Genomic DNA, 119,729 nt, shown 5'->3' on the forward strand with positions numbered 1-119,729 from the left:
TAGATTCACATGAAGTTATAAAAAATGATACAGAGGAATCTTGTGTACCAATTACCCAGTGTCCTCCAATGGTGACATCTTACAAAACTATAGTGTAATATCACAACAAGGGTATTGGTATTGATACAGCGAGGATACAGAACATTTCCATCATCACAAGGATCATTCATGCTATACTTTGATAGTCAAACCAACTTCCCTTTCACCCGTACGTGGTCCTTAACCCCTGGCAACAAGCAATCTGTTTTTCATTTCTTTAATTTTGTCATTTTAAGAATGCTATATAAAGAGAGCCTTATCATATGAAATCTTTGGGGATTGGCTTTTCTTTTCAGTCAGTATAATTCCCTGGAGATTTATTCAGATTATTGCATGTATCAGTAGCTCCTTCCATTGTCTTGCTGAGTAGTATGTCATTGTACAGAATGGTTTGTTTAACTATGCATCACCTGAAGGACATCTGGGTGCCTTGTAGTTTGGGGCTATTATGAATAAGTCTGCTATAAGTATTCATGTACAGGTTTTTGTGTGAACATAAATTTTTATTTATCTGAGATAAATGCTCAGGAGAGCAATTGCTAGGCCATATAGCAGGTGCATTTTTTTTTTTTTTTTTTTTTTTTTTTTTTTTTTTTGGGACCGAGTCTCACAGTGTTGCCCAGGCTGGAGTGCAGTGGCATGATCTTGGCTCACTGCAACCTCTGCCTCCCGGGTTCAAGTGATTCTCCTGCCTCAGCCTCCTGAGTAGCTGGGATTACAGGTGCCCACCTCCATGCCCTGCTAATTTACTGTATTTTCAGTAGAGATGGGGTTTCACCGTGTTGGCCAGGCTGGTCTCGAACTCCTGACCTCGTGATCTTCCTGCCTCAGCCTCCCAAAGTGCTGGGATTACAAGCATGAGCCACCACGCCTGGCCTCGCAAGTGCATGTTTATTCCTTTTTTAAGGAACTGTGGAACTCTTTCCAGAACAGCCACATCACTTTATATTCCCAGCAGCAATATATGAGTGATATGATATCTCTGCATCCTTTCCAATATTTGGTTTTGTTAATTCTTTTTTTTATTTTAGCTATTCTGATAGATGTGTAATGATATCTCAATGTGGTTTTAATTTGCTTTTTCCAAGTGGCTAATGTTGTTGAAATTCCTTTTATGTGTTTAATTTCCATCAATATAACATCTTCAGTGAAATATCTCTTTCTTTTGCCTGTTTTCTAATTGAATTGTTTGTTTACTGTTGCATTTAAGAGCTTTTTATATATCCTAGGTACTAGTCCTTTGACATGTATGTGGTTTGCAAATATTTTCTTCTAGTTTGTACCCTGTCTTTTTATCTCCTTAATAGGTTATTTCACAGAACAAAATTTTCTAACTTTGGTGAAGTTCACTTTTTCAATTTTTCTTTTTATGGATCACATTTTTGGTGTCTAAGAACTCTTTGCCTAGTCTTATATACCAAAGAGTTTTTCTTGTGTGTGTGTGTTTTTTTTTTCTAAAGGTTTTATAGGTTTACAAGTTGTAGTAGCCCATTTTCATACTGCTATGAAAAAATACCCGAGACTGGGTGATTTATAAAGAAAAAAGAGGTTTAATAGACTCAACAGTTCCACATGGCTGGGGAGGCCTCACAGTCATGGCAGAAAATGAAGGAGGAGCAAAGGCATGTCTTACATGGTGGCAGGCAAGAGACCAATTGCAGGGGACCTGCCCTTTATAAAACCATCAGATCTTGTGAGACTTATTCGCTGTCATGAGAACAGCATGGAAAAACCCACCCCTATAATTCAATTACCTCCCACTGGGTCCCTCCCACAACAACTGGGAATTATGGAAGCTACAATTCAAGATGAGATTTGGGTGGTGACACAGCCAAACCATATTGCAAGTGGATAATAAATTTTAGTTAATTTTTATATAAGATGTGAAACTTAGAGTTCATTTTATAGTTTATGGATGTTTAATTGTGCCATCACCTTTTGTTGAAAACATCTGTAGTGATATTCCCTGTTTCATTCCTGATACTGACCTTTCTTCTTTTTGTCTGCTTTGATTGAGGTTTGTAAATATCATTGATGTTTTCAAGGAACCCACTCTTTATTGATTTTAAGTTTTCAATTTCATTGATTTTTTTGCTCTTATTTTTGTTGTGCCCTCCCTTCTCTTTGAAGTGGGAGGTTAGATTTTGTATTTGAGACTTTTCTCCTTTTGCAATGTATGCACTTAGTGATATACATTTTACTCTCAGCACTATTTTAGCTGTGTCCTACGCAATTTTTAATTGACACTTAATAGTTATACATATTTATGCAGTATAGTATATTTTGACACCTATGTGTAATGATCAAATCAAAGTCATTAGCATATCCATTTTCTCAAACATTTATCATTTCTTTCTGTTAGGAATGTTTAAACTTCTTCTATTTATTTCAAAACGTAACATATTGCTAACTATAGTAACTTTAGAGTGCTGAAAAACACTATAACTTATTTACCTTACCTAGCTGTAATTTTGTATCTGTTAACCAACCTCTCCCTATTTCCTCCTTCCCCCTTCCCTGACCAGCCTCTAGGAACCATTGTTCTACTCTCTACTTCCATACCTCAATTTTTTTAGCATCCACACATAAGTGAGAACATGCAGTATTTCACTTAACATAATGTCCTCCAGTCTCATCCATGTTGCCACAAATGGCAGGATTTTATTTTTTATGTGGCCAAATAGTATCCCATTGCATATATATATGTCACATTTTCTTTATCCATTTGTCTTTTTTTTGTTACCAAACATTCATTTTCATTCATCTGTTGATGCACACTTAGGTTGATCTGTATCTTGGCCATTGTGAATAAATGAACATTGGAGTTCTTTTATAAATAAATAAATTATTTATTTATTTATAAATAATAAACATAGAAGTGCACATATCTCTTTGACATACTGATATTCTTTCCTTTAAATATATATTCAGTAGTGGCATTGCTGTATCATATGATAGTTCTATTTTTAGTTTTTTGAGAAAACTCCCTACTCTTTCTCATAAGGTCTATACTAATTTATATTTCCACTAACAGTGTACAAGAGTTCCCTTTTTCTCTACATCTTTGCCAGCATTCGCTATTTTTTATCTTTTTTTTATAATTAGCCATCTTATGGAGCAAATACTTAAATCTAAGCCTTGAAACTGTAAAAATTTTAGAGGGTAACATCCCCAAAACTCTGCTAGACATGGACTTAGGCAAAGAGTTCATGACCAAGAACCCAAAACCAAATGCAACAAAAACAAAGATAAATAGATGGGACTTAATTAAACTAAAAAGCTCTCGCACAGCAAAAGAAATAATCCACAGAGTTAACAGACAACCCACAGAGTGGGAGAAAATATTCACAAACTATGCATCCAACAAAGGACTAATATCCATAATCTACAAGGAACTCAAACAAATCAGCAAGAACAAACAAATAATCTCATCAAAAAGTGGGCTAAGGACTTGAATAAACAATTCTCAAAAGAAGATAGACAAATGGCCAACAAACATATGAGAAAATGCTCAACATGACTAATTATTAGTGAAATGAAAATTAAAATCAAAATGTGTTACCGCCTTACTCCTGCTGGTGGGAATGTAAACTAGTCCAACCTCTATGGAAAACAGTATGGAGACTCAAAGAACTAAAAGTAGAACTGCTGTTTGATCAGCAATCCTACTACTAGCTATCTACCCAGAGGAAAAGAAATCATTATATGAAAAACGTAAACGTTTTTATAGCAGCACACACGTTTATAGAAGCACAATATGCAACTGCAAAATATGTAACCAGCCTAAAGGCCCAATGACCAATGAGTGGATAAAGAAAATGTGGTATATATATACCATGGAATACTACTCAGCCATAAAAAGGAATGAAATAATGGCATTCACAGCAACCTGGATGGAATTGGAGCCCATTATTCTAAGTGAAGTAACTCAGGAATGGAAAACTAAACATTGTATGTTCTCACTTATAAATGGGAGATAAGCTATGAGGATGCAAAGGCATAAGAATGACATAATGAACTCTGGGGACTCGGGTCATACTACACACTGAGTACAGTGTACACTGCTCAGGTGATGGGTACATCAAAATCTCAGAAGTCACCACAGAAAAACTTATTCATGTAACCAAATACCACCTGTTCCCCCCACACTATTGAAATAATAAAAAAAAAAAAAGAAAAAAATTATTAGCTATCGTAACTGGGATGACATGATATCTCACTGTGGTTTTGATTTGCATTTTCCTGATAATCAGTGGTGTTGAGCATTTTTTCTTATACTTGTTGGCCATTTGTATGTCTCCTTTTGAGAAATGTCTATTCTGACCATTTGTCCATTTTAAAAACTGGATGATGATGATGATGACGACAATGATTTGCTGTTGAGTTACTAATATATTCTGGTTGTTAGTTCCTTGTTAGATGAATACTTTGCAAATATTTTCTCTCATTCTTCAGGTTGTATCTTTACTCTGTTGATTGTTTTCTTTGCTGTGCAGAAGCTTTTGAGCTTGATATAATCCTATTTGCCTATTTTTACTTTTGTGGTCTGTGCTGTTGAGGTCTTATTTATAAAATCTTTGCCCAGGCCAATGTTCTGAAGCATTTCCCTTATGATTTTTTTCTAGTAGTTTTATGATTTCAGGTCTTACATTTAGGTCTTTAATTTGTTTTGAGTTGATCTTTGTATATGGTGAGAGATAGGGGTCTAGTTTTATTATTCTGTGTGTGGATATTCAGTTTTCTCAGCACTCTTTATTGAAGAGACTGTCCTTACTCTATTACACTCCATACCAAGACACCTAAGTCTGTTCTATAAATACATTAGCTGCTCCTTCAAGGTAGATTTTAAAGCCTTGGGAAAATTTGGGAGTATTTATTGTTAAATTCTAGAATCCCTTTTTCTGTAAGAAGAGATGTCTCTTCACCTATATTTCCAAAAACTATTTTTCTTTTTTTTATTTTCATTCTTAGGTCAACTCTGTCTCTGGATTGAGAGGATTCAGGATAAGCCTTTATTTAAGATTTTTCTGTTTCTAATCACATCCAGACAACCAGCCAATCGTATGGTTTGACTCAGTGAGAAAGATGAACCTAACTAATTCTTGTACTCACATTGGCGGCGGTGGCTGGTGAAGGTCCTGGGCAAGAAAGCATTTGTTGAGGGGCCCCCTTGCTTTGGGGACTGCTCCCACCTTGCTTTAGGCACTATGAGTACATTATTTTATTTGAGGTTTATGAAAATTCCCTGACATCGGCCAGGCGCGGTGGCTCAAGCCTGTAATCCCAGTACTTTGGGAGGCCGAGAAGGGCGGATCACGAGGTCAGGAGATCGAGACCATCCTGGCTAACACGGTGAAAACCCGTCTCTACCAAAAAATACAAAAAACTAGCCGGGCGAGGTGGCGGGTGCCTGTAGTCCCAGCTACTCGGGAGGCTGAGGCAGGAGAACGGCGTGAACCCGGGAGGCAGAGCTTGCAGTGAGCTGAGATCCAGCCACTGCACTCCAGCCTGGGCGACAGAGCAAGACTCTGTCTCAAAAAAAAAAACAAAAGAAAAAAAGAAAAGAAAATTCCCTGACATCACTACTCTCATTATGCTCATTTTATAAACGAGAAAATGGAAGCTCAGTAAAGGGAAGTATTTGTCAACAGTTATTCAAGATCCATATCAATGTCACCTCTTGAACCCTGTCAGCCCTTGCTGATTACAGGAGAACATTATATTCTTTCCTCTCCTTTTTTGAAATTTAAGATAAAGATAATAAGATGACATCCACCTAATATCCGTTATGAGGAATTGATCATTGTTGATATTTTATCTCACTTGTTTAAAGTATTTTAAAGAAAATGTTAAATTCCTTTGACCCTCACTTTCAACCTCATCCTATTGCCACTCTCATTTCCATTCCTACCCCCAAGAATAAATTCCTCTTTTTTTTCTGGTTTTTGTATTTTTAGTAGAGACAGGGTTTCACCATGTTGGCCAGTCTGGTCTTGAACTCCTGATCTCCTCAGGTGATCTGCCCACTTCAGCCTCCCAAAGTGCTACAATTACAGGCGTGAGCCACCACACCTGGCCCCTCTTTTTCTCATAGCATTTTGTGAAGGCCGGGTATGGGCTTTCTCTAAGTTTGCAAAAGACATCAAGAGTTCTCTCTCATTTACATTTAAGGGAGAAGGGCAGTATCTCTTTTCAGGCCACACCAAGACACGTTTACCTAACTTATAGCAAAGAATAAATCTTTACTATTCGTATAGTAAGAATAAATCTTTACTATAAGTTTACTGTTTTTTTCTTCTTGTAGTCCATTTTTCTGTACCTCTGAAAGACTTTCTTGAGGCAGAAGGCTTCATTCTCCTTACTGCTTCTCCTCCCATGGGTTTTGCGAATCCTAGTTTTTAGAACATGCCTCCTGCCTTAGCCTGCTCCTTTGTGCTTTGGCCCCCATGGTTTGTGATGTTGCTGCCAAGGTGTGAGTTCAAGACAGAGTGGTGGCCTTGGTAGAGCTGAAGCGACCCATTGTCACTTTGGCTGGGACAGATTTTTGCTCTCAACTCATGCTGATAATTGTTAAATCCCAAAGACAACTAGGAACATCCCTTTGCATTTTTTTCCTGAGTTATAGGACAACTTAATACAATGCCATCTAGTGTTCCAACCTTTGCCAGCAAGAGAACTGAGGCATCACCCAAAATATAGTAAACAGACTTAAAAAAAAGAAAAAAGATGTTTTGACTAAAATAACATAAATCTGAAACTTGAGATTTTTGTTTTCTTTTTAACCACCATCACACTGTAGGACATGCTCTAGGTGGTGCCCTACTCATATCCTCCTTCCCTTTCATCCTCTTTGCCTAACCGCTGCAGGGCACAATGTTCCAGCTAAGCTAGCTGCACCTGCTTTTTAAAAATTTTTTAATTTTTTTGCCAAGGTCTTGTTCTGACCTCTTAAGCCACATTGTCCAGAGTGGAAGGCTGAAATTACAGGGAATTTCTGTGCTCTGAGAGCAGCCTCAGTAAATGACTGATATGGATTGTATTAGTCTGTTCGTGCATTGCGAAATACCTGAGACTGGGTAATTTGTAAAGAAAAGAGGTTTAATCGATTCACAGTTCTGCAGGCTATACAGGAAGCATAGTGACTTCTGCTTCTGGGGATGCCTCTGGAAGTTTCCAATCATGGCAGAAGAGGAAGAGAGTATAAGATGTCTCACATGGCAAGAACAGGAGCAAGAGAAAGTTGGGGTAAGGGAGGTGCTATACACTTTTAAACAACCAGATCTCACTAGAACTCACTCATTATCATGGGAGAAGTACCAAGGGGATGATGCTAAACCATTCATGAGGAATCCACCATCATGATCCACTCACAACCCACCAGGCTCCACCTCCAACCTTGGGGATTGCAATTCAATATGAGTTTTGGGCAGGGGCCCAGATCCAAACCATATAATGGATTGATGTATAAACATCCTGGCGTCCTCCTTTAGGTAGGATAATGATGAGGTCTGTGTCTTGCACCAACTTCCAGAGTTCTCCAGTGGAATTATACTCCAACTGCCCAGAATGCTAGCCGATTTGGCTTTGCACCCGTTAGTGGCTGCTGCTTCTCTGTGTTTCAATTTTTCTCTCCCCTACCAGTATTTCCTTTCCTTTCCAAGTAAACCATTTGCTTTGGAATCTTGGTCTCAGACTTTCCTAAACTAAGAAAATCTCTCTGTCGTAGATTGCAGAAATGGCCATGAACCTTCGGCCTCTCTACATCCTTATACTGTAAAGTTACAGTTCCTTTCACTAAGAAGTGGGCACACCTTGGGTCTTGCTTTGGCCAGTAGAGTATGGAGGAAGTGATGATATGCCAGATCCAAGTCTAGGCTTCAAGGGATCTTACACATTTCTCCTTTTTCTCAGAGACTTGTGAGCAAGAATACATGGTTGTCATTTAAAGCAACTAAGTTTTGGGTGATTTGTCATGCAACATGACTGATACAACTCCCACCCCAAGCATATTTTTGATACCCTCTTGTGTGTTTATTCCCTTGAATAAGAGTATTGTTTTCCCTAAAGAAAAGCATCTTTTCAGGCACAGAAAGGTTGTAGGACCTTCTCAGATTTGCTCAGGAGAATCTGGGTGCCAGTTTTTGGCAGTATCCTGGCGTATTCCTTAGCCCCAGGGCCTCTATGCTGACTCACCTTGTCTGGGTTTGCTTGCTAGCTGCTGCATTTTCTCTCTGCTACAGTGGCCAGCACAGCTGCTGTTTTTTTCCAAAGCCCTCTTTCACAGAGCTGTTAGGTAGGAGGCCACTGCGTCTCCACGATTGTGCGGATGACATATGTGTCTGACAGGGATTCTAGCACCTCGAAGCTGGCCTGGGATGGAGAGCTCACCAAAAATACTGCAGTTGCTGAATGCCAGGGAATTTATTGAGCTTTGGAGCCAGCAGGATGCAGAGTAAACAGCATAGAAATGGAGTGAGTCAGGATGCTTAATCCTGACTTTACCTCTTGGCTAATTGTATGGCCTTGAGTAGGACCCCGATCCGCATTTCTTTCATTGGAGACAAGATAGCCTCTGAAGTCCCTTTCAGCTCTAAAATGCTGGAATTCAAGGACTGAATCGGGCTTTATAAAAATGAAACACCAGAAAGCATGGAGTTAGTTGTCTATTTAGAGGAAGTTCTGATCGGCTAGAACACTGATTCTCAAAGAGAGGTCCCTAAACCTTCAGCATCACATCATCACCTAAGATATTGTTAGATCATAGCTCACTGCAGCCTCGATCTTCTCAGCTGAAGGGATCTTCCTCCCATGTAGATGGCACAACAGGCTCACACCACAATGCCTGGTTAACTTTTAAAAAGTTTTTGTAGAGATGGGGATCTCACTATATTGCCCAGGCTGGTCTCAAACTCCTGGCCTCAGGTGATATTCTTGCCTTGGCTTCCCAAAGCACTGGGATTATAGGCATGAGCCACCATGCTGGGCCCAGAACTTGTTAGAAATGCAAATTTTCAGGCTCCACTACAGACCCTCTGAAACGCTTTCTCAGCAGGTACTCATGTTCACATGAGAAAGAGGTAACCAGCTCTGTTAGCAAAGGTAGATAATTAATTAACCAATTTATTCATGGATAACCTATTTCTGTGTGCAAGAAACTGTTCTATACTTGGGGTGAAAGCAAAGGTGAAGGTGCAGGGCTATTATGAGAGAGTCTTAGAGTAGGGCCCAACAATTTGTGTATTAACAAGCTCTCCAGGTGATTTGAATACAGGTTCGAGTTTGAGACTTACTGATCTAAAGCTGTGTTATTCCAAGTGTGGCTCATAGCATCAGCATCATCTGGGAGCTACTTGAAGAAGTAAAAGCTTAGCACTACCTCTTTAGAACCCCTGTGCCAGAATCTCCATTTAATAAGATTCCCAGGTGATTTGAGTGCACATAACAGCTGAGAAATCCTGGGTATAACCTCCATTCTTGGAGACTGTAATCCAATAGAAAGGGATTGGGGGGGAGTGGCAGCAGGAGAGCAGCAATTTACATTTCTAAAAAGCTCCCAAATATGGCTGATGTTGCAGGTTCAGGGACCACCTTGAGTAACAAGGCTCTAGATTTCAGCCCAGGCTTAGAACCTTGAATATGGAAGGGTTTCGACCCAGAAGTTGGTTTCAGCTACACTGTACAGATGTGCAGGGTTGTCCACTGCCAAATTCCAGAAGGCACCATTTGCATAGACTGAGTCAAGAACCTGAACCCCACGGCTAAGAAACAGGGGCTAGCTAAAGAGCAGGTTTTAGAGAGTGTCAGAATTGGGTTTGGATCCTAATCCTGCCACTTACTTAGTTGACCTTGGGAAATATATTTAACTCTGAGCCTCAGTTTTCTCATCTGTAAAATGGAGATGAACATACCTGTGTCCCAATATAAGATACTCAACAGTAAGCACCCAGTAGAAACCCAGTTATTTTGCAAATAGCTATTCTCTCTGGTCCTTCCTTTCAGCCAAGGGAACAGCAGTTGTTATCAGACGGTATAGGTTCCTTTCCTCCTTCAGTCTCATCCTGGCCAGTGGCCTAATCGCCTGGTCAGACTGAAGGCCAGGTGAGTATGATGGGCTTTTCTTCAGAGCTCCCAGGGGTCAGATGAAGGTGATACCACCATAATGCAGACTGTTTATATTAGGAAAGCTTCCCATGGGTTTGTACAAATCAATTCATAAAAACGAACAACACAGCCAGTTTCAAACCATGCCCTAAGTTCACCTGCTTACCAAAGTCATTAAAAACAGTAATAGTTCCCGGTCCCAACAAGGCTTTGATGCCCCTGGTGCCTGGAATCACTCAAAGGCTTTGCAGGGAAGGCACTTTGTCCCATTGGGGCTGGAAATCTTCGCTCTTCTGCATAAAGAACCCACTTAGACCCCTTGTGTATTTCTGTGCGAAAAAGACCATTAAGAATTCTCTGAAACGAAACTAAAGATGCATTTGGGGTGACTGAGAGCCATTTGGGGGTACAAGCAGGCAAGCAGGATACTTTTGAAAATCAGTTGCTTATCTATGTCTAGGTCTGTGGCTGGAGTCTGTACTCTGTCCATTGATAATTATGTCTACCCTTATATCAATCCATGCTGTCTTGATTACTGTTGAGTCTTGAAATCTGGTATAATCTTTCAACTGGAAAATAAAAAGCTCATTAAAAACAAACCAGGGGAAGGCTATGAGACCAGATAAACCTTGATCAGAAACTAGACATAATTAAATTTGGTTTTTTGGTAGTGTATGAGAAGCTATATATATATATATACACACACACACACATATATATACATTTAAATTCAGGGGCTGGTTGAAATTTTAGCAGGAACTGAGAGGCTGAGTTCTGAGTGATTTCAGCCTAACAATAGCCACTAGAGGGCCTAGGAGATACAGAAACACTGCATGGTGTTGTAGGAGCCAGGCCCAGAGAGCCGCCAAGGCCTGAGTATCAAGGTGAACCTGATTCCTGAGAACCTTCTCTCACCAGGTGCTCACCTTCACATGAGAAAGAAGTAACCAGTTCTGTTATGGAAGCTAGATAATTCATTAAGCAATTTACTCACCAATAACCTATTTCTGCATGCAAGACACCGTTCTATTCTTGGGGTTAAGGGTAGCTGAGGATACAGGACTATTATAAGCAAGCCTCTCTCTTAGGGCTCAGTGGTGGCATCAAGGACCAGCTTGGGAGGTGTGGGCTTTGGTGCCCGTTATTTCCATGTGCTGCACCAATACACTTAAAATCAAGATAAAAACAGCATGTGTGCTAAGCAAAGACAGCTTCAAGCCAAATTCCATTAGGTCACTAGACTGCCATACTTTAATCCCGCTATAGAAATTCTAGAGCTTTTGTGATTGGAGCTCTGTGATGTGTGTTGAAGCATGGATGAGGCTGATTTCTCTATTATTGTTTAAAAAGTCCTTGAAGTGTACAGTAAGACAGAATACAAAAAAAGTTTAGAAACTCACCTTTCCTAGAGAGACCTGTAAAACAGGAGGGGCTATCTAGTTATGGCATGTGCTAGAAAATGACCTACAAGGTATGTTCTAGCCTGAGGAATTGCTGGCATGTGAATCATGAGGACAGATGCATGGGCAAAATGTGCCGTTTCCTCTATCAGCATCTGCTAGGCAAGAGATGACTTCCCCTCGGCCCCCTGGCCCTGCAGTTTTCCCGCCTATGGGAGGCCTTTTACCAACATGATCTATGCCACCCACCCTCACTCCCACACCACCACACCTGGCAGCAAATTTTGTGAGCCAGGAAGGTTGGGGGGTAGAAAAGAGGGTCTCCTTAAAGTGGGAGAAGGGTCTGCCAGTCCATGGATAGCTCTAAAAGAGCTGAGTCCTAGATGACTTGCAGACATGGTCTCCTCCATGGCCAGAGCTTCTAAAAGAGGAAAGAAACTGGTTGTTTCAGCATGTTTCCTTGGCCATAGGAGAGAGACAGATAAAACAAGCGAGATAAAACAGATGATATCAAGCAATGCAATGATGCTTCCCTTTATAGAAATTTCCTTTTCAGAGGCTAAAAACCCATATACCAATTTCCCCAGGATATAAGGAGGGCCTTCTCTGTAAGATTTGCTGTCTGGATTACTGAGTCCAGCCCCTCTGACTTCTCTCTTTCCACCTGTTTATATTGGGAAAGCTTCCCATGGGTTTAGACAAATCAGTTCATAAAAATGACTAACATAGCCAGTTGCAAACCATGCCCTGGGTTCACCTACTTACCAAAGTCACAAAAAAACTATAGTAGTTCCTGGTCCTGGAAAGAGAGGGGTCAGAGGAACTGGCCTCAGTAATCCACATCCATCCTCCTATAGATACAACTTTTGTCTGGTCACCCTTTACTCCATAGCTTCTACCGTGAGTTTAAACGTCCTTACTCGACTCCCAAGGACAGGCCATCCTTTCCACCCAGTACTCATCCTTTACTCTTGTAACTGCTCAACAGGTTCATTTTGCCAGCTGTCCAGACAGAACTGATTTATCAAGACAGATAAATTGCCATAAAGAGTTTAATTCTCACAGAGCCGGCAGAATGCGAGACCAGAGTTTTATTATTACTCAAGTCAATCTAACCAAAAATTTGGAGACTGGGGATTTTAAGGATAAATTGATGGGTAAGGGGGCAGGAAGTGGGGAGTGCTGATTGGTTGGGTCAGAGATGGAATCATGAAAAGTCAAAGCTGTCCTCTTGTCCTCATTTCCAGATGGTTAGGTATTCTAAGTCACAGGATGACACAGGAGGTCAGCACAAGATATAGGCCATAAATACTTTGCTGATAAAACAGTTTGCAGCAAAGAAGCCAGCCCAAACCCACCAAAACCAAGACAGCAATGAGAGTGACCTCTGGTCATCCTCACTGCTCATTATAGGTGATTTATAATGCATTAGTATGCTAAGAGACACTCCCACCAGCACCATGAGAATTTACAGGTGCCATGGCAACGTCAGGAATTTACCCAATATGGTCTAAAAGGCTGAGGAACCCTTTGTTCCAGGAATTGCCCAGCCCTTTCCTGGAAAACTCATTATTAATCCAGCCTTTGTTTAGCATATAATCAAGAAATAACCATAAAAATGGGCAACCAGCAGCCCTCCAGGCTGCTCTGCCTATTGAGTAGCCATTTTTTATTCCTTTACTTTCTAAATAAACTTGCTTTCACTTTACCCTATGGATTGACCTTGACATTTTTCTTGTGTGAGATGCAAGAACACTTTCTTGGGGTCTGGATCAGGACGCTTTTCCAGTAACAGTTTCAACCTCTCATCTCACTCTCTCTTATATGAAGATTATTGACATTGACCCTTCTGGACTTTCGCTCATCCCTTTCCCCTTGCTAGGCAAGCCTTTCCTTCTGGCTGGCACAAAAGTGCACCTAAGTTACTTTTCCTCCGGAGTCTTTCTTGACTACTTTAGCCTTTATTGATTGCTCCTCCTTTGAACTCCATCTTCTTATAGACATCGGGGGCCTTAATCTAATACCGGTGGGGATTTTTCTTTTATTTTGGGAAACCTGACTGTGGTTTGACAATCAGATGGCTAGATTCTTGAGGACAAAAGTTTGTGTCCCAAGACTCCAGCATGGTGACCCCTTGCACACATTAGAAGCCCAATTAACATTTGCCTGGTTAACTCCCATGCATCCTTGGGACCTTAGGTTGACCCTCACTTCCTGAGGGCAGCCCACCCCATTAGATCCCAAATCTCCTCCTACAGATTCTAACACAGGCATCTCTCCTGCATAGCACTACTCAAAGATGGACAGTTTTATTCATTTGCTTTTATTATTCAGTTCCCTCCATGAGGGCTGGAAACTATATTTGGTTTTATTTAGTGCCTGGCATACACTGGGTAATCTATCAATATTTATTAAATTAGTGAATACATGTTGGTTGGCTGAACTGAAATGTGACACAGACTTCTTGGGAAATGAGAGCAAAGTTGAAGATGTTAATCTCCTGGGAGCCAGTGCCCTTGAGCACAGTCCTAGACAGAATCTAACAACAAAGGCTCAGATGAGCCAAGTTAGCAAAATTATTGCAGGACCATTACTGGCAATGAGTGGCATTATATATATATAATATATATAATGTATATAATATATATAATATATATATATATATTTAGAGATTTTATAAAAATCTTCATAGTTATAAGTAATACATGTCCATGTGGTAAACATGTAAACTTTCAAAAACTATAAGGAAGCAGAGGAAAGTAACTACAATCCCACCACTCAAAAGCTTTAAAAAAGTTAGTATTTTCTTCCACTATTGGTTCAGTACATGTTTTTTACAGTGTGGAAATCTTACCAGATACAAAATTTTAGATCTTGCCTTTTAGAAAAAAAACACTTAACGTTAAATGGTTAATGCCTTTTCTTTTTATTGAAACTATGAATCATAATTTTAAACAGATTCAGAATATTCTGCTATATGGATGTACTCTATTGTTCTCTCAATACAGGACAGAAAGGTTGATAAATACAAGTTTTGGCCCTTATGATTTTGAAGGCATTCTAAATCTAAAGACAATTAAGATAAATGGGAGACATATTATATTATAGGCTTCCCCAGCAGTTTCAACAGAATGCCTACTTTTGTTAATTGAGACCTGGCTATACAGTTGTCAATCCTCCCCAAGTAAGTACTCCTCATTCCTTGCTCTCTCATCCCCCAACCCCTACTCTGCTACCCTCTACTTTTCCCCACATAGCAGACACGATTGATGCCCTATTTACATATCATCAATACTCAGTATTCCTGCACATGCCAATGGTTTCTTACTGCAAACACCTTGGATTCTCTGCTTAAGGACTTTCTTTGACTGCAGAAGCATGATCAGTTATGAGTGGGGCAGGCTAGGAGTGCCCAAGTGCAGATGGGAGTTAGTAAATAAATATCCCAGCTCCTCATCACACAAGGGGAACAATTTGGAGCTGTGTTCTACATAGAGCTTTCCATGGGGACTGATTTCCAGTTACCCACTCATTAATGCACCTGTGTTAGCTTCCTTTCCTTCACTGCCTCATTTCTATTTTCCTACAGTGGTTCCCAGGGTCACCTCACAAATAAACCATTTGCACACAAACCCTTGTTTCAGTGTCTGCTTCTGGGGGACCACTGTAAGACACCCCTCCTTCTTAATTATGAGTTCTAGCACTCTCCAGCTTAGACTTTCCCTCTTTTTTTTTTTTTTTTTTTTTTTGACTAAAGTGGAAGCTAAAAAGTCTAAATGATTCAACGTATATTTTAAGGAACAGTGTAAATATGCAAAACGGTGCCAGATTGCTAACTCTCTTTTCATCAGAACTACTGATAGGAAATGCTCCCAAGAGGGAATAAATTATACAGAGGCTCTGGTCTCTTTGGAGGTGACTTTGAACTGTTCTTTGTTTCTCCTCTCTGTTGTCCTCTCTCATTTCTCTCCTAATCTATTTCCTCTACAGTGGAAGAGAAATAGCTGACTGTTTTTGCTACCAGCTCCTAATTAAGTTTCCAGATACACACATAAGCAGGGGTGTGATGACAGGCATGTTATAAAGCAAGTTTATATTCATTTTTTATAATTAATTGTTACTACTGGTTACCAAAGACCTGATATATGCTGAGTATTTACTAGGTTCTGTAAGAGATTCTGCAGACATTAAGATGTCTTTGTAGGGAAGATAAGATGCATTATACAGCTGGACTCATGCAGGGACAAGTGTGATGTATCAATTGAGGGGCACACATAGATCAAAACCAATAAACAACCCTAGATATTCAGAGAAAGCTGTGGTTCATTCTGGCTGGATTTTGAGAAAGCTTCATGGAAGAGGCTAGGAATGGATGGGTTGGATTTTAATAGGTAAACAGGTTAAGACACAGACAAGAGAGTTGTTCCAAGCCTTCTCCATCTCAATTCCTAGGGGACTTCTATTTGATGTTAAAGGATGAGACTGCTGCTTCCCTGCTCTCCCCTCCTTCTGCCCTCAGTAGGCCATAAAACCTTCAGTTTCTTTCTATTTTAGTTTCTCCAATACCCAATGAGGGAAACTACACCATCTTTCTGATGCAAACAGACTAAGCCAGTTCCAAGCCAAACTGTAAATTAGGCATATCAGCTAGAAATTTATTTAATTTTAGATATCGCATTATATATCACCCATCTAATAGGGGCTTAAACAAAATGGACACTAATTTTAGCTCCAAGAGAAAGAAGACTGAGGCATTTGTTATTGGTGGTTTAGCTAACTCAGCAACGTCATCAAAGATCCATGCATTTTCCATTTTCCTACTCTGCCCGCCTTAAGCTGTTGATTTTTCAACATCATGCTGCTCCCCTCCTGGCCGCACCTTGACTGCATTAGGTTCAGGCATCATGACTGCCTTCAAGGCAGGAAGAAGGGAGAAGAGCAGTAACAAAAGTCTGCTGTTTTCATGATGGCAAAAGTTTTCCCAGGAGTCCCCTAAAAAAAAAAAAAAAAGAAAAAAGAAAAGAAAAAGAAAAAGCATGTATCACTGGCTAGAAATGCATCATATGGCCACCCTAGCTGTAAAAAATTCTAGGAACTTGAGTATTTCACTCCTTCGATTCTATAATTATACAAAACAAGGAAAAATGGCCAGGGAATGGCTGCAATGAAGGCTACAAATTCTGCCTTGTTTTACAGGAAACTTTAATTGCTATGGTTAAGACACTCAGAGCATCTCTCTATCTTAGCTGAATAACTAGTGTATTAGTCAACTGTTACCTCGACCATACTGCACAACAAACCACCCCAAATCTCAGTGGCGTTTAAAGGTAAGCATTGATGATTACACTCATAGACTTGCTGATTGGCCAGGATGCCTCTGTTCCATATGTCTCACATTCTTCTTGAATAGAAGAATGGGGTGGCAGAAACACAAGAGGAGTGAGCAGAAAGGGATAGCACTTCTTTGGGTGTAGGCTCAGAACAGTACATCCTCACTCTTTCCCATATGTCACTGGCCAATCAAGCCACATGGGGCAAAGCACACTTTCTAGTGGAAGGAACTGGAGAGTTCTTGGGCAAGGACATGGGTATGGGGAAGAGTGAGGAATGGGGAACATTCCCACATCCAGCTGAGTAATCTAGTACATTACCTACAGGACAGTGCTAGAATGTTAATGCATTTCCCTCCAGGTAGCAAATGTCCCTGTACCAGGTAAGGGCCTACTTGAGGCAATGCCAGATCAGAGATCTGACCCTAGGGCTGTAAGTTTAGACTGATCTTTTTGGAAAGGCAGAGCATGTGGTCCCTTGAATTACCTTTTATAGGTGGCTCTTTCCTTTTATTTATTGAATGTATCCAACAATAAAGGGACTTTAAGACTCGGCTTCTCACTATATATCAATTTGGCATTTTCAGGAGCAGGCAATTCCTATTCTCAGTCTTCTTATGTGTCTGGGAGTTTTTATGTCCTAAGTAGGGACAGAATTCTGCCTTCCCCAGCAATGGGGTCCAGAGATGTGACCTTCATATCACAAGGAGTATTTTTCCAGCCAAACTTTATTTGCTATAATTACTATCCTATATAACTTAATTAAACCAAATTGTGACAATAAGAATAGAATAGGGATGGAAACAATTCCTCATGATACTTGTAATGCCCAGATTGTTCCTTGATGCCATTACATTAGGCAGAGCTTCCTTGACAGGAGGCCTGCATTGGTGTTAATTTAATTACATTCGAATGCATGCTCACAGAAATTACAATACAGATGAGCCGCATTAAAGGACATCCGTATGTCTTAAAAAGTGTCTATGTCCTTTCCTTTGAAAGTGAGTCTCATTCGTTTAGTAAACATTTACAGTAGCTTCTCATCTCTCTGGAGGCCACCTTGATGGGAAGAAGCCTAGATGAATTCATTTGAGAAGTCAGTGAATCTTCTTTTCTGAGAAAAATGTGTAATACCACACTTTTGCATATTTATTTAGTATTTTTTTTTAGCCCTTGTCATCTACCAGACTTTATTGCAAGCACTTCACAAATAAGAACAAATAAAATAGGAATGACAATAGGACCTACCTCATACATTTATAAAAGATTAAATATAATCATCATTATCTTAATATATAAGATTAAATGTAATCTTTATTATAAATGTATGAGGTAGGTCTTATTATCATTTCCATTTTATAGATGGAAAATCTGAATCATGGTGAGATTAAACAACTTTTTCAAGGTTAGGTAGCTTTAAAAAGGTATGAATTCCCACGTGACTGACTAATGGGGAAAGAAGATTAGGTGCTTGGCAGATAATATAATTTTCTTCATGAGACATCTAAAGTCTGAATAAATTGGTTTGGGGGAACTGACTAGCCTCCTCATTGTCAAAAGTCTTGATTTGACACACAGGAAATTTTTCCTGCCCAGCATCCATTCCCTCTTCTCCTAACTATGGCAACCTGATTTTCCCTTGGAAAAACAAGCCACTCTCCCTTTTCTAATTCATGGGGCTGAGTGGTCAGATCCAACCCTCCATCTCCAAGGCTGGGAAATTCACCAGACCTGGGAATTGCTTGAGGAATGAGCATGAGATCTATGCCCAGAACAGGGAGCATCAGCCCAGGACATTGGCTGGGGCTTTTCAGAAAGAAGTACTCTCTTTTTGGTAGAGGTGTTAAGAATAGGACATAGGCTGGGGTAGCTGGTGGCCATCTTTTTACTATGGTGAAACTCTGATTGGATTTAAAGCAACACAGAGACATTGAAGCTGAGAGATTAAGAAAATAAATTTGTGATGACATTATTTGATCCTCTGGATTTAGCCATGCCTGAGCTTCTCACTACAGAGCATGTGGATGTTTTATTTACTTGAATTGATAGAGTACTTCCATTGTCAAAGCCAGTTTGAATTAAGTTTCTGTCATTTGTAAACAAGAGCCCAGTCTGAAAGTGTGCTAGAACAATTTCCAGGACCATCCTACTGCCCTGGGAACCTCTATTCTTTCTGCCCAACAGATCTTGGAGAGTTAGGCTGATTTCCTTTCTCTGAAACTTCTGCCAATATCCTCCCATTCTCTCATAGGACTCCCCTTTTCTAACCTTCACTTCCTTATTGACACCACTGACAAGAACACAGGAGCTTCTCATTTAAAGGCTTCAGACTAAACATTATGAAGAAAAAAATTGGTCATATAGAAAATTAACACAACAAATTTCTGAAAGTGAAACAAATCTCACACATTCTTACAGTCATTGTCTATGATCTAGTGTTGTGATGTTCAGTGTGATAGCCATAAACTATAGGTGTCAACTAAGCATATAAAATGTGGCTACTGCAATTTTTTTTTTTTTTTTTTGAGACAGAGTCTTGTTCTGTCATCACCAGGCTGGAGTGCATTGGTATGATCTCGGCTCACTGCAACCTCCGCCTCCTGGGTTCAAGCGATTCCACTGCCTCAGTCTCCTGAGTAGATGGGACTACAGGTGCGTTCCACCATGCCAGACTAATTTTTTTTTTTTTGTATTTTATTAGAGACGGGGTTTCACCATGTTGGCTAGGATGGTCTCAATCTCCTGACCTCTTGATCCGCCCACCTCAGCCTCCCGAAGTGCTGGGATCACAGGGGTGAGCCACCATGCCCGGCCGGCTGCTGTGATTAAAGAACTGAATTTCTAATTTTATTTCATTATAATTAAAAATTAAAATGAAAAAAACTGCGATTCAGTTATTGGAAACTTTTTAATGTATGCTTAGAACCACTTGAGTATGTGACTCTTACTTGTCAATTATAAATTTCATGACATGTAAATGCAGATTAATTATTTCTGATAAATTTTACTATCTAAATTAAGATATGGTATAAGTATAAATCACACATCGGATTTCAAGAATAGATTTGAAAAAGCAAAATATTTTGTTAATTTTTATATTGGTTACATGTTGAAATAATATTTTTTCTATATCAAGTTAAATAAGATAGATTCTTACCAATAATTTCATGTTTCCTTTAACTTCTTTGAACATGGTTCGTGCTATATTTCCATTGGATATTGTTGGTCTATAGTTTCTGTCTAACCCATGATTTGAAGTACTCTGGAGGGTGTTTATCACACCTAAGATCATGTGTGGTCTTTTATTCTGAAAGCATTGAGGGTTTGAGCTTTTATTCTGGAAACACATTGAAGAAATGTGTCAGTAAATTTATATTAGTCTTCCTTATAAAAGTCTAAACAATCTAACCAAACAGTTTTTATTATTTTTCGTGTCATTAATTGATGTTTGAACAATCTTTTTGCTTGTTGTCTTGACCTATGTGATGCTTTTCTAGTTCAAGTATACAAAACCTGAGTTTCTGAAAAATAAAGAAAAGTCATTGTATTTAGTGCAAAATATAAGATGTTATGGATTGTTTCCAGAAATCTTTCCATATTGCATTTTTGTTGCTATTTTGTCCATTTTTTTTCTCACACATGTCTGATATTTTTGTTGAAATAATCTGGCAACTCTAGAAAGAACTCCATTTTGCTTCATTCCCTGCCCCCCTTTCCAGGAGCCAAGACTCTTCCTTCCAGCATCCCTTCTTCCCATTCAGAAACCTAGAGATACAGTTTCAGCAGAATGGTAAATGAGGGTGAGTGTCTACACATGTACCCAAGACTCAATGGACCTGCCAACTGGAGGGGTCCAGTCCCAGTGGGCCCCATGCTGTGTGAGGTAACATATTCAGTTTCCAAGGATTAGAATGTGGATGTCTTTGGGGAGAAGGCCATTATGCTGCCTACCACAATAATTAACAGCAGGAAGACATCCTATATCTGTAAACTGAAGGCTCTTGTTAACCTCTCCTCCATCCAGCATGCTTTTTTGCTGGGAAGACAATTTTTATTCAAGTTCAGATTCACAGCAGTGAGGCTTTATCTTCTGATTATGCATAACCAAGCAGAAAATTTGCTGTACATTTTTACAATAGAAGACAATGATAAATTTACATATTCATTAGATGGTTTTCATCAGGATAGCCAGGCAAATCTCAGATTAAAGTCATGAGAGAGCATTCTTCTAGATTTTCCTTAATGAAGGGACAGGCATCATTTACTCTGATTGTTGCTTTGCTATAACAAATCATTTCGGCTGTAATGACAGATTAACACTGTTTTATGAGATAGTGTTTCTTGCACTGGTTACAGTGCTTCCACTGAAAATAGGTCAATTTCTTCTGAACCAGGGCTGAACTTGGTAGGCATCTAGAAACTGGATCTTGGAACTAATTATTAGAAAGTGCTAATGTTTGCTGACCTATGATGAATAAATCTTCCTTGCCAAGTAGATTAATTTCTCTTTAAGGAAAGAGCTAATGAAGTTTAGAAACTCACAAAGACATCACAAGTAGACATTTGATTAAGCAAGCAAGTTAAAGCAAGAACTTGGCACATAACCATGAAAACAGTTCTTGTCAAGTCTCTTCATATTTCATTGAGCAATTGCATTCCTCCAGCAAACATGGGGATGGCACATTAGATGTTCAAGCACTGAAATTGTGCAATCAACCATCAGAAATGATCAAGCTGCCCTTCCAGGTGGTCAGAAGTAACTGGTTTTTCCAATCATCCTCCAAACATTTGTATGGTTTTGTCTGTTTCATTCCTGAAGGAGTATGTTAACAGGTTGAATTTGTTCGAAAATTAAGATGCAAGAAAGAAACATTTCTCTGATATCATAGCTCAAGTTAAATGCTGCTCACCAAAGTTAGCGGAAAGTCTAATAGTTGTTGTTATTGTCATTACTATTATCATTATTGGTTTCTTCCTCTTTTTTGGATTAATGAAAACTAGGACAAATGGGGATGTGCCTTCTGGGCTGCCAAGATATATATTGCCTATCCCAAATTGGACCAGTAAATTGTTGGCAGTTATGTTGTCAGCACCTGCCCTTTCTAGGAGGCGTGGTTGGGTGCAATGAACTTTGCAGATGCCCCCAAGGATCAAGTGCTTTGTGTTTTAAACTGATTCCCATACAGTCTCTTCTTGAAAGGTGCTTCCATGGGAGTGGAGTCCTCTATCCTGCTAGTCTTGAGAAATCCAACCCTGTTAGTGGCCTAGCTTCTCTACCTGTGAGGAGGAAGGTGAAAATTACCTTTTCAACCTTTCCATTGGCAACGCTATCTTAGCTTAGGTTTCCTTAAAAGCAGACTTGGAGACGAGAATCTAAGTGTAAGTGGTTTATTTGGGACGTGATCCTAGGAAACACTAACAGGGAACTATAGAAGTGAGACAGGAAGGAAAGGCAGACACAAGGAGGCCATTATCAAGTAAGTCACCACTGTGGGCAGCTGGAGCTCAACCCCACTGGGGAACTCTGGGAAACAGTGTAGAACACCCAGACTCGACCTACTGAGAGGTGAAGCCAACTTGACTTCCTGGGTCAAGTGGGGACTTGGAGAACTTTTCTATCTTACCAGAGGATTGTAAAATGCACCAATTGGCACTCTGTAGCTAGGATTGTAAAATGCACCAATCAGTGCTCTGTAGCTAGCAAAGGGATTATAAAATGCACAAATCTGCACTCTGTAAAAATGCACTAATCAGCAGGATTCTAAAAGTAACCAATCACAGGGAGGATTGAATAAAGGGCACTCTGATAGGACAGAAATGGAACATGGGAGGGGCAAATAAGGGAATAAAAGCTGGCCACCCCCAGCCAGCAGTGGCAACCCGCTAGAGTCCCCTTCTGTGCTGTGGAAGCTTTGTCCTTTTGGTCTTCACAATAAACCTTGCTACCTCTCACTATTTGGGTCCATGTCATCTTTAAGAGCTGTAACACTCACTGCGAAGGTCCGCAGTTTCATTCTTGAAGTCAGCAAGACCATGAACCCACCAGAAGGACCCAACTCCGGACACACCATAGAGGGTTGAGAGGGCTGGGTTACATCCACCAGCTCCTGAAATGAGTGCTGCCAGCAGTTAATTTTCCCGACTATCCAGTCTACTATGCCCCGAGGCCAGACAGGCTTCCTGCTGCTTGGGAAAAAGCCCTCTGACAAAGAGATACAGATCCTGGCAGTTGGAAGTGAATAAGCTCATGCTGGAGTGGTGAGGCCCAAGGGGCAGTAGTACAAAAAGTTTCTTATCCAGCCTATGATTAAGGCACTGACATAGGTGTTGTAGAAAAGTATTATCTACTTCATTCAGTACATTAGGGAGAAGTAGCTATGTTTTGCTGACTAGGTGCTCAGAATTGTGCCAAATGATGTAGGTGAAACAGAAGAAATAGGAGGCATGGTTTCTCCCTGATTTGGAGGAACTTATTCTCTGAGTAAGGAAGACAACCCTGGGGCTACCATGTACCAATGGGTAAATGGACAAAATAAAATGGTGATTTAGGCATTAGGAGACAACTGGAATTCTGGGAAAGGCTTCATGGGGAAAGTACGAAATGAAGGATAGTGTGTTCAGAAAAGAGCCAAAGCCTATATAATTTGAGGGACAATGAGAGAGGAGGCCTGGAGACAAATTTAGTCCAGTACGTTGGTAGGCAGTGAGCAAGCCCATGAGAATGGAGTTGATGGGACATGTTCAAGAGGACTGGGAATCGTCACCCTTGGCTGGATAGGGCAGGGCCAACATTGAGAGGCTTGAAGGCCAAAGTCTTGGCTTGACATCCTACAGATGTCAATCATTGCCCGGAGTGCACATTTCCTCCTGAAAAAGTCCACTCATGCCCACAGTACTGTCAAAGAAGTGGTTGTGTCATGGCAGATGGCCCTGTTTCCACTGTTGAATCTGATTGGGATGGGGTAGGGACTTGACCTTGGATGGGTTCATCAGAGTCTGTTTTTTTATTTTATTTTATTTTTGTCTGGCATTTGGACCTACAGAATTAAGGGACTGGATAAGTTGGTTCTCTGTAGAGCCAGGGCAAGAGTTTCTTTTCCTTAGGAAGCCACAGTCATGTGCAAACACATTACATTAAAGTAAAACATCATAGGCAATATGGGACTATAGCAAAAAAAAAAAAAAAAAAAAAAAAAAAAAAGGCGAGTACATGTACTAAGAGAAACAGAAGAGAGACCATGTGGCCCTAGCAAGTAAAGGTGATTTGCAAATTCCCCCAAGCCCATCAAGTACTTCTAGCAATGTAGAGTCTTCTGTAAACTTTCCACTCAAGCTAATTTGAGTGGAAATAGAGGATCTTTCTCTCAGACGACATGGCAGTCATTAATTTGCCTATTGTCTGCTTTGCTTCCAGTGCTCTGTTTTTTTTGTCCTATTGGTTGATGTCATAGCTGTTGATCTTCATAAGAAACCTTGAGAATTGTGTGCAAGTGGTTTACTAAGGAAGGTTTCACAGAGACAGTAAAGGAATGGGGGAAGTAGGACAGGGATTGGAATGAAGTGAAGCTGGTGGTGAATTCAGACCACCTCTGTGGAGCCTGCAGGGGGCGCTGCAGTGGAATCTTGCCTCAGGTGTGGGTGCTTTTCTCTTTACCTGGGCAAGGGAACTGGGCGTTTACACCCTTGTTTATTGTCCTGGGGATGTAGAGGTAAATTAGACAAGATCCTTGCCCTCAATTCATTTATAGCCTAGTTGGGGGAGACAAGCTTGCAAGCACAGGAAACTAGAAACAAGGCTTCTGGGTGGAGGAGGATAAGAAACACTCTACCCAAAGGAGGCTCTCTGCCAAGGGTGAATGATTTAACATCTATATGCCTCTCCCCCACCAGACGTGTTAGAATCTCTCAGCAACACAAGCACGGCTCATTTCCTCCCAGGTGCTATTTTCTTATCTCTTCCAGAAAACAGAACTTCCTGAAAAACAACTATTGAAGGAATATGGTAAGAACCTGGCAGGACCCCAGTTTATACTCAGTAGCTTTGACCTAAGAAAGAGAAGAGTAAATATCAAACCCAAGGTCGGTAAGACTTTTGTGTATTTTTTCTTTTGCCTTTAAAGGTATGTTTGCTCTTTTAAGACCTGGGAACTTATTGTTTAAAGTATTTTTGGTGCAAGGGTCAGGCTGCCAGGAAAGCAGTGGGCATCTGCTTGTGGTTCTTGGGGTTTTACCCAATGTCTGCAACCTCTATTTAGTGCAGGAAGAGAGTGCGGTCCAGCATCTACCTGCCAATCGGGAGTCTTAAGGGCCCAAACTGAAAGAGCACTGAGAGCTTTATTTTTTATTATAGGAAATGATATGCCATATGGTATCATTTCACTTTTAAATATATAACCAAGTGCTACCTGCTAGTAAGTTACTATATTAGGAGCTCACAATTAGTAAAATTTGGTATTTCTACATCTGAAATAGCACATTACTGGAGCTTATTGAGAACAGTAATTCAGGATTCTGTGAAAGTCAGTGTCCACTAAATATTTCACAGCACTGCAAAACTTGCATGGCTGCTTCACACAGGCAAACAGTTTGAATTCCCACAGGGCTTGGCCAAGACAGTATGCCAGTGCATCCATAGTGTGATCTCCAGTTTTTAATTGCCACTATTCTTGTTGCTTAATCATCAGTCATTGTTGTCCCAACTCATCTTACTTTACTTTCTCTTATATTTGATTTTCCTTTGTGGAAAAATGCCTTTTGAGTTTGGAACTCCCCAGAAGTAGAGAGATGTGGATGAGAGTGCAAGCGATTTGTTTCGGGAGTGATCCCAGGAAACACTGGACAGGAGTAGGGAAATAAGACAGGAAAGGAGGAAAATTACTAAAGGAGTGTGCTAATGTGCAGAATTACTGCTGTGGGTAACTGGGGCTCAGACCCTTCGGGACTTTAGGGAGACTTTGCAGGACATTCCTCAGTATTGTCCTACCTAAGAGGTGAGGAGTTGGGATATTTATCCAACATTTCCTGTCTGATGTCTGTTAAGGGTATCAACTCACAGATTCTTCCAGTCTGCCCTGCATGATGAAATATGCTCTTGCAGCCAGAGAAAACCTTCAGGAAGAGCACCAGTACTTGGTGAGAGACTGTCAGTGAGAAGAAGAATCAGAGGAGACTGTAAACGGAATTGGGTGTGCATGGGAGCTCTGACAGCATCTGCTATGGATGCATACTTCCGTAAACAGCAGTTAGGGTCCATAGTCTTCTAATCACTTGACTTTGAAACACACGTGTTGCATTTCAATGTGTTATATAAGATCAAATTGCTAATCAAATTGCCAAGTATTCAGAGAAAACTATATGTAAGGATGTGATCTTAGAATTGAAACCTGGATAATGGGAAGAACCCAGTCATATGAACAGTGAGGGGAGAGTGGTCTTAAAGTCTTTCCTGTTGCCCATTTATTTTTTATTTTATTTATTTTTATTCTTTTTGATACAGTCTCGCTCTGTTGTACCCACGCTGGAGTGCAGAGGCATGATCATAGCTCATACGCCTCGAACTCCTGCATTTTGCCTATTTAAATTCTGAGCCTAGAACAAGGAAATTTAAATCCTGGATTGCTTGATTCTTGGCAATCACATTCTCATTCAGAATAAAATTGTTTTTAGCCATCTCCTTCAAAATAAACTTTCAAATTTTCCATTTGATATCATTATAGTGTTCACGTTCTCTTGCCTAGTCAGTTTCTCTATGCCCATCATTCGTGAAATTTCCCCATCTCATTTTCCCAAATACTGCTCTGACAGTTTCCTTTTTCCATGCTAGGTTTCTCTAAGCCCCTTCAGAGCTGCATAGAAACTATAGTTCCTTAGATAGAAAGAAAACCTTATTTAAGACCCAGAAAATCTCAATCGCCTATGCCAACAGCAGAGAGGACAGTTTGGATACCTGAGCCTTGACTTGCTCAAAACTTTCTAGTTACAAACTTGCCCCCACTGTGTCCAGTATCTCAGGCAAAAGGTAATTCCATATCTCTTAGACACCAGTGTTGAAAGTTTTTAGACTCTTAATGTTCTCTGAGTAATTACATGGCATGAAAAAAATCAGATGAATTTTTGAAGAGATGTCTTCTCCCCAAGACCCTGAGTCACAGATTTTTTTTCTCGCTATAGAGTCACTGTTAAAATTGTGAGTCATCCATTTCTTCTTGCAGTGCAGCACACTCCCAGAGGACACGTAGCTTCACTCCTGAACAAGTTCAGTAAGCAGTGCTGGAAAGAATACTGAAAACGTTAAAGAATTATGAATACAGCTCAGATCTCACTTTTCTGTTTTTTAGATTTTGGGAATTCATTCAGGTGGAAACAGCGTTTCTTGCCATCACATGATGGGGGTGTCCCCCTCTGCCATGTTCCCCGTCAATTCTATCTTCCTCCTTTCCAGTTTCTCTGGACATGTCTGACTTTTGAAAGAGTAATTTTCTCCAACATGTATTTTGAATTATCTTCTCTGTACATAATTATTTTCTATCTCCTAGAAATTCTTCACAATTTTTGTTCCTCTAATGAAAGATTTTAATTTTTTATGTACTATTATGGATTATTTTTAATCAATCCTTTTTTTTGTTTTGCTAAGGCTTTACAGTGAGTGTAGATACCTGAACTCAGTTTGTAAGTTGATACAAATTTTTAATAGCCCACTATACATGATTTATTTTTGCATATCCAGCAACACAATGTTGGCTTTCAATAAAGGTCAAATGAATAAAATGTTTAAATCATTGCTTTTTAAGAAGTTCTAACCTAGTGAAGTCATAAGCAAACTTGAAAAACGTGTGTTAAAATAATTCTAGGTATCAGGTTTTCTAACCTCGTATCCGAAATCTTGTATCATTTTAGGTGAATTTGTTTACACACTGTTAGGTAGCAAGAAAAACAATGAATACATAAGCATATCTTCACATAGCTGCAACAGAAAAAAAAGAAAACACCCTCAAAACTATAAACCAGTATTTCAATGTATGTACAATTCCTGCTTCATGCATTTCATTACTGATATTCCAGCCTTTTTTATTTTTTTCTTAATACTTCCAATGACCACAAACTCATGATACCCTCATAAGGCGATTTAAAGCAGTTTCGGAAAGTTCTAATTTATTTAGGAGAGAATTTATTTAGGAGTCAAATTATGTATTATGGACTTTTTTAAGTGCTATGCTAAAAAATTTAGATAGGTTTCTGTGTCAGGCACCTTGATTAGGAAAACTGCAAATAAATCACGTTAGCAACCAAAATGGAAAAAGAAAATCATTAATATTGAGCCTCAATGTCCCCTGCTTGCTCTAAATCCCTAATTCCCCATGCAATACATTTGTTTACCTAGCAAATGTGTACCCATTTGAGTACCTGTCTCATTAGAGGACTATAAGTGACTGTGATTTAGTAAGTATATTGTTCAGAATAGATTTATTATCTCTTCAACTTCTAGCCTTGATAAAATCAACATGGCCCAAAGGAACACTTTCCTAGTTCTTTTGCAAAAGTCACGTTGCCCAAGGAGAAGTTCTTGAGATGATCACTCTGAGCCATCTGCTCTCCGTATGTGACGTAACATAGGCCCCTGTTCCTGGATTTCAATTATAGTGTCAGAATCTTACCCAGGTTTCTTAAATTGATCCCTTTAGAATAGAATCCAAGATATATTATTTGCTTTGTTTTTAACCTCTTAAGACTGATGAGATTATCAAGGCAGGTCTTGAGATATTGTCTTATCAATAATTTGGCAATTATGATCAACATCTGAGGTTAATCCCCAAACTGCATATAGATAGGAATAGTCTAAACCTCCTTGACTGCTGCCTTCATTTAGGCTCTCTCCATTTCTAATCTGTATGATGACCATTGTTTACTGTTCTCTTTAGCTTCAGCCTTGCCACATGTCTTATGCAACCCCTCCTGCAGCCAGAGTGCTCTTTCTTAAATGCATACATGAATATGTCACTCTGCTGCTTAACTGCTTTGTTGTATTTTGCATACAATTCAGGCTCCTTATTATGGAATACAAATCCTGCAGGCCAACTTCTCCCACCTCATCTCCTGTCACTATCTTTCTATCCTCCAACCTTATGGAATTACCTTTGATCCTGGACTGCATATGCTCACTGGTGGCTCTCTTTCTCTGTCTTTGGCTGCATCCATTGAGAACTAGCCTTACTGCATAACTCCCAGATCACTTTTGATTTCCCTGAAACCTTCTCCCCCACCAGACTAGGTTTGTTTTCCAACGCAGTGCCATTGCCTCCTGAGCTTATCTCAAATCCTAGCATTAATCACTCTGTATTATAAGTGTTTCCTAGTCTACATCCTCCTCAGACCTGGAGCTCTTGGAGAGGACAGGCTAGGTTTTATTTACATTGATAACACCAGGGCGTAACACGCTATTGTTGCTTCATATTGCAAATTCATGATGTGTGTGGGTGCTCGAACTCAAAAGTGAATAAATATTTGGCACTCTGGAAAATGCAATTGCACTGCTAAGGACCATTCTGCAGAATACACCTTTTGAGTGAACGCTAAAGTAGCTAAGTAATGGCTGCTTTTAGGGGAAGCACTAAAATATGAATAATGACTATCTCTGATGGTTTTTTCCCTGGGTTATGTTTTTGTTTTAATAATTTTTCATATTTCCTTATAAGGAACTACATAGATTACATTTATAATTATACACAAAGATTTAAAAACAGCATACATTATTTTGTATTCTATTGCACCTTTATGGCAAATGTTTGCAGAATAAAAGGACTAGGGTAAACTCAAGTGGTCAACAGTAATATTTTTCTAGGGTTGGAATTATGAGTGATTATTTTCTTCCTTGTAATTTGCAGGGTTTCCTCTGATATGATTTTGTATTCCTTTTACAAGAAAAAATTCATTTACATATTAAAAAATTAAATAGATGGCATCATGATTAATAATTTGAATAATCAAATAATCAAACCACCCCTGCCAAGGGATTACTGAATTTAATCAAATCTTACTTATTGTTAAGTCATTTAAGCTGTCATTTTGAGAACACATGGGAAACAATATAAATATTGATGTGCTTTTTTAATGGAGAAAAGTATGACTCTGGCAATTATAAAACTGGAAAATTTGTTTTAGAGCTTTGGGAGTTAAGTGTGACATTGGGCTGGAAGCAGAACCCAAGTCCAGTTATGAATTATGGAGTTGGTTTTTAATGGAATATAACTGTCTATTTTTGCTGCCAAATCTATTAGCCTTTAGTACATAATACACCGGAGATTAAGACCCCATGTATTCAGCAGAAGACTTACTGTGAAGCAGTAAAAATAGATTTAGTTGTAATTTATACAGGTGCATATTTATAGGTGGAGCATGTTTGTAAAAATGGCAGGGAGAGAAAGAAATCGATATTATTTTAGAATGTTTTCTTTTGATTTTCTCCTTTAAACCCAAACATTTTGCATCTGTAATGAATTAAAACTAAACACTTCTTTAATATTTTCAAACAGTTAAGATTTATCTCAATCACATTTGGCAAGAGCTGAGTTAATCCACTGCATATCATTATTTATTGCAAAGGAGATTAGATATGTTTTCAGCCATTATAAGTTAGTTTTGTGAGCAAAGTAATGTTCAGTTCTTGGAGGTTCTTGCTATCATATATTATTGTAAACCAAAAATAAGATTTACACACTTGATGACCAATAATTTGCATGTATAATTAAATGTCAGAGTAAATATTTCTAATGGTAACTTGAATCATTCAATTCTAGGCTTGAAAATTAAATACTGAAAACTCTGCAAATGTTAATACTTGGGCAGAGAAATCCAGTAATGTTTACCTGAAACATAGAAATATGTATTTAGCACTTCATAGTGTGCCAGATAGTATAGCAATTGCCTAGTGTCTATTATCCCACTGAGTTCTGATATGGTTTGGATCTGTGTCCCCACCCAAATCTCATGTCAAATTATAATCCCCAATGTTGGAGAAGGGGCCTGGTGGAAGGTGAGAGGATCATGGGGACAGAGTTCTCATGAATGGTTTAGCATCGTCCCCTGCTTGGTACTGTATAGTGAGTGAATTCTCACGAGAGCGGGTTGTTTAAAAGTGTGTGGCACCTCCCCACCCTCTCTCTTCCTCCCACTCTGGCCATGAAGTGCCTCACTGCCCTTTTGCCTTCCCCCATAATTGGAAGCTTTCTGAAGTCTCCCCTGAGCCAGAAGATGCTATGCTTCCTGTATAGCCTGTAGAACTGTGAGCCAGTTAAACCTCTTTTCTGTATGAATTACCCAGTCTCAAGTATTTCTTATAGCAGGGCAAGAATGGATGAATACAAGTTCTTATCACAAACCTATGAAGTAAGTCTGTTAGTGAGGCTGGTCAGCAACCTAAAGTCCCAGCTACTTATAACCCATGATGTCTATTGAGGGGCAACTCTGCATCCTACTCCATATCTCCTAGACTGACAGAGCAGCCAGCAGCAGAGGGGAGGATAGCTCAGAGAGTCTCACACCTGCAATCAAAAGCTCCAACCTGGAAACGGCAAACATCACTTCCATGCATAGCTCATTCGTCAGATCTAGTCACCTGACACCACCTAACTACAAGGGAATGGAGCAGAGAGTATAATCCTACCATGTGCCCAGAGTGGAGAAAACAGGAAATATTTGGTGAATAGTACTAATCACTACTGTAGTGTGTTCCTATTTTATACATGAGAAAACAGAATCTGAGAGGTCAAACAGCTTGCCAAGTCACGTAGCTAGTAAGCAGAAGAGCTAAGATGCTGTTAAAGAACAAAGCATGAATTTAACAAGTTTTTATAGCAAATTCTAAACCTACTAATTCTGTGTCACTTAGACACAGGAAAATTAGAGACTGAACAGAGACTAGCAGATGTCTCTTGCTCTCACATTTGTGAAATCTGAAATCCTTTGGCTATACTTCCAGCTGCCTACTTGAAAAGCTAGAGACTAAAAATATTGACTTTCTATTATCAGAGCTGAGTCCTTTATAAAATTCTTATGGCCCTAGGAGTTCTTGAGGATAATTTATGGATGATACGGAGCAATGTGACTTGTAATCACTTGGGAGATGCTATCAGCAACGTGAAGACCAGTTGAACTTAGAAAGAAATCCACACTCCTTACTCTTCCCTGCGAGTTCCTTGATATCTGGCCCAGTCGTCCTCTTCAACCTTGTCCTAAGCTGGCTTCCCCTTGCTACCACCATCTTTGTGCAAGCTTTTCTGGTTTTCTTCCTGCTCTTCACAAAGCCAGGCTCTTTCTGGCTTCAGAGTTGTGGCAGGTACTGCCCCCTCATGTGTAGATTGCCTCCCCACACCACTATAGTTTGAGTATTATGTTGAAATTTTTATATAATGTTTTATTTTTAATTTTTGTGGGTACATGGTAGTTGAATTATGGGGTACATGAGATGTTTAGATACAGGTATGCAATGTGTAATTGCATCATGAAAAATGGGGTATCCATCACCTAAATCATCTGTCTTTTCTGGTATAAACAATTCAATTATAGCTATTTTAAAATGTATAATTAAATTACTATTGTCTACAGTCACCCTATTGTGCTATCAAATACCAGGCCTTATTCATTCATTCTAAGTATTGTTGGTACTCACTAACCATTTCTACCCTTTCTCCCATTTCCCCACTACCCTTCCCAGCCTCCGGTAACCATCCTTCTGCTCTCTATCTCCTTGGGTTCCATTGTTTTGATTTTTAGATCCCACAAATAGATGACAGCATGCAATGTTTGTCTTTTTATGCCTGGCTTATTTCACTTAGCATAATGACCTCCAGTTCCATCCATGTTGCTGCAAATGACAGGGTCTCATTCTTTTTTATGGCTGAATAGTACTCTGTTGTGTATAAGTACCACATTTTCTTTATCCATTCATCTCTTGATGGACTCTTAGGTTGCTTCTGAATCTTGGCTATTGTGAACAGAGGTGCAACAAACATGGAAGTGCAGATATCCCTTCAATATACTGATTTTCTTTACTTTGGGTATATACCCAGCAGTGGGATTCCTGGATGATATGGTAGCTATTTTTTAGTTTCTTGAGGAATCTCCAAACTGTTCTCCATAGTTCATATTGAAATGTAACTGTCAATGTAATTCTATCAGGCAGTGGGACTTTTAAGAGGTTAGTCATGAGGGCTCTGTCCTTATGAATGGGTTAATGCTGTTATCTTGGCAGTGGGTTACTTATCCTGAGAGTTTGGCCTACTTTTTCTCTCTGTCTCACTTGCTTGTTTGTCCTTCCATCATGTTATGGTGCAACAAGAAGGCCCTTACCAGATGCAGCCCCTTTGACCTTGGACTTCCCAGCCTCCAGAACTATGAACCAAATAAACATCAATTGTTTATAAGTTACACAGTTTGTGGTATTCTGTTATATAGCAGAAAATAGGCTAAAACACTTTTCCTCCCCCTAATCTGACAGCTTTTACTCATTCTTTAGGTCTCATAGTAGACATTTCTTCAGAGGCACTCCCTGACTCTCAAACTAGAACTCCACCCAGTACTTTTCCATGGTAACATGCATCGCAATTTATAATAATATAGCTGTATTTATTTAATTACTATCTCCCTATTATGGTGGCAGGAACCAAGGGAGCAGTGAGTGCTGTGTGTAGTATTATAAACCAGTGCCAAAGAGGCCAACTGGAAAATAATAGATCCTTAGTATTTACTGAATGAAATAAATAAATGAATGACTTTTAGTCTTTAAGTGAGGATTTCAAGTGAGTTGCTAAAATCTGAATTTGTGTTTCTTTTCTTTTAAGCTTTATCAACAATTCCAATGTTAGCAATAATGAGGTGGAGATGGAAAAACCAGAAACAACTGGAAAAGCTTAGATAAAAATGAAAACATTTATCCTCTCTATTCTGGTTTTTGTTTTGTTTTCCAAAAGCCCAGAAAGAGTTAACCACTTTGGACTATTGATTTTTAGAATGAAATATAAGGGATTTAAGAACATTTTGCTGCATTCGAGATGATTTTTACAAGTAGAAAGGATAATATAGAAAATCACCAAGCCAATTACTGCACTTGAATCAATACATATGTTTTCTTTTTTCTTGTCAGACATTTCTTACCAAATGGTTTAAATAATATCATTTGCTCTTGTTTTTTGTGCATTCCTACTCACACGTATCAAATGAAGAAAAGCCAAAGGCTTTATGAAGCACTGGAAAGAATTTTGTTGTCAACCAGTTCATGCTACTGCAATTCTGTGGGTCCATGACACAGAGGAAAATATAAGGCTATATACTGATTTACATCACAGAACACATGGTACATCCAGGAATGAGCACCACAAGGGTAATTTTAATGCTGCAGAACACATTTATCTGCTGATATATGGTCTAGGAATACACTGTTTTTATTCTGCCAATTCTGACTCCCACTATTCCCTCTAAAAATGGAAAAAACTTTTGCAAGGTCATTTGGAGAGAATGTTTAAGACTACTTTCTCTTTGCTTATTTGCAATCCCTTCACTTTTTAAGAATGATTAGCAATGTTTATGTATCCTGAAGCCTGGGGTGGAGTTAAGATTCAAACAGGAGACTAATGGAGTAAAGGAGCCCCTCTCCTGGTGGGCAGAAATTAAAAGCAGCCATTTAGGTTACTTGTAGACCTGGGATGGCTACAAACAGCCGTGTTCCCAGTGGCAAAAGGGAAATCTAATAAAGTCAGGCAGAAAAAAAATAGAAACCATTCTAAAGAACAGAGGCAGGAATTCAGAAGTACAATAGCCAGGGATGAATTAGTACAAGAGAAACTCTCCACATAAAGAGGCACTAAGAAAGTACATATATGATTTTCAGTTGTGCACAAGTTTTAAAATAATTCAAGTTTGTATTATATTATAATCCCATCGATGTGGCCAGAAAATATGTGGTATATTTTGGAATGTTCAGTCATGACAGTTATGGTGTCAAATAATTAAATATTATTCAAATAATTGCACAGGTGAAGATATAGTTGCAACAGTGGTAAGTGCTGTGAAGGAAGGTGCATTGTGATCTATGAATGTATATAGAAAGAGAATTTAACTTGGTGAGGAAGGTGAGGAAGGCTGCCCTAACAAAGAGAAGATTTCTCTGAGATGAAAAAGGAATGGAAAATTAAGTAGATGAGGGGTTGGAAAAGAGGAGGGAGAATTAATTCCTGGACAAGGAGGATACGGTTTATGCAAAAACTTAATGGAAGGCGGGAGCGTGTACATAAAATAAAATAACAGACTGTCTACAGCAGAGTGTTTAAAGGCCTGATCTGGGGGAGGAGTAAGTGTACTCAGACTACTCAGGGGATCACAGGCCACGTTCACATACATCATCTTATATTATTAAGAAAAACAATAATTTTGAAAGTATTTTAATTAGGTGGTAGGTAGAGTACTGAAATAATCACTTTTCATCCTTGAAAAGATTTCTCTGGCATCAATGTATAGAGAGACTGCAGGAGAGAAGGAGATAAAAAGAAAAGATCAGACTATTTCTTACTAGTTTTCTGGGTAAGATGATAAGGTAGACTACAGTGGTATGGGTGGAGATAGTAGGAGGAAGAGTCACAAGAATTTATGGGATTAAACAGAGTTGAATTGGGGTGGATGGGTGCGTGGCGAAGCAAGTCATGGTGATAAATGGGAGTTTGGATTTCATAGCAGAATGGTTGGTGGTTCTTTTACTGAACTAGAAAACACTCGAAGTATACTAGACTTAAGGATGGGCAGTGGAGGTCTAAAGTTTGATTCGGGAATTGTTGAGTTTCAGGAGCGTTTGTAAATTCAAGAACCGATGTCAAGTATAATTAGATATGCTTCTGTGGGCTTAGATGAAATAACTGAACTTAAGACACAAATGTGGGAGTCATTCCAAGGAGAGAGTGTAAATGAGCTTGCCTAGGGAGAGCTCATAGTGTGAGATGAAGGCTTGGAACTGAGTCTTGAGAAATTCCGACATTTAATGGTCAGGAAGAGGTTGTAGTAGCTATTGTTTTGTTTTCTTCTCTTTCTTTCTCTTCTTTCTTTTCTTCCTCTCTCTTTTTTCTTCTTTTTCTTCCTTCCTTCCTTCCTGTCTCCTTTTTCCTTCCTTCCTGTCTCCTTTTTCCTTCCTTCCTGTCTCCTTTTTCCTTCCTTCCATCCTTTCCTTCCTTCCTTCCTCCCTCCCTCTTTTCTTTTCTTTCTTTTCCTTTCTCTCTCTTTCTCTTTCCTTCTCTTTCTTTCTCTCTCTTTCTTTCTCTTTCCTTCTCTTTCTTTCTCTCTCTTTCCTTTTCTTTCTTTCTTTTCTCTTCTCTTTCTCTTTCTCTTTCCTTCTCTTTCTCTCTCTCTCTTTCTCTCCCCTTTCTTTCTCTCCCTTCCTTCCTTCCTTGCTTCCCTCCTTCCTTCCTTCCTTCCTTCCTCTTTCCCTTTCTTTCTTTCTTTCTTTCTTTCTTTCTTTCTTTCTTTCTTTCTTTCTTTCTTTCTTTCTTTCTTTCTCTCTCTCTCTCTCTCTCTCTCTCTTTCTTTCTTTCTTTCTTTCTTTCTTTCTTTCTTTCTTTCTTTCTTTCTTTCTTTCTTTCTTTCTTTTCTTCTTTACTTTCCCCCTTCCCCTTCCCTTCCCTTTTCTTTCTGCCTTTCCAGCATCCCTAACTCTTTTTTGCAGAATAATAATCCTTACTTTTTCTTGGGAGCCTATACCTATACAAGTAGCAATCTGTGTGTTTTGGGTAGAGTGACTCATTCCCTGAGTCATGGGCTGACAAATGATCTGGCCAATCAGAATCTTGTATACTGTGGTATAATGACTGGTGTGAAGAAAGACCCTTGACTCAAGCTTGACCATTGAGAGTGCAATCAGGGTTTTCACAGGACCAGTTGGGAAAGAGTACCTCTTTTCACTTGGAGTTCTAGGATGTAGCCCTGGGGCTTCTGGTGGACATCTTTGCTACATTCTGGCTAAGGTCGGAGCTCACACAGACTAAAGCCAAGTAGAGAGAGCAAGGGAGCCAGACAGTGATACTGTCAGCAAGCACGGGAGAGAGAAACGGTTTTCAGGGAAGACATTTTGCCTCCGGTCTTGCTCAATCCACCCCTTGAAATTCTGTATTAAGAATTCTCTTTTTCTAAGTCTTAAAAATTATCTTGTTATTATCCACTGGTATTGAGAGTCCTGATGCAAAAAGGATGGCTACAAAGGATGTTGAGAAGCACCAGGAAACCGTGGTGTTGCTAAAGTCAAGAAAATTTCTAGGATGAGGGAGGAATCAGCAGAATCAAATGGTAATCAATCATTTTCCAAATCCATATGGTTGTTTTACAAATCTCTCCAGGATCTGGCTTTGGCCTCTTTTCCCTGACCATTTTTTATTTATTACTTGTCATGTTGCTTTTATTGGACTTGCTAGAATGGGTCTGCACTGCAAAATGCTGCTACTTCTACTCGATTCCTCTCTTCCCTCAGGGTCAACTTAATTCCTCACTCATTCTTTAGAGTTCAGCTAAAATACCATTTCATTAGCGAAAATTTCCCCGATTCTGTAGCACCACTATAAGTTCATATGTTGTATAAGGTAGGGTTACCTCGCAACTATCTTGGGGTAGCCCTGTGTTTGTCTCCTGGGATGCCTGAAGTCTGGTCAAAGTAAGAATGATATGTGCTGGTGAGGACTTAAAAATGTGCAATGTGCTATTTAAAGCTCATAATTCCCTTGGAGGCAGCCTGTATTAGTTTGTCTGCATTGTTTAGGAATGTATAAACTGATAGTTTGCACCTGGTCTAATAGGGTGTACAGCCTCAGTTTAGCTACATGGCTGGTGGGTATGAAAGACCCCTCAATAAATATATACCTGCACTCACACTTACGTTGATAGTATGTAATCTGAAGATAAAATGTGTCCTGTCCTGAATGACTACAATGGACCCTGGGGGGCTGTGACTGGAAGCCCTAGACCCCTCTGTGATCGTCTGTGCTCTGTGTCCTGACGTATCCTTCACCTGCCTGTATTAAAACCTTACTCAAGTACACACTGTGAAATCTTGTGAGTCTTTTGATAATCTTCAATTATTAATCCTGTGTAATCATCTCATACGTATTTTAGGATTATTCTATTAAAATATGCTTTTCCTACCAAACCATAAGCTCCATGAGGGCAGGGGCTACTCCTGGTTTTGCATTGCATCTTCTCCAGACATGCCATTGTGCTTGATACATTATTAATCAGGATCCAAGTGGGGAAGTAGAAACCACTCTGAGTTCCTACAGAAGGGAAGTTAATGGGAGGATTTGGTTGCACAAGCGATAGAAGAGGCTGAGGAGACAACCAGAGCACAGTGAGGCAGCCCTGAGACTAACAACAAAATAAGCTGGTACGACCCTTAGAGGTTGAAGGGACAGAGGGAGTGGATAGTACTACCAGAGCCTAGGGGCCAGGGTCACCTGAGGGAGGCTAGGGCCATAGCAGGATATTCAGTGGGGAGCTGGGGCCATGGGGGAGACAGACACAGCTGTTGCCGGGGATGCTGACGAAGGCAAAGATGGAAAGGGGGGACTACCTGGCCTTTCCTCTCCTCCCTCTCTCATCTTTTGTGATCTCCTGTTGTCTGGATCCAATTGGAAGCCAAAAATTGCAGAAACCTGGGACATACAAACTGGTTGAATTGCTCTCCTGTCATGCACCATGAAGAGAGCAAGGAACAGACCTAAGATTTTCATTATCAGTGCTCAATAAATATATGCTGAATGAATAAAACCAAATTGTATGTAGAACAAGGGATGCTGATAGGTTCAGCATTCTAGTGGTAGCAGCCTTGGACAGCATGAAAAGTCTCGATCTCTAACTGAGATGCATGTGTTATATGGACCAGAGGTCTACAGAGTCTGAATACACAAAGTCTGCCTAGGTACTCTCATTCCATGATCTTTTGTTGCTGATCAGTCCTCCTTCTGACTGACTTGTTAGCTTTAGGAAGTGTTGGGAAGTGTTGCCTTAGCTTGAGATTTATTCAGACATCAATAACACTCATTGCTCATTTAATTCTTTATGTGTTTATTTCATTATTTAATTTTTATAAGGGAATACCTATTTCTCTCACTTCTAATGCTTTTCAGAAGAAAGCATCAAACTGCAGCCTGCGGGTCTCAATAATAAAGAACATAACAATCTCCCATATTTAGAAAAATATATGGCTATTTCAAATCATCTTATAAAAAGTCACTAAGCCTATGAAAAATAAATCCCTTTTTGCATATTAGTTCCTCTTCAAAGTCTTATTTACTGAAGATAAAAGGAAAATAGGCCATCATTATTAATCCTGAATAAACACATACCTACACACACATATCACATCATACACCACACAACACTCAATTATTTACCTAGGATAAAAGAAATCTCCAGTAAGTTCCAGAATCTCAACAGAATATTCAGTTCTTCCTTATTACTCAGAAAAAATTCATGATGTAGTAATAACTACCTAAGGATCTAAGAATATTAGTATGTGGTTATTTGATATGCACAAACACCCCATCTACCTTCATTTGTAAACTTCCCCTAGGATGCATTGTTACAGAAATACAAATCCATATAATGAAATATACATACTGTGTAAATAGTTAATAATACCATAGTTCAGATGACTATTTACTTCAAATTTATGTGTGTGTGGAGAAGGCATTTGAATTTTCCCATTTCTCTTTTTACACCACCCTTTTTGAAGAAAAAGTACAGGCTCAGTAGTTCTCTTGGGCACTTTTCATGGCTACATTGTGAATTTAATAAAAGTTGCTAAACTAACTTCACTGGGGATGATTGATTTGAACCAATTAGATAGACATGACCTTATCCTGAGCATAAGGCTGAGTACATCTTTCTGTTTCTCATGTTTGTAATTTTTAACCATTGATAACACTGAAATTTGAAGAAGCAGAAACCACCAGTGGGATTTGTGATTCCCCTTTCAAGTAGCTGCCAAATCAATTCTCAGTGCTATTCTTGCTCATTCATCTTTATTCTTAATGATGAGGTAAGTTCGGAAGTTTGTTGAAGTTATATTCTTTTTAAAAACAAAGTGTGTCATGCAAAGTGATCTCAAGGAGTCACCTTCCAAAACTTTGCACCTGAATTTTGCACACGAGGGCATGCCATTTGTAGCAGATGCTGTTGGTGCGCTGCCCAGATCCCCTTAACCAGCTGGCCCACCCAGTGCTCAGCTGCTGTGGTTGGAGGCTAAGTGTTACCCATTACTCTGGGGATTGCCTTTGGCTGATCAGAGCCACCTTGCAAATCAGCCAGGTGACACTTGTAAGGTTTCTCTCCCACAAGGGTCTGGCTAATGACTGATTGATGCAGGATATAACAGCCCAGCCTTCTTCCCTCTGGGCAGGACAACCTCTATGGTTCCATTCATCCTCCACAGCTCCCCAGGAAATTAGGCTGGTGCTAACTCCCTCCTGAGATCATATCCTTCCCTCAGGTCTTTCCCTGCTTTATTCTGCTTCTCTCATTCTCTGACACGTTCCTCCACAATAAGTCACTTGCCGTAGAGTCCCCATCCCAGCTTCTATTTCTGAGAAGCTTGATCTAACACATTATTTTAATTACCTAACTAGTAATTACCTAGATAACCTTTGGGCCACTATCCACCGGAACTACTACTGAAATTAGTAACTATATCTCATGGCAAACAGGGAGTTTTCATTTTTCTCTGATTATCAGAAACTAGACAAATATTTAGGGCCGGGTGCAGTGGCTCATATCTGTAATCTCAGTATTTTGGGAGGCAGAAGTGGGGAGATCACTTTAGGTCAGGAGTTCGAGACCAGCCTGGCCAACATTGTGAGATCCCATCTCTACTAAAAATACAAAAAAATTGGTAGGCTGAAGCACGAGAATTGCTTGAACCCAGGAGGTGGAGGTGCAGTGAGCTGAGATCATGCCACTGTGCTCCAGCGAGACTCTGTCTCCAAAAAAAAAAAAAAAAGAAAAAAAAGAGAAAAGAAAAAAAGAAAGAAAAAAAAAAAATATATATATATATGTTTAAATCATTTTGACGTTGGTTGAGATTCACTGAAAGTGAATCTGCTCCAGGAAGCCCTTTCTGTTCTGACTGTCCAGGTCTGGGTCCTTATTCCTTCCTGTGCCTTCTTTTGGTTCACTTTTCCTCTTGAGACTGAAAGATGGTTAAAAACAAACCATATATTGATCACCAACTAGGCATAGTCACAGACTGAGCACCCTTAAAGACATTATTCCACTAGAGTCTCATAAGAGTTCATTGAGGGATATATTATTGTTATCCCTACTTTATAAATGATGAAATTGGGAGTCACGACCTTTTGTAACTTGATCCATAGGGAAGCAGGCAGTAAATGCAGATTACTGACAATATGCAGATTCAAATCCAGGTCTGCTAATATAAAAGCCACAGTCTCACCCAGTTCACTGAAGTGTAAGTTTAAAGATAAGTGCGTGTGTCCCCTTTCCTGTGCTATGCACACAGTTACAGCTTCTGCATGCTTTCTAGCCAATAGTTCCACCATGACCTTTGCAGACTTGCCCTCGAGCACTGGAACAGCCTCGCCCATACACCCTCAAGCCTGCAGCTACTGGCTGATACTGGAACCCAGAAGCCCAGCTCCTTGCCTGTGTGCTACAGCTCCCCACAGGCTACTCAGAAGCTGTGGCTTCATCTGAAAGCGCACCGTTGTTTGTCTCCTTTCATTTCCCTGTCCTGTTTCATACCCCTCACACCACACTGCTCTCCCCTGGGAGCCCTTCCTTCACACATTATTTGCTCCTGAATTCTTGGCTCCGTGTCTTCTGAGAGAATCTTAATGCAATGCACAAAAAGGCATAAAAGAGGCAAATACTAAGAAACTCACTTTGGTATTATGGACTTTGGTGTTAACTTGTGTTCTTTCATTTTTTTAAAAAAGTTGTTAATTCCAAAGTAATACGTGTACATTGAAAAAAAAAAAAGAACAGAAAATACAGGTAAGTCAAAATAAAACAATAAAGGTCAGATAACTCATAAAGACCCAGCAAAATTACTATTTATGTACATGTTGCACATTTGCAAGTCTGATATTATACTACTTATAATGTAGGTACTTTTCATGCAACATTTACAGTCTTTTTATGACAGTAAGTTTTACTCTACAAAATTTTCGTTACGCTCATATGGACTTCAGTACTATAATTTTGGGCAGCAGGTAGCGGGAGCAAGCTCCCTGTGATGCCGATGCTGCTGGCCCATGGACCACTCTTTGAATAGCACTGATGTTCTTATGGGCCATTGTTAGAACTGTGACTCTGCTATGTTTGGGTTTAGCATTAAACTCCAAATAAACTCAGTTAATTGTGTGACTGTTCCCCTCACACAATTCCCCTTTAAACATGTTGAGCCATTAAAATGAATACAAACACTCCGTATGTGGGGAAAGAGAGTTAATAGGACCTAACATTAATGCTTACTCTCAGTTTATATTTGCAAGTGGCTGAAGGTGATCCCAGGACACCACTACATATCAAACTGATATTTTAAAAATGTTGTACTCACTAGAGTGAAAACAGAAAGTTATCGCCTCTGAAAATCTGCTGTTGCAAATTCGTTTTCCCTGTTCCTGAACAAAGCTAAAAGGCGGGCATTTTCCCTCACATTCAAGAAATAAAGAGTCCTCTGATTGTTTTAGAAAACAAAATGTATTTTTATCAGGAGCCAACTTGAAAGGTTTTCCACTAGTTAAATCAGGGACAATTTGAGCATGAAAATTAATAATAAGAGTAAAGGATCACATAGGGGAGGATTAAATTTTCCTCTACCTTCTTAGGTTCAATGCCTGGAGCCTGTGAATTAAACTGACAAAAGGCATTTTAACAGGAGAAAAAAAGTTTATGCATGCAAGGCATATACACTTGGGAGAACTCAGTGATGAGTAACTCAAAGGGATAGTTAAAATTGGTGGCTTATAATCATCTTGATATGCAAAGGGGAGGGGGAGAAGACATTTATGTAAGAACAATGACTTTTTAAAAAGATACATGAGTTTTCAGGTGAACAGAACACAAAAAATTATGTGATAATGTTTATCTATGCAGGTATAAATGGTCCTTAAATTTCTTTCGGGGCCATAAAACACTTCTGGAGAAGGGATTTGGGGTAGGATTACTTGTGTTCTAGAAGTAGATCAAACCTGAAGAGGAATTTATGGCAGCCTTATTTCCCAGAAGTTACTGCTTGTAGTCAGATAAGCAAAGGTCTGAGAAGGCTTTTTTTTTTTTTTCCCCCCCCTGCATATGGTATGTTAAATCTCAAAGGTCTTTGGCTTGAAATAATCTTTATACTAACTCTGGAGTTCTGAGTTGGTCCTCACACATATATAATTCCCATTAAATAAAAAAGGAATGCATGAGTCTATACCGATTTGAGTACATAAATTAATAAGGAAGAAAAGAAAGCTCTGCCCAACAGCAAAAGGCCAAGTAAGAAGTGGAAAGAATGATAAAATGTAGCCATTATTTTATGGGAACTGTCACTGTGATAATTATTTCAGGCAAGAATCATCCATGGACGCTAAAATTAGTAGGTGAAAGTGTGAAAGTAGAAGGAAATTTCCATAGTTTCAAAGTATCTATCCAACAGATATTCATTAAGTACAAGGAAAACTACTAGAGAGTTACTGGCACCAACTCTCCTTGAAGTCAAAAATCCATGTATAAGTTTTGCCTCCTCAAAAACCTAGATACTAATAGCTTACTACTGACCAAAAGCCTTACCCATAGCATAATCAGTCAACTAACATGTATTTTATATGTTATAAAATACTGTATTCTTACAATAAAGTAAGCGTGAGAAAAGGCAACAATTGAACTCAACACAATAGCAACAGGAGGTGGCTATGAAATTATTACAGTTGTACAGTATGTACTACAGTTAATTTTATGCAGTTATGATTTATTACTGCAGCTTTACTTTTATTGACATTTCTCTCAACTGCAAATGCAGTTAAAGTTTACGTCGTGTATCAACATCACGTGCCTCCTGATATGATGTACTGAGAAGGGTGCAATGACATCTGCAGCATTGCTGCCCCAAAAGCATCACCTGAATCTATTCTTGAAGACATATAAGACAAACCAAAGTTGAGAGACATTTTACAAGATAACGGCCTTGTGTTCTTCTTATATACTGTCATAAACAAGCAAGCAAGCAAACAAACAAAAACAGGCTGTTCTAAACTAAAAGAGACCAAAGAGATGGGACAAGCGAACGTATTTCATTACCTGGGAGTGCAAAGGAAAGTACTGAGATAAATAGCAAAATCTGAATGAGGTCTATAGATGAAATAGTTCATTTAAGTGTTAATTTCCTTATTTTGCCAATGATAATATTGTTATGCAAAAGAACATCATGATTTCAGGAAATACACAATGAAATATTTAAAACATCATGTCTTCAACTGACACACAAATACAAATACATCATGTAAAGAACGTCACGTCTATCATGTCTTCAACTGACACATAAATATTTCAGGAAAAAAATGAAACGTACACATACATGTATGTAGAGGGAGAAAGAGATAAAGCAAATGTGGTAAGTGGTTAAAGTTTAGGTAATCTGGGTAAAGGGCATATAAGAATTCTTTGTCAATTATTGCAACTTTTCCATAAATATGAAATTATGTCAAAACAAAAAGAAAAGAGAGAACAAAAAACCAAACCAAAACCTTACAAAACAGACAAAATTTAGTTGTAATAGCAAATCTCTGGGCTCCAAATGACAACGCTTGTAAGTAATTCCTGTTCAGGTCTGTCTCCTTCAGAGGGGTGGGCCTGGTTACACGCTTCACTCTCTCTCTTCCCTTCTCCTCCCCGACTGGCTCCTGTGAAAGATCCCTCTCCAAGATTGGAAAGAGAGGGAGGAGGTTAGAGGAAAGGGGTTTAATCCATATGTGACTGACAGAGCTGTAATCTGGAGTTGGTGCCTTCTGGTAAGGCAGATTCTAAAGTGGTTTCTTTCTGTCAATGAGACATTGGATATTTTTGGAGCTCCTGTTCAGTACCCACTGCATTTCCTGGTGTGAGTAACGCCTCAGCTAGCTTTTTACTCCAGAGTACACCTCCAGACATGGTCAGTTTTATGTCTCAACTTGGCTAGGTTATAGCACCCAGTAATTCAATCAAATACTAATCTTAGGTGTTGTGGTGAAGGAATTGTGTACATGCAAGCAACTTTTACAATTCGTTGACTTCATGTAAAGGAGATTGTCTTAGATAATCTAGGTGAACCTGATCCCATCAGTCACTTTAACAACAGTTGAAATTTTGACAGTTGTAATCTGGTTAGGTAAATGGATGCCTTTCCTTTTAGGAAAGACATACTGAAGTATTTAGGTGTATGAACAAAACTGAGGTTTCCATGATGAAGAAGAAATTCCACTTGTGGACTTCAGGGACAGCTCCTGCATGTTTCAAGCCTGCACTTCCTGATGGCCTACCCTATAAATTTAGCACTTGACCATCTGGTACCCAAAATTATGTAAACCAATTATTTGCAATAAATCTTATCTATCTATCTATCTATCTATCTATCTATCTATCTATCTATCATCTATATATCTGTCTATCTGTCTTTCTAGCTAGCTAGCTACCTAGTTATCAGATTGGAGCAAAAGTAACTGCAGTTTTTGCCGCAATTAAAGGTCATGGCAAAAACCTCAATTACTTTTGCACCAACCGAATATCTATCTATTTAGGGCTAGGGCTATCTATCTAGGGCTAGGGCTTTTAACAGCTAGGGCTGTTAAAAGTGTATTCAACTCAAGGTATCTAATACACACAGTTTATAATGGCATGTGAGAAATAAGCTCCTTCCTTAAAATATTAAATATTACTTCTTTTTCCAAAACCTAAATTGTTTTCATCAATTTCCACTAGAAAAGTATCTTCAATAAGCAGGCTGAGTACAGTAGCTCATGCCTATAATCCCAGCACTTTGGACAGCCAAGTTGGGAGGATTGTTTGAACTCAAGAGTTCGAGACCAGCTGGGGCAATATAGTGAGACTCTGTCCTATTTAATTAAAAAAAGAGACAATTAAAAAAATAATAAGCATGATGATGTAGACCTGGTAAATCTCTTGACAGCAATGTTTATAACCCACATGCCATGTACTTCACTACATTCATAAAGGGGCTGTGGGATTTATCCAGAATGACATACCATTCATTTCAAAATCACATACATCTTTTCTCTAGACAGCTCAGAATATTTATAGTTGTTAAAGCAAAACGAAACATTTGGTAAGAAGTTCTTGGTGTATGGATTGCTTTGGCTTTGATGGAAATATCTACTTTCTCCAAAGATTGGTCCCTGGGTCTCAAAGCATTTACCCCAAGAAGTAACTGCTATAACTTATGTCTTCAAGGCAGCTTCCAGTGCTCGAGCTTTCTCTGTGATGTTCTTCTGAAAAGGCATCATAAAATCTTCGAAGTCCACCTCATGCATAAACCTCTCTCGCCATAGTTCCCTCTTCCTGATCAGCTCTGCTGTTGTGGCTTCAGGACTCCAAATCTTAAAAAGAAAAATAGCCATGCCCAAGCAGGTATGAGTATGACAGCCAATAAATATGCTAATATCCAGACAATTTTCAATACACAGTTTTAACTTAAAAACTTGTTTATAGTTTTAACTTAAAACTATTAACTTTACTTTTAGATGTGTTTTAACTTCTTCCCCCCCTCATATGACAGTAGTGGTTACACGAGCATCACTGTTTTTGATGATGACTGTCTAGACAACTAATGTCGGAAATGTTCTTCAGTTACTTCTCTGGCCAGTTATTCTCAGACCAGCTGCTGTTCGTTTTTCAGGATGCCAAAATAGGAAAGCAAAGAAATTAGAAGATCATTGAGGTTTACTACCTATATGTCTTATGTAGAAGTCAAAATTATTTTTATAATAGAAGGCGAGGGGAGCTGCTCGTTCAGCCTGGTTGGATGGCCAATGGAAAGACAACTCTTTTCTCCAAAACATGTCTCCACCTATTTAGTTGTGGACATTTTCGTAGGTTACTGAATAAATCCAGTCTTGATTTATATGAAACTCCTGCATGAGCTGGTAGTAGTAAGTACAAAGAAGGGTTGGGTCTGAGAAGTACCAAAAAAAAAAAAAGTATCCTTAGGAGTTAGAGATTAAACAGCTGCAGAACATGCCATTGATTCAGAAAGACTTCAACCTTTCAAGAAAAACGTAAATCTCAATACAGAAATAGTAATAGCAAGAGAACCAGATGCCGGGAGCTATTAATTGGGCATACTGAGTTGAAAGTAGCAGAACCTGGCAAAAGAACATTCACAAATAGTAACTATGAAAGATAAACTGTGCAGATTTGTTTGAATATTCTACATAAAAAGCTTTTGAAAAAATGACATTATGAGCTTCTACCACGCTATGAAGATCTTTTCAAAGCACTTACCCTCCGTGGAACAAATGTGATATCCACTTTCTTAGTATAACCACTGGTAATCAATGAATTGAGATAAACCACATCATCCTTCCGTACTTTCTTTCCCTCTGATGTGGTTGGTACACCATAAATTGATGACAGTGGTTCCTGGAAACAAGGCCAAAAAAATTATAAATTGTAAAAATCTATATTGACTTTCTAACATTATTTGCTGTTTCATATCTTACTCTGAAGCCAGAAAAAAACCTAAAAATGCTACTGTGCAATTATAACTTGAGATAAAATAGTATATTATTATAACTTTGGGGATGGGGAGAGATAGTTTGCCTTGTTTAACTTTAATTAGAAGTATTGGTAGACGATCACATAAGCCTTCGAGATACCCATCCTTGATCTGTGGCCTACTAAAATGATAATGGAAGAATTTTAGTTGACTGATCCTCCTTCACCTTTTGCCATCCTAACATCCTCCATGTTTATAACTCTGCTGTCTGTCTATAATCCCTTCATCCTATCTACTCCCTACCGCCTACATTTCCCCAACCCTTTCCAATTTGATGACACTTAAAACTTTTCCTTCTTGACTTTCATCTCTTGTCCTGTGTCTCCAGTAAATCTGCTTCCTTAAAAAAAGCTTCCAACCTAGAGACACACTTAGGGGTTTCCTGCTAATGGTAAAGTCTTGATGTCTCAGTAACTCATATGGGCAATAACTTCAACTTTCTGCTGCACTTTAGACGTTCCATATCACTCCCAATTACCAGAAATGCTGAAAACCTTCTACAATCATTTTGCGGGATATTCTAGTGGCAATGACTCCACATCCCAGAATTCAGTGGTATTCATTAAAATTCCTTGGTGGAGGTGGCAGGTGGGAAGAAGGGGATATGGTGGGCAGTGAAAGGGGATATGGTGGCAATGAGACCAAAATGAAGAAAAATCATGCTTTACTTCATTCCTCATAACAGTTAGCCTCCTTCCCTATTTGGACCATCTCATCAAATCTGTATAATTCAGGACCAAATATATACAAATCCAATACCAGTTTTGCTTTTCTTTTTCAACATTCCAATTGTATTTGGCTGAACCCATTTGGTTTTTGTATGGATTTTCTTTGCAGTGAGTACTTTTTAGGCTCTTCAGTGATAATAATTTTATTATATATTTCTTTAAAAGTACTATATAATAATGGTATTGAAAGTATGCACTGCATATTATCTTGCCCATGTTGTATAACAGTATGTATATAGTGCTTCTGCCTTCCCCAAAACAGATTTTTAAAGAGTTCCAGTTACTAATGGGTAGTCAACCTTTTTTCTTACCTCTTCTTTCTTAATTTCAGGGCCTTCAGTCTTCAGTATAGGAGGTGTCTTGCCTTTTAGTTTTTGATTTGCTGCTGGTTTTGGCAAGTTATCTAGCTTTTCTTTAATCATACCAATTATTCTATAATCAGCATATGCCTTTGCAACGTCCATGGCAGTATGCCCTATTGAAACATAAACATAAATTCAGAGTGACTATAAACATATTAATGATTAACCATGTAGAAAAATATCTCAGCACATCAGCTCTAAGCCTGCCCTAATAAGGGTGATTCCTAAAGCAAGTTGTATATATACAAGGGAAGTTCACAGAGCTAGATCAGATATTCTCTATGGTGGTCCCAGCTTTTAAAATCCCATGATTTATAGTGCCATCTAAATACATAAAATTATTTTTTCCTTAGTTTTTTTTTTACTGTTTCTTAAAGAGTGATAGGAAATATTATATTACATTTTAAATATCAAATTGATTGTTTTCTCCCCACATTGTGCAAATTTCCTTCTATGTGATAGATAATTTTACATTATCTTCCCCTTTCCTTGATGTAAGGAGGGAAATTCCAAAAGGTCTGGGGGCCACAGGTGCTCCAGGCAGATGGCTGGGCAATATGTTACCTATAATATCATCAGGCAGGACAGGTGCAGTAGTACTTGTGACTCAGAGGCAGCCTGAACCAACCAGAGGTACGATGCTCACTCAGTCAAAGGAAGTAGTGGCTTCCAATGTAGGAAAATGATACTTCCAAACAAGGAGCTCAAATATATTCAAATGATTTTTTAATTTTTCCTGTATGGTATTTACGATACAAGGTAGGTTGTGTGTTTACTTCCTAGAGTCAGGGAAGCCTCAATTCAGGAATTACTTTGCCCAGTTTTAAGAGAAATCCAAAGTCTATAGAGTATGCAATTGTTAGTAATTAACAGCCATAACAGTGTAATAACTCAGTGTGTCATCTGCAAACTGGTGCAAGTCCACAAACTAATAGTTACTGATCCATAATGAAGTAACTACAGAAACTAAGTGTTTACAAATGTTTATAGCAACTTAATATAATTTTCTGTCATTAAAATTTAAATATTAAAAACAAAGGTTTGGCCTTCCATTTTTTTTATTTTATTTTTCTAATAAATCATTTTTATTATGTTTTACAAAAGTATTTCAGTCCATGAAAGATTGCAAACATAAAGAATTGGCCCTCCAACACCAATGAGTGGAGAAGCACTTGGTAGAAGACAAACTTCCATAACATTTAACTCAGGCTTGTGTTTGCACCAGGAACACAGTGGACAATGCAAGCCTACGAGAATAGACTCAGAAGGGGCTTAGGATCTAACATAAATTCTCCTTTTCTAACCCTAATCATCAATAAAATGAACATATACCTTTTCTATTTTCCAGCTGGAATTTAGCACCAATATCAAGTAGGTATTTTACAGTATCCAGTCTGCAGCTTTCAATGGCTCTATTTAAAGGAGTTGAGTTGTTGATTGAAACTGCGTCTATGAAAGCTCCAGATTCAACAAGAAGCTCAACAATGTCTTGTTGGCCTGCATGGCATGCAAAATGAAGTGGAGTCCACAGAAAATTATCTGTTGCATTAACGTTAGCTCTGTAAAATAAGACAGATGAACAAGCTAAAAATACTGGTTTTCCAATGACTGGACACTAAAAATGCAAAGTAAAATTTCATAGAGTTCTATCAAGTTGATAAATTGTAAACTCTGTGCCATAATTTTTCTTCAAACCTCTTTGTTCTGCATTATTTGACAGTCTTAACTTTCTTTGTGTATATCTACATTAAAAAGCACTTTTGATTCTAGGGATTACGATTTTGCAAAGGTTAAAATCAAGGAAAATTATAAAACTAGATCCAATGAAGATAAAAGCTGACAGGACATATAAAAGTTACATTATTTCATTTTGTGATTACTTTCTCTGCATGTAATACATTTTTAAATGAAACTTCATTATTAAAATTCTAAATATTACCATGTATTATTTAAAATTTTAGTCCTTTTTAGAAATTCACTGTCCAGAAGTTCATATTCTCATTAGTTGCTCTCTTGGTAGTATACAAATTTGAATCTTTCTTTAACATTAAAGTACTAATAAGATTAGTACTTTATTTCTCAAGTATGAAATTACTGTGTTAACAAGAGCTTTACATATTTTAACTCATTTAATCTTCAACTAATCTTGTGGCATGAGTTCCACTACAGTCTCATTACGTACATGATAGAACTGAGACACAAAAATATTAAGAAACTCACCCAGGTTACACAACTATGGTAGAAGAAGGAATTAAACCTAAGTGATTGTTGTAGTCTAAAAAGTTAAGTATTATAAAAATGTCATGATTTGATATTTTAAAGATATTTACATGACCAAGGAAAAGGCTGCCCCACACTGGAGGAGGGCAGCAGGTTTGGGGACCAAAACATGTTGTTATAGCCACCATTCCACTTGTTTTGAAGTTGTTGAGATCCTCAAATAGAGGCAGATTAAAAAGTGACTCTACACCATCTAGGTGAGACTACGAGACAGGACTGAGCTGTGCTGCCACTGACAGAAGGCCAGTAACAATCAGAAGACTCTGTTTACCCCGAGTAAACACTTACTGGCCTTCACTTCGTGCATAATTGCTATTGGCAAAATATCTTTGTGCACACACAATCCTATGCTCCCATTATCCTGGCTTCCCATATAAAATCTATAGGCTTAATTAATCTATTACAGGCTTTAATAAAGGGGCTAGGAATCTAACATAACATAAATCTAACATAAATTCTCCTTGTCTAACCCTAGCCGTCAATAATATGAACACATACCTTTTATAGGGCATTTTATAGACTTTAATAAAGCATATAATAAATCAGCATTTTTAATAATGTATTCCTTAATAACATTCTTTAATGAAGCCTATAATAATTTATTAAGTGTTAATAAAAGGTTTTTATACATTAAAGCCTTAACTTATTATAGACTTTAATAAAGTAGCACTTTTCTATATTACAAAATTCTGTCGTCCCTTCACTTCCTTGAAATGTGAAGACTCATGAAAATTTAAGCCACACGCGACTGAGACACATACCCTTTTTCAAGAAGAAACTTGACCACATCTATGTTTCCACTTGCACAAGCCGTCATTAGCGGAGTTCTGTAATAATTATCCTTCATATCCACAGGTATTCCTGATTCAAAGGCCTTTTTCAGAGAAGCCAGATCCCCTGCTTTGGTGATAATATTAATGTTTGAAAATGCCTTCTCTGAATCATCAATGTACCAAGCAGAGTCATCCTGAATGGGATGTTCTGGGGGATGATCTCTGTTAAACCGGCTGCTATCAGTGACATTCCTGTAGGTCTCAATCATGTAATACGGTGGCCCACCATCCTGCCGGCGTGGAAACGCGTACTCAGGAATGACGCAAATTGGAAGGGGTAAGACAAATTCCCCTCTCTTTCCTTTTTTGCCCATCCCTTTTTTCTTTTTCTTAGGTCCATAAGATCCTAATACAAAAGACTTGCTTAAATATCTGGTTCCTTTAAAGAATTCATTAATATTGACCCCTCCTCCCCCAGTTTTCTCATGAAGTTGAGCGATGGCAGTCAGCTGTTCTGAGCTCGCATACTCTTGCCTTTCCTCCAACACCATCACGAAATCATTCTTGCTGATGGTCCCATCACCCCTGTCTAAAACCGAAAAGGCTTCCCGGAGGAAAGCCTCACGTTCTACGGACCAATCGTGCAGTCTAAGGGCCCACAGTGGATTTGGATTTTTGGCTCCCAGCCTGGCTAGTCTATTAGCGATTCTCTCTGCTCGGCGTATTTCTTTGCTTGCTGCTTTGAAGCCGCCTTCCCTAGCCACAGCCCCGGCCGTTTTATGATCTAAATTCTTCCATTTCAGGTCACATCCTAAAACATAAAGCATCATAATCACGAATGGTGCCAAGGCATTTGCATGGCTAATAAGTGACATTCATCCAACGGTTTTCTTAATTTCTCATGATTAAAAAAAAAAAAAATGTGTCCCCAAATTATATGTATATAGAGATGTGCACATTTTGCTGTTATAATTACAAAATTGAGCTGTGATTTTGTTTTTTCTGTGAGCATCACTTTGGTGAATTCTAAAGAAGATAAGTTTACAATTTACAATAGGATTAGAACATTGATCCCTAGAAATATTTGAAACACATACCATATTGGTACACTTGCTCAGGGGACTTCAGGCCAACAGGAAAAGAGCAAGGACACGTTTGAATTTGGAAAGAAGCTGGATTCAAACAGCTTACCTAGGACCTTATGAACTCAGATCTGAACCTGAAAAGAAGCAGAATACCTGCTTCCTTTTGAATGATTTAAACTGTAAATCTGTGTATAATCTTAAAGTATATTTTTTTCCGTATTCTTCATTAAATAATGTCATTTATAGTAATCTGCTGTTTTGTGGTATGGCCATGTGAACAACCTTCACAGAGGAAAAAGTAATTTGTAATTAAATCTGAGGAGTTCAGCATTATATTTATGTGCAAGTTAGATATTAAAATTCATCTTCCTTTTTGGTCCTTATTTAACAAAATGATGAGACCAACATTAATTGTAAATATTCACCAAAGAAAGAAACTTTTTTGAACATGTTAGGGAATCCATTTAGTGCTACCAAAAAGGCTGTGTTGTCTATAATAAGTGTATGTATAAGTAAGACTTTGAAGAAGCAGTCAGACAAAGCTTTTCAAGATTAATACTTTCCTTAGTATTGTCAAAAATTAAAATTTTATACGATGAGTAAAATAGAAAGAATGAATAAGACCTACTATTTGATAGCACGACAGGGTGACTATAATCCATAATAATTGTACATTTTTAAATAGCTAAAAGAGTGTATTGGATTATTTGTAACACAAAGAATAAATGCTTGAGGGGATGGTTACCCCATTCTAGAGGATGTGATTAAGTATTATTGTATGCCTATATCAAAACATTTAACATACTCCACAAATATATACACTTCTATCAACAAAATACAAATTAAAAAAAGAAAAATAAATCTATTTTACTATACACATAAATAAATCTATTTTAATACACACACACACACTTTTTATACTAACACTGATAATTTTACCAGTAGTAGAAAAACTAAAAAGGCTATTGGGATAATAAAGGTTCCACAATTTCTATATTGGATAGTTATAAGAACAGTGACTCTATAGTGTAATTCCATAGCATAGTAATTCCATAGTGCAATTCCATACTAATTCTGATATGCTGTTTTTATTTAGCTATTTATTTTGCTTACTCAGGGTGTCAGGGGGTTTTTGATCCCACCTCTCAAGCCACTTCTTCTGTGTTCACCCAGCACTAAGGACCAAAGGATTTTCATCCTGCTTTAACTTACCCTCTGCAGCTTCCAGCTTAATCCTAGTTAGAAACTTCCACGTGTATAAAAGACTCCAACATCCCACGTAAAAGAGCTAAAGGCAGTTTTCCTGTCCTTTTGACTTGGAGCTTTCTGTCTCCTCCTTTATGATTAGTAAATAAAGATCTGTTCATTCCCTGTGAGATTTATGCTCCTCTGTGGTAAAGATGTTCAACTTCCAGCTGGCTGCTGCTGCAGAATCAGGGAGTTGAGGGCCCAGGAAGAGGAGGAGGAGGACTCCCTGAGCTCCCTTCCTCTGCCCTTGGATGTGGCTCTCACATGCTTACAGGGAGTTGTCAATTGCCCCAGCAGGGGGAGGAGGGGGCGAAAGAGGACCATCATGAGGAAATGTGAGAAATGTATCCAGCCAGCACAAATGTTTTACAATTAAGTACAGAAGACACTAAACCCAGGGAGCTTATTCAGAAACAAGCATTTGATCGCTAAGGCTTTCTTGCTTCTCTGATTGCCTGAATTCTAAAGGTGGAAATGTAACTGACAACACTTCTGCTGCGAAACTGGGTCACCCACACAGGATCTGGTGACGTGTTTATATTTCCCAACATGCACAGAACTCAGAACATTTTCAAATATTTGCTTTAAAATAGCCTTATGATTGATTCTTCTAGGAAAATAGATCTTTTCTGCATCACTGAATTAGGCCTTTTTGCATGACCCAGGCTCTGGTCCTTGGTTTCTCAACGTGCTTTCTGTGACTTTATTCCAGGAATACATAAATGATAGTATGTGTGATATTTGTCCCAATAAGAAACAAGTCAACATATTAAAGTTAAAGAAATTTGTCTCAACCTGAGTGGATCTTTAGTTTTTAGAAATACATAATGTTGGCCAGGCGCGGTGGCTCAAACCTGTAATCCTAGCACTTTGGGAGGCCGAGACGGGCGGATCACGAGGTCAGGAGATCGAGACTATCCTGGCTAACATGGTGAAACCCCGTCTCTACTAAAAAATACAAAAAAACTAGCCGGGCGAGGTGGTGGGCGCCTGTAGTCCCAGCTACTCAGGAGGCTGAGGCAGGAGAATGGTGTGAACCCAGAAGGTGGAGCTTGCAGTGAGCCGACATCCGGCCACTGCACTCCAGCCTGGGCAACACGGCGAGACTCTGTCTTGAAAAAAAAAAAAAAATACATAATGTTAAATCTGAAATGTCAGAATAAACTGCTAATAGAGACAGATCTCTCAAACAATTAAGACAGTTTGAGAGAACCAAAATTGCATTTGATATATTTTTTCCTCATTTGCTAAAAGAGTTTATCACACTGGGGACATAGGGAAAGTATACATTTATACAAGTAGAAATGGATAGTTATTATGCTATTATAGTTATGTGGGCATGTTAGTTTTATCTATAATTTTGGTGACTTCTAAAATTTTGTGTCTGTGTGGAAGACAGAAAAATAAAACACTTTCTTTGCTCTATTATAGAGTTGCTGGACTTTCAGTTTTTGCCTATATCTCATAAACTAGAAAAAATACATACAGTTCTGCAAAATGCAGTTCTCTCTAACAGAGTTAAAAAGCTTTTAATGTGCATTTAATTAGTAAGTAATTAACAAAAATTCATATCCTTAAATATAATTAACTAATATTTTCATTTTAAGAAACTCATTAAGCTATGTATGATATAGTTCATATTTCTAAATTAGTATTTAAAAGCTACAGGAAAATCTAAAATTAAAAATTCTGCTTACATTTCAAATTTTCCACGAAAATTTTTATTTCATATTTTTCCCCAAATTATTTTCCCCATAACTGCAAATTATCCAGAAAAATTATCTTTGCATTTGACACATGGAATATTTTTTAAAATAAACTAATTAAAAATTCAAATGAAAGCAAATGGTTTTCAGTGTGTGTCCTTTTTTAGACTGATGTTGGCATTTTTAAAATAAGGAACTTAATCAACTGTACGTTTTTTGTTGTTTGTTTTTTGAGATACAGGCTGGAGTGCAGTGGCACGATCTTGGTTCACTACAATCTTTGTCTCCCAGGTTCAAGTGATTCTTGTGCCTCAGTCTCCCAAGTAACTGGGATTACAGGCGCCGTCACCACGCCTGGCTAATTTTCTTTTCCCATTGTTAGTAGAGGCGGGGTTTTGCCTTGTTGACCAGGCTGGTCTTGAACTCCTGACCTCAAGTGATCCACCTGCCTCAGCCTCCCAAAGTGCTGGGACTACAGGCATGAGCCACTATATCCTGCCCTCAACTGTAAGTATTTTAATAATTAGCTGGTTCAGGAACAATCCCCTTTAGGTTTTTAACAATAACTTAAAATTTTTGGAGAAACGGATTTTCATCATTAATACCAGATTCATGATTTAACAGAGAAATAATTTTCAATTTTCTTTCTACATATGAGTGAGGTTTTGCTATAGAAAAAAATAAGCCACTGACAAGTGATAAGCCCAAATTCTCTGCTTATCTATGACATGGGTAAATCAAAGATACTTTAAGCACAAAATTGCTAGACAATTTTACCTCGTTGAGCTATATATTTACAGCAATCTGCAAAACCACCCATGGCAGCGTAATGAAGTGGTGTGTTCCCACTTAAAGAAATCAGCCCCACGTCTCCATTGTAGGCAAAAAGAAGCTTCAATATCTGTAAAATAAATAGTGGATATTGTGGAGGAATAGGAATGTACATCTACTAACTAAAGACTGACAGCTAGACCAGCGCTATCCAGTACATTATCAATTAGCCACATATGATTTTGAAAATCCAAATTGAAATGAACTAAACTGAATATATCTAAGTTTCATTTATTTGTTTCACTAGCCACACTTAGAGTACTCAAAAGCCACGTGGCCACTGTGTTGTACTGTGTTGTATAGCACAAAAATAGAATATGTCCATCAGCACCAAAAGTTCTATTAAATGGCATTGATCTAGAGCATAGAAAACTCTATACTTAGAGGGGGCACTACCATTTTTGTTAGTGTAGGTAATTTAAGAAAGTATCAGAGTATGGAAAACAGCATCCAGGAGGAAAATTCTTTACCAAATATGGTTTCTATCTTTGTGTATACTTTTATTGCAGGGAAAATAGTGATATAAATGAAGATAACTGTGTTAAAATTCAAAGAAAATTGAGTAAAGAAATTTCAGATGGAATTCAGAATTTTAAAAAATAGTGTTAATTTTTATTTTGTTTCTGCAATGTTACTGTATCAGTGAGATATTCTTTGCTGTATGTTTAGGTAATCAGAATACTTGAGTTTAAAATTCAGGTATATCATTATCTAATACACACAAACACCACGGAGATAAGAATATGAGGGCATTGTTCTCCCATAATCAGATCATCATAGTTTGAAGATTCTAGTATGTAATGAAGGCATAAAATACAGCAGACCCAGCTGGCAGAAGTTTTAAATTGTTATCACCGAGTGTACAGAAAAATATTATTAATAATATTAAATAAGTAAATTAGCAAACACATAAAACTAAATAAAGAGATAAAGGCCTTTAAAATATAATTTTAGAATTATTTGGGGAAATCAAGATGAAAACAACATAGGTAACTCAGAAAAATATCTGCCTTACTGTAACCTATATGACATATAAAAAATTTGAGAAAAGGACAGAAAAGTTTTAGCAACAAATTTTAAAGCAAAGAATGGATTATTACATCGAAAAAGCCTCCTTTAGCAGCAAAATGAGCAGCATGATGCCTGTCGTTGTCAAATGTATTCACTTCACCTCCTCTTTCCAGTATGCCTCGAACTAATTCCACTACCCCTTCTCTTGACGCTTCCATTAAAGCTGTGCGGCCTGTGGACTGGATAGGAAATGGATGAGATGCGGTTTATGTCCATCATATTAAATAGCAGAATCAGTACAAATACAGCCTGAATCCATTTGACCTTAGCCTTACACTTATAAGTTTAGTTCTCTACATTTTTCTTAGTTTCATATAACAAAGAGGAAAAATTAAGCAAGTACAATGGGTCAGTACCCAAAACGTAGAAATCTAAAATCAAAGTCAAGATCACACTGCATGCCCCTGTGAGAATATCATGCTAAAAATGTATTTCTTGCAAATAAAGCAGAATAAAAAGGGAGAAAAACAGATAAAATATCAATACCTAATATAAAATTAGGTCATAGGTGTTTTCTAATGAGAAGAAAATCAATGTTTAGTGTCAAGAAAGGGCAATTACAAGAAAACTCGAAATTAGCCAAATAAGGAGAGTGAACAAAATTGATATAAGAAACAACAGAACTAGGCTGGGCGTGCCTGTAATCCAGGTGCTTCGGAATGCAGAGGCAGGCAGATCACTTCAGGCCAAGAATTGGAAATCAGCCTGGCCAACATGGTGAAACCCTGTTCTCTACTAAAAATACAAAAAATAATTAGCGGGGCGTGTGGTCGTGCGTACCTGTAATCCCAGCTACTCGGGAGGCTGAGGCAGGAGAATTGCTTGAACCTGGGAAGCAGACGTTGCAGTGAGCCAAATTGGACCACTGCACTCCAACCTGGGCAACAGAGTAAGACCCTGTCTCCAAAAAAAAAAAAAAAAAAAAAAAAAAGGAAAAGAAACGAAACGGCAGAACTATATATGTTTTTTTCTAAGAAGATAAATCCTACTCGGCATCAGCAATGCATTTTTTACTATTTCCTATAATGGTACCTTAACATTATGCATAATAAATACCAAGTTTCCAAACATAATTAGGAAACAGACTGCAGAATCACAGCAATATGAAGATAATAAAAGTATGCCATCTTCAAGTATTTTAAATCAAAATGAACAGTCTATCAGCTGACAGGATAATGTCATCATATTTAAATGCAAAGATTATACTATGCTGTAATTGAAACAAGAAATATTTGTAATCACAAGAATAGCCATACTGAGTTGATTGCATTGGGATTGGCTCCTTTTTCCAAAAATACCAGGCACACATCTTTAACATCATGTGCATCTTCACAAGCTCTAAGGAATATTGGCTTTCCTTCATAGGTAGAATTGTTGACATCTGCACCATGTTCAAGGGCGATCAGAGCACAGCGATAATGCCGCTTAGTTGGTAAAATGCAGTAAAACAAAACACCTGCAGAGAAATAAAATCCCCAGAGAGTATTTAATTAACATCTATACATATTTGACAGGAAGGAAAGTAAAATTATTAAAAATCATATTTAGCTAGTTAAAGGCATATCTGTCTTGGTTTCCTCTCTGAAACCAACTAAAACACCAAGACAGAAAACAAAAAACAAAAAATCTTAATTCCTGACATAGTTAGAAAACTGTCACAACCACATGTGATAGGACCTGGCTTATGGAAGAACTGGAGTGCTGACAGGTGAACCCTGTTGACCCTGAGTATTTGGCATCTTGCAGTACGTACCCTGAGTGTCCCTTCTTGGAATGAGCAGGGCTATAGCTATGTGTGCCAAAGGGCTACTGGTAAGCCCCCAGGTCCCCTCTAAAACTGCAGAATGGCAAAAGAGATGGCACTGGGTGATGAAATGTGTAGACTGGCCATGTTTGTAAGAAGCAGGCTGTCGGTATAGCAGTAAAGAGATGAAAAATTAGATGGCAAGTGGCTCTGCCATTTTAGCAAATCATTTTGTTCTATTGGAGAAAGGAAAATGCTAAATCCCTACACCCAAGACCTGTAACATACAGGCTCTCAATATAATCCATGTCAAAAGCATACTGCACATCAGGGATACTGTTATACACCCAGGACAGAGTGTTGCTAAGAAAGTCCTAGGTAAATAACAATCAAACTCCAAACTGACTTTGTAATGGGTTCATTCCAAAAAGGGATTTCATTCAAAGAATATTCAAAAAAGAAACCACTATGCAACCTATTAAAAAAAAAATACTGCAAGGAAAAAAGAACCTGATAACGAAAGCCAAGCAAAAAGGGTATATACTAGAAAAGATACATCAGGAAAAATTACTAATTCATTTCCATGATAGCAAAGAAACTAAATATAACTTGTTCTAAAATAAAAGTGCAAAGAGAGACCTGAATCGTAAGATTAAAAGGGTACGTTGGGTCTCAGGAAAAGTTGATTAACAACAGTCAACAAGGTATGCCTAGGTAAAGCTAGGCAAAGAAAGTGTCTCGTGAGAATCCAGGCAAAAATTCAACTAATCTATAAAGGGGAAAAGTCCAGCTGCCCTCAAAAACTTATCACAACAACATTCAATGCTACAGTATAATTAAAGGATCTCTACACTATAACTTGGGATAAAAACCAGAGAACTTTTATGCCCAATCAAGACTTTGTTCATATAAAAGCGACAGACATGTATAGTCTTAAGGATATAAGTAGTCAGGGACATAAGCCCAAAGAAGTGACTTAAACTACTTGATGGCAAAAGTGAGTTTTCCAACAGATCAATAGAGAATATGTGACTAAAAGAACAGTTATAAATACTGGATCTCTTTAGCTGCAGAACCAAAGCTAAGTCACCTTAGGAATTTTAGATAGAGAAAAATATACTGCAATTCATAATATTGTAAAAATAATATAATTTATCAAAAATTTGGAGGGAAGGGAAGGAAGGAGAAATAGTATAAGTATCTGATCTTCTCATCGTTTAGGGCTAAGACTGAGATATTATTTAAAGCAGGTAAGGAGATAAAGTAAAAGGTACTTATTATTTAAAAGGGAATCATTGAAAGAACTAAGTAATTATAATTGACTATAAAATTGAGTGGTAGAAGGGAAGTAGCAGAAGTAAGAGGAAGGGTTATTGTACTAATCTTATCTAATTTGTACTATTGTACTAATCTTACTAATCAGAGTAAAGAATCAATGAATACTGTTTAAGATGCTAACTCAATAAACAGGTTTAAGGATATATGAAGTATCAAGTTAACCGTTAAAATAACTAAAAACAGCCCATCAATTTTAGAAAATATACTTATGAGCATATAAAGAAAAACACGCATATACAGCAAAGTAAAACAAATATATGGACCATATGTGACAATACTTTCACATATTTTTATATATTAGATATATTTTGCCTTCACAATATAAAATAAATGATGTTTCTGAAGCCAAACCTATGGTAAATCTAGATGACTATAAATTGGATAAATTCCACCATTAAAATAAAAAATAAAATGTATATGAAAATCAAAACCTAAATATATTTTATATAAACTGATGTACCTAAAATAAACTGATGTACCTAAAACAGAACAGTTTAAAAAAAAAAAAAAGAAAAGATGGTCAAGGATATTATTGAAAAGAGAAAGTCAAAGACAGAGCAAGACATAGAAGGTAAGAGCAGACCAAAACAACAACAGCAACAACAAAACAACCTAAGCATAATACCCGAGGCGGCTGAATTCGTTACAAAAGGCCCAGAGCCACTTATGAAATGAACATTTCATAATAATGGCATGTACAACACACAGTTAAACTGTATCTGGGCTGACTCTTTAAGCCACAAAGAACATGAATCAGCATTCCTAAACTGAAGGGAAAACAAGTTTGAAAAATATTGTACCTTATCATAGAACTGGCAGGCTGCATTGAGGACTGAGTACACATTCCTATAAATGAGAACACCAATGGAATGGGAATGGGTGCTATAAGGAACTGTTATAGCTTAACTTTTAAGGAGAATAATTCCACGCTGTAATTAATTCCCTAAGACAACATACAAGAAAGAATGTGTTGGCGTAGAGCTTTACCTTCTCCATATTCTGTAAAATTGTTCAAAGAGAAAGTGCAGCTTAGGCCTAGGGCATGTCTCACATCCTAAAGACCCGCTTAGCCATTGAAATGTTTAGTTATCCTTTAGAAATGATGTACAGTGAGTCAAACATGAGTCACCGGAAAATAGGACATCAATGACAGAGAGGGTACTGTAGAATAAGCAAAGCAGTTTGGCCACTGGCAGCCAAACTGAGGGATGTGCAAGGTGAGTGAGGCTTGTTGATGTGGGGAAGAGACAATATACTCTGTACAATGGGCAGTACCTTGGGTCACGCAGAGTGAGGGCTGCAGGCATCCTAACAAGCTTATGTGTGAAACAAGATTTTACATGTTTCCTTTCATAGTTTCAGTTCTGCTCATGAGATTTGTTTCCCTTAGCCATATGCCTGTTGCATTTGCTGCAAATATTTACTTGACCTGGTTTCCAATTTTACCTTTATTTTTTTTAAAAAAATTTACACTTGGCTGGGTGTGGTGGCTCACGCCTGTAATCCCAGCACTTTGGGAGGCTGAGGCAGGCAGATCACGAGGTCAGGAGATGGAGACCATCCTGGCTAACACAGTGAAACCCTGTCTCTACCAAAAATACAAAAAAATTAGCTGGGGGTGGTGACAGACATCTGTAGTCCCAGCTACTCAGGAGGCTGAGGCAGGAGAATGGTGGGAACCTGGGAGGCGGAGCTTGCAGTAAGCCAAGATCGTGCCACTGTGCTCCAGCCTGGGCGACAGAGCAAGACTCCATCTCTAAATAAATAAATAAATAAATTACACTTTTACATTGTTATGCTATGGAATTTCTTTTTTCTTTGTGATTTATATCTCTGTTTCAAACTCAGTAAGTTAAACTTTTCACCGTTATAGTGTTTCCCAAAGGTTAGTCCACAAACATCCAGGCATATAAGATGCCATTAAAAATATATATATATTTTGTGGTCAAATAAATATGGAAAATGTCACCATTTTTCAGCCAACAATGCGAAAGATACATGTCTAAAATGTGTCTCTAATGAATGTGACCGTGAAACCAATTTTGCCTGTAGTACTTCTCAATATCCTGGCAATTCAGTGGTCCACGGAACACCCTCTGTAGAATGGCATTCTATAGAGCTTTGAGAGGATACTGTTTTTTCAGAATTTACCATTTCAAAACACATTTGGCCCCTGAATGCATCTGAAGTTTATTTTGTTACATGGTACAATTAAATATGTAATTATCCCTTTTCTTTGTCCTCTTTTCTTCTAAGCAAGTAATCATTATCAAACACCAAGTCTGGAGAGAGCTAGAAAAGTAGATTTTGCTCTTGTCAGTAAATATTCACATTATAAAATGAGATTCATTTCTGCACTGCAGGACTGATGTTAATGACTTTGTATTTGTAGCGACTCAGGACAACTGCTTAAACCTACCAGTTTACATTGAGCTTATCGGTAATTATCTCAGTTATTTTTATGAGGCTGTGTCAATTCTTGCCTGAACCTTAAGTTATTTGGGCAACAAGTTCTCAGACCATTGTGTTGAGATGATGGGATTAAAGGTGTGGAAGTGCAGCTCTTTCACCTGAATAATTGTCTAAAGTTTGAAGTTTTATTTCCAAATAAATTTTTAAACGATCCTAGAAAGTTGGAGTTTATGCCAGAATTGATTTTAGTCCTTTCAAGTTTCCAAGTGCAAGTCCTTCCTACATCAGACTTGCTATGGAGGGGGTCAAAATCCTTTTGGAGTCCTAGGTGTAGTACTGCCCGAAATTCTAAAATGTAAAAAAAGAATAAGAAATGCTCTATGAGGAGACAGTAGGTTTAGGTATAGGGGTGAGAATTTAGCCTTTCCCTTAAAACCATAAGGAATTCACTTCTAAAGTTGGAAAACAAAAAGAGTCCATGTTATTGCTTGCTGGCTACAAAGTGAGTTGCAATCTGCCGGGGAGGATGTTGGGATTTTTACCTTTTCCTTCATTATCAACTATAGTCATATCAGCCTTTGCCTTTGCTAATATTTCCATTGACAATTCATGGCCCAGTTCTGCAGCCCTCATTGTAGGAGTACAGCCCATTCGGTCTTGCACATCAGGGTGAGCACCAAGGTCAAGGAGAAAGCTGACCATATCAATATCATTGGAAACTGAGGCTAAGTGCAAAGCACTAAGTCCATTAATGGGGTCTGTATAATTGATTAGTTCAGGGTATCCAAGCTTGGTCAGCTTCTCTATCTGCTTCTTGTCTTTGTTCCGCACACATTGAAGGACTTTGTAGATCTGTAAGTTCTCAAGTCTCTTATCTACTAACGCCATGCTTGACCAGCTCCTTGAAAATGCTTTCTGGACCAAGAGTAAAACTGAAGCAACAAAAAAGAAAAATAACCCAAAGTTAATTTTATCATCTTCATTTTGATTAAATAACAATATTTCGGACCTTCCTTAAGAACAGAGATTGTTTTTTATGAAATGTTCAGAAAATAGGATTTACACATAAATACCAAAAATATTCAGTGGGCATAAGGTTAAAACAGTTCAAAACAAATCTTCCATCATAATTAAAAATAGTTTGCCAGGTGGTTTTCTTATTATCCATTTAACCTTCCCTCCTCACCACACTTTCCCATTTTACCATGAAGAAGCTGAGGTTAACTAAATTGCCATGGTAAGGGTTCGAGTTCCCACCATCCAGCTACATGGTTTCATACCAGCACAATATAGAGATCATACAGGTTTTAATAGTTTTCAGGTGTTATAAAAACATACTTTTGAGGTGTTCATTATACACAGAAAATCTACTGGGCTCTGCAACATATCAAAGATGTGATGAGTGATTCCTATGTCATCTTAAGTGGAAAAGATGTAGTTAAATGGCCGCAAGGCAACTGCAAATCTTCATAAACAATCCCCCTGTTAAATTGTGATGGGCATTCTAGTATGTAATTTTACCTCCCTGCATGGAGGTAAAATAATCTTTTGGATTGAGTAGCAGGCCATGCTAGGTATGCCCAGTTGGTTTTCTTTCTTCATTTCTTATGAAAAAAGAATCCGATTATCACATAGGGAATCCTATCTGGGTTGTTTGGATGGGGCTGTCCCTACTGTCCCCTGCCAGAGGAAAGGGTCTGTGGCCTAGGCTTGGCCCATTTGAGGGAACCGTCCCTTTCTGGGTACACTGAAGCTCAAACATACGTGCATAAAAGACATCAACCAATCAGCAGCCCATCATGCAGAACTATGAGGGAAGACTACTCTGCTGAAGTTGTTAAGCAGTATGGTGTGGGGCTGGGGTTGCAGGTAGCTCTCTTAGGTGCCACAGAGAGAGTCCATGCTTGGAAGATGGAAAGAGACTGAGACTGATGGCATGAGTTGCAACATGGATTCTACGGTGCCAGAAGCCATCTACCACTTTATGTGTAAATATATCGTCTACCCCCACCACCTTATTTTGGTATAAGCTAGTTATCTGGGTTTCCAAAATTTGCAATGAAAAGATTCCAGCTTACTACAAAAGCTGAAACTATGCACCATTTTTCTCCATCACAAGCCTGCTCCCTCACCTACATTCTCTGTGGCAGTCAGCTCTCTCTCCTTTAAGTGTCTCTCTCTAGGCACCACAACATCCCCATTGCCTGCTTCCATCCAACACCACTGCCCACTCCTTCTGTCTCCTTTGCTGACTCCTGTTTCAAGAAGGCTATGTTGGGTGCCCAGGGCTAGGTCCTCAAGACTCTTTTCTGACCTCACACACTTCCCTGGTGTCTCGCCCTATCCCATGACCCTCAACCCTCAGCCCAACTCTCGCACTGTCACCCAGGCTGTAGTGTAGTGGCATGATCTCAGCTCACTGCAACCTTGCCTCCAAGGTTCAAGCGATTCTCTTGCCTCAGCCTCCCAAGTAGCTGCAATTACAGGTGCCCACCACCACACCTGGCTAATTTTTGTATTTTTAGTAGGGACACGGTTTCACCATGTTGGCCAGGCTGGTCTCGAACTCCTGACCTCAGGCAATCCACCTGCCTCTGCCTCCCAAAGTGTTGGGACTACAGGTGTGAGCCACCGGGCCAGGCCTCCTTTGCCTTTTAATCTGTTTATAACATGTGGTGGACTAGGGAACCAACTGAGGCTGCCTCAGAGTCATCCACTTGGACTTTGCTGCACAGCTTGGTGACATTCACCTTAGCTGCTATTTATGGCTTGTTTTATTATTATCAGTCATATTCCGATTAGGTGCAGTGTCATCATACAGCATACGTATATGTGTCATCTACAGAATAGGGTGAGATGCTCCTACACAGGTAATGATTGGACTGAATCAATGCCACTTGATTTGTGAAAATAGGGACTTCCAATCAGGGACTTCAATGTTGCCGCTGTTAGCATTCATCCCTAATGGATAATTAATTAGCAGCTACAATGATGAATTCAGTAGGTTCCATGGGTCAGTTTCCTATGGACTGCCTCCCTCCCACCTAAAGCCCCTAAGTGCTAGGGGAGAGGGCAGCACCCTGTGTAATGTACTTTACAATCAACTGCTGAAACTGAACAAGAGCTCACCCCACTGGAGGAAATCACACAAGTGTAGCTCTTCGGTCCTACGTTATAAATTGAGCAGCATATAGGATCCTCCACATATAAGCACACCTGCACTTTTCCCCAGCACGACCCTGGGCCACCTTAGACACATCTAAGCATCTACCAAGGTAGTGGAATAGAGCAGAATGTCTTGACTTGAGGTCCATGTTCGGGGTCTGAATACTCGGAAATTACCCGAAAATCTGTGGGAATGTGCGTGTGTCCAGGTCATCTAACTCTCAAAGGGGGCTATGCGACAAGGGAGGATCATTAGAAAGAGGAATGGATGAAGACAAGCTTGGTACCGTGGAGAGAGTGCAGGGTTTGAGGTGGGGAAATCTGTTGTGATCCTCCTTTCCCTGTATCATTATTCACACAAACTAGTCGGATAAATATGGACAGGCTACCTACCTAGCTTGTACCTGAGTTTCTGAATCTGTGAACTGGGAATAGCAATGGTGCCCACTTTATGGGGTTGTGTGAAAAGGAAATGATATATAAGCTTTGTAAAATATTTAGCAAAGTCCTTCAATGTAGGCTCCTTATGAATACACCAAACTTTTGTGGGTTTCAGCTCACCCACAGTGTAAGCGATAGTTTACATGTTGGGGGTTCTCTACTGTGCTTTCCACTTTTTAGTTTCCAGAAAAATCTGGAGAAGAGAGGAGTGGAGCGGGTAGAGATGTAATGTCAAAGCAAAGGCCAGGTGTCACGCTCACCTCTTAGTCGTCCGGGCGATCAGAAGCCAGGGATCTCTGGGCACCTATGCGCCTGGGCCTGCTGGGGCGACTGGGGAGCCTTCTGCTCTCTTCCTCTGATGATCAGTGCTGGCCCAGCCGCGACCTTGGGCTCCCGGAGCCGGCGGAGACGCCCAGGCGTGAATTGTGTCCCTTTGGTTAAGGCTGGAGAGCAGGCGCGCGGGACAGCAGGACTGGGTGTGTGTGTCCGTCGGCCCCGGGTCCCCAGAGGGCGAGCGCGCGAGCAGGTGAGCGCAGGGGACGGGGTGGGAGCCGCAGGGACAGGGCTGATTGTGAGCTTCGGCCACGCACGGCGCGGCTGCCAGGGCAACCACAGCGTGCGCAGTGGGGCGGGGCTCGCGTTCGCCTCCGCCTCCGCCTCCGCCCCCGCGTCCGCCCCCGCCCCGCGCGCCTCATTTCGCCGCCAGGTGGCCGGCCTAGGCTGGATGGCTGAGCTGCGCTGGGCGTTCCAGGAACCCTCTATCCCAGGGGCGGAGCGCAGAATGCTGCGGTCTTCAGGATTCCGTCCTTCTCTCATCCTCTTCTCCCACCTCCTGCCCTAGGTCAGAACGTAATTTAGTTATAAAATTAAAGCTACATATGATAATTAAAAAACGAAATCAAATATACAATAAAATAGTTTACAAAGTACAAATAAATGAAAAATACAATAAATTACACAATAAAGCTAAAAGTGAACCTTCAACTGCCACAGATTCTTGTAAATCTTCCCAGAAATTTTCTTTCCACACTCTAGGATGCATATATGCTTAAAAAATATTTATACACAAATGGAAGCAAATATGGAGATCATTTTATTTCAGGGCCTACAAATGCGCCGTAACACTCCTCTCTTTCCCTCCACACATACTTTTTGGCGGAAAATTCTGAAAGCTTTGGTTTCATTATGTGAATGTAAAACATATATATGTGTGTCTATATATATATGCTTTTTAATGCAGTATGTAATTGCTTCCAATTAAAAACAGTAATTCCTTACACCAACCTACCCTATTCTACTCAGAGACCGTTTAAAAATGTTAAGAGTAAAGACATGGAATCAACCTAAATGCCCGTCAGTGATAGACTGGCTGAAGAAAATGTGATACATATACACCATGGAATACTATGCAGCCATAAATAAAGAACAAAATTATGTCTTTTGCAGGAATATGGAGCTGGAGGCAATTATCCTTGGCAAGCTAACACAGAAACAGAAAACCCAATACTGCATATTCTCACTTATGAGTGAGAGCTAAGTGATGAGAACACATGGACACATAGAGAGGAACAGCACACACTGGGGCCTATTGGAGGGTAGAGGGTGGAAAGTGGGAGGAGGGAGAGGATCAAGAAAAATAACTAACAGGTCCTAATCTTAATACCTGGGTGAGAAAATAATCTGTGCAACAAAACCCCATGACAGAAGTTTACCTATATAACAAACCTGCACATGTACCCCTGAACTTAAAAGTCAAATAAAAAATAACAAAAATGTTATTAAGGACTATGTCATGCACACCAAAATATACTATATGATATATGGAAAGTACAAAAAATACAAAGTATACAATAGCTAAAGAAAAAGAAAGCTAGAAAAAAATAAAGGAAAAAGAAAAAGAAAAAAAAAGTCTGCCTCTACTGCTGTACTTACGTGTATTTCTTCCCAACACTGCATCTTCCTCTTCCTGTTCCCAGAGGTAATACCTGTTCTGAATTTTACATTTATCATCCCAGCCTCTTAAAAATGCATTGCTTTTTATGAATGCCTCTCTAAATAATGTATGTTTAATATTGCATATTTTAAGAATTTATAAAAATGAGGTAGAATGTTGTGTATTGTTTTGATTACCTTTTTCCTTTCAACATCTTGTTTTTGAAATGTATCTTTGTTGATATGTTTAATTGGAGTTCCTTTATCTAAACAACTGTATGCTATTCCATTGTATTGCCATTCCACATCCCTTTCAAATCAATTCTACTATTGATAGACATTTGGGATGTTTCCAGAATTTGCTACTAAAAGCAATACTACTGTGATCACGTTTACACATGTCTTTGGATGCACATGTTCAAGGGTTTCGCTAGGTTATATGTCTAGGAGTTAAATTTCTGGGTCATAGGTTATTTATAACATCAAGATAAAGACAACTTGTTTTCCAGGTATACATAGCAATTTAGACTCCCATCAGCAGTGTGTATCTTAGCCAAAACTTGGTTTTGTCACACAAAAACCTTTCTGCCAATCTTGGTATCAATGCTCTTTCCTAATTTACTTTACATGACCTGATTACTAATTATTAATCTGTAAGTTTGATTCCTTGGAGATATTTGAGTGTAAATTTATTGTCAAGCTACCCTATTCACCCTCAAGTACTTACCACATAACTCTCAGATTATTTTAACAGAACCAGGGCACCATTTCTTGAACTACTGTTTCTCAGTGTAGGCAAAGTCTCACATTTGAGTTTTCTTTTCTTTTTTTTTTTTTTTTTTGGACATAATGGAGCCTAGTGATAATGAACAAGTCACTCAGGTTCATTAGGTCTCAGTTGTAAAATCAAAATAATATGAACTGCCTTCACAAGCCATAAAAGAAGTATGCATAACAATTAGATAAGCTCCATCCCATTGACTCTGTGGTTGATTCTTGGGGAATACTTCTGTGGATAAACAGTTCCAACTATGTTATTATAGGTTGTCAGTAGGTCTTTGCAGTGATGATCTTCCCCATGTTTGGAGACAAAATTGATGTCAGCGACAACCTTGTTTCTGTTCTGGAGAAAGTTTCTAAAATTATTTGAGAATCCGGTAGATTTTGGAAGAAACACATCTAGAAGACTGAAAGGAGTACATTAATAATGTGTAAATCCTGCTTGGATCATATCAGAACTACTGGCGCAAATATTTTGAATAGAAGTTGGGTAAGCATTTGTTGGTTGATTGAGACCTTGGAGATAAGCATGTGGTCTGATTCACTCTCTTAACTTTGTTTTAGGGTATTTTCTTTTTTTCCCTGAAGGAGTACTGTCTGAGTTTCATGAAAAAAATCTTTGTTTTTATAATCAGGTAGTTGAATAGTAAAACAATAAACACATTTAATTTCAATCTTTTTAACCTAGGGAGGCTACTAAAGTCCTTATTGCTGAACTATTTAAATAACAGCTTCATGCTAATGAGGGGGCAGGCATGGCATGTGTAAAATTTTGGAAATCTCAAATTAGTAATTAGACACAACCTTTCTCCTCTTTCACCAGAGGAGAACTGAGAACACTGCAGAGCCTTCTGAACTTGAACTTTACCATTTTTGCCCTGAGCTATCTGGCAATAGAGTTGTCAGAATCTGAACAACACAAAGGAAAAATGGGAGGAAAGGGTATTAAATATTCCTGCTGCTCAAAACATAGCTACTTGGAAGGTGACAGAAAACTACACGTTGTTCTTGCCAACAAGTTACGATATAAACTGATGCATTGTCTAAATTCCCTAATAACCTAACTTGTGCTTCTATCTTTGTCTGGTATCAAACCAATTTTTATCTTTAAATTACAACTATTCAAAGGGCTTGCAAATTTAATACTTCTTACATAGTCCTAGGCATTCTGCAAAATGCTTGGCAAATTAAATGTGATTCTTTTGAATAACCTCACATATTTTTATAAAAATTCTTAAAATCCGATAAGAAACTGCATTTGCTATCACAGGCCCTTAAACTCTTATTTACTGGTCTGAAAGGCAAGCTATAGAGCTGTTGTTCTATAACAGCTACTATAGTCATTAATTTAAATTAGAAGATAATTGAAGCATGAATTAGAAACTGGTATGGCATACTACTGGGTGATAACATATTTAATTGGAAATAAAATTTGATGAATCATTATGGAACTTTTTATAAGACTGAGCTAAGGTTAGTAGAGTTTTGTTATTGTTGCTTTCTTTTCATAATTATTTACAAAATTCATATCTTATAGTGCTCAGGTTTTAAAATTTTTTTCTTCTGAAACGAGCAAAACTTTTCAGGACTGCTTTGTGTTATGGGGAAGTCTCTTTACTGTTTTACACTGTGCAGTGATTTAGAACTTTATTTATTGTACAAGTAAATGATGGATTGATAACATATTTAGTTGTTTCCTTCCAAAACAGAAATGAAAACACGTCAAATAACGTCTGAAATAGGAAATAAATTAGTTGACTACATAGAACACTACTTAATACTTCCATTAAGAAATTGTTTTCACTCCTTTATATTGGAACAATTACAGAACAGCTCTTGAATGAATGAGGGTTGAATAGCATTACTTTAGAATATGAGCCGTTTGTAGATAAATATATTCAGGATCTGCACTTTTCTTTGGCTTAAATAAAGTAAAGCCTCTTTTCAGATTGCACGGGGGAGTTTTTGTGAATTTGAAATGACTATCTCAAAAGCTGTCTTGTTATAAGTGTATTTTCGTTCTTTGTAGGCTACTGAATCTTGGTTCTTCTGAATTTTCTTATCTGTTCCTAAGAACTTTCCTCCTTCTTCTGTCGTCTAGAATATGTAAAATGTAAGTGGAATTGTGTATTCTTTGATGATAGAATACAGCTATGAAATCTGGTCTGGTCTGCTTTCGTTTTGTGTTCTCTCTCCTTCCTTCCTTCCTTTCTTTCTTTCTTTCTCTCTCTCTCTCTCTCTCTCTCTCTCTTTCTCTTTCTTTCTTTCTTTCTTTCTTTCTTTCTTTCTTTCTTTCTTTCTTTCTTTTCTGGAAGGCAGTGGCACAATCACAGCTCACTGCAGCCTCGAACTTCTGGACTTCTGGGCTCAAGTGATCTTTCTGCCTCAGCCACCCAAGTAGCTAGGGCTACAGGCATGAGCCATGACGCCCAGCTTGCTTTTCAGAGGGTACATTTTTAATCATCTTTCCAAACTCTTGCATGAAACTTGATCTATACCTGCTTTCTACTTCAGAATAAGGTCAATTTTCATAATTTCTAATTTGTCACACAATCTTCTGTGTCCTCTCTCTCAGTTTTCAAATTTATTGCCATATAACTGTAGTTCTTTGAAACTTCTCTGATTGTGAAGTTATATCTCCTTTCTTAATAATACACACACACATATACACAAACACAAACACACACTTTTTTCTTTAATCTGAATCATAAGGCTTTCTGTTTTGCAGATTCTTTAAAAGAGCAGATTTTTAAAATTATTTTTATCCTTTCTAATATATTTTATTGTTTTCTATTTCATTAAATTCAGTAAGTTTCCCTTTATTTCTTAGTAGTATATTTCACTTTATTTGCTTTTTTCCTAATTTCTTAGGATAAAAATTATTTTTTTCTTTCATTTACTTTATCAGTGTAAGCATTTAAGGCTATGCATTCTTTCCTGAACACAGTTTCATCTGCATCTCATGGGCTTTGGATTAAGTGTTCTTTGAATTGCTTCCTAGAAAATTAGTAACATTAGTTGTGATTTTCTCTTTGATGGGGAGAGGATGTTTCTTAATTTGCAGGTACTTAAACTGTAGGCAACCTTTAAATCATTTATTTTCAACAGCCTGTGATCAGATAATATGGCTATTGAATCCCGATTTTTTAGAAAAGAGGTGTGTGTGTATGTGCACGTGCGCGCGCGCGCACACACTTAAATGTATAATTGATTTTAAGAACAATTTCATAGGCATAAAGTGTATTATCTGCAAAATGAATATATGTAATCAACTTTGTTGTATCATTGTATTTTCCTAATGTTTGATTATATTTAAATTTACCGCATCAGCCTAATTTTTATATGTTAAATCCCTTGTAATAAGTATTTTAATCAAACTCTTCTTATATTTCTAGTTATTTTTAATTAATGTATTTTGTGGCCATGCTGTTTGTGCATATAGATTTATGTCATCTGCTTCCTAATTTTTGCCACTGTAACACTATGTCATCCTTTTCCTTAGGGAATGTCCATAACCTTGAATTTCTCCTTGTTTAATATTTATTTCTTTTTGCTTACGTTGCCTCAAATCTCTTATTTTTAATCTTTCATTGTCAATTGGTTTATAAGAATATTTCTTATAAATAGTATATAGCTAGCTTTTTGTTCTTATTTAATCTAATTTGACTTTCTCTGTTTTTTAATGAGAGAATCTGGTATATTAATATTTAGTGTTGCAAGTGATATACTTGATTTTATTTTTTTGAGTCTCATTTATTGCTTATTATCTAGATTATTCTACTATGACATCTTTTTTTTTTTTTTTAATTTGTATCAGTTTGGTCTTCGAGTCCCTCCTTACTAATTTGAAGAATCTAATGAACTTTTTCATCCCATTAATAATCACCTGCTGTTTTCAGACATTAACAGTCAAACATCTATCTTTTTAATAAAATAAAGTAACTCTTTGTGCCCATTTTAGATGCTTGATTCTCCCAGTCCTTTCCCAACCTAAAAAGATTTTGTCTTCTACTTCTCCATTTTGTTTTCTTCTCCAAGATGAGATCCTGAGAATGACCTTACATCCCTCCAAACTTCTACCCAGCCCTAAGTCTGCAGTTTTGCTAAGGTAAGTTAGAACTTCTAATTCCAAATAACTATGGTACTATCACTGGCAGTATGAAAGCTCCATGTCAATGCATATGCCACATTTGAAGGGACTCTTTCTTTTTTCATTGAAAAGCAGTTAGATTCACATTGTGGTTATGAGTTTGGGTGCTTGTATCAGACTATATGGATTTTTTTCTCAAAGGTGTTGCCTGCTAACCGTGTACACTTGGACAAATTAAATTCTTTGTGCTTCAGTGAAAAGAAGAATTATATTGTGGTTGTTCAAAATATCCAAATGTTCTTCAACTCCCCCCCAAAAAAACTGAAGTCATTCTCCTTCACTTTTTTGTTTGGTAAATTTAGTCTCTCACTTCTGGTGAATAGGATACAGTGGAAGTGACAGCGTGTGACATATGAGATGAAGTCATAAAAGACATTGTGCCTTCTAACGCTCTCTCTCTCTCAGAATGTTCACTCTGGGGGAAGCCAGCTGCCATGCCTTAAGGACACTCAGGCAGTCCTATGAAGAGGCCCATGAGGTGAGAAAGTGAGGCCTCCAGCCAACAGCCATGTGAGTGGGCCATTGAAGAGGCAGACCCTTCTAATGCCTGCAGCCCTGGCTGGCATCCTGACTACCACCTTAAATGAGACCCTGAGCCAGAGCCACTACTTCCAAATTCTTGACCCACAGAAATTGTGAAATCATATTTGTTGTTTGAAGCTGCTAAGTTTTGGGAGTAATTTGTTATATAGCAAAAGATAATTAACTAATACATTCACTTCCTAAGATTATGGTGAGGAATTAAGGATATAGCATGAAAAGAACTCTCTGTATCTTGACATTTGTCCGAATCATGTTTGTTTGTTTGTTTGTTTGTTTGTTTTTTAGAAATGAGGTCTTGCTATGTTGCCCAGGTTGGAGTGCAGCAGTTACAGGCACGATCCCACTACTGATCAGCACGGGAGTTTTCACCTGCTCCATTTTCCACCTGGGAGATCATCATATTGATGGCGAACTTAGTGCGGACACCTGACCAGCACAGCGCGGTACAGCCCAGAACCCCTGGGCTCCAGCGATCCTCTTACTTCAGCCTCTTGAGTAGCTGGAACTACAGGCCTGCACCACTGCACCTGGTTAGTTTGTTTTTGTTAGAGTTTTGTCTCTAGGATTTTCCTCAGCTAAGTACCTGAAGGCTAATTTCTCCTTGTGAATCTGCAAATATACTTATTTTACCCATTATTTTACCATGTATCATTTATAGGTAAATGATATCTTAGCTGTGTATTGAATTTCTGTTTTTTTTTTTTTCTCTTCAGTACTCTATAAGTGTTACTCCAGTATCTTCTAGCTTCTCCTATTTTCTCCTAGTGAATGGTTATTCTGCTCTTATCTAGCAGGTGATAAATCTGTCAACAGATAGTTTTTCCTTTTTATGTGTAAGTTGTTATTTCTTCCTTAAAGTTCGTAATCTTTTCCCATTTATTCTTTAAATTTTAGACTATAACCAGGATGTGTTTAGGTTGATATCTTTGCTTATCAATTCTGCCTGGAAATCAGGAACCTCTTCCAATATTCAGACTTGTGTTTTCAGCTCAGAATAATTATTTTATCATTTGTTTGATTATTGCCTTTAGTTGTACTGGATCTTACTTAAAATGCCCATTCTGATTCAAAGTATCTGGAAGACAAATATTTGTCAACTAAGGGAAAGGTGACCACGCATCAGTGGTTTTACTGAGACTACCTGGTTTACACCTTCAGGCTTTATACTTAGAAAATACTTCATCGTCTTCTGGTCATGAAGTTATAAACTTCAGGACAAAAGCTAACCAGCTAAGACCAGCAGAGCAAATTCCAAGAACTTGGGGGCTTTAATTAACTTGAATTAATTTGGACTTACCCTACCTTTAACTTCATACTAAGTGAGATAATAATTTCACATATTTTCAAGCCATTTTTGAGATGAGTCTCTTATGGCCAAAAGCATCTTAATTTATACAACATCTTTGGCACATTTGTTAAATCTTTTGGTCTCTACCTCCTCTATGTAATGTAAATATGGTCTGAATATCCATTCAGAAATTATAGTTGATTTGTAAAAATAACTACTATATAGCCTATATTAACTGATAGTTATTCTTTCCCATCCTTCTTTCACTCTTCCATATGTATGCAGAGTAAATCTACATCATTATGTTGATTAAACAAAATAGCAGTGAAATCAGGAAGTTACTGCTCATTGTGCACTTATTTCAATTATGGAAAAAGCCAAAACTACTCCCTTATTTAACACTTCTCTAGAAAAGCAGTTGAAATAACCTAGTGTCATTCTAAAATGATTTGTATACCATGTAGACCGGAATCTAGGGTTATAAGTAAATGAAGTTATTTTAGAAGTTAAATCTTCATGAAAAAACAAATTAAATGGTTTACTAACCTCAAGCTGATTAAATGTTTTTATTAAATGCAGCCTCAGCCAGCACCTCTTTTCATGGCTGCAATAATTAAGTATAATAAATATTCAAATCAGTAATTGAATTTGTTAAAAAAAATGCTCAGCTCACTGAAGACTTTCTAATAAATAGAATTCAAGTACCATATTTTCATACTTCATGACACTTGCCTCATCTTAGTTTAATGACTGCCATTTCTTGCACTATAACAAGATTTTATTTTTATTTTGCTTTATGCTATTCAAACAAATACATTCAAAGTCATGGCTACACCTATGTATAACCATATTCTGGGAGTTGGTTTATGTGTTTCTTTATTTTCTCACAAGTAAAGATAGGTCAGATGTTGCCAAATTAGTAAATAACTAAACTTGAGGTAGGAAATACTCTAGAGACACAATCTGCTAAGTTTTGCATACTTTTAGTCACTTTTCCCATTACTCTGTCTAGCTTTCCAGTAATACCCATAACATCGCCTTGATTTCATATGACCATACAGTAAAGTGATTACTGCACTTAGAATTTGGTTGCTTTTCCTATGCCAACAGCTTAAAAGTTTAAAATAACTGATGTTCAAAACAGTGAAGATTTCCTTTTATAAACAAGTTGGAAAGGAAACTGTTTTTATGTTATTATCCTCAAGTATTTTAACTAATATAAAACGTCTTTCAGTCTTTTAGGCAAACCATTTAGACAAAAAGTACAAATAATAAATTTACATTGTGTTAAGCTGCGATATTTCTTTCTCTTGAATTACTTTTGACATTATCCTTATGCACCTGGTGATACTGAAAGATGAGTCCAATAGTGTAATACAATAGTTCAATATGAACTTCTGTTCTAGTTTCCATTAGTTGCATCAATTCAAATTGCACCTGGAAAAGATCTAAGCATGACCTAAAGCCAAGACAGCAGATGAGGGCAGACAATAATAATATTTAGAACTTTTTTTTTTTTTCTTTTTTGGAGATGGAGCCTCACTCTGTCGCCGAGGCTGGAGTGCAGTGGTGTGATCTCGGCTCACTGCAACCTCCGCCTCCCGGGTTCAAGCAATTCTCCTGCCTCAGTCTCCTGAGTACCTGGGACTACAGGCACCCGCCACCATACCCACCTAATTTTGACATTTTTAGTAGAGACAGGGTTTCACCATATTGGCCAGGATGGTCTCAAACTCCTGACCTTGTGATCCACCCAATCTTCATTGCATCATGTAACTTTCATTGGTATCACAGTAATTCACTAACATTCATTCCTTACAGGCAGTTATGAATAATTGAACAATTTTAAACATCATCTCATAGGCAAAAGAATATTCATTGGCTTAGCTTAACAAATCAATATTAAACACCTACGGTGTGCCAGGCACTGTTCTAGACACTGGGATTACAGCAGTGAACAAAATAAATACGCTCTCCAGTCTCGTGGAGTTCACATACTGGTGCAGGGAGAGAGATGCATACAAACAAAAATGCATATATAGTAATTCACAAATTGGTAGGTGCTGTGAAGAAAAATAAACCATGGTAAGGATGACATAGAGTGCTGGATGGACGTTTTAGTACATATAGGTTGGCCAGAGAAGTTGCCGTTTGAGAAGAAGAGGGAGTAGGCTCAGTGGATTTGAAGGGAAGTATAAGTTTGAGATTCTGAGTCATTCATGTCCTTGGCAGATCAATGAAGAAGCAGATGCTATGGCTGGAACTCAGTGTGCATGTTGGGGCAGTGGTAGGAGGCTATGGTGTAAGACAGGGCTACCTCCCATAGGGTCTTGAAGATCATGGTAAAGACTGTGGCATCTCCTCTCTAGTATTTTGAGCAGAGGAATGCTTTAAATCCTAAGCATTCTACTTAGGATTTGAAAGGGTTGCTCTAGCTGATCTGTGGAGAATATGTTTGTAAGGCAGCATAGTGAGTGAAAGGAGAAAAGTTAGGCGATTGCAAACATCTGGGTGAGAGGTGATATCAAACTGTATTGGTGTGGCAGATGCATTTCATGTGATGGGCTCAATTAATGGCCTCCCTATTTCAGCCGTCTCTTTCTTGGGACTGGCTCACCTACTGGAAGGTGAGGAAACAGCCTGCCATCCCAGGTGAGGCCGTCCTAGATCAGCCAACGTCAGCTGCTTGTGTGTGAGTGAACCCCAGCCAAGACCAGAAGACCTGCACAACTGAGCTCAGCCAAGATCAGTAAAACCTCTCAGCTTATAATCATATAAACTTAACAGTTTAGGTGTGATTGTGACACAGAATTATTGTATTATTGTATGCATGTATGCATTGTAAGCATTGTATATTACACATGGGAATCATAGAAACAGTGAAAAGCCAGTAATTCTGGAGTATATATTGAAGTTAGAGCAAATTGTGTGAGGTAGAGAAGCGACATACTCCAAATTTCTGGTCTGAGAGATTGGAAGAATGAATATGGATGATGGAGGTAGACATTGAATCTGAAACAAATTTTTCATTTTGTGAAATTTTGTGAAATTTCATTTTGTGTTGAATATCTTGTGACTCAGTGAAATGAAAATCATAAAATAAAATTTATCCCTAATGCATAAAATTTTATAATGTTGTTCTATTCTTTATGAAAAAATATTCTGACTGGGTGCGATGGATTACGCCTGTAATCCCAACACTTTGGGAGGCCAAGGCGGGTGGATCACTTGAGGTCAGGAGTTCAAGACCAGCACGGCCAACATGGTGAAACCCTGTCTCTTAAAAAAAAAAAAAAAAAAAAAAAAACTATCAAACATCAGCATGGCTTTGGCTAGAGACACAACAGAAATAAAATTCCAGTTAAAAATATGCTTCTCTTTAGTCACTCTGCTAGAGAAAAAGTATCAACGTGATATAGCCTAATTATTTTTTTAAATAATGTTATTAAATATTTCTCCACTAACTGTGGAACTGGACCTTGGTACATGCTGGCCCTTTACCTGACCAGTGCAGTGCATTTTCCCCCAGCTGATGTGAGTGCTACTGCTAGCAGCTCACAGCCGTTCACTCTGCTGGGAAATGTCCTTGGCCAGTGGGGCCCGCCTACCAGGAGATGCCTGGGAAGTTACAATCCACTCACCCATCAACTGAATAGTGTAGGGGTACAAAAGTCCAGCACCTTGCCTCATGGTTGGAGAACTCAATTTTGTCTATCATGCAGACAGAAGTCAGCCTTGTCATTTCCTCCTAATTAATAAATATTTCACACTAGTTTTCCATTGCCCAGAAATTAAAACCCTATAGTATCTCACGGCTTCCTCTTGTCTAAAAACATTTAAGTCACTGCGTTTAGTATCCTTGGTTCTTGTGCTGTTTTCTGTGACTATGCTGCCTCAAGTCACTTCTTGTTGAAGAGCTAGCAGTTATGGGACAGAATTTGCTGCGTGGAATGTCACTTGAGTTCAGTTTGTCAATAGAAAAGCACTTCGCCATTCGCACCCAGAGCTGCTCTGGTAATCAGCAAAGGCCAGATTCCAGTTGGATCCCCATCTCTGCTCAGCCCCCTTCTCCTGTCTTCTTCTGTTATCCTCAGCCTCTTACCGGTTTCCTCTGAGAGCACTTCCTCAATAAATCACGGAGCAAGAAAGAATCCCTGCCTTGTGCTCTATTTCTAGGAAGCCTGAAGTAAGACAAGGCTTTATTAAAATTGCAAAGTATATCTAGGGTAGGGATGCCATAGGAAGATGAATATTGTTAAATGCTTCCAGTTTGGTGGCTTTTTACAAAAACGTTCACTTATACCTTTGAAAGGTATCACATTAGTAGCCTTTCATGACAATGCAGCAGTTTACACACTGATTTTTATAAAATTATTATTGTGAAATTTAGGGGGAAGATGAGTATTAAATATACAGAACAGGGTTAATCTGGCTGGGGGAGGAGAGTCTTACATGTAACTAAATCCCATGTCAACTAAATTTAAGGAATCATGCATTTGTTTAATTTGTTTCATTGTTTCCTAAAACCACATTGCAAGTTAAGAGAATATATTGTCATGACTATAAATGCTTTATTGAATTTGATCTGTTTTTGTAACTGTGTATGAAAAATGAGACCTCACAGCCTTTATTCAGAATCATACTTTATATCGCTTATGACTGACTCTGTAACAGTTCATAAAATTATATAGCATGTTTGGATATGATCAAAATTTAGCATTATCTAATGCAAAGCCAAAAGAGAGAGATGTTGGAGAAATCTAGTCCAATTCTTTTATTATTCAGTTGAAAAAATTGTAAGTTACAAATATTAAGTGGTTTGTCCAAAATCAGAGTGGTAATTGGTGTCAGATCTGGAACCAGAAAGTAGAACAGGGTTTAGGAAACATATTCATTATGAAGTTTAACTGTTGTAATTGTGGCTATTATTGAAAAAAGAATAAAAATGCATTGAAAATGAAATGGATAATTGACAATTATCAACATAATTGTTTTAAATGACTCACTTATCTACATAATTCAGACAAAAGTCAGCATTGTAGTTTCTTCCTAATTAGATATTTAATACTAGTTTTCCATTGCATGCAAATTAAAACAGAAGACCCTTTAGAATCTTATTGCTTACTCTTATTTAAAAACATTTAATTCAGTATTTTAAGTAGTATCCTTGGGCTACCTCAAGTCACTTTTGTTGCAGAGCTAGTGGAGTTACGGGACAGAATTTGCCAGTGCTGTATGGAATGTCACGTGAGTTCAGTTTGTCAATAGAGCAGCACTTCGCAAACTTAATGTTCATAAGAATCATCTGGAAGTCTTGTTAAAAGGCAAGTTTTAAAGCACATGACCACAAAAATGAAATTAATAAAATTTCAGAATTTTATTATGAGAATTACATAATTAAGAATAAATATTTGGAAACAGTTTAACAAAAGAAGTGCAAGACTTGTAACTGAAAACAAAATAATTGAAAGTGAAAACAAATCATTATTGACAGAAATTGAAGAAGATCAAATAAATGGTAAGCTAGTCCACGTGCATGAATGGGAAGATGATGTTAACATGGTAGTACTCCCAAAATTGGACTACAGATTCAACACAATCCTTATCAAAATCCTAGCTGTCTTTCTTGCAGAAGTTGACATAGCTGATTATAAAATCCATATGGAAATGCAAGGGATGCAGTAAGAAGAGCCAAAACACTCTTGAAAAAGAACAAAGTTAGAGAGCTAACACTTTAGAGTTCAAAATTTACTACAAAGCTACAGTAAACAAAACAGTGCGGTACTGGCATAAGGATAGAGATACAGGTCAATGGAATCTAATGAGAGTACAGAAATAAACCAATACACTTATAGTCAATTGAATTTTAACAAGGTTGCAAGACGATTTAGTGGTAAAAAGAATAGTCTTTTCAGTCAATGATATGGGGACAACTGGATATCTACATGCAAAATAATAAAGTGGGACCTCTACCTCACATCTTATACCAAAAAAAAAAAAAAAAAAAATTAACTCAAAATGGACCAAAGACCTAAATATAAAAGGCAAAATTACAAAACTCTTAGCCAAAAACATAGCAGTAAGTCTTTATGACCTTGGATTAGGTATAATATCTCTTAAATATAATACCTAAATACAAGTAACAAAAGAGAAAATAGATGAACAGGACATCATTAAAAAAAACTTTTGTGTTATGAAGAATACTATCAAGAAGTAAAAACCCACAGATTGGGAGAAAATATTCGCAAATCATATATCTGATAAAGTTATAGTATCCAGGATATATAAAGGACTCTTACAACTCGTCAATAAAAGACAAGTGACTCAATTAAAAAATAAAAGATTTGAATAGACACTTAGCCAAAGAAATAAATAAATGACCAATAACACAAGAAAAAAATCTCAACATTATTAGTCATGAGGGAAATGCAAGTCAGAATTACATTGAAATACTACTTCACACTCATGAGGATGGCTCTAATCAAAAACATGGACAATACCAAGTGTTGGTGAGGATGTGGAAAAGTTGGAACCCTTAGACATCGCTGATGGGAATGTGTAATAGTGCAGCCATTTTGGAAAACAGTCTAGCAGTTTCATTTTGGAAAACAGTCTTGCAGTTTCTCAAACATTTAAACAGAGCTATCATATTATCTAGCAATTCCCACTCCCAGGTGTACATATACCTAAGAAAATTGAAAACATATATTCACGCAAAAACTTCTATATGAGTGTTCATAGCAGCATTATTCGTAATAGTCAAAAAAGGGAAACAAGCCAAATGCCCATCAATTAATGAATGAACAAACAAAATGTGGTATATCCATAAAACAGAATATTAGCTATAAAAAGGATTAAAGTAGTGATACATGCCACAGCATGAATAAATGACAGAAAACTAAACACAATGAATTAAATGTTTTTAAATAAGAGGAAGCAATAAGATTCTAAAGAGTTTTCTGTTTTAATTTTCATGCATAGAAAACTAGTATTAAATATCTAATTAGGAGGAAACTACAATGCTGACTTTTGTCTGAATTATGTAGATGAGTCATTTAAAACAATTATTTTGATAATTGTCAATTATCCATTTCATTTTCAATGCATTTTTTTTTTCAATAATAGCCACAATTACAACAGTTAAACCTTATAATGAATATGTTTCCTAAACCCTGTTCTACTTTCTGGTTCCAGATCTGACACCAATTACCACTCTGATTTTGGACAAACCACTTAATATTTGTAACTTACAATTTTTTCAACTGAATAATAAAAGAATTGGACTAGATTTCTCCAACACCTCTCTCTTTTAGCTTTGCATTAGATAATGCTAAATTTTGATCATATCCAAACATGCTATATAATTTTATGAACTGTTACAGAGTCAGTCATAAGCGATATAAAGTATGATTCTGAATAAAGGCTGTGAGGTCTCATTTTTCATACACAGTTACAAAAACAGATCAAATTCAATAAAGCATTTATAGTCATGACAATATATTCTCTTAACTTGCAATGTGGTTTTAGGAAACAATGAAACAAATTAAACAAATGCATTGTATATACAGTCTGTCATTGAACAAAACTTTGTTATGCAATGCATGACCGTATTTAAAGTGTACAGTGCAGTGGAGTTTCTTGTATATTCACCATATTGTATGATCATCATACTACCTAATTCCAGAATATTTTCATCACTCCAAAAAAGAAATCCTAGATCCATTAGCAGTCACTCCTCATTTGCTCCTTCCCTAATCCCTAGGCAACCACCAATCTCCTGTCTCTATGAATTTGTGGATTTGCCTATTCTGAACATTTTATATACATTCATGTAAATTTCATATAGGTGAACTAATACTTGGCTTTTATCACTTTAAATAATATTTCTATAAAACTTACATGAATTTTAAAAATAGAAGAAAGCTTATAGAATAAGGGTATAAAGAAAATATTTTTTGTATGATGTGTTTGTGTTTTAAGCTGTTATTGTGACAGAGTCAAAAAGTTTTAAAAAATTAAAATATATAAAGTTTACACTGTTAAAGTTAATTTACTATTAAAGAAACAAAAACATGTTTCATAAGTTTAGTGCAGGCTTAGTGTACAGTGTTTATAAAGTCTACAGCAGAATATATACACAGGAATGTCATAGGTCTTCACATTCACTCACCACTCTCTTGTTGACTCACTCAGACAAACTTCCAGTCCTGCAAGCTTCATTCATAGTAAGTGCCCTTTAAATGTGTACCATGTTTTGTTTATTGTACCATCCTTACTGTACGTTTTCTATATTTAGATATTTAGACACCATTGTGTTATAATTGCCTACAGTATACAGTAAAGAGTATAGTAACATGTTGTACAGGTTTGTAGCTTAAGGGCAATAAGCTTATAGCCTAGGTATATAGGCTATGCCATCCAGGTTTGTGTGAGTATGTATTCAATATGGTTTTGCTGTGTCCCCACCCAGAATCTCATGTTGAATTGTAGTAATCCCCATGTGTTAAGGGCAGGACCAGATGAAGATAATTGAATCATGGGGGTGGTTTCCCCTATTCTGTTCTTGTAATAGGGAGTGAATTCTCATGAGATCTGGGGATTTTACAAGTGGCTTCCCCCTTTTCTCAGTTCTCATTCTTGCTCCTGCCACCATGTGAAGAAGGGCCTGTTTGCCTCCCCTTCCACCAGGATTGTAAGTTTCCTGAGGCCTCCCCAGCCATGCGAAACTGTGAGTCAATTAAACCTCTTTCCTTTATAAATTACTCAGTCTCAGATATGTCTTTATTAGTAGTGTGACAATGAACTAATATAGTATCCCTGTTGTTAAACAATTCATGACTGTAGATAAACCTTACAGAATATGAAATAGCTTATATGTCAATTTTTAAAAACTCATGTCTAGAGTGGGGCTCAGGATTCTGGTTTTCTGAAAGCTCTGGGGTGATATTGATGCTTCTTGGGATTAAAAAGGGCTTAAAGAACTCATTCCAGGGTCTGGTGAGGGATATATCGCTGTACTTCTGAACATAACACTAGTGATATGTAATTTTTCTGGAAAGGGAAGTTTCTCTTATATCTACACTGTTAAGGTGGTAACTCTGAACAACAGCTCTTGGGTCAATGTGTGATGTATGTATCTTGCAATGTGACATAGACCTGACATCATTAAGATGGTATCTGTTTCATGAGGATCACAATGGGCTCTAGTGGAGGGAACATCAGAGATATAGAACATCTGGGAAACTAGACAGTAGGCTGAAAACTGTGTCAAGCAGGGCCCTACCGTGAAAACAGAAACAATTCTAAGGTATTTAACACAGAGGAAAATTTACTGGGAATTGGTCATACAGGTGATAGAGGAACTGAGTTGCCAAATGGAGTGGTGAGATACCCTAGATTTTACATACAGTAGGAAACTACTAATAGCCCTTCACTGGAAATCAAAGGAAAGTGCTGTGTTAAGGAAGTCTGTGGGCCAGGTTATGCCTAAGAAATTGAAGCCACAGTGAGTCTGTCTGGCAGGAGCTGGAGACACAGGAGGACACAGCTAGAGGCACCACACAGAGAAGGGAAGAGACACCCTGTCTCCCACCCTCCAGGTTCCTGGAAGAGCCTCCCACTGGATATTGGGTGAAGCTCTTTGGGAACCAGCTATCTCGTGAGCCTAGGAAAGAGCCTATGGGTATCTATCCCCCAAAATGCACTACCCACAGCAAAGAAAGAATAATGGTTTGGAGGGCAAATAGGCCAACACTGGCATAAGACCCTTAAGGATAAGGTGCATTTGTAATTTACCATCGTAAATGCCAAAGAATAACAAAATGGAAAGGGCTAGCTTGACAAGCTATCAGCCTTCATGCTTCCCAACTTTGGTTGCACGTTAGAATCATCCAGGGAGGTTTTGAAAATTCCCTGCCCAGGCAGCACCGCGGACCAATTACATCAGAATCTCTGGGGATGGAACCCAAGCATTAGTATTTATTAGAGCTACCCATAATATTCCAACATCCAGCCTAGGTTAAGAACCACCACTTTAAAAAAAAAAGAGATTGTGCATATAATATTTTTATGTGACATACTACCAGGAATTATAATAATAGAGGTCATCATTTTTCTATTAGCCTTGTATTTCAGTAGCAAAATAACTACAGCAACAGGTAAAAGGAAGGAAATAAGGATAGACAAGGAATCTTTGCAAATTGAATCATTTTTATGGTGAATATAATATTGTAGAGAGACACATGTAAAAGGTAAGCAAAATGTTGGGGCAGCAGTCTATAGCAGAGGAGCAATTCAAAGGGAGAGTCTGATTAGGAGGATGGAAAACATCAGTCTAAGCTCATGGAAACAAGAGAAATTGAGGTAATACATTCAAGATAAATTGGACAAATCAGCCAGACACTGTAGAGAGAGCCACAAAGAAGAGAAAGGGCAGAACTGGGGAAAGAATGGCATTCTTTTGACCATAAAAGTGAGAGGACCCAAGCGCATCATAGAAAAACTACAAGTAGGGTTGCAGTCAGTAGGCATGTGCACGTGCTAGTTCTGGTTACTCAGGCAACAGAGGCCCTTTCCTCATGTTAATGGCAGTATAATGAGGAAAGCCACATGCAGATGTAGTAAAGATAATTAGAGGTGAAGTCACACCTGGTCCAGGGAGCGTCTTCCTTTGGGGAATGTTAAGTAGGAATTTGGGTGAGATTTACGTGAGAGGTTGTGAAGGTGTAAAGGGGATAAATTTGATTTTTGTGTGAAAGCAGGAATCTGAACCTTCTGTAGAGTGTCTGGTAATGGGGTATGAACCATGTGTCTACTTCTCCATGTTGTTTCGTGATGCACTGTGTAAGTTCACCTGGGGATGGGGAAATCCAGACATCCAGGGCTTGGTTGGCTTTTCATTCAGGAAGCAGAAATACGTTGATTTTAGATGCAAGAGGGAAAATTACAATCTACAAAGATCACCCTGGCCTTCTTAAGATACATTTTTTTTTTTTTTTAACTCAATTGTCCTGCTTCCCAAGTTATGGAAAAAATTCTAATTTTGTGTTTAACATTTGAACATTTAAAAATATTGTTTAATATTGTGAAACGACTATCTCCACAAATTGTCTTTGGTATTTGAAGACATTTTTCAGTATTTTTTAATGTATTATACAATAAATTTATGAGATATTTTACTTTTTAAGCAGTTTCTTTGTCAGTCATTGAAGCAGAAGACAAAATGTTTAAAATCTTAGAGGAATGTTTCAGAAACTTGAATGTGCATAAGAATCACCTGGAGATCTTATTAAATTTCAAATTCCGCTGGTCTGAGGTGCAACCTGCCATTCTACATTTCTAAGTAGCCCCCAGGTAATGCTGTTGCTGTTGGTCCAAGGACCTCACTTTGAGTTGCAAGATTTTAATTGATTATGGTAGTTACTAGAATCTATAAATGGTAATTTGATAGTTAAATATTAATCAAACATAATATTTTTGTTTTATGAACTTTTTTCATTTGTGGAAACAATTTTTGTCTGATTTATTTTCCTTTTATAAATTATACAAGTAACATTTTTAAAAAATTCAAAAATTATAGAAATATATAGAGTAAAAGTCCATCTTTATTCTTCATTGAAACCTTTTCTCTTTTCTAAGTTCTCTTCTCTGTGGATAATATTTTGGTATAATAAGCATACATATAAATATGCACAAACACACACATATGAAAATAACTGAGAGTAGTATAATGAATACTTTGGCATTTATAGAGAACTTTTACAATGCATTTAGAAGTGGATACACACATGTGCACACATCCATGCATATGAAATAGAAAAGAGGATCACATTATGTGCAATTTTTTTCCATGTGCTTTTAAACAACTTCAAATTGACATTTTTTCATGTCCATATTTATTTAATTTTGTGACTGCATACTATTCCATTCTATTGATTAAGGTTATTTCCATTGGTCACTTTTAAAAATAACAATCATTTTTACAGGTATTTTTGCACATATGTGAGTATTTTAGTAGGCTAATGGCTAAGTTAAAGTTAATTTTTAATTTGACTAGCAATGCCAAATTGATTTCCAACATTGTGGAGTAGGAAGCTATTTTCCTACTTCCTCATGGAACATTGAATATCAGAACTCTTTTATAATTTTTGTAAACTTTATAAATGTTTGTTGTTATTTTTAAATTGCATTTCCCCAATGTGAGTTTGAACATTTTTTCATACATTTACTCACCATTCATTTTTTCTTTTGAAAATTGCTTATAGACCCTATTCCCATTTTTATTTTTATTGAGTTGTTTGTTTTTAATATTGATTGATGGGAACTTTGTATGTGATGGATGTCAATCTTTTGTCCAATATTTGTATACACACATGTATATTTTTGCCAGAGGCAGCATAGCATGCTGGTAAGCAAGTGAGGAGCATTGGCTCTGAGTTTGCATCTTGGTTTCACCACTTGGCAGTTATGCGATCTTTGACAGGCTATTTAACTTCCCTGTATTTCAGTTTCCTCAACTGTGTAAAGTGTAAATGGAATAATAATGGTATGTACCACATATTTAAATATCATTTATTTATTCCTTTTCTACTCATATGAATGCTATCTTTATTATAATATTTCTGGCTGTTCTTATGCATTTACTCTTAAAGATAGCATTTGAAACTGGAATAGCTTCATTTAAAATTACCCTTAGAGTTTTAATAGGGATAATGCTGAATAGGTAGATTAAGAAAAAATTTAAAACTTATAAATGTGAGACTTCCCATTTCAAGCCATGTTACTCACTTTTTTATGTTTAGGTTTATTTTTCTGACCTTAAATATGACTTTTTAGTAACTTTAAGGTTTTGTGGGGAAACAGATATTATGCTTTTGTTGTATTTTGAATGGTATCTTTTTGTTGATGTCTCATTGTTGCTATATTGAAATGATGGTTTTTGTATGTTTTGTTATTCCTAGACATCTTGCAAAACTATTTCTTTAATGTGTTTTTATTTCATTATTTTAAATTTTAATGTGAAAGGATTTATTTTTTTCTAGTATTTATCAATGTTTTGGTCTCTTTTTATAGGACCCTCAGGAGTATTTCGAATAATGGGGATTTGTGGAATTATTGCCTTGCCTGTGATTTTAATGAGAATAAGTAACATTTTTTTTTTTTTTTTTTTGCTGTTGCAAATGGAAGGATTTTATTTCTTTTTTAAGACTGAATAATATTTCTTTTATTATTATTATTATTATTATTATACTTTGAGTTCTAGGGTACATGTGCATAACGTGCAGGTTTGTTACATATGTATACTTGTGCCATGTTGGTGTGCTGCACCCATCAACTCGTCAGCACCCATCAACTCGTCATTTACATCAGGTATATCTCCCAATGCAATCCCTCCCCCCTCCCCCCTCCCCACGATAGGCCCCGGTGTGTGATGTTCCCCTTCCCGAGTCCAAGTGATCTCATTGTTCAGTTCCCACCTATGAGTGAGAACATGCGGTGTTTGGTTTTCTGTTCTTGCGATAGTTTGCTAAGAATGATGGTTTCCAGCTGCATCCATGTCCCTACAAAGGACACAACTCATCCTTTTTTATGGCTGCATAGTATTCCATGGTGTATATGTGCCACATTTTCTTAATCCAGTCTGTCACTGATGGACATTTGGGTTGATTCCAAGTCTTTGCTATTGTGAATAGTGCCGCAATAAACATACGTGTGCATGTGTCTTACAGTCGTTGGAAAAGTATTTGACAGACTATATTAGCCACCGCTGTCTAAAAAATTAAAAACTCTCAGGGAGTTGGGAATAAGTAACATTTTATCACTGGGTTTGACAGTTTTCTTGAAGGCAATCTGTCAAACTTAGGAAATGTCCTCTTTTTCCCAGCTCCCTGAGAGTTTTTAATTTTTTAGACAGCGGTGGCTAATATAGTCTGTCAAATACTTTTCCAACGACTGTTGAGATAGTGTATGTTCTGCTCATTTATTCTGTTAATCCAGTGCTTTAAGCATGCATGCATTTCCTATTACTACAACATTCTTGCATTCCTACAGTAAACCTTCCTTGATCGTCATGCATTGTTAATACTTTAAGATGTTGTTACAGTAAATTTGAAAATATTTTATTCATTATTTTTATTTGCATTGAGCTTAATGTCTATTCTCTTTACTGGTGCTCTCTTTATTGGGCATAATATTAGCATTTGTCAAGCCACATGTAATGATTTAGGAAGGTTTTCATCTTTTTAGTGTTCTGGAATAGATTATAAATGTCAAAGGGATTATTTATTCATTAAAATTTTTATAGAAATCCCTACCCATAAACCAGTAAGGCTTGCTGTCAAATTAGGGAATATAGGGATGCAAAGACTAGATCTTTGATTTTCATCTCAAGTTCTTCAATAATGTTGATTTTCTAAGCTGGGCATGGTGGCTCATGCCTGTAATCCCAGCACTTTGAGGGGTCAAGGCCGGCGGATCACCTGAGGTCAGGAGTTTGAGACCAGCCTGGCTAACATGGCAAAACCCCATCTCTACTAAAAATACAAAAAAGTTAGCCAGTCATGGTGGCAGGCACCTGTAGTTCCAGCTCCTTGGGAGGCTGAAGCACAAAAATTGCTTGAACCCGGGTGGCAGAGGTTACAGTGAGCCAAGATCATGCCACTGCACTCCAGCCTGGGAGACAGAGTGAGACTCTGTCTCAAAATAATAATAATACTGATGAACATTATTTTGGAGAGCCCCATTGTCTTCATCTACTCAGATCATACACAATCACTGGTGAGGAGGCAGAATTTTGTCACTAGGACAGCAGTCACTTGACCCAGAATCCTCTACAGATTCCCTCCAGGGAGCCCTTCCCATTGGCTCTTTGCTAATCATTTCATGTTTTTTAGTTTCCTCAGCAAACCCTTGGTCTTAGCAAGAGTCTTTATTCCCCTATTATAATTATCACCCTAACTACAGGCAAGAAAAGAAAAATAATCTACCACTTATATCAGTCAACTATTGCTGCTATAATGCTACGTTATAGATTCACCCACACATTTAGTGGTTACAATAGTAAGCATCTGCTCTCATGCTTGGGTTCTCGAGTTGACTGCTATTGACTCATTTAGAATATGCTTGATTGGGCAGCTCTATTTCCATATTTATGTTCCAAGACTGAAGCTCTTGGCTATGATGGGTTCAAGTTCACTCCACGTTTCTTTCCAGGGCCTAGGCTAAAGGAGAAGACATAGCAGCCCATGGGACATGTTTGTTTCATGGATGATCACGATTGCCAAGAAGATAAGCCAACATACAGGTTATGCTATGGCTGCTAACAACTTCTTTTCCAAAGTAAGTTAGATGGCCAAATCTAGAATCAACGGGTGGGGCAGTTCACTCAGTACACTAGACAGAGGTATGCATTTATAACTTAATTGAGAGGAAATGAAGAATTGGGGTGAATTTTTAAAAATCTATGATACCACTGAGAGTATTTCCTTTCTAGTTTCTCTCTGCTTTGCCCATGCTTCCAACCCTGGTGAAATCCACTGCGTTTAAGACCCATTTTCATATTTTGTCATCCAGCTTTTCTATCAGAAAACACTCATCTTTGAGTGGCTCTGTCTTAGTAATGAATCAGAACAATGACTAGTAAGTGAAAATTTAAAAATAACCATCAGTCCCCATGTGGTCTTCACAGAAACAGAGCCAAACTGTTGTTATTTAACATAGTTCAGTGAGGTTCTTGGTTTATAGGTGAAAGCAATAAACATGTTGGTTTCTTTTCGTTCCTCATTTGTTCTTCAGCAACAGCAAAGGGGATTTTCATTAAAGGGATCCAATTCCAGTTTAAAGATTCAGTCTGCAAAGTTTAACAAATAGTCTCAGTTTCAGAGTTCATTTTAACTGCCTCTAACCTTTTACTAATTAACTTATCTTCTTTCCTTCTAGATGCCAGAAGAAGGCTGTTGCTATTGTTTTTCTCCGTGCTTGAGGATTTTTGTCCTTTGCAAAATAATCTCAGAGTGTATCATAGAAGCAACTGATGCCCCAATCTATACCCCTCAGCCAAATGTGTGGATTCATTGCAGTTGCGCGACACATCCGTGTCTTTCTACCTCAACCATCTATGCCTCTCTGCCTGTGGGGCTTTCCTGACAGTAGAGGAGTTTGCTCTGCCTGTATGCAGGGCAGCCTAGAAGTGTAATGGGTTTAATTTCCCCAGCAGCAATTTTCAACCAGTGAGAAACTGGAACTGGTGCAAAAACAGTCCAGCTTCCCTATCCCTCTTTGGGCCACACTCCCAGAAAGCTTGAGATAGCAGTAACCTGCTCCCTTGTGCACACCTTTCATTGGCTGTCTTCCCTTTTCTACTTCACTCCTCACTCCCTTGTTGCACTTCCTGGGATCACCTCTCAAACTATCTGGGGCATTGTGACAAGCATCTGTAGTCCCAGCTACACAGGAGGTTGAGGTGAGAGGATCACTTGAACCCAGGAGTTCTAGTCCAGCCTGGGCAACATAGCAAGACTCCTATCTCTTAAAAAATAAAATAAAATACATGTATCTACATCCTTTTCTCAGGATTGGCTTTTGAAGGAGCCTAAAGTAAGACTGTAAGCAGGAAACGCTGAGAGCTCTCCCTAAAATGCACAAAACTCAGAGAAGCTAAAGCAATAAAGCAACTTAATTTATGTGTAGATAAAAAGTGTCTCGGAGATGGCATTGTTCTGTCAGAGCTGGCAAGTTAAAAAGCAGCCAAATACAAAAAATGTGCACAGAAGAAAAAGAAAAACACTCATCCAGGTGTTGGTCTGTGTTTAAAGCACAGAGAGGTGCAGTTTAGTCTTAGGCTTCTTCTGTACCCTGGTACATTAGTCTGTTCTCACTCTGCTATGAGGACATACCCGAGACTGAGTAATTTATAAAGTAAAGAGGTTTAGTTGTCTCACAGTTCAGCATGGCTGGGTAGGCCTCAGGAAACTTACGATCATGACAGAAGGGGAAGCAAACATATCCTTCTTCACATGCCAGCATCAAGGAGAAGTGCCACGCAAAATGGGGAAAAGTCTGTTATAAAACCATCAGATCTCGTGAGAACTCACTATCATAAGAACAGCATGAGGGTAACCACCCCCATGAATAAGTTACCTCCCACCAGTTTCCAGTTCTAACACATGGGAATTACAATTCAGATTACAATTCAAAATGAGAATCTGCGTGGGAACACAGCCAAACTATATCAACTGGCTTCTTCCACTCCCTAACTAGTATTACCAGATCTTTTCTCTCTATGGGTGCCCCTTTCTCTGACTATTGCCCAAAAGGGATGAATATGGTCCTTTGCTCATTATTTCAAGAACAACAGATTTGCATGAGACTCATGTGCTTCTGAGAGTTGATGTTGAACCACTCTTGTGTTGTAGCTCACATCCTCTTGGCCACATTTTTACAGCAACCAGCTTTGTGATAGTGTCACCGCCAGCACCTTGCATCAGTTGCAGCACTTATCTCTTGCTTCTCTGTTACCATCTGTTAAGATGCCTTCTGCAAACTACTCAGCCATTCTGAAGCAGGTGCAATCTTTGAAGTCCAAGATTGTGAACACCTTCTGGGCCAACATGACCAATGGTAGAAGAGAGCCAATGGATCATCCTTCCTCTCATTTGTCCTTCTGGTGGACAATTCTGAAGTGTATTCTGTGTAGTTTCTCAGAGTGTCCCCTGGAGAACTGTGTCTCATTTGCTCACAGCATTGTTCAGATTAACACACCTTTGTGGTTTTACTTTTTCCTGCATGTACACACTTGTGTCCAACCCAACTTTCTGGGGAACACTATGCTGCTTGGGTCCACATTTCCCTGTTTCTCCCTTTCTAGTGGCTCCTCACACACCCCTGGACCAATTGTTCTGACATCAACATGGTCTCCATCCATAATGGTCTCCACCCTTAAAATGAACAAAGGGGTAAGGTTTAAAAATGAGAGTCTTGCTGCTGACTCACTGCTCTGAAGGTATTAACCATGTGTAAAGTTTTGAACAAATGTTTATAACTCTAACTTGTTGAATACTTGTTGACATACTTGTTGAATTTGTTAAATTTTAAAAAACTTCCTGATTATACTTGTTAAATTTTTGAGAACTCTAATTCTTCCTCAAAATTGGTCCTTCATTCATTTCCACTTCTCTTTGGAATGTACAGTATTTACAACTATGGCTGCAGATTTTTGGGGGGGGTGGTTATTGATTCAGAAAAAAATGCTTATTAATATGTCACTTGGGCAGGCACTATTTAGAATACAGAGTGACTAAAATGCAGTTGCTACAATTTAAGGATAATCTAATGATGAAATAGGAAAAGCTTTACAAATAACCAGAGCAAGTGAAATACAGAGTATGATCAGCATAATGAATAAAGTGTTGACATAATACATAATACATGAAGTCCTAATACATAATGTTATGGTGACAAGAGAAGCCCATCTGGTCAGAAGCATAGACTGTTTTTCGGTTGGCTCATGAAGGATGCTCCTCTTGGGCTGTGCTGAGACTAGCAAAGGCAATTGGCGAGTTTTTGGGTTTTTTTTCCACAATGACAAAAATGTTTGTATTTGGTTGGTTAAGACATTTTGAAGAAACATTTTTCAATGTAATTGTTAAGAACATTTTGATGGCTCTCAACATCTCAAGCGCCAAGGATATTTCAACAAGTTTCAGTGCTGTCATCAAACAGCATATTTCTCCTTTCCAAGGTTGAGCTTTTAAGAGTTATGAGGTCTACTTTTCCTGAGGTCATGAAGTCCTAATACATGCACTTTTGAAGCATGATGACTCTTCATGCCTCCTGGGTATTTCTGCTTCTTTATGAGAATTTCATTGTTATTCATGTGTGGATGACAGTTTGAATGACCTAGAAAGAACAAAACATAAAAGTAATGATTACATAATTCATGCCTTCTCTAATTAACTTATGTTTTATTTTCTAAGAGCTGCAGATGTTATATTACTCATAAAAGTCTGTTCGTATATTATTTATGCCACACGAATAAAATGTTTGTTAGCTTGAAACACTTAAGCAAATTCTCCAGGTTTCTTTAAATTAAAAAAGCAGGTATGAGGGTATACTAACCTTGTGTCTTTTGATTTTCTGTATTCTGAAGGCTTGACATCCAGGGCCTTGCTCCTGCCTCACAGGGTTCACTAATTTCTAGAGATAGTAAGTCAACAACTCTCCTGCTAGCAAACCTTTCAAATGCAAACCAACCAATTCAGAGCCCAACACTTCCTTATCAGGTCCTTCTCATGCACCAGTCTCTCCACCTGCCCAAATCTCCCCAGGTACCAGACAAGGAAGGATGAGCCCTGTGCTCAATATTATTTTTATAAGATAAGCACATACACATTTCACAATAAGTCTAAGAAAAACATGGGAAGAACAAATATCAAGCTCTGAACAGTGGTGACCTCAAGGGCAGAGTATTAGAGAACAGATTTTTGAGTTCTCCCTTTCATAGGATTTTTTTTTTTAATGTGAGAATATAGCACATTTTTATTTTTATATTTTTTTCACTATTTTCAAATTTTAAAAAATATAAAGAGAACTGGTGAAATTAGTTTACTTAAGCACATACTTCATAGCTTTGTAAATATTTTTATATCCTCCAAAGTTTCAGTCTCCTTTCTAAAATAAAATGAATACAATTAAATGAAATTTTCTCCTTGTAATTACGCCTGTAAGACTGACAAAAGGTATGAATTTGGTGGGCAGGAGGAGCATGCGAATTATGGTACCAAGTTGGGAAGAAGGAAGAACACAGAATTCTATCCTATTTTTTCATTTTAAATTAATGCCATTTGGAAGGAGAGGGGGACAATCACATTGAGGGAAGAGACACCCTACTGTGTTTTCTTTGATTTGAGGTGCATAAATTGGAAGTAAATAAATACTGTCTTAAAAGTTTTTTATGACACTCTTTTGAAAGACATATTTGAGAGTTCTATATATTGTCTTTCTCCCCTCAGCCCCACCTGTCCCTCCAGGGATCTTTGACATTTAAGGTTTTAGGAAACAAGGCACTTGAATCAGGAACTGAGAAAAATGAGAAAATAAGAACACTGAGCCAGGATCATGATGCAAATAATTTAGTGAGAGCCTTAAACAAAATTAAGAAGAGACCAAAATGAAGAAAATAGAATGAAAAAATGACCAAACTGGGTCAAACATTTGGATATATTTTTAGTGTTTATTTTCAAGGATTCAAGTGGTATTATCTTTCAACCCTGCAACTTCTCGCTGTGGCTGCATGTGGCATGTGGAGATTACATCTGGAACAGGATGAGGCCTGCTATAAATGTGAGGCCTGAACCCTGCCCCTCACCCTCCCCATGGCAGGCACTGATGGACGGACCTCATTAACTCCTCCATCACTGAGAAACACAGAGTGGAAGCTGTGAGTCCACTGCACTATGCATGTGCTTAGAAAATGTCCAGTATTCATTTCCATATTTCTTACGATAATGAGGCAAATTTTATCTCACTTTCATGAAGTAATAAATTTAAAATGAAATTAAATGAAATAAAACATTCTTATCTGTTGGGGAAGCTATGAGCAAAACCCAAGAGAAACTGTTACACCTTTCTTGTGTGGGGTCAAAGCAGTGCAGTGAGGAAGTGATGAATGTATAAAGTATTTTCACTTTTTAAAACACTCGTCTATGCTGTGTAAGTGTCTCTAGCTTAGTGTCTCCTAAATTGACATGCACCTGATAAATGACTATTGATTGAAAAGATAAATGAACAAATATATGATGCAATTTTGGGGAGGAGGGGATCATCTTGTTAGCCATCCAAGAGGACTGAAAATTCATGTTGAAGTAGGTTATTCAAATATTAGTTTAAGTACTATGTACTTGTAGGGAATTCCTTATTCCTACTGGTTATCAAAGAAAGCCGCACTAGTTATCATGACAGACAAACAGATCAGCACAGCCATGGTACGATTCTTTTTTTTGGCAACATTAAATGCTTCTGTGTCTCTCATTACTTATTGGAAACCCAAATGTGGTTATATATATCCATGTTGTAGATAAAATGAGGGATGACTGTGGTATTTGAAACTGGCTTCCTTCAGCTGTGATCGTATAGTGGTTAGTAGTCTCCATTGTGAAACTGGCGTTCTTCAAACTTAATGGGAAAATCTAATTACCACTCATAATAGAACCCTTACAAAGATATTAACCTTGATGCTTTGATCTAAAAATATTTAAATATTTAATTTTTAATGCAATTCTCTTAACATTTAAAACTAATCTAGAACATGCTAGGTGTTACAGATTCCCAAAACAATGAAACATGGCCCTGACCTTGTGAAGCTTGGGGTTTAGTAGAGGAGTCAGGGCTATATATACTATCACAATACAAAATAGTGCTATACTTAGAGGTATGAACAAAACAATATTAACTCACACAGGTGGTGATGATATAGGAGTTAAGAAAAAATTATTTAGGCACATAGTGAGGGTATGGAAATCCTTGGTAAAGTTTTCCTTTTAATGAAAACCAGCCCCCAAATCATTTTCTTTTCTAACAAAGAGCAGCCTGTAAAATCGAGCTGCAGACATAGACAAGCAAGCTGGAAACTTGCACAAGTGAATGCTAGTAGTTGTGCCAAGAGGAAAAGTCTACCTGGGACTAGGCATGTTCAAAATGGTGACTCCATGTTCCCTTCTTTTGCCAGCTATGCGTATAGCAAGGAGCAGACAAGATGGCCCCAGCCAAATGAAAAGCTGATTTGCATAATAAGATTAGGGTGGGCTGGCCAGCCTTCCCTGTGCGCTATGTAAACATCACACCTGGTCCAACCAATCTGTGGGCCCTAGTAAATCAGACACTGCCTCCTCAAGCCTGCCTATAAAATCTAGTGCAGTATGCCACAGGCTGGCTTTTCCCTTTCAGGAGCCCCTCTGTCTCACAAGAGAGAGAGCTATTCTCCTTTCTCTTCCTTTTAGCTAGTAAACCTCCACTCCTAAACTCCCTCTCCCTGTGTGTCCCCTTAATCTTCTTGGGGGAGAGGCAAACCTTGGGCATTTACCCCAGATAATGACACAGATTCAGTGAGGTCACTAAAAAGGAGAAATTTTAGTTTGAACTTATTTATTTATTTATTTTTAGTTTCAGTCTGTTTTGGAGTTCACTGGTTAAAAAAAGAGAAGAAATGAATAAGTGAATAAATAAATGTAATTCCTCTAAGAGACAACAAGGGCAAAGGCAGAGAGGAATTTAAAAACATGGTGTCATAGCGCACTCACTGTGCAGTAGCTGGAAATAGAATACAAATCATGCATTGTTCTTCAATGTCAAATTACTGAAGGCCGTATGGTATCTATTTGGCTTGTTTAAACTGCGTTTTCAAATACAAGAAACAAAACAAATTGTATTTCAACTTACTTGCTTCTTTCTTAAGGAGGAACCTACCTACCCTTTCTAATCTCCTTGTCTAGAGGGAACAAACAGGTTTGCATCAGCAGCTATTCTGTTGGTGTAATATGCATGTCCAAAAATAGCACCAAATCAAATAGTTTTAATCCTCAATTTTCTTAAATAGCTGGATATACTGGATATTTTTCCAAAGTAAATCTAAGTAAATATTGGAAAACAAATACATATACCAACATGGTATACTTTGGAACTCTGAGTGATAGTCCATGGGGTAGCCAGGCAGGTGTAGAAACAGATGTTGCCCAGCACAAGGTCTCTGGGTGTGTTTCTTCCAGCCTCCACCCATCATCACTCTGGCTGGACTGCTTGATCATCAGCCTTTGTGTTCTACTCATGATTGTGCCTTTTATTCTTTATTTATTTTTTATTTATTTCTTATTTTTTTGAGACAGAGTCTCACTCTGTTGCCCAGGCTGGAGTGCAGTGGCGCGATCTCAGCTCATGGCAACCTCCGCGTCCTCAATTCAAGTGATTCTCCTGCCTCAGCCTCCCGAGTAGCTGGGACTACAGGCACCCGCCACCACACTGGGCTAAGTTGTTTTTTGTATTTTTCGTAGAGACGGAGTTTCACTGTGTTAGCCAGGATGGTCTCGATCTCCTGACCTTGTGATCCGCCCGCGTTGACCTCTCAAAGTGCTGGAATTACCGGCGTGAGCCACTATTCTTTGTTTTTCTCCATTTGTCTTACTACAAATAAATGTATAATCTAATTTCCCAATAAGCCCATATTTTTTAAAAAATCAAATATGGACATACAGACAGTTCAGAAAGGAATGAAACGAAAAAGGAACTTCTCTCCTTCCTCTGCAAGTTTCTTTCCCAAAGAAGTAATTGGTATCAATTTCTTGTGAATGCTTCTAGGAAGCGAATGTGTAAATATGTGCTACATTCTGTGACTGGAGTCAATCCTGGGAATTCTGTTTTTCTATACAATCCTCAATATCAGGAAAAATTTCCAATTTATTTGTAGTGTGCAACATACTTTCTTTGGGTAGTTTTAGGTTCCTCTCTGTTTTTGGTTATTTTTCATTTTCAAATTTTAATATTGTGTTTTTTCCTTTTGGTGACTAGGTTCATTAGCAAGTTACTTATAGTTACTACTTCACTCTTAGTTACTTATTTTCAATCTATTTACCCACTTTGTTTCCTAATTAATTAATTTTGCTTTTATCTTTATTATTTTCTTCCTTTTCTTAGGTTTATTTTGTTATTATTTTCTAACTTTTGGTCTTGAGTACATAAATTCTTTTGTTTTTATTCTTTCCTGCTAGTTATATAGATATGCAAGGCTAGATATTTTTCTCTGCTTTTAATTTCTAATATTTATTGTTTATAATAATTTCTAAATACTTTGCAATTATAATTTTGATTACTTCTTTGATCTTAGACATTTATGGGAAGAAAATTACAAATTTCAGGGTGGTTGTAGTTTTCTCCCTGATTTTCATTATTATTTTTTATGTTTTGTGTGTGGTTGTGTATGTGCATCAAGAATGTAGTCTGTACTATTTCTGCTTTTCCCCTAATATACAGCCAATTGCTTTATAAATATAAGTGATTAAAGTGAAGTATATTCTATAAGACTATAAAATGTAATATATTTTCATTATTTTAGCTTCAATTATTTTGTGCAGAATTTCAAATTTTTTCTTATGTATATTTTTTTTTCTAGCATTTCTTGAAATTTATGGTTTTGTCATTGTTTTTGCTACGTTATTTATTGTTATCTTATTATTTAGGTAAATGCGTGTTCTAAATGTTTCATCTTTATGTGTTTAAACTCTTTTAGACTCTTCCTTGAATTCAAACTTCTCTGACATTAGTATCATACTTTCAAATTTGTATTAATATTTTCCTGGTCTGGATTTGTTTAAGCTTTGAAAGTTTTTACCCTTTCAGAATTTCTCTATATTATCCGTGTTTTATAGGATATGTGTTTGCTACTTTTTTTTTTTTTTTTTGAGATGGAGTCTCGTTCTGTCGCCCAGACTAGAGTGCAGTGGCGCGATCTTGGCTCACTGCAAGCTCCACCTCCTAGGTTCACGCCATTCTCCTGCCTCAGCCTCCCGAGCTACTTTTTAATTTAATTTGTGAAAATTTTTTATTCATTTTAATGTATATCTTGACATGTTTGAGAGCAAAGTTATATTTAGACTTAGTTCTGTCATCCTGACATCTTTTCTGCTTTCGATACTATATATTCAATTGAACTAGCTTTTGAATCTGCAAACTAATATTCATTTTAGTTTTTTGTTTTTTTTTTTTTTTCTCATTTGGATTCCAGCTTTTGGTACTGGCAGTGCTATTTGAACAAAGCATTTTGCTACTTTGTTTTTGCTGCTTCTTACGTATACCTTCTTTCACTATTTAATTTTTACTATGTACAAATTTACTAGTTAGCTAGTCTAAGCTATAGGACAACGAGACAAGAAATTCATTTGCTAACTTAATTCAAACACATTTTGGAGTTTCTATAAATGTGCTTAAGTCAATGAATTATCTCACAACTACAAAACCACTGTAAGTTTGATTAAATCTAGCATGAAAACAGCAGTTTCTGTGGGGGGAAAAATTAAAAGTTTCTTAGAAAGCACTGAGATATTCTAAAAAACACTGCACCCCCAGCATTAGTTGGCACAACTCAAAAGCAGTAGCTAAGAATGATAAGTAGATATTACTGCTTATAAGCTTATGGGTCAGCTGGATGTTCTTGTGATCTCACCTGGACTCCCTCACGCATCTGTGGTTCACTGTGGGTCAGGTATGCAGCTCTGCTAAACTCGGGGGCCTCTCTCTATGTTTGGGAGACAGGTGGCTATAGCTGGTCCAGGCTGGCCTCCCCTGGGATGGTTGTGATCTGCTCTTCATGTGCTCCCATCCTCTAGCAATCTTCTGAAACTTGTTCCCAAGATGCTGGCAGGACTCCAACAGAAAGGGAGCAGAAGTGCCAGGTCCCTTGAGACCCAGGCCAATCTCAAGCTGGGTCTCTCGAGACCCAGGTTTAAAACTCTATTGGCCTTGCCAAGTCCAGAGGCCAGCCCAGATTCAAAAATGGAGAAACATAGGCCACCACCCTCTGCAGGGAGGAGTTTGTTGTAGTGTCACATTGTCAAGACCACAGGTACTTGAGGAATTGAAATGCTTTGGCAATGGGCGCTCTATACACTGCTACTTGGAATTAGAATCCTTTTGTCTTCATGCTACCCTCACCCTGACTCATGCAGCCCAGGCCTTGTCAGGGCCTGGAGCATTTTTCATTAAAATGAAGACTGTTTCATCACTTTAAAAAGATAGAATGAAGTCTGCTGTGTGGCAATTCATCTGGGGGCTCTTATTAATGTGTTGTTCTGTGACCTATGTCAGTATGTTCACTTTGAAGTTTCAAGATGATCTCCACCCTAGGATAACTGAAAATGTGTACATACTAATTTATGAACTTTGCAAAAGACTATGGTTTTCAAACTAAAGACAAAATTGTTGGAGAAAATTTATATTTATTCACATTTGTATTTTATATTCGTGTTTATAAAACATATATTTAAGAAAGTTGAATTTTATACATAACTGCTCATTGATTTTATTATAGTCATGTCTATTTTCAGGGATTGTATTTTTCACTGAATGATTAATTTATATCTCTGAGATCTGTGATATATAAACACAGTTCCATGATTCCACAGCAGTTTTGTTTATATTATTTTTCTCAAGCATACTGTAAGTAATCTCCAGTTAAATGAATCTAGGTGTAAGGAACATAACACCTAGGAATAAAAAGTCTTTCCAAATACATTGCTTAAATTTGGCAGGCTTACTTCAGAAACATAGTCTTGTGTGTGTGTGTGTGTGTGTGTGTGTGTGTGTGTTTTAAGACAGAATTTTGCTCTGTCATCCAGGCTGGAGCGTAATGGTGTGATCTCAGCTCACTGCAACCACCACCTCCTGGGTTCAAGTGATTCTCCTGCCTCAGTTTCCCAAGTAGCTGGGACTACAGGCGTGGTGCCACCACACCCAACTAATGTTTGTATTTTTAGTGGAGATGGGATTTCACCATGTTGGCCAGGCTAGTCTTGAACTCCTGACCTCAAATGATCTGCCTGCCTTGGCCTCCCAAAGTGCTGGGATTACAGGCATGAGCCATTGCTCCCGGCCTAAGTCTTGTTTTAAAATAAATCTGCGCTTGGCTCTTTTGAACTTGTCAAAACTACCAATGACATGAAATCACTTATTATTATTTGTTATTATTATTAATTTGTTATTAAATAAAATTCCTAAAGATCAAAATTCAAAATGAAAAATAAATACAGGATATATGTCTCAATCATTTATTTCTTTTCTTTTCAGCAAACCATTCACACAAAAAGTGAAATGGAGAATTTTAGCAATCCTTAAGTATTTTAACAGGGCTACTTCACTGAATTTTAGTAAGTCTCAAGATATTTATTGAGATAATTATCACATATATTAAAAATGAGGAAAAAATTACTTGATTCAATGGGATATTTCCTTTGTGGTCAATATCTATTAGGTGGTATTATGCAATGGAAAATTTGAAACAATTATTGTGTACCAAATGATTCATTAAATGATTAGCTAATTGATCATATTTATTATAATCTATTTCAGTCAATGGTCTCTAAGGATGAGAATTAATATAGGAATGCCATTAGCCATTTATAAATGAAAATTTTTGCTTTATTCTTAATGACAACTGACTACTAGCTAAAGGCAAAGTACATTAAGTAAGTAAACCCAGGAGAAAAAAACTAGAATCTATAGAGACTGTAGTCTAGACAAATTGCAGTTATGTAATTTCAAAACTACCTAACAATGTTTTAGTCAACAACCACATATATGACAGTGGTCCCATAAGATCAAAATGAAGCTTAAAAATTCCTGTTGTCTAGTGAAATCATAACCAACACAACATCACAGCACAATGCATTACTTAACGTTGTTTGTGGTGATGCTGGTGTAAACAAAGCTACTGTGCTGTCGGTTACATGAAAGCATAGCACATACAATTGTGTGCAGTACATAATAATGTATAATAATAATAAATATGTCACTGATTTATGTATTTACTATACTACAGTTTTTATTGTTGCCTTAAGGCATGCTCCTTCTACTTATTAAACAAAAAGTTAATTGTAAAACACCTTCAGGCAAGTCCTTCAGGAAGTATCCAGAGGTAGGCATAGTTACCATAGAAAATGACAGCTCCATACGTGTTATTGTTCCTGAATATCTTCCAGTGTGCAGGCAGAAAACAGTGATCTTGATGATCCTGACCCTGTGTAGGCCTAGGTAAATGTATTGTTTATGTCTTAGTTTTCAACAACATAAAAATGAAAATAGATTTTTTTCCAAAAATATGGATATAAAGAAAATATTTTTGTACGGTTGTATGCTGTGTTTGTATTTTGAGCAAAGTATTATTTTTAAAGAGTTGAAAAGTTTTAAAAATTAAAAATGTTTAAGTTATAACAAGCTAAGGCTATTATGGAAGAAAGAAAAATATTTTAAATGAATTTAGTGTAGCCTAAGTGTACAGTGTATATGAAGCCTACCGTGTACAGTAAGGTTCCAGGCCTTCACATTCACTCACCACTCCCTCACTGAGTCAGCCACAGCAACTTCCAGTCCTGCAAGCAGCATTCATGGTAAGTGCTCTTTACTGGCATATACCATTTCTTATCTTGTATACCATATTTTTACTGTACCTTTTCTAGGTGTATTTATGTTTGATACCTCTGTGTTACAATTGCCTGTAGTGTTGAGTGTAGTAACTTGCTGTACCGGTTTACAGCCCAAGAGCAATAGACCATACCATATAGCCTAGGCATGCAGTAGGCTACACCATCTAGGTTTGTGTAGTACACTCTATGATGTTTTCACACAATGATAAAATCACTGAACAATACATTTCTCAGAAATGTATCCCCCTCTTTAAGTGACATGTGACTTTGGTTGTATACATAAGGATATCTATTTTATAATTAATATTTCCAATTGTGTTTTCTGATAGTATCTCACGTGATGAAGACAGCAACCCATTAGTCAGTTCAGGCAAGTTTTACTAAATAACTATATAGACTTGTGAGTTTACATGACTTGGCCTGAGTTCAGAGCCAGTCTGTGGTTGACTCATTTTCCTTGCAACAAAGCCCCTGTTCTCTCTACCAAGACAATACTACATTTGGCCTCATCTGTGTGCACTTCTGGGAGAGCTTAGCCATTATCAGGGATGATGGAGGAAGAGAAAGAAACTCAAAGAACATATCGTGGAACAATTTCCAGCCTTGAAAAATGGCCATAAAAAGAACTCAGTTTCCAAACACTTCTTTCCAGTAAGTGGACCTGATCTCTGTTCAATGGAAGTCATTAAAAAAACTCAAACATTTAAGAATATGGACTTCAAATCCTATATCAAACTTCACTCAGGCAATGTTAAGCCTGCATTTTATTTTACATAAAATAAGAACTATTTAATAATATTAATAGTGTTATTGATTATGAAAAATTTTATTCTGTTACATTTTATGGGTATATTATATTATTGTTCAGCAGATATATATTCACCACCTCCCTCCATGACTTCTGTAGACAGCATGCACTTCTTTGCCCCACTGATGTTGAGCCCAGTCATGTGACTTTCTTCGACCCATGGAACATAACCCAAAGTGACATTGTGCCAACTCCAAGCCTACACTGTAAAAGTCAATATGTGTCCCTATGTCCTTCTTGTGCTCCAGCCATCCATCACAAAGAGAAGATCATGCCTCACATAGCTGCCAGTTCAAGAAGGAAGAGGGACCTGTGGACCAGGCATTGGGCCCAACCTGCAGCTTGGAGCCCAGACCAGCCACATTTAGTTTAGGTCAGCTGAATCTCAGCAATGCATGGTGAAATCATTGCTAATAAGGCTGGAAAGATAGTGTCTAGAAAATTAAGAATACCAGATTAAGTTATTCACAATTACTCTATTTTGGGTGAGTGAGAATTATTACAAGTCTTTGAGCTAAATTTTGCCAAGATTATTCTGGCAACAATGTGTAGGGCACAGGGCCAAGACTTCAAATGGAGTCTACGTCTGTAGCTCCCAGAGAAGAAATAAACCATGCCGTTAGTTTGATGCTAGGACTTTTAGCATGCATGAGGCAATGTGAAGAATAAATGGGCTTTGGGAAGAACTCATGCTTGGAAATTTACAGCATGATGGCTTAATACCCAACAGAAATAATGAACCTGAATCTCTGAGAATATGGTTGTCACCTCGTTCAGGAGTCTCCCATAAGAACAGTCACATAGTAAATATTCTGCAATTGTTTTATTTTGTCTTTACTTTGGTATCTCTTGATAAGAACCTTCAGGTTAGGCTTTCAGTTCATTGTTGTGTTTTTATATTTGAACAATCTTCTTAATAAAATAAAATAAAATAAAAGTTAGCTGGGTGTGTTGGTGCGTACCTGTAGTTCCAGCTACTTAGGAGGCTAAGGCAGGAGAATCTCTTGAAACCGGGAGGCCGAGGGTCGCAATGAGCCAACATCGCACCACTGCACTCCAGCCTGGGTGACATAGCAAGACTCCATCTCAAAAAAAAAAAAACAGTTTTCAAGATTTATCCATGTTGTGGCATGTGTAAGAATTTCCTTCTTTAATGCTGAATAATATTTCACTGACTGAATACACTACATTTTGTTCACACATTCATTCATCAATGGACACTTTAATTTCTTCTGCCTTTGGTGTTGTGAGTAATGTTGCTATCAACTTTGGTGTACAATATGTACACCAATATGCTTTCAATTCTTTTTGGTATATGCCCAGAAGTGGAACTGCTGAATCACATACACTACTTTTTAAATTTTGTGGAACTGGCATGCTCTTTTCCACAGTGGCTGTACATAAAGTGGCTGCACCATTTTATGTACACAAGAGTTCCAATTTCTCCCATTCTCAACAAAACTTATTTTCTGCTGCTCTTTAAAAATAGTAATCACTCTAATGGGTATAAGGTAATATCTCACTGTGGTTTTTATTGCGCATCTTTTCACGTCATATTGGCCATTTGTATATCTTCTTTGAAGACATATCTATTGAAATCCTTTGCCCGTTTTTTAATCAAGTTTTTATTTTTGTTGTTGTTGAGTTGTAGGAGTTCTTTATATATTTTGGATATTAATCCCTTGTTAGACACATGATTTGCAAATCTTTTCTCCTATAATGTGGGTTGCCTTTTTACTCTGTTACTTGTGTCCTTTGATAAAAAGTTTTGAATTTTGAAAAAAAATTCACTTTTTCCCTGTGTTTTTGGTGTCATACCCAAGAAACGAGTGACAAATAGTTCATTTACTTTTAGCAAATTCTGTCTGATAAGTCAAAAAAGATTATTTACAATGCAAAACAATTAGATTGGTTTTTCACATTCAAAACACAGGATATTAAAAATAAACAAAATCGAAGTTGGCAAACTCTGGGACTTTATTGAAACTTTAACTTTTGAAAAAACATTACTTTTTTTTTTGTTTAGTTAATTACTTTACCTGAGGTTTCTAGTTCATGTTTAGTTCATGGATGCTTTCAAATGGAAATAAAATGAGAACTCTTTTGAAGTCTACATCTATGTGTTATGTGTCTTTGTTTTGTCAAACCTCCTAGTAGAGTTAATAGCAAAGAATAGCTACTCAATATACCCTTAAAATAATATTAACCCAGGTGGTACTCTTTGATAGTATTTACACCATATATTCATTTTATAGTTGAACAAATTGATATCTTGGGAGGCAAAATAATCCAAGTGATTAATACTGAATATAAAACAGATACCTTGCTTGTACATAGAACAAAAATACTTGGGTTTAGATGTTTAGATAGCCTGTCTGAACACACAGGACAATGGATACCTGTGGGATGTAGGTGTGCATATCATGTTGCACTTTAATTGTGAGCAGGTGGTGCAAGGGGGACATGAAGATAAATGTCGGGCCCCCAAGAAAATTTATTCTAAGAGTTTACCCTTAGTCCTATAAGTGCTCCTGAAAACTCTCACCCTGCCCCTTGAGGCTTCCCACAACTCATGCATTTCCCAGGTATTAGCAAAGTATAGTGACAGATGCTGAGAAACCATCTGTGTAAATTGCCATCTTGGCCGACCAGGTGTCTTTTCTTCCCCCCTCCCCCCGCCCCAAGATGAAGTCTTGCTCTGTTGCCCAGGCTGGAGTGCAGTGGTGCAATCTCGGCTTACCGCAACCTCCCCCTCCCAGGCAATTCTCCTGCCTCAGCCTCCTGAGTAGCTGGGATTACAGGTGCACACCACCATGGCCAGCTAATTTTTGTATTTTCAGTAGAGACAGGGTTTCACCATGTTGACCAGGATGGTCCTGCATTCCTAACCTTGTGATCTGCCCACCTCAGCCTCCCAAAGTGCTGGGATTATAGGTGTGAGCCACCGCGCCCGGCTGGCATCTGACTTTTAAACTCATTTTGTTTGACAACATTTATAGTAGTTTAGGCCTTAAGGGGACTTCCAAGGCATTAGTTTCATATGCCCTTCTTTTCAGATGGAGAAAAAGAGGCCAAAGGAGGCAGTCACTTGATACAAATAAATGGCCAGTAAGTGGTGTGATCCAGATCTTAAAGGGACTCCCAGATCCAATGCTTTTACTGTTATCCCTCTGTATTCATGGGGGATTGGCACCAGGATCCCCAGTGTTGCCAAAATCTAAGGATACTTTAGTTCTTTATATAAAATGGCATAGTATTTGCATTTAATCTATGCACATCCTCCTGTATACTTTAAGTACTCTCTAGATTACTTATAATAGCTAATACAGTGTAAATGCTATGTAAGTAGTTGTTATACTATATTTTTAAAATTTATGTTATTTTTGTATTGTTTTAAAATTTTTTTGAATATTTTTTCATACATGGTTGGTTGAATTAACAAATGTGGAATCCATACATAGAGAGAGCCAACTGTATATTGTTAGAAATGTCACCAGAGGCAGAAACAAAAAAGGGACTATAGATATGCATTCCAGGAACTGACTTTCTCCTTGTCTTCTAGAAGCTTGTTCACCCTCAGCCTTCCACAAAGCCAGAAAATCTTTGGCTTCTAGCACTCTGACTCTCCCAAACCTACTAATAAAGCCATGAGGATCCTGAACATGGGGACTTCCTTACTCCAGCCCCAGGGCCTCTTTAGCTGAATCCACTGCCACCAGAAATGTGATGACTGGACTCTTTCCCAATTTTCTCCACTCTCAGCTACCTTTGATGAAGGGGGCTTCATTCTGTAAAGATTAGCATAGCTTGCTACTGGAGGTATTCCTGTTGCTGTATTCACAAAAAATTGTATTGGCAAGATTGACAATTTTCTAAAATGCTCAAATTTATCTGACCTTACAAATAACATCCACTGGAAAATTATCAGACATCTGTGAGAGTCATTTTGGGTTGAATTAAATTTTTGATGTGCTGTGAAATTGGGTCAGTGCATTAGAATTACATTTTAATAGTTATGAATGCACTCATAAAATGTTCTTCCATGCAAATTGGCAACACTCCCAGACTTGAGGAAGCTTTGAAGAGATGAATTTCAAAATTCCTGATTAGCAAATATGTGCAAGAAGTCAGAAAAGACACATCAAGAATTTTCTAATAATGTACACAATAAATTCTAGATTTATCTTACTATTATGATCTTAAATGGGGTATTTGCACTGAAAAGGCAACATTATTCAACGCTTTGTGTAGAAAGCAGGAAATTTATAAAAGGAGAAGCTGATCTTTCTTCTTAGAGTTTGTGGTTCCTGTGAAGTCATTATACTTAGTCAACTGTTTTCTGGATTGCTTAACAGAGTAAAAATAGGACAAAGCAATGAAAGTTGTGGAGACTCAGATTTCTACTGTATGTTATAAAGAACTTCTTAACAACGCACTGCCTTGTGAGGGAAAAAATTGCAGCTCATGCAGAATGGCTAAGCAGAAGGTGGACAACTATCTTTCAGGGATATTATAGAGGAGGAGTTTCCAATCTTTTGGCTTCCCTGGGCCACATTGGAAAAATAAGAATTGTCTTGGGCCACACATAAAATACATTAACACTAATGCTAGCACATAAAATACACTAACATTAGCATATAAAATGCACTAACACTAATTCTAGCTGATGAGCAAAAGTTGCAAAAAAAATTTCATAATGTTTTAAGAAAGTTTATGAATTTATGTTGGCCCACATTCAAAGTCGTCCTGGGTTGCAGGCAGCCCACAGACTGTGGGTTGGACAAGTGTCTCATAGAAGATACCACATAATATTGGATGAGAAGTGGACTCAATGACTCTCAAGAACCTTTTGATTTTAAGAGTGGGCTGGCGTAGTCTAAAAAATAGAGCCAAAAGATTCCTGGGTTGCCTGGTGGAATCACTGATAAGTAATAAGTCTCAGAAATGAATTTTCACCTAACCGAATTTATAAGTTAGTAGTACTAAACTTACCTTTCTGGAACCCACATAGAAACTAAGGGACAGACAGCTTTGGATGCAAAACTAACTCAAGTGGAGCTGGAGGAACCTGGCAGGTTACACAAACTTAAACACCTTGCAGGGCCAGCAGGTCCTCTGAAGCCAGGTATAAGACAGGAGTGTAGTGGATGTTGAGGACCAGCTTCAGAACACGTTCAAAACGTAAAGCATTTTTGATTTCCTTTCTTATCAAATCATTGCCATCAACCCTAATCCTTTACATTAGGAACACATAGGAGATAAACAAGAGAACTCTGGAGCAAATGGCCAAGACTACACAAGAAATCTTTGTTGGGGTCCAACCATGGCCCATCCCCAGTGAATGTTAGCACAGTAGAGTGTAGAGTTTTCTTCAGTTTCTAAAAGCTTACACAAGGCAAAGGTGAATGTTCACCTCGGTGCCCTTCAATTTCATCACATCCTGCATTCACATCATGTCTCTTTTCCACACTCCTCTTCCTTACCCCTTCCCCTGAGTTCTTCCCTGTGATACCTGACTTCACCAGTGCCTCATATGCGGGACCTATTCTTCTGCCTCCTCTGAATCAACATTTTACCTAAGTTACTACTTCATCCCTCTAGACCCTCTACATATGTTATGGAGTAAAATAATGGCAAGATTTAAAGACAAATAGAAACATACTCTGGGTGCCTCTTCCAAGATATTTGCATAGTAGTCAAGTTTTCTTATAACTGAAAAACCATTTCATTAAATACTGCTTCCGTAATTGTAAATTCCATGCAGGTAATCAGCAGTTAAGGGCAATTTTTTTTTTTTTTTTTTTTGAGACGGAGTCTTGCTCTGTCGCCCAGGCTAGAGTGCAGTGGCGCGATCTCCCGGGTTCATGCCATTCTCCTGCCTCAGCCTCCTGAGTAGCTGGGACTACAGGCGCTCTCCACCACACTCGGCTAATTTTTTTGTATATTTAGTAGAGATGGGGTTTCACCGTGTTAGCTAGGATGGTCTTGATCTCCTGACTTCGTGATCTGCCCGCCTTGGCCTCCCAAAGTGCTGGGATTACAGGTGTGAGCCACTGTGCCCGGCCAGGGCAATTGTTTAAGGTATTCTTCGGTTGTGCATCCCCCGTCCCACCAGGTAGGTCAGCCCCTCTACTTCTGTGCATAAACCTGGAAATGATGCAATGGAGATGATTTTAAAATCCCTTACTACAATCTGTACTCATTCGACAAAATTTAACCAGTTTCTTCTGTGGAGGAGTTATTGTACTCTTCAACAAGCAGCATTACTGATCTATGGATAACATTATTATACTAAAGCACTTTATTTTTTTTTCTAAAAGTTTATGCATTTATGGCCTCTGAGGTTAAGCCTATTATTTTTACTTCATTGAGTATGATTTTGCTACATTTTTAAAGGAATTCATTTAAGTGTTATTTGACATTTAGACTGAAATGATTTTTCAGTTTGTTTGGAAGAAACACTTTTAAAAAGTTAAGAAGTCAGAAGTCTACAAGTCAATGGAGATAAAATATGAAAACAAGGACTTGGTTTTAAAAAGTTGTAATCACAACTGCTAAAATTAAGTCAACTTACTAGAACCTTCTGAAAACAAACATATATGCAAATACCGTAAAATATATGGATTATACCACAAAAACCCAAACACAGGGAACCTATGATAGTCATTTTTTCTGTCAAAAACCAAGGCAAAACTGGTTCTAATTTGCTTCCATTGAACCAAAGTTGTGAAATAGAATAGGGATGATCAAAGCAACCATTTTCTCAAACTTTCTCTTATGCCAAACCTTTTAGCCAAACTGCTAGAGAAAATTAAAACCGAAGTTTCATCCTCTTTTTTCCTTTGTCTAATCAGTGCTTGGGAGAGAAAATAACATAGGTAGGATTCCTTGGTTTACTGGATAATCGAGACTCTCAGCTAAAAACAAAAACTTTTGTAGTATTTATAGAGGATGACAACTCCAGTTTTGAAATCTAGAAGGCAGTGATTAAAAGAATTTGTTTTTCTCCTCTCCTCTCAAGAATGTATCGTACTTGCATTAAGAAGGAAAATGAAGCTCGGCGTCTAACATGCTCACCTTAAAAAGTACCTCTCAGCCAGGTGGGTGCAGTGTTCTGGGAAGTCTTCGCATGCCTCCACCGCAGAGAGCTCCGCGCTCTTCAGAAGACGGGACCACTCTCCTTGGGCAGGGAAGACCCTGCTCCTACAGCTGGAAAATGGACCGGAGGCAGCTTGGAGCTGACTTTCTTTGCGCCGCCTGCCAAAGGCTCCTCAGTAGCATTGCGAGAATCCAGGGCCCAGATTCAGGGCTGGTTGAAGTTACAGTTTTTTTCCATCTCCGCTTTGAAAATACAGAAAATGACCGAGATGAAAATACCAGTGACAGCCATTAAATAAAAGATAATAAAAATGGCCAAAGCAAGCATGAGATCCACAACGAAAATAATCAGTTTTGCCAACATGTTGGCATTTCTTCTCGTTCACAGAATGTATTTCAAAAGTCCCAAAGGCACCTACCATGTGATTATGTCTTTGTAAAATGTGGGCAGGAATAAGGACATTTCTAAACATGCTGAAGAGTGTTGTAATTCTTCTAAGTATCTACCAGGAAGGCTGGTTTAATGAAAGTTTTGATTTCCCAACTGGTACAAAACAGTGGCTAAAGGTAAAGTGTGGAATATTGCTTCACTGTGGGGACTCTAATGGGGAGAAGTCCAAGAATTTATTTCATCTTATAACTGTGTAATTACTGATTTTAATTTCCACGGGGTATAGACACCCTAATGTGCATTTATAGCATAAAAGGCTATTATAGATATCTGATGTTTCTTAGAAAATTAAAATGTGCCAGTCCAGTGTAAAGGGAAAATAAAGCCATTTTCAAACATGCAAAGCTTCAGAAAGTTTATTTCTTTTGTGTAGTTTTTTTAAAGTTACTAGAGAATATAATTCAATAAATTATTTTGCTTGCTGAAAGAGAAATACTTGGCATGTAAGAAACTGCAAATTTAGCCAATAGAGCAATGAAATTAAATCCCAGAATCATAGCTCAGCAGCAGACATACAAGGCAATAAATTCAAATTAGGAAAGGAACTTAGTGAGCTACCAGAGATAGGCTTTAAGAAGACAGTCACTTTTCTATGTTAAGTGGTACGATGAAAAAGCATGATGATCTAAAAATAAAATGACCAGTATATATCTTAGTTAACAAGGTATATGAAAGGTAAGAAGAGAATTCAAGAAAAACCACAACGTTGAATAATGAGCCATGATCCTCATATGAAACAAACTAAACTGAAGGACAATTCTGAGAAATTGATAAAATACAGGAAATGAGACTTTATTTGTCCTTAATATTCAGAACGTTTCTTCTTTAAGTAGCACAGATTGAGAGTGGGAGATTGTACTTCCAAAGGGTTCAATCACACTGCTTGATTGTACAATGAAATTGCCAAACTCACAATATTTCAAATACTGTCACATGTTTTACATTTCTAGAGACCTAAAACAAGACAAGAAAATTAAACTTATTAAAGTGATAGAACAAAATAAAAAGGTTATGAACTTTAACAATTTAAAAGTAATGATACAGCTTGACAAAAGTTGGGAGGCATAGTGGGAGAGGTGGAGAGAAGTGAGGGAATATTAGTTTCCACACTTTGCATAGCTGGAATTCAAAGGATATTGTCTAATACTAGCATAAGAAAAGAAGAGTAGGTATAGTTTTCAAAATAATAAAGAAGACTGATGGGAGATCTAAAAATACATATTTAATGAGATTTGTAAGATAGAATGCGTAGCACAGGATGTTGAATTCTTCATTTTTTGGCAGGAAATTAGCAAATACTGTTTAAAACTGCTAAACAAAAAATTTGATTTATTTAGCATATTATCTAGATCTTTACTGTCCAGTATGATAGCCACTAGCTACATGTGGCCATTGAACACTTGAAATGTAACTAATCTGAATTAATATGTGCTATAAGTATAAATACAGTTAAGATAAAACATAAAATTTAAAATATTCATTTTTAAATGTTGACTATGTTGACTATAAGTGAAATAATAACATTGTGGATAAATGAGATTACATAAAATGTATCATTAACATTATTTTCACCTGTTTCTTTTTACTTTTTAAAATGTGACTACTAGACAGATTAAACGTGGTTCACACTATGCTTCTATTGAACAGCAGTGATTTAGAATTTCCAAGCTAATCATCACAAGAACCAAAACCAAAAAATGTTAAACATAGTCCTCTTTGGAAAGTAGGACAGTTGTAGGGATAGAGGAAGACTTTATATTTTTATTTTGTGCTCTTTTGCGTAGCCTGAATTTTTATTATCAAGTCCATGCATTTATTGACTGAAATACACATAAAATATAATGTATAATGAATAAAAATTATAGTCCATTTTTAAAGAGTGTATTAGCGGGGTGAACTGAAAGCAAAAATCAAACAAATGAAATAAGAAGAGTAATTTAGATAAAATGTAAAAACAACACACCTATAGGAAAAGAATGAAAGGGAAGTGTAGATAATTATAATTATATTTTAGATAAGAAACGTATTATAATCTATGTTTTAGATATTAAATTTAGATTTTAAAATGTATTATAGTAATCAATAGTGCATTTTTTAAACTTACGATCCAGTTTTAGAAATCATTGGGTAGTTTTCTACATATTGGATTAAATAATAATTTTTAATAGCCAGTAGAAGATGGCAATGTAATGATTAATACAGTGTACTTAGCTTTATGCTTAAGTAATATACACATGCTCCAATTTAACAAAGAGATAAATTTGGCAGTAATCGTTCCCACTAAGGAAGCTTGTCCCCAACTACAAGAACTAATGAAGATTTTCAGAATTGAACACCCTCAAGTATTATCTCAGCTTCAACTCCCTAATTTTGCAGAACTGCTAGAGAAGTAACAAAGGCAGGGAAAGAATCTAGATTTTTCTAATTGCAATGTTTAAAGACAGAATGAAAGTAAATTCACATGCAACATTTACTAAAATCAAATGTAGAGTCAACATTTCTCAGGAACATCAAGTAAAACTAAATAAATATTAGTATTAATTGGAAAAAATACTGAGTTCAGTCTTTCATAATGAAGAGCAAATTTTTAGAGGTCACTGGGGAGAAAACTCTGTTCCTTTAAGAATTTGTTCCATCAAAAATGCCAGTAAAGTTGTCAGAGGAGCAGACAGAAATGTAACATCCATATGAATCAACTGTCCTTTTGAATATTTGTTTTTAAATTTGCTCCACTGTGTGATTTTAAAAAGAGAGGAATATATCCTGCTTTCACGTTCAGTTGTCTTAATTTCCCTTTAGATCATCCTTCCTTTGGCCAAAACTTTGTTTTCTACTGATACTTGCATACGATGGCCTATGCTAGTAGGTTAAATATCCTCAGCCTTTAAGGTATCTGACGGTGAATTTTAATTAAAAATAACTTCTTTTAAAGAATAGATTTTGAAAGAAAAGATGGAAAAAGATGAAAAGATAGGAAAAGAGAAAAGGGGAATTGAGGCACTAAGAAACATCATGGAATTCAAGGCCGGGCCCAGTGTCGGAAGCCTGTAATCCCAGCACTTTGGGATGCCAAAGCTGGAGAACTGCTTGAGTCCAGTTTGAGACCAGCCTGGGAAACATAGTGAGATCCTGGTCTTTATAAAAAATAAAAAAATAAGCCAGGCATGGTGGCTTATGCTTGTAGTCCTAGCTACTTGGGAGACTGAGGTGGGAAGATCACTGGAGTCCCCACTGCACTCCATCCTGGGAGACAGAGGGAGGCTCTGACTGACAAAAAAAAAAGAAAAGAAAAGAAAAGAAAAGAAAGAAAAAAAAGAAAAGAAAATGATACAGGAAGAGTTGGGCTCAGAGAAGATTATAGCAAACTTCACCTACTGTACAGATTTGGAACTCCAGGTGCCTGGCTAGTGTGAGACCATGAGGGCATGAATTGGAATTGTGGCTTTTAATGTCCTTCCACATAAAAACTGGTGTGATTTCAATTGTAGATTGATTTGTGGCTCAAGACTAAAAGGATCACAGAAATTCTTTTCATCAAGTTCAAGAACTTTGGGTTTTTATCATAGAACAGATTTAAGAAAAAGTTTTTAGATCTAGGACTAAGTATGGTAGAGAACAGTGCTTTAAGATATAAAGAGGTTTGCTGACATGTATTTTATTGATGGATGAGTTTTTTCTGAATATAAATCAGATCTTATTTTTAACTGCCAAAAATCACGTTTAACTTGTCACCCTAAAGAGCTCCCAAAATATACTTCCAATTATTTAAAATGCATTTTAACCAGTAGCAATGAAGGCTGCAGTCCATTTAAAACTACTGCAGTTGACTATTGCAGCTAAATCACCCATTTAATATCTCTTACTTTTCAGATCATCAAATCCCATAAGACTTACTATAAATCTTTTCACTTCCACCCCAAAATGATTTCGGCAGATACATTGTGAATTAAATGATGCTGTAACTTGATTTATGTACATCTGGACTTTCAACCCAATGGCTTCCCAGAACTCAATCAATCTTTATGAAGTCCTGGTAACGTACTCGAAAAGGACTGCAATGCAGTGAGTTATAAATGAAGCCTGGATTTTTGCCAATGTTACTAAATAAGGAGCTGTGCGACCTGGCCCGTGCTTTATAGCTGCTGATGGAGGAGCACTTCCACTTTGGGCTCAGCAGCTCCCTGGGCTATGTTTCCTGCCCTCTCAAGTCAGCTACCATGCCCTGAAATGACTTTTTATTTTTTTCACTGTGCCACTGCTGAGAAAGGTTGAGAAGAGTTTCAATGCTTAGACTCCTTGAATTTTTATTTTATAGAGTTAGTTGAAGTTTCTACAGCTTGCTTGTATTTTCACCCTATTAATTTATTCAGATAGGAGCCTCCTTATGCCTAATCTAATGTAATTCAGTAAGTCTGATCACTGTATTTTCATTCCCAATATTAAGGGACTCTCCATTCTTATAAAGGATTAAACTTCCCTTCCCCGTTGACATCAGGCTTGGCCACATGACTTGCTTTGGCCAATAAAATGTGGTCAGAAATGTCAGAAGCCAGTTCTGAGCCAAAGCTCTAAGAACCACTCTGTGGTTTCACATTATTTTCTTCTCACAGCCAGTGGCCTGGTAGGTCCCAGGTAGGGGCTGCTCATTCAGCCTGCGTGGGTTCCAGATACAAGAGCCTAAGTCAATCTATGATTAACATGTAAAATGAGAAAGAAAGAAAACTGTTTGTTGTAAGCTACCAAAATTTGGAGATGGGGGTGTCTTTGGTTACTGTAGCATAACACAGCACAAGCTGACTGATACAATAAGCATCCGACATAGAAACTGTAAGAAACACTTGAACAGGAATAAACCAAGAAAGCTCAGCAAAGCTTTAGCCAATGAGAGTGGTATCTTATTTTCTTAAGATTTGGGACTTCTATACTTCTGTCCTATCATCCTTACGTATCCTTGGGAAAATATTGGAGACTGTGCAAGTTGCTTTCAGGAATGCTATATTGCCTATACTTGAAGGCATCTAGTAATCTCTTTTTTCTTGCCAAAGTGAAGACAGGTCTGGAATCTTAAAGTCTGAAGACCACTCTCTTTCCCCTTCTTCCTTGAGGTCAGCATTAAACTGGCCACTATAGACTTCTCAGACAAGAACTTGTAACTGGGAAGAGTCGTGGAAGAGCAGGCTGACTCTATTTATTCTGATACCTACAGAGATGGGTGGGCATGAAATTCCAGGTAGCACAGTGGTCAAGTGCAGAGAAATATCTGTGGTAGACCAACCTACCACAGTCTGTGTGTAGACCAGTCTAGATGGCACTTATATTCAAGGGAGATGTAATTTTTGGCAAGTCAGGAATTATCCAAAGAAAAATGAAATGTGATTCAAGGAAGATCATCAGGCCACAAATCATTAGTGCCTTGGTTCTAAATTCAGTTGCACCTTTAATAGCTTGTTATATAAACTTTAATGTCCATTTTTGCCTCTAAAAATGATACGCAAAGATTGTGTGAGTTTTTCAGACTATCTGAGCTTTAATTCCAGCTAGCTTAGTTGTTGTATATCCTTGGGAAGCAACTTAACTTTTCTCTATTTTAGTCTCTTTTGTTGGAAAAGGGGAAAAATAATAGTACCTACCTCATACAGCCATTCCAAGATTAAATAATTTAATAGGTATAAAGTGCTGGAAAAGTGCCTTAAGTATTCAAACTTAAGCTGGCGTTATTAGCGATCTTTCCTATCTTAAAAAGTTGCTTAGATTATCAGGTGCATAGAAAGAACTTTATAAACTTTATGAAGCATTATTTTCATTTTTTGCATATATTTTTTAGAGAGAGAGTCTCACTGTGTCACCCAGTCTAGAGTACAGTGGTGCAGTCATAGCTTACTGCAACCTCGAACTCCTGGGCTCAAGCAATCCTCTTGCCTTAGCCTCCCCAGTAGCTGGGACTACAGTTGCACACTACCACACCCAGGTGTTTATTTATTTAAAAAAAAAATTTTTAGAGATGGAGTCTTGCCATGTTACCCAGACTTGTCTCAGATTCTGACCTCAAGCAATCCTTCTGCCTCAGCCTCCAGAGCTGTTGGGATTAGAGGTGTGAGTACCATGCCCAGCTGAGGCATCATTTTTGTTGCTCCTTATTTCTCACTTTACTGTACAATGCAACTTATTTTTCTTTGTTTGCAAATCTTCGAGGGGTAGCAATAATTGAAGATACTTAATGAATTAGTTTGAAGAGGCCAGTATCTTCTTGTATGACCACTGGAATCAGAAACAATTTATCTTCACAAATCAGTCTGAAAATTCATGTCCAATATGGTAAAATATTCTTAATTTGGTTGATAATTTGTGTCAAATTTTAATCCCAAGGTGACTTCCTCTTCACAGCTGGACATCTTTCCAAACCATGAAGACTGATTTGACTAACACTAGGATGATAAATACCATCACAGATAAAAAAAGAAAAAATTCCATTCTCCATGCCTAAAGCAGTACTTTAAAGAGACTTTGCTATTTATTAACTATTCATATTGCTGCTTTTTCCTGTACCATAGCTAATGCTTCTTTTGAAAACTATTTTTAATTTTATGGAAGTTTATTACAAATTATCTTTTTATTTTATAAACTGTATTAGTCCATTTTCATGCTGCTATGAAGAAATACCTGAGACTGGGTAATTATATAAAGAAAAGAGGTTTAATTGATTCACACTTCCACATGGATGGGGAGGCCTCGGAAAACTTACAATCATGGCAGAAGGGGAAGCAAACATGTTCTTCCTCACATGGTGGCAGGAGAGAGAAGTGCAGAGTGACAGGGGGGAAAGCCCCTTATAAAACCATCAGATCTTGTGAGAACTTGCTCATTATCACCAGAACAGCATGAGGGGACTGCCTTCATAATCTCCCTCCCACGAGGTCCCTCCCTCAACATGTGGGGATTACAATTAGGATTACAGTTCAAGATGAGATTTGAGTGGGGACACAGAGCCAGATCATGTAACAAACTTCAAGAACTATTCCCAAATAGTTCCCTTCCCCCCACCAAAAGATAACTGTGGAATAATTCTACCAAATGTTATGGAAATCAAATGTATTCTGAGGAGCTTCTGAATATCCTCTATTTGCAAAGACTCCTATTCCAGTGGGTGTATTTATCTCCTCTGCATGTGGATGTCTTTTAGGATCAGCTGAGCAATATGAGAGATCTATTGAATCCTTGCAACCTTCATATAAAAACTACACGTTGGCCATAGCTTTGGCCTAGAACACAAAAATTGAGCACTTCAGTTCAACAAGACAGTGATAAGTGGTGGAGCTCAGACAAGAGAGACAAAGAAATGACACTGCCACCTTTTGGAGGATTCAGAAGTTAGGGATATGTGTTTGTCTTGTGCTCTTTCTGGCAAATATTTTCCCCCTATGCGGCATCGTGTCTTTTGCTGGGCATTACAGATAGCAATAGCACCACCTATTGCCTATTCTGTTGATTTGCTGTCAGGAGGATTTTCCTAACGACTCATATACAGATACAGAGGATGCAGCTTACAGTTTGACATTTATCACCCTACCCTTGTTATCTTAATGAGCATCTTTGTTGTATAGCAGTTTTATGGTTAGCTCAAAAGCTCACCACTCTTAAAAAGACATTTTAAAATAAACCA

General features: G+C 37.8%; 1 protein-coding gene and 2 long non-coding RNA genes across 5 annotated transcripts; 1 reads left to right on the forward strand and 2 right to left on the reverse strand.

Annotated features, from left to right (window-relative positions):
* Positions 1-39,629: 39,629 nt before the first annotated feature.
* Positions 39,630-68,809, reverse strand: ANKEF1 (ankyrin repeat and EF-hand domain containing 1). Of its 3 annotated transcripts, none has more exons than XM_073006834.1 (11): positions 68,774-68,809; positions 67,102-67,678; positions 63,778-64,167; positions 58,998-59,197; positions 57,771-57,920; positions 56,617-56,740; positions 51,789-52,611; positions 50,080-50,306; positions 48,697-48,860; positions 47,384-47,521; positions 39,630-46,479 (listed from the first exon to the last, which is right to left on the reverse strand). In XM_073006834.1, the coding sequence occupies exons 3-11, from the start codon at positions 64,121-64,123 to the stop codon at positions 46,321-46,323; spliced, it is 2,331 nt and encodes a 776-aa protein (XP_072862935.1). In that variant the 5' UTR covers positions 64,124-64,167; positions 67,102-67,678; positions 68,774-68,809; the 3' UTR covers positions 39,630-46,320. The 3 variants fall into 3 exon arrangements, with proteins under 3 accessions (XP_072862935.1, XP_008016410.2, XP_037846636.1); XM_008018219.3 differs by having other exon boundaries at positions 67,102-67,673; positions 68,774-68,806; XM_037990708.2 differs by lacking the exons at positions 58,998-59,197; positions 63,778-64,167; positions 67,102-67,678; positions 68,774-68,809 and adding an exon at positions 58,522-58,988.
* Positions 68,810-73,514: 4,705 nt separating this feature from the next.
* Positions 73,515-74,852, forward strand: LOC140710278 (uncharacterized). Its single transcript, XR_012091250.1, has 3 exons — positions 73,515-73,661; positions 74,109-74,181; positions 74,532-74,852. It is a non-coding gene; the product is annotated as an uncharacterized lncRNA (long non-coding RNA).
* A 14,200-nt stretch (positions 74,853-89,052) lies between these two features.
* Positions 89,053-111,995, reverse strand: LOC103246547 (uncharacterized). Its single transcript, XR_502465.3, has 3 exons — positions 111,598-111,995; positions 105,483-105,605; positions 89,053-94,428 (listed from the first exon to the last, which is right to left on the reverse strand). It is a non-coding gene; the product is annotated as an uncharacterized lncRNA (long non-coding RNA).
* Between the last annotated feature and the right edge of the window lie 7,734 nt (positions 111,996-119,729).

Source organism: Chlorocebus sabaeus, chromosome 2 (genome assembly GCF_047675955.1).
Source record: "Chlorocebus sabaeus isolate Y175 chromosome 2, mChlSab1.0.hap1, whole genome shotgun sequence".
Classification (NCBI taxonomy): Eukaryota; Metazoa; Chordata; class Mammalia; order Primates; family Cercopithecidae; genus Chlorocebus; species Chlorocebus sabaeus.

Coding starts and splice junctions, on each gene's coding strand:
- ANKEF1 (XM_073006834.1), bottom strand. CDS start 64,123: ATGGCGTTAGTAGATAAGAGACTTGAGAACTTACAGATCTACAAAGTC. Junction 57,921..58,997: donor ATCCCAATGCAATCAACTCA/GTATGGCTATTC, acceptor TTTCCTATCCAG/TCCACAGGCCGCACAGCTTT. Junction 50,307..51,788: donor AAGTTTCTTCTTGAAAAAGG/GTATGTGTCTCA, acceptor CTTATTTTACAG/AGCTAACGTTAATGCAACAG.